Source organism: Tenrec ecaudatus, chromosome 15, assembly GCF_050624435.1.
Source record: "Tenrec ecaudatus isolate mTenEca1 chromosome 15, mTenEca1.hap1, whole genome shotgun sequence".
NCBI classification, from domain to species: Eukaryota; Metazoa; Chordata; class Mammalia; order Afrosoricida; family Tenrecidae; genus Tenrec; species Tenrec ecaudatus.
The window spans coordinates 21676470-21820648 of NC_134544.1; the positions used below are offsets into that span (position 1 = coordinate 21676470).

General features: G+C 41.9%; 2 protein-coding genes, 2 non-coding genes and 1 pseudogene across 4 annotated transcripts; 3 read left to right on the top strand and 2 right to left on the bottom strand.

Annotated features, from left to right (window-relative positions):
• The first annotated feature begins 4879 nt into the window (after positions 1-4879).
• CCDC68 (coiled-coil domain containing 68) lies at positions 4880-38895 on the top strand. Its single transcript, XM_075533166.1, has 10 exons — positions 4880-4996; positions 6352-6438; positions 8486-8629; positions 10147-10272; positions 14771-14899; positions 19932-20014; positions 25729-25834; positions 27146-27229; positions 33189-33265; positions 38838-38895. Exons 1-10 carry the CDS (start codon positions 4880-4882, stop codon positions 38893-38895), a joined length of 1011 nt encoding a protein of 336 aa, XP_075389281.1.
• On the top strand, positions 37704-37777 carry LOC142428371 (small nucleolar RNA SNORD81). Its single transcript, XR_012780286.1, has one exon. It is a non-coding gene; the product is annotated as a small nucleolar RNA SNORD81 (small nucleolar RNA).
• Positions 38896-54113: 15218 nt separating the features above from the next.
• Positions 54114-120118, bottom strand: RAB27B (RAB27B, member RAS oncogene family). The gene is made up of 6 exons (XM_075532712.1): positions 119826-120118; positions 67520-67691; positions 65338-65423; positions 61441-61544; positions 56598-56721; positions 54114-54635 (listed from the first exon to the last, which is right to left on the bottom strand). The coding sequence occupies exons 2-6, from the start codon at positions 67670-67672 to the stop codon at positions 54446-54448; spliced, it is 657 nt and encodes a 218-aa protein (XP_075388827.1). The 5' UTR covers positions 67673-67691; positions 119826-120118; the 3' UTR covers positions 54114-54445.
• On the bottom strand, positions 78733-78853 carry LOC142428425 (small nucleolar RNA SNORA42/SNORA80 family; annotated as a pseudogene).
• A 16027-nt stretch (positions 120119-136145) lies between the features above and the next one.
• Positions 136146-136247, top strand: LOC142428460 (small nucleolar RNA U13). Its single transcript, XR_012780358.1, has one exon. It is a non-coding gene; the product is annotated as a small nucleolar RNA U13 (small nucleolar RNA).
• Positions 136248-144179: the final 7932 nt, after the last annotated feature.

Below are 144179 nucleotides of genomic sequence, written 5' to 3' on the forward strand. Positions count from 1 at the left end.
GTAAAATCCATTTTTAGCTCGTGGGTGCTACCAACAGGTAATAGGGCTGATTGGGCTCACAGACAGAAGTTTGCTGGCCTTGACTCTAATCTGGTCACGGTGAGCCAGGACTGACTTCTGGGAATGGAACTGGTTCATCCTACCTCAAAGGGTAGAAAAAGAGGAAGGTGAGAAAAAGAGAATCGTCCTCCACAAGATGGATTGACACAGAGGCTGCAACAATGGACTCAAACAAGAATAACGGTGAGGGTGGAGCGGAACCAGGTCATGTTCTCTTTGTAGTCGGAGGGGACTTTATGGCACCTAACAACAGCAGCCGTCACCTGCAGGGAGCCCTGGTACAACGGGTAATGGAAAGGTCAATGGTTAGGATACTCCGGCAGCTCAAATGGAGGGAAGACCTGATGATCTCTTCTGTCATGATTTCAGCTTGGAAAACGTGGTGAGGCAACTCGCCTCCATGCCATGGGGCCACCGAGTAGTAATTGAATCAGTACAACCCCATCTCACAGCAACAGCGACCCTCTCCTGACCACCACTCTCTGGTTTGCAAGCAGGTTGCAACAGCCTCTGTGGTTGCTTGACTTCAAGTGTTTAGATGCAGTTTGATGTCAGGAGGAGAAGTCAGGGAATGGGTCGCAGAATTCCTTTCCCTCCATTTGTGCAAGGCACCCACTTGCAGCATTGTGTGGCCCAACCAACTCTGCACACAAGTAATAGAAGCCGGAGCTGTGGTCTGCGAGGGCATATAATACAATGGAAAATTCTTGGTGTGCTCTGTCCCTTTCATTCAAGCTCACAGGATAAATGCAGGGCTTTGGGGTATCCCTGGAAGCAATCTTGTTTCAAAGTGGAAATTCATTGTGTGGTTTCATGGGACAGGACCTTGCCAGGACATACAGGCTTTGGTTGCTCCCCTGTGATGGAAACAACCCTGAACCTGGGTCAGAGAGTCTGAGGTTTAAATTTCAGTTCGGTTAATTTTGCTGTGCTCTTGGGTCAACTGACAGGGCTTCCTTCTCGGTGAGGCAGGATGAAGAATCCTCTCTCACAGGGAATTTTGTTCTTTTTCATTTTTAGCTCTTCATTGCTTATTAAAGAAAGTTTCAAGCAAAAAGAGATGCGGGTCATTTAATGAACCCCGTGGGGCCCATCATCCTGCTTCACCAATGAGCCACATTTTATCACACTCGTTTATCTTTATGCCTACCTCCCTTTCCCTTCCGACGACAGTATTTGAAAGCCAATCTGAATAGAATATAATCTCACTAGCTAATATTTCGGTGTGTATCACTAACAGATAAGATCTTTACAACACTGTCCCATCATTCCATTACCATGTGTAACAGAATTACAGTAAATCTCTATAATACTCTCCAATATTTCGGTGGTCCTCTGGTTGCCCCAGCTGTTTCAAAGATGCCTCTACATGGTTGGTTGGTTTGCATCAGATATCAAACAAGATTTAGAGATTGCCTTTGGTCATGTGCCATAAATCTCTTACCAAACAAATAAAACAAACAAACAAACCATTTGAGCTGATTCAGAAACACACTTACCCTATAGAACAGGGTTGAACTTTCCTTTTGGAAGCATATGTTTTCCAAAGCTGTAACCTTTGTCAAAGTAGTTTTACTGGCACACGCTTCACAGAACATGCCATGTAAGTATGCAGTCATAAGAAGGGGTCTGCAGTCATCATCGCAATCAATTTCAGAACATTTTCTTCTCTTCACCATTGCTGTTGGCTCTCCATCTCCCCTAATCCCCCCTGCCATGCCCTCGGGTAGTTAGTCATCCAGTGTACGTCTCTCTAGATTTATCTATCCTGGATTTCATACACAGAAAATGATACAAAACACAAACAGGAAGGAAGCAAAGCCAACATCAATGCCTAGTTGAAATATAGAAAGACTTCATATCTAAAAGAAAGCAGACAATATTAAAAATGAAAGTCATTTAAAAATGGGTCAAAAGGATGATCAAATGATAAGCCATTGCGTTTTTTTTTAAGCCATTGCGTTTTAACCCAACTACTGTCCTATTTGATTTTATAATACTCTCTATCTGATAGGAAGGCTAGTCACCTCTCTGGACTACGTTCAGAGGGGACTCACTGAAGGCTTGATCCATGCGTGGACCCTGCAAATGGATTTTGGGCTTCCACTGCCACTCAGGGCCTTTTCAAACCAGGTGTTTACAATTTAAGCTCTGATACCATTCCCTCCTTCAGATTTTGATTTTATTATTTACAGTCCCTGGATCACACAAGCTAGTGTGCTTCTTCCATATGGATTTGGTTGCTGCTTCATTTGGATGGCTGTTTGTTTGAAGACAAGACTTTAAGACCCTAGATGCTAGTCTTACTAAAACTCAGTACCATCTGATTTCTTTACCTCAATTTTCTATAGCACCCATATCTTCGGGGATCTCTTCGTGAGAGTGAGTATAGAGTAGGCTCCTGTCCTAAGACCTAACTGTTCTTAGATCTGGCTATAACTAAATATAAGCCCAAAATCTATTCCTGGAGTTGTGGTTTATATATGTCTCTGGCTCACTTTAGAGACATCATTGTTATTAGATGATGGAGAACATTACAGGTCATTCTCTCATAGTGTCATTAATTTAACCAATGTTACAGAATTTAAAACACTGTTGAGAAAAGGTGATTATACAAGTATAGGCTTTCTTCAAACTGCAAAACATGAATTGTTGACTTGTACAGATTAAACTCTTAAGGAGCTGGGCACTAGGTACGCAAGCAACAGGGGTTGGTGATAGAGTCAAATGTTCAATCACACTCATTCACAAAGCAGAACCATGCCAACCAGATGAATAAGAAAGCAAGTATGACATGAAAATAGTAAATCTATGGTATCCTGGACCACCATTCAATTGTATCAAGCACGTTTGTACATATGTTGCCATCATTATTTTCTAAAAATTTACATTCTATTTGAGCCCTAGGTATCAACTCCTCTTTTTTCCCTCCCTCTCCCCGTCCCACTCTTGTGACCCCTTGATAAATTATGATTATTTTCATATCTTACACCAACCGCTGTCTCCCTTCCCCATGATTTCTATTGTTCATCCTCCTGGTGTGGGGGCATGTGTAGTTATGTGTTGATCATTGTGGTTCCCCCTTCCTCCCCTCTTTTCCCCACCTTCCCAATACCCTCCTGGCATTGCTACTCCCATTGCTGTTCCTGGATTCCATGTGTCATGAGCTCTTATCTGTACTTGTGTACTTGTTCTGGTCTAGGCCACAGTGAAAGGATGGACTGGCATCATGATAGAGGTGGGTGAAGAAGCCTCAAGGAACCAGAGGCATGTTGTGTGTTTTATCGGTACTATCATGTGCCCTGGTTGACTCATCCCCTTCCTTGTGGCTCTTCTGTGAGGGGATGTCCCATTGTCTACAGATGGGGTTTGGGTCTCTTCTCTGATCCCCCTTGTTTCCAACAATATGGTGTTTTGGGTTTGTTTGCTTGTTTTGGCATCTTCTGATGCCTGTTACCGATCCCATTGATACCTCTTGATCATATAGGCTGGTTTGCTTCTTCCATGTGGGCTTGTTGCTTCTCTGCTAGATGGCCACTTATTTAACTTCAAGCCTTTAGGACCCCCAATGCAATATTTTTTGATAGCCGGTGTGCTAGTCCAGGTAGACTAGAGAAACAAATTCATAGATACTCATATAAGAAAGAGGTTTATATACAAGAGCAATTGAATATTGAGAAAATGTCCCAGCCCAGTCCAGGTCAAGTCCATAAGTCCAATATTAGCCCATATGTCCATTACCAATCTATAAAGTCCTCTTCAGACTCACAAAACACCAGAAATGATGCCAAATGCAGGAGAATCACAGGCCAGTGGATTGGAAGTCTCGTGGATCCAGGGGTGTTGTAAGCATCTCAGCACTTGCAGGGGTCTCTACATGGTTTCTCCGGCTCCAGAGGTCTGGTTGCATCAGGGTAGGTCCAGGTGGATTTTCCAGCTCCCAGGACGTAGCGCCACATGTCTTATCAGTAGAGCATCTCCAAGAGGATGAGCAGAGACAGAGAAGTGTCTCCCATCTCCAAGGAGGAAAATACAGGACTTTCCAGAATTCTCAGGAGAAGGTCACACCCACACAGAGTATATGTTTGTGCTCCTGCTGCGTTTGTGTCTCTTGTTACGGGGTTCCTTCTCACAGTTCAGGGAAGGCCTTGCCATTGAATACATTGAATATGAGGTGATTGACAGACTAGACTCCACCCTTCACTCTTAATCTTCCCAAGTCCCAAATGGAGACCAGATTATGTAACTAACACAGCCGGTTACCATCTGCTTTCTTCACTACATTTGCTTGTGCACCCATTTTGTCTCCAGTGGTCATGCTGGGAGGGTGAACATCACAGAATGCCAGGTTGTTAGAGCAACATGTTCTTGCAATCAGGGAGAGCTTGAGCAGAGGTCCAAACTCCATCTACTACCTCAGTGCATTGCCATATAAATATATGTACATAGGCCAATAGCTCTATTTTTATGATTTATTGTATTGACATATGTACACACCTATGTTTACACTTCTATCCATAGCTTTGCTTCCTAGGTCTTTGCTCTGTTTCCTTTTACCTTCGTCCTGCCCCACCATCACACTCTTCTGCCTCTTAGTACTTCCTCTCAGCTAGATTGCTGTTGCTTCAACTCTTTGTGGGAGTAGAAAGCCTCATCTGCCTCCAGCAGAGCTACTCCTGGTCTTTGAGACCAGTTACCTTGTCCATGGCAGCCCAGCACTTACCTGCCAGGTTATGAACCATAAAGACACATGGTCAAAGAAACCAGTGCTGCATAACTGATTTATGTTTTCCTAAAGCCAGGATTTGACCTTTCTGCAATGGCAACAGTCACGGTGACCACGGAAGTGGCCCCAAGGGCCAGGAACAAAGGGAACTCTGCTTTATATGAGTCCACATCGGCTCACATCATTGAAGAAACAGAATATGTGAAAAAGGTACGTGGGTGATGGCCTGATCATGCAGTGTTGTGTGACTTTCGAAGACAAGTTCTCCTGTGGACCGGTGTGCTCGGTTTCCCTGTGACTCACAGTTGAGAAGGGATGTTCTTTGTAGCTGAAGTTGGGGTGCCTGTTTATCAATTCTCTTGAGGCCATGAAACCCCATGTGCTTCACCTTACACATGGAGCAAGATGATGCTTTTCACTCAGTAAAATTGAAAACGGCCAGGAGCGTTCAGAACACCTATAAGCTCTTAATTCACCCTTCTCTATTCACCACGGGGTCGCCTGCTGTTTTACAGCCTCTCCCAATTGTCTCCTGTGCTTGGTACTGTGTTCCTGAGTAGATACTTGTGCTCCTGCTGCGTTTGTGACTCTTGTTACGGGGTTCCTTCTCACAGTTCAGGGAATTGAATTGCCATTGAATACATCTGGGCACGCTACTTGATTTTAAAATATGAAATCTTGTGAGAATCCAAGATGATACTAGCTGACCAAAGTCTATGTTCCAGCCATTGTTTTTTAAGACAGATGGAAAAATTCTGGCATGGGCAGTTGGTAACTTGTCTGTATTAATCAATGAATTCATCTGCCAGTGTCTTGCAATTCCCTAGGTCACCAAGACCTGGAGCCTACCTTTCACACATACATTTGTATTGTGTCCTCTTAGTAATTTTCTGTTGTAATTACTAAATAGCAATTCATTTTTACTAATTAGTTATAGTAGTTCTGCTGCGGTCATTAGTAGGTAGTAATTATTTTGAAGTAATTACTAGATAGCAATTGTTTTATATTCATTACTAAATAAGTGCTAAATTATATTGAAAAAGAATGAAATGGTATTATATATTAGTTATTCAGGAATAATCATTTATGGTTACATTTCAAAACTCACAATCTCAGACTCACTGCTATGAGTCAATCCCGACTCATAGCTGCCCTATGGGACAGGGTTGCACTGCCCTGTGAGTGTCTGAGACTGTGACTGTTTTCTGGAGAAGAAAGCCCCATCTTTCTCCCATAGAACAGATGGCGGCCTCAAACTGTGGACCTTGCAGATCATAGCCCAACCTGTAAGCCCTATGCCCCAGGGCTCCTTGTGGTTATATTTTGTAATATAATATTAATTTATCCTATTTTAGGTTTGACCACAAAATAATTGTAAAGACCAGATGCTTATTTTGTGTGTGTGATCTAAACAATATTAGTTGAAATGCAAGTTAGCTCGATGACTCTTACTGAAACTTGAAGGTTAGTATAAAGGTATTACTTTCCAGATAGATCCCACAATGGTTAGTAGAAGAAACAACACTTTGATATTACACTTCTTTGAAAAATGTTTCTCCCTCTAGATTCGAACTACTCTGGAAAAGATCCGAAATCAAATGTTTAAAGATGAAGCAGGACCTCGCAATACGAGTAACATAAGAGATGCGACGGTAATGCACTCAGCTACCTCTACTGCTTTCATTTCTTCAGAAAGAAACTTAAGATGGCATAGATGTTCTTTAACTTGGGGAAGGAGGCAGCTGTCAATGATTATCTCAAGCTTTAGATAATGAGCACTAAAATATGCTGGAAGCATCTAAAGGTGTTCTGGGCGAATATATGGAATGTTTCATCACAAGAGGAGACCATTACGTGACTAAATGTGAATAGAAAGAGAGGAAATGTTCTCTAAGGATTGTGGGTTAGAACTTCCAGTGTTTTGATTTGTGGGAGGAGAATCACAACAGGAGGCTGTGCAGAGTGGCCTATGAGGTGGGAGGAAGAGTAGGAGAGAGTGAAATCTCAGCAGGCAAGGGAGGGAAAGGTTTCTGAAAGGTAGGACGAACCACTCTATCACAAGTACTGGTGTTCATGGGCCAAGCAAATTGAGGACTGAGACTCGACCATTGGGTGGAATCAAGTGGAGGATGTTGGAGGCCAGGTTGACAGCAGATTCTTAGGAGTTGAGATGGCATGTGTTGCCAGTGCATCTGCTCCCGGTATCTGTATCCATGGAAGATCATCATATTACCTGAGTACCCAGTGCTGTCTTCCTCCTCCCCATCAGTATGATGGCACTGCCCTGTAGGGCTTCGGCAACAATGCTCTAATGCCTTGCTACTCAGAGTGGGGTCTACAGCGCCAAAAGCATCCCATCACCAAGGGGTTGTTGCAGTGCACCATTTGGTACCTTCCCCTCCAGCTGCTGATTCAGAATCTGCATTGTACTTGGATTGACCGTAACACCCAGGTCTGGTATCTCTGACTGGAAATTTGATATAAGATGATTCCGATGAAGCATCATTGTACTTGACTCCATGGAAGTGACTAGTTTTGCTTTAGAAGCAGGGCTTAATCCTATCTTTGAAGTTCTAGGGAATGCTATGGTTGTAATGCAACAATGATTACCACTGAGTTGATACTGACTCATAGTGAATTTACAGGCTTATATAGAACTGCCCCATAGGATTTGCAAGGCTGTGGTATTTTTTAATCTTTCTATTGTGAATTGGGGGGAGGTTTACAGAGAAGATCAACCACTTTACATTGAGCAGTTTGTACACGTTGTGTTTCATCTCATTCATTGCCAATCCTCAATATAACATCACTTATCTCACTTCCTCCTTGAGTTTCCTGTTTCTATTTCTCCTTCTTTTCAAACACTTTTGAATTTCCTTCTTGGGTAAATGCTGCCCTTTGATCTCAAATGGTTAATCAGGCTACAGCAGTGGTTCTCAACCTGTGGGTCCCGACCCCAGTGGGGGTTGAACGATCCTTTCACAGGGATCCTCTGATTTGTAACAATAGCAAACTTACAGTTATGAAGTAGCAACGAAAATAATTTTATAGTTGGGGGTCACCACAACATGAAGAGCTGTATTAAAGGGTTGCAACATGAGGAAGTTGAGACCCATCATCTACGTGTAAGCACTTCCTGACTGTTATTGTTCCCCCACTGACCTGCTATTGTTTGGATGAAAACTGAGCTACAGAGAGAGTTCAGTTCTAGATCTGAAAGGTGTTTAAGGGGAATAGTCTTAGGGGTTCCATGAGCCTTTATCTGACCAGTAAGTAAGCTTGATCTCGTTCATTATTATGAGCTTTGTTCCACCTTTTCCTCACATTCGTTCTAGGACCTTCTAATGTAATCCTTTCCAGAGCTGTTGGTACTGGTAGCTAGCTACCATCTAGCTCTTCTGGTTTCAGGGCCTGGGGACTGATGTTGACGTGGCCGCTGAGCTCATTGCTCCCATGTGCTTTGGATTTTCATTACTTTTCTATCCTCAGCGCAGTGAAAGGCCAATAGTTAAACTATTAGGGAACCAGACACACCTTTCTTCCTTGTGTTGACTGGTCGGTTCAAACCAAATCTCTCTCTCTCTCTTTTTTTTTTTTTTTTTTTGGTTAGCCGTGGTGCCACCAAAACTTCTTTGTGTAAGACAGGGCAAACATTCTTGTTGAGGAAAGGTCGATTATTTTAATGTTTGTTCATTTCAGCGCTGTGAAAACATTCAAAATGGCTCTGGCTTTGAACGGGACCCCTCTGGTGTGGGCACGTTGGACGGACTCATGGACAGGATGAGAGGCAAAGAGCTACAGCTCCTAGAAATGAACAAGGAGAATGAACTATTGAAAATCAAGGTAGGCGCATAAGAGACATTTTCAATCTTGCACGTTGAGCTTTTGAGCCAATAGGATCGATTGTTAGCGCTCATGGATCTGAAAAGTAGAGGGCATCTACACCCACACCCAAACACACTCACACCACACCCACACACACTCACTCACACCCGCACACACACACTCACTCATACACACACTCACAACACCCATACTTGCACCCACCCCCCACTCACTCACACACTCACACACACCCACACTCTCACACACACATACTCGCACCCACCCCCACTCACTCATAACACACTCACACCCACCCACACCCACACTCACACACACACTCACAACACACATACTTGCACCCACCCCCCACTCACTCATACACACACACACACACCCACACTCTCACACACACATACTCCCACCCACCCCCACTCACTCATACACACACTCACACACACCCACACTCTCACACACACATACTCCCACCCACCCCCCACTCACTCATACACACACTCACACACACACACTCTCACACACACACTCATAACACACATACTCGCACCCACCCCCACTCACTCATACACACCCACCCACACTCACACACACACTCATAACACATACTCACACCCACCCCCCACTCACTCATACACACACTCACACACACACACACACACTCATAACACACATACTCGCACCCACCCCCCACACACTTACACACACCCACACTCACACACACACTCATAACACACATACTCGCACCCACCCCCCCCACACACACACACTCACACACACACTCACACATGCACCCGCACTCACACACACACTCACATAGATCCACACAAATGCCCTGCTCTCCAGAGAAGCATGTTTACATTTTAGCACATTTACAGTTCACTGTTTTATTTTGGAGACTACTTTTCATCTCAGAAATCATAAGGCAGTGTCCCCATATTGAATGAACAGCAATTGTGGCCTTCATCGTTAGAGGCCCCCCACCCCCCGCTTGTTTCCTGAATCTCCTGTGGCTGCGTGGTCTCCATTTGCCCCCCCCCCCCCCTGTTGTGTGTGTTTTATGCAGTACTACAGTGAGTATCTTGGTAGGTAAATCGTGATGGTCATCCTGGATTATTTCCTCAGGTTAAATCCTTGAAAGATTCATGATGTGGTGGCTTTGCTTGTCTGATTCCTCCAGCTTTGCCTCACTTGTCTTTCTAGGAGATTAACCCTTCCTTTAGCATGGAGATAACCATTCACATTTTCAGAGAAGTGAGCCAGGTTGGCCGGGCATCGTGGAGCTCTTCGAAGGGGGTTGTCTTTAATTGGAGGGCACGGTACCTGTGGACTCTGCCCTGGCCTGGCGGAGACAAATCTCCCTGTCACCAAATAGAGGTTTTCTCCTATTCGCCATTTATGGTGGTGCCAATCAGACAGGCACACCCTCAATGGTTTTCACTGCTCATCAAACCCTCCTACCTTTAACCCTTTTCATCATTAACAAAAAACACTTATAAAGTCACATTCCGCCTCTTCCCTAGCTGGAAGCATCCAGAGAAGCTGGAGCAGCGGCTCTGAGAAATGTGGCACAGAGATTATTTGAAAACTACCAGCGGCAGTCTGAAGACGCCAGAAAAGAGCACGAGGATCGCAGACACTCTCTGCAGGTACTGAGCCAGCAGTTGCTCTGTGGAAAACGGAAGTCCCTACTCCTTCAAGGTCTTCTTTTCAGAGGAAGGAGATGGGCGACAGGCCATTTCTGACTCCTCCAAAAACAGAAATCCAACTCAGTTTCATAAAGTCCATGCCAACTCACAGCCACCCTCCTGGACAAGGTAGAAGTGCCCCTGTGAATTTCCAAGACTAACTCTTCACAGGAGTAGAAAACCCAGTCTTTCACCCGAAGAGTGGCTGGTGGTTTTGAACTGCTGACTGTGCTGTTAGCAATCCAATGCATAATCACTACACCACTGAGCCAACTGGGCTCACTTAACTCAGTGTTGAGATGCAGCTAAGCTGCGGAGTGATAGACTCCTATACACCTCGAGCCTCTGCAGAGCACCGGGGTAGGATGGAGGCAGTGCCACCCTGCGTGGATGTCAGGACCGGCCCCAGCAAAATTGGTGGCTTCTCTTCTGATGCTACCTCTGACTAATGAGATGACCCAAACTCTGCACTTGTATTTTCTTGCCTCTAAAATGGAAAAGAATTGGGTCTGGCAAGTGTTATCCATGCTTTAGTTTAAACACACACACACACACACACACACACAATCAGGAATCTTGGTGGCATAGTGGGTTAAATGTTGCCTGCTAGCCCTAAGTTCAGCACTTTGAACCATGAACTGCTCGTTGGAGAAAGAGGAGGGTGTCTGCTTCCTTAGGGATCAGTTCTACTGTGCCCTCCTAGGGTTACTATGAGTAGCAATTCACTCGACCATGGGTTTGGTTGCTTGGTTATAGTTACACACACACATACACACATGTGGAATTTAAGACGTTTGTGGAAAGATTCAATGATCTTTTAATTCCATTTTCCCACGAATTGTTTTTTTTGAAGTTCCTTTATAAATACATACCTATGGGAGGTCTTCAAAAATTTAACGGCAAATGCATATTATAAAGAAAAAAAAGAAACTGTCATACCAACTTTTTATAACCTACCTACCTTACAGGGCTAGTTTGAGGCACTAGAAGGACATTGGCTTGAAAAGAACCCATGTCAGAACAACATGAATTCTGTCAACATTGAAGCAGGAACAAACATCAGATGTATGTTGCATCTTGGGCAGAAGAATAGTGGTGTTTGCAAAACGTTGAGAGGAACAATGCTCAAAAGAATCAGTAATATATAAATAGTCAAACTCATTTTAAGAAGGGACGAGATGCTGTTGAAGATAAAACCATCAGTGGCAGACCATCCACATCAATTTTTGAGAAAAATTATTAATCTTGCATGTGTCTTAATTTGAGAGGACTGAGGATTAACAGCAGAAACAACAGCCAGCTCTATAGAGATCTCCATTGTTTGGGCTTACATAATTCTGACTAAAAAATTAAAGTTGAGCAAACTCTCTGCTTGATGGCAGCTAGAACTATTTTGCTTAGATCAGCTGCAGTCAAGGGAAGAGCCTTCAATGAATATTTTAGATGGTATCAAGATCCTGAAGTGGTTCTTGAAAGAATTATGAGATCTGACATAGCTTTATCAGTATGATCCTGAAGACAAAACCCAATAAAAACAATGGTCATCAAGAGGGGAAATGACCCAGTCAAAGCGAGAGGGACTTGTCAAGAGCAAAGGTCATGGCAATAGTTTTTTGGAAGGCTCCAGTCATTTAATTGTTACATTTCTGGAGGGCCAATCATGATGCCATACGGACCTTGGCGGAAAGCTGGGAATACCAGAAAGATGTTTATGTGTGTTTTATTAATCCAACTGTGTGGATCATAACAAACTATGAATAACCATGAGAAGAATGGGGGTTCCAGAACACTCCATTGTGGTCATTCAGAACCTTTGCATGGAACAAAAGGCAGTGTGTGAACAGCACAAGGGAATCTAGCCTGGTTGAAACTCAGGAAAGGTGTGCGCCAGGGTTGTATCCTTTCATTAGGAAGAAGAATGTGACATTAGGACTGGAGGAAAGCTTGGTACAACCTGTGATATGTAGATGCCACCTCCTCCTTGTGGAAAGCGAGGAGGACTTGAAGAACATGCTAGTGAAGGTCAAGGATTATGGCCTTCAGTATGAAGGAAGACTCCGTGTAGAGGAGACCAAAGTAATCCTCACAACGAGACCAGTAGGTAACATCATGACAAATAGAGAAAAGATTGAAGTCAAGAATTTCCTCTTGCATTAATCCACAATCAATGCTCATGGAAGCAGCAGTCCAGATGGCAAAGATGAATTCCACTCGGTTAATCTGCTCCACAAGACCTCTTTAGAGTGTTGCTCTTTAGAATGGAAGGGATGTTACTTTGAGGACTGGGGTGCCTGACACAAGCCAGGGTATGTTAAATTGCCTCATATGCATGAAACAGTTGGACATTGAATAGGGACGAATGGATCCATTTGGATTGTGGTCCTGGCAAAGAATATTGAAAATACCATGGACTCCTAAATGGACAAATTGATCTGTCTTGGAAGAAGTAGGGGCAGGGTGCTCCTTAGAGACAAGGATGGCAAGATTTTGTCATACATATTTTGGACATAATGTCAGGAGAGACCAGTCCCTGGAGAGGGACGTCATGCTTGGGATAGTGGAAGGGCATTGGAAAAGAGGAAGGCCCTTAATGAGATGGATTGACACAGTGGCTATGACAATGGGCTCAGGCACAGGAACAATGGTGAGGAAGGCACAGAACCAGGCAGTGTTTAGTTCTGTGTGCACAGGGTCACTATGGGCCAAAACCAACTCAATGGCACCTAACAACAAGACTGATAAAAGCTTCCTATGAGAGTGTTTTGAGAAAGCAAGCCAAAGCTTTAGCGAAGAGAGGCCCACGAAAGTTCACCAGAGAGTTCTTCCCCACCCTTGATCATGCTTCTTACTCAGTCCTCTCACCTGTCAATGACGAGTTTATGAGAGTTTCCACTAGGAACCATTAGGCATTCACCTTCTAGTTTTGATTTTGCTTCTCCTGATTCTTTTTGTTTTTTAATCTTAAAAAAAAATCTTTAAAGGATACCCATTTCTGTTTGGTTAATAATGTTAAAAAACAAACAAACACCTGAATGCCTGATTAAATTGAAGTACCCTATCCAAAAGTTCAAGGAGACCTACTGGTTTAGTGGTTACATGGTGGACTGCTAGCTGCAATGTCAGCAGTTCTAAACCACTAGCCTCTCCATAGGGGAAAGATGAGGCTTTTTATTCCTTTAAAGAGTTACCCACTTTGAAACCCATAGGGGCAATTCTACCCTGTCATTTAGGGTCTCTATGAGTCAGTATCGACTCAATGGCAGTGTGTATTTTATTATTTTGTTTTTGTTTTTGAGCCACAAGTTTAGTAGTTCAGACCCATCAGGTGCTCCTGTAAATATTTAGAAAACTTTGGAAACTTTATACATGCATCAGAATTGACTTGATAGAAGTGGATATTTTGTTATTGTTCAGATTTACACATATGATTAAAATGTCCATTACATAGCTTAAGATGCATATGAATATATTTATATATACAAACACATACATACATATTTGTTATTTTAATCTGAAGAATATGTTCTAGGAGTGTAGAGAAAATAAGGTAGGTGTTTGTTTCTGGTACTCAAAATATAAGACACTTGGACGGGAAACTAATTCTTGTTTGGGGCTGGGATAGGCCAGATGCTCTATCAGCTCCAGCTCCAGGAAGGCGGGGAGGGGAGCAGAGGACGAAATCCACTGCAGGGCTGCACCGTCCACATGGTGACTCTGGCATGGACGCATGAGTTGCAAACTCACTGGTGTTTGGCATGCAGATAAAGAGCCTGAGAGAGATGTGAGCTTCTGTTTATGGACCATAAGTAGACAGCGTGATGGTGGGGCCCTAGAAGATTGGAGTCCCTTCTAAGCGGGTTCAACCCAGCACCTTGTTTTTTCAACTATGAGAGTGTGAGTTCCCTTCAGTAGACACACTTGTGTGTGCACATGCACACTCAGTAAAAGTCAATGGAAGCACTTCCAAGTGTGACCAAGGACTGCCCATGGGATACTCTCATCCCCAGTCACCTTGCTTTGGCCAGAGGCTTTGAACTAACCCCTAACACAGTGTGAGATTATTCACCTTTGGGGGCACTTTCTGGTGACAAAGATGCCATTTTTCTTTAGTTGAACACAGATTTTACTTTTATTCTGGATAAAAACTATACTTCAAAAAAGTGTGGGGGAAGTTTCCTTTCTTAAATTCATCTCTCTCTTCATTATACCTGTCAAAGTACTAGGCATTGTGGGCAAATGTAAGCCTTTTGGGATAATAGACATTTACATATTACAAATTGCTTCATCCATCTAGGGTTCTAATGTCTAATCATGGTTATTCTGAAGAAGACATGGGTTCCAAAGAGTGATTCTAAACAAGTGAAGATTATTCCATTTGGATTTCTCAGAAAATTAAAGAAATAACACTTGCATGACTTTATTAAAAACAAGAATCTGACAACTCTTTTTCTAACCAAAGGTTACCAAGCTTGAGAAAGAACAGAAATTGAAACAGCATGTTGAAAATTTGAATCAAGTTGCTGAAAAGCTAGAAGAAAAGCACAATAGAATCACAGAATTGGAGAACCTTCTGCAGCAAATGGAAAAGGTAAGGAACGGAGGAGTGGAACGGGTCCCTCCCTGACAACAAACAGCTTAGACAGGCAGGAGCGCCCTTCCCATAGCTGGTGCTGTCAGAGAATTCCATACATTTTGTAGCCTCACCTCAACATTAATGTGGTCCATTTTATAATGATTGATTTATCTCTTACCAACTGCTGGACTCATTTCTTCTATCAGGTCCTCTTTGGAGTAAAAGTATCTTAGAAAGTCAACGCAGGGAGGCTATGTGTGGAAACAGTGGACAAGATCACTCAGTCCACCTACTAGCAGCACCATGGATCCTTGCCAGTCAAAGTATTTTTCCACATTAGGCTTAGCAAAGCACCCAATTTGCCCACTCAAGTTCACGTTAGGTTTGTAAAAATTCAGGGCTGCGTTAGGAGAGAGTTAGCTTGCATGAAGTAGTCCAGACCTTCTAGAAGCACGGAGGCTGGGTGAAGTCTCCAAATGATTGCCCTGAGGCAATCTTTAAACCTTTTACCTCAAACCCCTTTGAATGAGACAACAGCTTAACTTGATTAGTAAAATATGTCTGCCTTGACCATTGTGCTCTCTCAAAGGCTTGTTCAGGGGGGGATCGGTTGACCACAGGATTCTGACAGGTGAGAAACATAGGGAGCAGGGACAAGTGGGGATGGGTGGAGGGATGCTGTGGGAAGGGACGAGAATGCCGGTCAGCGTGGAGAACGTCAGCGGTGACACTGACTTGCGCATGCGCGAGCTGTTGGAATGGTAGCTCCTTTGCACGCATCTTCACAAAATACAATAGAACACAAGTGAAACGAAAAAGCGAGAGCCAGTGTAAGGAAGAACCAACAAAAAGCCATTTAAAATAATTTTTAACAAAAGCTCTTATGTTTCTTGTGTTCTCTAAACTAGCCAGCCTTTCACATATACACCACAAATAAGCATGTAAGTGGAATTATCCACAGCTACGACTTTGGAATTCAGGTATTCAAGAAATACGGGTTTCCATTTTAATAGCAAGCCAAACAAGTGGAAAGCTGGCATCTGCAAAGTTGAACAGAGTCTCTCAGTAAATAAGAGAACAGACTTCAACTTCCGATCCATCTTGCCCAGACCAGCTAGAGGTGCTGTCGCTAGATTGTCTCTTATGACCCTTACTCGGTTAATGTTATTTGAGAAATTCCAAGTTAAAAATAGATTTTGAGGCATAGTCACTCAACTGTTTATGCAATCAATAAATAAACCAGAGAACCAACTTCTCAGAGTCAGAGTACCCACCAGAGTACCAACCTTCTCAGAGTCAGAGTACCAATCAGAGTACCAACCTTCTCAGAGTCAGAGTACCAACCAGAGTACCAACCTTCTCAGAGTCAGAGTACCAACCAGAGTACCAACCTTCTCAGAGTCAGAGTACCAACCTTCTCAGAGTCAGAGTACCAACCTTCTCAGAGTCAGAGTACCAACCAGAGTACCAACCTTCTCAGAGTCAGAGTACCAACCTTCTCAGAGTCAGTGTACCAACCAGAGTACCAACCTTCTCAGAGTCAGAGTACCAACCTTCTCAGAGTCAGAGTACCAACCTTCTCAGAGTCAGAGTACCAACCAGAGTACCAACCTTCTCAGAGTCAGAGTACCAACCTTCTCAGAGTCAGTGTACCAACCAGAGTACCAACCTTCTCAGAGTCAGAGTACCAACCTTCTCAGAGTCAGAGTACCAACCTTCTCAGAGTCAGAGTACCAACCAGAGTACCAACCTTCTCAGAGTCAGAGTACCAACCTTCTCAGAGTCAGTGTACCAACCAGAGTACCAACCTTCTCAGAGTCAGAATACCAACCTTCTCAGAGTCAGAGTACCAACCAGAGTACCAACCTTCTCAGAGTCAGGCAGAGGTGGGGGATGCATGCACTTGTTCATGGACCAAACAGAGTCTCTGTTTTTGTGGAGAGTACAGTGTAGTGTGTTGTGAATAATGTGGGACCCATGGAATGCTTCAGACCTCCCTTCTTTCGTTTTCCTCGAGGTCCTATGGAAGCCCATTCTTTCTCCCTCAGAACTGCTGGTGGTGCCGAACTGTTGGCCAGGTGGATAGCAGCTCCACATATAAACAATCCACCACCAGGGCGGAAAAGCCTGTTGGAGGGAGGGCTGCCGACTTCACATGCGGTAGAATGAGTAGCTGAGATCTGGGAAGTGTGTTTTAAGAGAATCCAGCCCTGATCCATATTGGCCCACATGTGTGGTCTGCCTGTTGGAACTCTGTGCACTTAGGGCAGGGGTTCTCAAGCTCCCTCACGCCGCGACCCTTTCATACAGCTCCTCATGTGGTGGTGACCCGCCAACCATAACATTGTTTTTGTTGCTACTTCATTACTGTCATTTTGCTACTGTTAGGAATCCGGCGACCCCTGTGAAAGTGTCATTTGACCCCCAAAGGGGTCTTGACCCACAGGTTGAGAACTGCTAGCTTAGAGAGTAAGAGCAAAGGGTGCCCACTCCTAAGCTCAGCAAGAACCTGCAGAAACCTTCTGTGAACCCTCTAGTTCAGGGACTTTCTGGTGGGGGAGGGGGCTGTTGGTGTCTCCGGGAGGTAGAGCTGGTGGGGAAGGGGTGCTGGCACAATGTCCTGAAGTTAGAAAATATTTGGAATACATAGAATTAAATATATTTGCAAAACAAACAAGCAGATCAACAAACTATACTGAAAGATGCCTTGGCAACATTTTCTTGGTTTAAGGGAGACACCCAGAACACAGGCTCTGAGGAAGGGCCTCTCAGGTGGGGAAGGGGCCGTGTGCACAGGGTGAGGGATTACTTAGAATTTCCCACTCATCAGCAGAAGGCATGAGGTCCAAAAGGAAATGAAAATTACAAATGAACATCCACAGCCAAAGCTGATAAATGCTGCCCTGGCCGTCGGTTCCCCCTGGAGCAGGATGCATTTTCTACTCGTTTGAACAAGTCGCTGCTCCAACAAATAGCCATTAGTGGTATGAGGTCTAGTAATGGAGACATTACTTAAGCTCTGCGCCATCTGTCCCACTTTAATCAGTAATGCGGTGAGAATGAATTCCATAAACACGGTGACAAGCCAGCAAAAATGCCCAATAAGGGCATTTTAGTATGGCATATGTTCCTTTTGCTAGCAGGAAAAGGAACTTGGTTGCTTCATATGATTTGGTTTAGTGGTGTTGATTTAGCAAAACAAGATTTGTAACGCTCCGAGGAGCTTTCAAGACCCCTCAGTGGCTCATCATCGTTGGGTAGATGAGGAGAGGGTAAGTGAGGAATGAGTTCTCACCCTCCGTTACTAGCTCACAGCCTCACCCCTACGTCTGGATTGTCTCATGATTAAGAAATGATGTATTTGGTTCCTAAGTCATTTCGAAGCTACTATTTGGTAGTGGTCTAAATGGGCACATATGCTGATCGACACTCCCACGACCTGCTGTGTTTGAGACTCATGGCAAGTCTGTAGAGTAGATAGAAGCAGATTGCTGCACCTCTCTCTGCAAGAGGGCCTGATGGGTTCAAATCACTGACCTTTTGGTTAATGGTAGAATGTTTTAGCCCCTGAGCCACCAGAGGTCTTTAAGACGACAAGCAGGGCAAAGGGATCTTCAGTGGAAGTGTAAGTCCTTTATTCTTTCCAGAAGATACTGTCTCGGGGAAGTGTCAGCTGATACAGTAGTAATTTTCTGTTTTGTCAAAGAGGAAGGGTGAAGAACCCAAACTACATACTACTTCTATAAGGTAGAAGATTTGTTTGTCCAGATGTCTGGTTTTCTTGAACCGTGAAGATTTATGAATCAAAATTGGGTTGCTATGGAGGGTTGCTATGAGTGAATTGTAACTGACTCATGAGTATAACTGAAGACCCCGTTTTAGCGATTCCAAAGAAGATATGTACACTTGTATTCTTGATGTGACAAGAGTGAGTGCACGCACAGTCAGGGCTTTATTCAATCCATCAATCAATATAGGACAGAATAAGATGAACTTAAACAGAACAATTTAGCCACAGACATTCTACACAAAAGGCCATGGAATAGATTGCTAGGTTAGATAGAAAACTGTTTAGTGCCACTTAGAGTTATTAAACTATAACCTTTGGGGTTATCTAGCGATTTCACATAGTCCGGATCTAATCAAATTAAAAAAAGTAAAGTTAAACATAAAGAAGTTATCTGAGAGAAAGAAATAATCCTTGACTCTTATAAAACAGTGGCCCACTAGGTTATTCAAACCACACACACCATGTAATTTTCTGATTTTTTGGTTTTGGTAATTTAAAAACAAACAAACAAAAAACCACGATAGGCCTAGAGAAATTAAAATCATGGCCCAAATCACCCAGCTATGAAGTTGTAAAATGAGGACCGTCTGGATCCAAAACCCTTTCTGATTTTTCTGCGACCCAGCACTGCCTTCTGTGATATCCATGTAAATAAACACCGCAGCAGGAAAGAGTTGACCCCATCCATCTCGACCACACCAATTCCTGCCTTTTCCCAATCTCCTGTGCTGGCATCGAAAGTAGACCAAAGCCTTTTATCAGGAGCAACCATCAAAATAAATAAATCAGAATATCATTGTCCATCCTGCTTTTTCCAAGGCTTGCCTCTTTTCTCTTTAGTTAGAAAAATCCAGGCTGGTTAATAAATGAAGGAATTCTTCAGAGCTTGTTTTTCAATGTCTTCATCTCTGCTGCATCTTAATTAGGAGCCTATTTTATCATCTGTGCTCTTAATCCTTCATTAAAAATACATGGACAATTGATACCTCTAGCTGCTCACAGAATATCCGTTGGGAAATGGCAACTGGTCTTGACCTATTGTTGAGTAACTGCCAACCACACCAGAACCTGTCCTGTTCAGGTTTCACCGGGGTCCAGGGTGTAACCGCTCCTTTGAAATTAGCCCTTCAGTTCAAGCAGTGCTTATGGTATTGTGAAAAAGCATCTTTCTGTGAACACTTTACAGGCATGCCTTATGGAATGCGTGTGCGCACACGCACGACACCCAAGTAAATAAACAATTTTATTTTCTCCTAGGAAAAGAGAACCCTGCTGGAAAGGAAAACATCTTTGGAAAGCAAGCTGGTACAACTCAAACCCAGCACTGCGTATACAAAAAGGTTTGCCACTCAGCCCCTCACTCTCCGCAATCCTTGATAGCTTTGTTCTTGGCGGTGGGACATTGACCGTGGATAGACACAGTGGGACATTGACCGTGGATAGACACGGTGGGACATTGACCGTGGATAGACACGGTGGGACATTGACCATGGATAGACATGGTGGGACATTGACCGTGGCTAGACACACTGCCACCCTGGAAGGAACTGGACCCCTACCAATGCAATGTCCCCAGGATTCATAAGTGTGTCCCTTCTCCGTTCCCACTCCTGGGAGAACCAGAGAAAAGAGTTCCCAGGAACCTCCCTGGGAGGGCTCGTTCCTCTCAAGAGTGCAGAGCCCTCTCTGCTTTCCATGTGGTGCTCAAGAAGTTGCTGGAGGCCCTCCATCCCCTGTGGTGCTTTTGTTCTGATTTTATGTTGTTTGGTAATTGATCTCTGCTAACGTTGGCATGGGATGGGATGGCCCACTAGTGGAAACCTAGTCCTTTTGGGATCCTCCCCAGTGGCTGCAGATAACGAAAGGCAACCTTGGTTCTCTGGACTTACAAATACTCTTAAGTTCATTCCAAGTAGCCACAGAATCTACAGGAGTCCGCTAGGGGTGGAAATGAATTTTGGGTATCACCTCAAATGGCTTACTACCCAAGGGCTATCAGAACAATCTGTGGAGTATCACATCACCCTTCAAGTGACGTTAGCTGAGGTTTTGCCTTTTTTTTGTCTTTTTAAGTTCAAGTTCGTCATGGTCATTGCATGCTCTGCTGTAAAGGTGAGATGGTCACAGTCTGGTCTATTTCAAGATCGGTCCACCAAGAGCTGGTGCTCATTAGGTTCTCAGGGGCGGTTAGGATGCTCAGGAGACACGAATGGCTCTTCTCCTTCATTTAGTCACACAGTCTCACCATCCGTCTCTCAAAGTGTCTTGTCTCTCCCCATTTTCTGTCCTTCTCTAACGAGTTTCTTTTTCCACCATTCCTTGCATATTGTGCCTTCTGTCATATTCATGCATTTTTGTGTCCCTTTCTGCCAGAGCCACAGAAATGGGTTGGCCCAGGCAAGAGTGCACACCTATGTATGGTTACACACGGGGCTGCTGACTGCAAGCTCATCACTTGGAAACCACCTGCTGCTCCTCGGGGAAAAAAACACGAGGCTTTCTTTGGACTCCTGTAAGGAATTCCAGTTTCCGAACCTCACGGGGAGTTCTCACCTGGCCTATATGCTGCCTAGTTGGCATCGACTTGATGGCAGTGAGGTTTCTGAGTTGAGAGACCCTCATAATAAGTTATTCCTTTCTTATCTTTCTTCCGGTAAACATGCAGGTAGCCGCTGAAGGTAGACTTCTAAAATAGGTTTGTAGCACTGCGTCTCATTCCATATCATTCCATAGAGGTGGAGAAAATACTATGAAAAGCACGTCTTGACATTATTTTCAAATACTCACTGCTTAATTTTATTTAAACCATGGCCTTTTTTTCTTTTCATTGCTTCAGTGAGAGAGCTTATCCGTGCAGGACTACTGGCTTTCCACTGAGCATCCATGAAGCCTCAGTTTGACTTTATTCCCCCCCCCCCCTTTTTTTAAGGATAATAGGATTTTTCATCCATCTTGGTGTCAATGGCATAAGTGGTTTAAATGCTAAAATGTTCTTTGTTTTCAATTCCAGGATACATGAGCTGCTATTAAAAGGAATTCGCAGGAAGCTCTTAGGGACTGGGTGCTTTGGCTTTGGAGAGAGGTGTCAGAGCACCAGGATGAAAAAGACCTTGCAGTTGGTTTCCCTTCTCCTTTCCGCTCAGGGCAGTGCTGAGATCTGATGACTAAGAATCCAGAGGGAGTTTAAGGCCATGACTCTCTCTCTTCTTTATCCTTCTCTCTTTATTTCCCCTCTTGTTTGTGGACTATCAAAATGACAAATAAAGACACATATGGAGTTGCCCAACCCACCTCACCCATGCAGTGGCTGTAGCCCATGAAACCCTTCCTGTATGTGGGTTGCTTTTGTTCTTCCATTTCCCACGATTCTTTTCTGTAAGCATCTCCCTCCCTCCGTACCCGCCTGTCTCTGCCCTTCTCCTTCCTTGTCAGCCTCGGTCTCCTCAGAGTCTGTAAAATCTTGTGCTTTGGTGTGAAAGCCATTTTTCTTTTTCTTTTTTCCCCTTTATAGTAACACTGTCATAAATGATTTCTCTTTATGAGCCTGACTGCCTCTGCTGAGTTCAATGTCCTTCACTGCTCGCCACTTCATGAGGCGTTCGAGGGACTGGTAATTGTTTTTTAAGGATATGTAATCTTCTCTTGTGTGTATGCACCGGAGTTTGCTTACCCATTCCTCTAGAGATGGGGGGTTTGATGGTCTCCCTCTTCTTGCTCCTATCGGAATTGCTGCAGTGGACATGGGTGTGCATGTGTCTCTCCACGTTGTATACTTTATTCCCTTAGGGTAAATACCAAGTGGTGAGATTGCTTTTACATTTGTTTTAGACTCCACCCCTTCGCAAATTGACAGAAGCTTATGTAACTTCCACAGTGGCCAGTGTTTATATTGAGTTTGTTTTTGTGCATGGTGTGAGGTGTAGGCCTGTTTCCTTCCATCTTTTGCAGGTAGTGGGCTCTTCTGCCAGTACCAGGAAAAGTCTATCTCTTCCCCATTTCGCCAGTTGTTTTAATCCTTTATCGGGCTTATACAATCTTCATAGATTTGAGGTCCCACAAATATCTATATTACTTAATAACTGTTTCTAAAAGATGTGTGGAGATATTCTGTTTTCTAAGTGGCAAGAAAATAAAATGACTTATATGAGCCTTTTGGTTAAAGCTATAGAGTTTTGGCCAAGTGACTTACATAAAGGGGTCTTGTGTAGCTTAAGATTGGAGAGATGGGCCATCAAGAAGGTGACAGTAGTGGGGACACAGAAAAGTCATCTTTTACCAACTACAGTTTGAAACCAAGCTACTGTGTCTTCTCCTTTGCCTGTCCATATTTGTGCAGTGTAACTCTTCTCTTGCCCTTTAATCTGCATGGATTATTCTTTACAATGTTTTCTTATCTCACCAACCAGCTTATAGTCTCTGTATTTTCCTTTCAAATTCCATAGGAATAACCCTGATCAGCTTAGTGCCACTTCCTGTATTGAGGAGGCTGATGATATTGGCCAAACGCTACATTCTCAGTCAACCAATGGCCTTTGGCAGGTACCCCTCCCATTCCCACGTAGGCCTCCCCTTTATTCGAAGAATAGCCTACAGCAGGTTCCCTGAATGGGTTAATGGATGATGTCATTTCATTTAGGCTTATAAATTGATTAAGACATATATCCCTCCATCTTCCTTTTCTAATTTTCCTGGGTTTCATTCTTCTATTTTGATAAAAATTTCAGTATCTTGTAATAAGGAATTTCTATGATTAAAAATAATCTCAGAGAATAATCAGTATACATCTTTATGACTCAGAAGAACAATGCAATCTTTCTTTGCATATCAAAATGTACCCCTTAAATATATTATGCTAAACTTCTTAATTATTTTCAATAAGGAATAAAAGATTCTACTGAAGACCCCCCTTTCCCCCCCTTTTCCCCCCTTTTCCCCCCTTTTCCCCCCTTTTCCCCCTTTCCCCCCTTTCCCCCCTTTTCCCCCCTTTCCCCCCCTTTTCCCCCCTTTTCCCTCCTTTTCCCCCTTTCCCCCCTTTTCTCCCTTAAAGAAAGGTTGCCTCCACATTTTGTTATCATTACTTCTCTTGTGATTCACAATGTCTGTGTGACTAAAACCAACATGCTCTTTGGGAGTTCAATTTATTCCCCAATATACTGCTGAGGTCTAAAGAAAGGCTTCCAAGGTGAACTCCTAATGGAGACCCTGACTAATTTTTCAGCTGCAGCCTTGTCGTAAACACATGGACTTCACCACCGCCACCTTTGTAAAAAGATAGCATGATAGCAAAGAACAATTCAATTAACAGCGAGGAGCAGAGGGAATTGTCGCAAGAGCCAATCATTCTGATAGTGTCAATGATTCCAAAGACAGATTGAAGAGCCTCTTGAAACTGGATACAGAGACAGTTCTCAATGAACTCAGTCTCTCTTGATCACACCATCCGTAGTCATTGGGCAACAGAGAGAGATGGAGGGTATGCTCCTTGCCAAGAGGCTAGTCTACCGTTGTCCTATATTGCCAAGGCAAAGCCAATGGTTTTCTCAGTTTTGAAAGTGAAGGGTGGAATTAAATATCCTTTCTTGAATGCTAAGAATTCTAGTACAAATATTAACGGAGTTGAACATCTTTTCTCTCCGTTTTTAGTTGTGAATTGAGTGAGGTTTTATGGGGAGGGCTCAAATTTCTCTCCTTTTTGTTAGAGGTGTGTGTGTGTGTGTGTGTGTGTGTGTGTGCATGCTAACATTGACATTTCCTGACTTCCAGCTTCTTCCTCTCTCAGTCTGGGGCATATGAGCCAAAAATAAACCTAGGAACACATCATTGACTTGCTTATTCCTGCAGTCCCCAGGATCTGCAGGATCCTGTCTGCCTTTTTTTCTCTATCAATGCGTGTCTTGTTCTGTTTGCTTCTATGACATGCTTATACTTCACTGAAAGAATAGGAAAAGGACATCAATCCTATCTTCCTGCAAGCAAAATTACTTCGATTATCTTTCAATGTCACAATTTATGTTTTGCGTGGGCAGAGAATACACTGTTCCCAAAGTAGATTGGGATGTTGCGAGACAGAACACGAACCCTAGATAATACCATTTCTTCAAGGGGCGGTGAGCTCTTTTTCTGTACTAGCCTCTTTCGGTTACATTTGCTTCCTTTCAGTATGCCTTGTGCTCCTGTTATGTTTTGTTTCCTCTTTGTTCAGACGGAATACTTTCACTAAATTATAAGTACTAAAACTTCAAGGATGTTCAAGAAGCCATGCATCTGGATAGAGCCTTGCATTTTAAAGAATAACAGATGACTAGATTTCATATTTCATAAGAACCATCCCAATACTCAGCCTGCACAGTTTGCATTCTTTTGGTATTTTTTGGCTAGTTAGAGGTACCTCTGCCTCTGCCAACTATCCTGAATGCCATTCATTATGTTCCAGAGAAGTCCTGGGCTGAATCGATGCGCAGATCATCACTGTCCTTTCCCCCTTTCCCGGGAGCAATTTTGACTTGTAGAATCAGTGTTTGGGCAGATTGTTGCTTGGCCACTGTGATGTTATGATCCTTCCTGTCCTCAAGGTATCTGCCCAGAGCCTCCCCAGCTTCTCCATCCCTTCTCTGTGTTCCAGCTCTCCTGTCCTCTAAGGGAGGAGCCCTGGTGAGGCTGTGGGTTAAGGGTGAGACCCCTAATCACTAGGTAAGAGGTTCAAACCCACTAGCCCTTCGGGTGGGAGAATGGTGAGGCTTTCTACTCCTGTACACATTTACAGTGTTGGAAACTCAGTGGAGTTCCACTCTGCCTTCTAGGGTTGCTATGAGCTGGAATTAACTTGATGGCAGTGGGTTGTTTGGATCCTTAGAGGAGAACTCTTCCTCTTCTAAGAGTTCCAAGCCCCGCCCCTGGATACTCAGCCCCACCCCTCCCCCCACCCCCTTGGAGGGGGCTGAAGCAGTGCCCTGTGCTGGGAAGGGTCTGGCTGCACACAGTCAGAAGGTACTGGGTAACTCGCTAGTAAATTTTCTTTTTACTTTTTTTTCTTTTACCCCCTCTGCACTCCTAGTTGCCAGGATCTTCAAATGGAGATTTCCACTCTGCAGGAGCAGATCTCTCATCTGCAGTTTGTGATTCACTCCCAACATCAGAACCTGCGCAGCGTCATCCAGGAGGTCAGATTAATCAAGTCTCTTTCTCCAGTAGATGGGATGTTTTCACGATGAAGACCAAGCACAAGTGGCTTGTCTGGACGTCAGAAGTAATGAGATTGTCCTCCCCGCTGACATAACCTCTTTGTTTCACCTGCAACGTGGCTCTGTCTTCAATACCCTCTCTTGTCTAAATGCCAGCACCTGGAAGGTTCTCAATGAAGCTACTTGATGAAATTGGGTTTTACGGCTCTTTGGGGTTTTCCTTATTTCTAAAGGGTTCTGAACTAGAAAAATGCATGCTATTCCTTAGCAGATCTTGTAGAGCAGGGATTTGGCACGTTCAGAAGGGAAATAAGGTTTCCATAACCTCATAAACAGTAAATTTATTTAGAAGATGGTTTGGGCCAAGCAGTTAAGCCTGGCTCTACTCCGGGAGACATATTGGCAGGTGATAAAGAAGAGGAAACTGTGGTAGCAGCCAGTTAGATGATAGACCATATGAATATTTAAGATCTACTTTAAGATATATATATTGATCTGGCTCTGAAGATCTGATTTAGATTTAAAATAAAATCTCCATTTATTTTTTTTTTTTTTGGCTACCTAAAGTTTGTTTCCAAGGGGAAGCTTCAGACCTAATTCTAATCCATTCTGGATGTGAATGCAGTTTCAGAACTCCTTGGCTATGTTCTCATCAAAGGGCCAAAGAACTGAGCCCCGGGATTTGAGAGCCAGAAGGGACTTTGGTGGCATGGCACACTCACACTGTGTGGATTAGAAACTAAGATCCAGATTGTTCCCACGATAGAGCGGGGCGGTGGCAGCCCTGGCCTCAGAATACATGGATCGCCATTCTTCCTGGCCCACTCTGGTCACCATCCCTCTGTCTCCCGACTGGACCTTCTCTTGGCAGATGTTTGGCTTCCAAAGGAAGCAGGCTTTCATTGCTCTGCCTCGGGTGGATCAATGGTTCCAGGAAGCCTCCACAGGCCAGGCCCTGGCCTTCCAGCACATCTACCTGCAGGCAGCGGTAGCGGCAAGATGAAAATGTGACATAACTGAGAAAGAGAAGGATGAAAGTGCCGCTGTCCACAGGGTGCCCTCCTCCTGGATGTGGTTTCAGCAGACTCTCCCAAGAGCCAAATGGATAACAGAGTTGTCTGAGTGCGCCTGTGCCCAGGTGCCGATCTGAGGCTTGCTATTTTCTGTAGCATGCTGAGTGTGCTGAAGCGTTGGGCTTTCCATTCTCTCCTTTAACATATTGTTTTTCCTCAGATGCATGCACACCTGTTGCCTGACGTGATTTCCTCAATTGTGTCTCCTAATTCGTAGATGGAAGGGTTGAAAAAATGTGTAAATGAGCAAGATAAAAGAATTGAAAATCTGAAGGAAAAAATAAACGTTCTTGAAGCTCAGGTGAGGCCAATGCTGGCTGTACATATCAGAACCACTGTGAGTGTATATGTATGTGCGCATGTGTGAATCTGCCCTCTGTGTGTTTACAAATGTGCATGTGTGTATATGAATGTCTTCGTGTGTGGGAATGTTAAGGTGCTTGCACAAGTAGGTGGAAACATGTTTGTATGAGTGTAGGCTTTTACAAATGTGTGAATGTTTAACAATGAGGGTGTGTGTGGGAATGCATCCGTGGTGTATTATTCCCATCCTGTCAGGTTTGCACCTCATCCCGTGTGGGACTAACTTGGACTCCTTTAACTGCATCCTTCTTTTTTAACTTTTATGATTTTCAGATCTCTTTTGGACATCATCAGGAAATGTCTGCCTAACAAATTACAAAATAATTTAAGTTTCTTCCTACTTCTGCTTATCTTTCACCATCTTTTAAAAAATCACTTTATTGGGAGCTCATACTGCTTTTATCACAATCCAGGCATCCATCCACTGTGTCGAGCACATTTGTATAAATGTTGCCATCATCATTTTCCAACATTTTCTTTCTACTTTCTTTCTCCATCTTCATTTACAGTTTCTGATGTTGATCTCTTATCTCATGCATTTCTGTCCTCTGCCCATATGGAAATGCATCTTTAGAAATCAGTCCATTTTACAGACTTAGAAAATGATTCTACTTTCTATAACCACCATCTTCCTTAACAATTTATGTTAATCTCAAGAGTGGGATGAGATAAGAGGAAGTGTGCATGAATCAGACACTTTTCCAAAACTCTGTCGACAAATTATCAAATTATCCTCAGAGAAAGTTGTCATCGTGGCACATATATTCTGGCCATGATACATACATTGTAGACTAACAATTGAATCAAATTCTTGTGTTAAATTTTTAAAATAACACTGATACCTTCCTCACATAATGAAGCATTTGTGTTTGCTTGAACTAGCTGTTCTCGTTGTAGGAAAAATTAAATCAGTCCCTGAAGCAAGGATGCTGTGTTGTGTTGTCTCCTAGTGATCCCAGGTGATGGAGCAGAATGGTCGCATTGGCTTTTCTAGGCGATTCTCTGGCAGGGGGACGATTTCCAGGGATTTTCTCCCTGGGGCAGTTGGTCGGCTTGAACTACCTACCCGTGGGCTCATGGGGATCCTATAGGACGGGCTAGAACTACTCCTGTGAGTTTTCAAGACTGTAACTCTTCAGGAAGTAGAAAGCCTCATCCTTCTCATCAGGTAGCAATGAGTCAGCCTGGACTGATGGCAGCTAGAGGTAACCTGTGGGTCAGCTGTTGAGTGCCTGTCCATCGCACCCCAGGGGTCCTGAATCGAGAATAAATATCCAGATTTGATCAAGGAACTACAGGGATCATCCAAGTCCGAATAAGTGAAATAGTCTATCGTGATAACACGTAAATGTTTTTGGATCATTGACAACTCAATGAACTAAGGTTTGATTTGGTGGGGAAAATGCAAGCAGATTCTAGGTTATTGTCCAGCCAGAGAATATGTGTAGTTCAATGTTAGCTGCCCTCTAGCAGTGTGTTTAGAAGTGAAGCCTGATCTTGAAAGTGGCGTGGAGGGAGTTTTCCGCAGTTAGGGAGTTGACCTATTTTATGTGCCTGCCATTTGTTTGAGGGTCTACCACATTTATCTCTATTATCCCAAGGATGCATTTATTACCAATTGACCAATTTTGAGAAACACTTCTTGATTGGACTTAGCTGCCTCAAGTGGCTCTTGAAATATCACAGTGAAATGATAATGTACCCCAAGACATTGGCTTTGTTTTCAGTTATTACTCGATATGAATATGTGTGAAGACACCAAGGGCTAAGCCAAGACACACCGGCTTCCTGACTCTGCTCTCCTCCCCAAGTGTCTGTGCTTCTCAGCCACCCGTTACAGTCCTCTGTGAGTTTTGGTTTTGATTTTGTTCTTGAGTTTTATTGGCGCATATTTCAACTATCATACAACTCAATTGTTCTGTTATATTAAAGAGAGTTGCACAATCACCGCCACAATCAATTTAGAATCTTTGCTTCTTTCTTGCACTCATTGTGGTCAGAGCGCCACCTCCCCGCAACCTCCCCACCATCACCCCCAAGAGTGGGTGTGAAAGCTCTGGTGCCCAAACTACAAACAACTGAAGCAGAATCTCTGGGGATGAGACCTGGCTTCAGGAGACTCTAAAGCGCTAATGGCAAATGGAAGGCACCCAAAGACTGAAAGTCACTGCCTTGGTTCTCCAATTTGAGGCGGCATCGGAGGGATCTGGCGAGCTTGTTAAAACAGCATCTACTGGACCTTTTGATCTCTGACTCAGTAGGTCTGGATTTGGGACTAAAGCTTTGCATTTATTCAAGCTTCAGCTGATGCTTGTGCTGTTGGTTCCAAAGGATGCTGATGTTGAGGCAGCTGCCCCTGGACTCACACTTCAGGGACCCTCGATGTAGTTCTGTTTTTCCTCTTTTTTCCCACCCAGGCCATTTCACCTTGTCATCAAGATCCCATGTAAATGTGTACTCTGTGAAACGGCCCAAATTATTTCCAGTTACACAGATATCTGTGTATACCTTTTATCTAGTTATTCATTATCACCGCCTTAAGCATGATTGCGTGAGATAAATCTGAGCCATAAGACTCCCTTAGAGGCTTGAGGAACAAGGAGGTCACGGAGGATGAAAGTGCACCTGACCGAAGTCAGGGTCTTTCCAAAGGCCTCACATGCATGTGAGAGTCAGGCAATGGATAAAGACGACGGCAGAAGAATCCATGCACTTGAATTATGGTGTTGGCAATAAATATTGAAATTATTGTGGACTGCTGGAAGAAGAAACAAATCAATCTATTTTGGAAGAAGTGTGGCCAGAATGTGCATTAGTGGCCAGGTGGCGAGATTTTGTCTCACGTACTTTGGACATGTTATCAGTAGGAACCAGTCCCTGGAAAAGGACATCATCACAAAAGAGGAAGGCTGTCAAGGAGATGAATTGACCCAGTACCTGCAACAATGAACTTCAACACAATGACAATGTAGAAGTCACCCCAGACCAGGCAGTGTTTCCTGCTCTTGTCCACAGGGCCGCTGTGACTTGTAACTGATTTGACAGTGCTTAACAACCACGACAGCCTGATTCACCTCTTGAATGGCTTAGACTTTATTTTTAGTGTTCATATTTTGTTTTAGCACCTTTACTCTAGTGTGCAACCTGTACTCTGAAAGAGAAGATGCTGTACTTGCATCTTGTTCAACTTCACCTCCCCTCTGCCCAGCTCTGTGCTGGGGACAAACAGGAACCCAATTCAAGTGCGGCTGCAGAGTTGAATAGACGGGTGAACGATTACAGTTTCCTGAATTTTGCTTTCTTCTGTTCCTTATTTCTTATTCCTGGGATCCCTTCAAGATGCATTGGGCTTTGATCCACATGTGGGTTATGCATTGGGGTTCAATCTGCATGATAAGCAGGTCGAGACCACCAGCAGCTCCCCGGGAGAAAGACTGGGCTTTCTACTCCTGTCAAACAGTTACAGTCTCAGAAGTCTACAGGGGACCACTATGAGTCAGCATTGACTCGATGGCACTGAGATTTTGGTTTTTGGATCCCTTCAGATATCACTGATTCTATCACCTGGAGCCTCAAAGTTTTCCTATTTGTACTAAGAGATGGTTATTGTTAGGTGCCACAGAGTCCTTTAGACTCACAGCCATCTCTTGTAACAGTGGGTTTTAGACAGTCATCCTTACAGGAGCAGAGAGCCAGATCCTTTCCCCCATGGAGACACTAGAGTTATTCAAACTACCAACCTTTCCATTAGTAGCCAAGTGCTTGATCGCTGTGCCACCAGGGCTCCCTGGAACAAGAGCAGGCTGGACTGACATCGTACAGAGAAAAGACATTGACCTTGGAATCAGGTTCATAAAAAACCCGCATGTTGGCATCTCAGTGCTGCATTTATTACCTGGAGGTAACCAGAGCTTGGTCTATTAGAGTAGAGCCTCACCTGCCTTTTCTTGTTTGAAATGTGCATAGCAATAGAATTTACATAAATTGCTTCCCTATCAGAGGAGAGAGTGCCCAATGAAGCCTGTCAAAAGTCTGCACTCCAATGTACTAACTTCCTCACTTTCCAACAACATGTCAATGCCTCTTTCTGCACACCATCCAGTGCAGTGTTACTTTCTCCAAGCCAGCAGTAGAGTCATAGAAAATTAGATGGGTTGCTATGTCTGTAGTTGCTAAATCCAGGACAGATGACTCTTTCAGGACCAGTGGTGAGAGTCACGATGCCTGGAGGGTGGAGGGAATGTGGGGTAGAAATGGGGAACCGATTACAAGAATCGATGTATAGTGTCCTCCCTGGGGGATGGACAGCAGAGAAGAGGGCAGGGGGAGATGTCGCACAGTGTCACATATGACAAAATAATAATAATTTATGAATGATGAAGGGTTCATGAGGTAGGGGGGAGTGGGGAGGGAGGGGGAAAATGAACAGCCAGTATTAAGGGCTCAAGTAGAAGGCAAAGGTTCTGAGAATGATGATGGCAACAAATGTACATATGTGCTTGACACAATGGATGGATGTATGGATTGTGATAAGAATTGAAGGAGTCCCCAATAAAATGATTTTTCAAAAAAGGAACAGAGATAGTGAATTGCTGCTCTCTGAAAGCTGGAAGCTCACCCGTGGTCCTCACGCTGCAGCTAGTGCCTCAGGCCTACCCTTTGAGGAACTCTGGTAACTCAACCTTGGGCTCAGTCCTTTCCAGATGTGGCAAATGAACTTCTTTATTGTATGAGACTCAAAGTCTCTGCCATGAACAAGATGTTGTGTACTGAGCATCTTTGGGACTTCCTATGACTTTGATTATACAAATAGTATGAGGGGGCTTCAAAAGGTTTGCAGCATCCTTGTATTTGCATCAGAAAAAATCATTGAAAGCTGCCTTTAAGACTTAAAATTTGTCCCAGGTGCTAAACTGGATGCTTTAGCTCAGGACCTATGAAGTAGACACTATTCTAATATCTGTTATGCAGATGGGAAGATATAATCCCAGCGATGTTAAGTTACCTAAACAGGGTCACACAGCTAGTAAATAGATAGCAGGATCCATACTTAAGAACTCAGACAGTAATGTTTCATGATTTCATCCATTGCATTCTCATAATGTTAAGATGGCTTCTAGATTTACACTATTATGAGTTATGATATTTTATTTGTTCCTTCCAGGAACATATACAGGATTGGCAGGGTGGATTCTTCCCCTGAAAGATAGGGATGATCAGTCGCTCTGGGAGTGCAAACATTTAAGCACTCGGCTGTTAACCAAAAAGTGGGTGGTTCTAGCTCCTGCGGTAACTTCAAGGGAGACAGGATGGGTGCTCTGCCTATTTTGTCAAATATTACAGGTTGATAATCCTATGGTGCTGTTCTACTCTGTACCCTGGGGTGGCTGTGTGTTGGACTTGACCTGTTAGCACCCAACAAAAACATAGGGATGATGAATTTAAGTCATTGGGGGCATGTTCAGGCTAAAGGTCCCATGAACAGTGTGGTACAGGAGAGATGGTGCTGGTACTGACAGGCAAGAAAGAGAGAAATAAGTAACCAATGCCATGGGTGTCATGACGAAAGTGCTTGGCAACTATTGATAGGAAAGAAGCTGGCAAACCAAGCGTAGTTCAGCTGTTGAATTTCAGAGGTTAAATTAGAATGCTAAACTTGAGTGCCTTAATCTCGGAAACGTATGCTTTTGCAGAGTATCTGAAAAATCATCCTGATCTGCACAGGTTCTATTTCGTGACTCTCAATAAACGATTTCTGGGTTTGGAAAGAGTGCCTGTGACATCAACCTTATTCTCCACATGGTGGTGCTGGTGATGGGTTGCATAGGACAGGGACAGGTGGGGCCAGCAGTTGTACTATCTCATCCCTGAAATGATTGTTTTTTTTTCAATTTTAGAATAAAGAACTAAAGAACAAGGTGGCAATCTGGTCTGAGACGCCTAGGCCAACAGTCTCTAAGGCAGTGTCTACATGGTAAGATCTTCCTGCGCGTACCCCCCACCCCCCAAGCTTCTCATATGCCTTTACCACCTCCATTGTATTAGTATACTTGACACTCATTCCACTTAAAAGAATTCAATATGAATGAGATTATGACTAGCCTTAAATTATTTGTAAGGAGGTGGGGGTAGGATATCTTTCTCTATTTCTTTTATTGGAAGGATCTTTTATTCTGTGGGCAGTGTATGGTAAGTACATGGTAATGTCAGGCTGAGTTGAATTAATTTTTTTCCCTTTCCTGGTTAACAGATATTTTAGATGACAGATTAGTTTTAGCTCTTCTACATTCTGTGGCTCACCTCATACACACACTGCCACATAATGCCAATGGAATTGATTTTCCCAGTGGTCAGCAGGGTTCTTGACTTGATTTTGATAGAGAGGTTTCTCATTGTCTGTTACCAATCATCCTTAAGTTTGTCTAGATTGATGTCGTTGGGTACAATTGAATGAACGGAACAGTATGCTGAACATTTCAAAGTTTTGAAAGGACACTAAGTTTTATAGGAGGCATAACTTCTCTTCCTTGAAATGGAATTTTTCATTTGTGTTCTGAGTCTCATCAGCTCACAAGTCATGTATTCAGCAATTATTCAAGGAACATCCTCTAGAGACTGATGCTGTAGTTGGTCAAAAACAAAACAAAAATCCAACTCACTACCATCAAATCCATGCCAACTCGCAGCCACCCTCTAGGGCAGAGCAGAGCTGCCCCTGTGGGTATTCAAGATGATTACTTTTGATGGGAGCCAAAAGCCTCGTCTTCTCCTGTGGAGCAGCAGGGCTCTCTTACAACTCCAGGTCTCCTGTAGTTGGTTCTGAGGGTGTCATGGTACATGAAACCCCTGGAGTGCCAATGCCAGGTATCCTCAAGCCTTAGTAAGTATAAGAACCCTGTGATTTTCTTACTCTATGTCCACAACTTTGTCGAGTGTCCCTTTGACAAACCTTCCTGGAGTTATCTGAATTATAGTGCCCCTCCGTTTCTTCCTGCGACCTCATCTTTCTCTTGCTTCATGGGATTGAGCTTCTTTGTTCTTTGAGTCCCGATCCAGCCTAGGCTGCTAGCGCTAATTCATGGTAGCTCGTAGGTTTCACCTCCACAGAGCAGCCTTCCGTGCTCCTGGGAGTACATCCAAGTCCTTGGTTATAGATTCTCAGAGCTCCCGCTTCCCATAATTATGATTAAATAACTGTGGTATAACTATTTGTTTACTGTCTCTCTCTGGAAAAAAAGAAGAAACTCTTTGAAGAGAGGAAATGCTTTACTCATGTTTTCCATTGAATCTTCAAAGCCTGGCACATCAATGCTTACTCATGCCATGAGGGGATACCCTTAGGACCTTTTGCCTTCTTCATGACACTAAAACAGGTCTGAGTTCATCTCTAACACTTCTTGCAAACATGGCCAATCATCTTTCCATTGTCCCTGGCCTTCTATTGCTCAGATTATGTATTGCACTAATGGATAATTTAAATCACGGATTCTTTTTAGTGGCCTACATTTCTGTTTCTGCCTCTGAAGCCAAGGAGTCCTGGCAGCACAGCAGTTAAGCACCTGGTTGCCAAGGCTAAGACTGCACGTCTGAACCCACTAGTGGCTCCTGGGGAGAAAGAGCTGGTGATCTGTCCCAGTCAAGCATCGAGCCCAGAAAATCTGATGGGGCAGCTCTGTTCTCCCACGGGGGTCACTTTGAGTCTGAATCAACTCGACAGTACCTAATAACAACCCAACATCATGAGGGCATCAATCGCTGGTCGAATTTCTGATCAATTCCAGCATTGCTAAGGACAAACCAAAAATAACTAACTAATTAATTAATTACATTAAAAGGTGAAGGGGGTGGTAGTGGGGAGAAACTCGCCTCCATCAAGTTGATTTTGACTCATCACGACCATATAAAACAGATAGAACTACCCCTGCTGGTTTCCAAGACTAAATCTTTACAGGAACAGAATACCTGATAAGAACAGTGTGTTTTCTTAAAACTACCTGATGATGAATACATTGAAGCAATGATAATGACCAACAAAATTGGTCGAAATGATGGTTGAAACCATCTAAAGTCATTTAAAATTTTTAACAAAATATGAAATGGCAAAATGTAAAAAAGGACACCTGGGATCCAATCTCATTTCCATAATACTCTATCAAATTATTGCTTTAAATAAACTTATAATTATGTGTATCATTTTTAAGTGGTTTAAAACTCCCTGTTCTTAGCACATTTGAATTCTTCCTGTCTGACCCTCCTGAGCAGCACCCCATTTTCTGCATCTCTCCAGTTTCGAGCTGCAATGGGGGCTCAATATCACCACGATCAGCAGCTGTCTAGGAATTCAGAGGGATTCACTGCCTTCTTTAAGACTGCCTGCCTCAGTGGCTCACTTTGCTAATGATACATAGAAGTTGACACTGAGGATGAAACCATTCGATTCTCCCAAATGTTTGGGCTCCAGACACTAAGTTGCCACCAGGCTGGCGACTAGCCTGGAAACTGCTAAAAGGAAAAGAAATGAAGCGGCAGAAGTCTCCACGGAGAGGGTGAAGCACTTACATTTCAGAGGCAGGGAGAGAAGTAGGGTCACTTCAAAATGGGGAGAAACAAAGGGTGTGGAATTGAGAACAAGAGTGACTTCCCGAGTAATTTGGGAGGCTCAGTTTTTGCTCCCTCCATCCTGATACACCATGGCCAGCTTCTGCTGCTTTGACTTTGGCCAGATGAGGTCAAAATGTGGAAGATGAAGGGGCAACTGATTGTCTTGATATTGTGACTCATCCGGCATTGAATCCCCAGACTCTAAGAGGGAGTACAGTAGAGAGGATGACTTTTAGGACTGGTTCTTTACCTGCAACTGATTAAAAGTTAAAAGTCTACTGAGTTTAGAGACTTTTCTTCTCCCTTTGAATCAAGAAAGGTCACAGGGAGAAATGTCTTCATTGGAATTTGCAAACTGAATGGATTAACCACCTATCCCCCCTTTATTTACTTATTTTAGTAATATGCTAATGATGCCAAGGTAGGTCTCATATTTGTAATATGAAAGAAATATGGCCAACTGATAGCTTTGAGCAAACTATGGGTTGGAAACTCTGAAAAATGAAATTCGAATACTAGTGAAGAATTAGAGCAGCTGTTAAGGCAAAAACATATGTATATTTATGGTGATGGGGAAATAGATCTATGTGCATATATTTATAGGTTTAGTATTAAGGTTGCAGATGGACATTGGGCCTCCACGAAAGCACTCCCTGAATGCAAGAACACTTTGTTCTATTAAACTGGCATTCCATGATGTTCACCTTCCCGATGCAATCACTGAAGACAAAGTAGGTGCATAAGCAAATATGGTGAGGAAAGCTGATGGTGCCTGGCTATCAAAAGATATAGCATCTGGGGTCTTAAATGCTTGAAGGTAAACAAGTGGCCATCTAGCTGAGAAGCAACAAAGCCCACATGGAAGAAGCGCATCAGCCTGTGTGATCACAAGGTGTCAAAGAGATCAGGTATCAGGTATCAAGGAACAAAAAAAAATCGTATCATTGAGAATAAGGGGCAGTACAGAGTGGGGACTCAAAGCCCATCTTGTAGGCAACTGGACATCCCTTACAGAAGTGTCATGAGGAGGAGACAAGCCAGTCAAGGTGCAGTGAAGCAATGATGAAACATACAATTTTCCTCTAGTTCTTAAATGCTTCCTTCTCCCCCACCCTCACAATCATGATCCAAATTCTACCTTACAATTCTGGCTAGACCAGAGGTTGTACACTGGTGCAGATAGGAACTGGAAATGCAGGGAATCCAGGACACATAATCCCTTCTCTACCAGTGGTGAGTATGGTGATACAGGGTGGATGGAAGGAAGGTGGAGTAGAAAGGGGGAACTGATCACAAAGATCTACATATAACCCCCTCCCTGGGGGACAGACAACATAAAAGTAGTGAGTGAAAGGAGACATAGGGCAGTGTAAGACATGACAAAATTATAATAATTTATAAATTATCAAGGGTTCATGAGGCAGTGGGGGGTGGGGAGGGAGGGAAAATGAGCTGATGCCAAGGGCTCAAGTAGAAGGCAAATGTTTTGAGAATGATGATGGCAACAAATGTACAAATGTGCTGACACAGTGGGTGGATGTGTGGATCGTGATGAGAGTTTTGTATGAGTTCCCAATAAAATGATTTAAAAATATATATGCATATTTAAAAGTTAAGCTTAAACTGTGTCTTCAATAACTCATGAGGCACAGCTTTTGTTGAGAAAGTATCAATAGGGAGACTTCACTTTCTTGGAGCATTTGAACAGAGGGGTGTGTCTTCAGATGAAAACTAGAACAAGTGGTTTGCTCGCCATTAGAGGTCTTCTTGTTAAGGTATACCCATATATACCCAATATATGATAAGATATACACAATATATGATGGTCCACCCCAACGTGACCTCTCTCACCAGTTCCCTGATGATAACAGGATCTGATATTCTGTGTACACCAACCTGAAATCTGGATATATAACCAAACCAAGATCTTTGCTTTGCAGATAGCTGGATGAGTGCTTATGGAATAAGATTAAACCGGAAGAGTTTTTTAAAATTCATATAAAACAAAAATGTATTGTCACCCCCCCCTGCCATACTTTTGTGTACAACACACATATATCTCCAAACCAAACTCACTGCTACCAAGTGAATTCTGACTCTTGGTGATCCTTTGGAACAAGGTGGAACTGCCATTGTGGGTTTCCAAGATTATTTACAGGAGTAGAAAGTCTCATCTTTCCTCCTAGGAACAGTTGGTGGTTTTGAACTGCTGATCTTGAAGTTAACAGCCCAATGAGTAACCACTAGGCCACCAGAACTCCTCACACAGATATACATATTTTTTAATACTATAGGCACATGAAAGGTCAGAGAAACCCACCAAACTGAAGCATCCGAAGGGGCAGACCATGTAGATTGTTGGGTTCTGTCTCCGCTCCATTTCTGTCTCAGATGCTGTCTACATGGGATCAACTGAAGGCCAGGCCTAAAAAAGAGATTTCTTGTCTCTGTTCCTCGTCCTTGTCCTATTCCAACTCACTCACTGTCATTGGGTCAATTCAAACTGCTCGAAGGCAACACTCACCAGGAAGTGCTGCAAGGGGGCCCTGGTATGGTCAAGGTAAGCACTCGGCTACTAACAGAAGAATCAGCAGTTCAAACGAACCCAACGGTTCTATGGGAGAAAGCCCTGGAGTCAGCTCTCAAAAAAGTTAGGAATCCAGAACACAGTATGGGGCAGTTCTACACTGTCCTACAGGGTTGCTATGAGTCGGGACCAGCTTAATGACATGCAACAATAAAAACATCTACAACAGTGATGTGGTGCTATTTATCTCATGCAGATTTGGTCAGAATCAATCAATTAGTTGCGATCACTGAGACAGAATCTACAGGTTGAGATGGGGAAGGATGATGGTAATAGAAATGGCAATGGCAATAGAGCAGTAATTATATCACTCGAGTTTAATTGCTTGATTTTTATAATTGTGCTATCTTTCTTACAGTGAACTGATGACTGAAGGCACCTCCCCGTATTTGATGCTGATTAGACTACGGAAATGAACTGAGTGGTGAAAATTGGATTGGAACATATCATTATGTGGTTCTTATTTATTCTCTGAGGTACAGTCCACCCTTGTGTGTTGAAATGGCCCACTGTCAATATTTACATGGAACTAATTACACTGAGACATCGCGAGTTCTTCCGGAACGCAACATTCCAGAAAATCGAACACATATCTAACAGAAGGAAACTTTTTCTTCAAAGCTTACTAAACGGGGTGAAGAAACCAGAAGTTTTCCCAGAGTGGGAGATGGGTTCCACTTGAAAGGTTTATTTGTTTTTATCTTGTTATCATAAGTATTGTTCAAAAGGTTGGTTTAAGGTTGGCAACAATGACATTAAAATTGGTCTTTGTACACAAAAAAGTATCTCTCTGTGACATACGTTCATTTCCTGACCCCATTTGAATGAGTTGTTCTGGACTAGACCCATCACTCTCCAAAGCTGAAAAGCACAACTGACCCACTGTACACTAGCAGGTGACTAATCTTTAGATATCCACTGCCATCGAGTGGATTGTGACTCATCAAAAGTAAAAACACAAACTCACAGTCATTGAATCACCCTGTAGGTCAGACGAGCACTGCCCTTGTTTCTTAGACTGTAGATCTTTATGGGAGTAGAAAGCCTCATCTTTCCATGGAGCGGTTGGTGGGTTCAAACTGCTGGCCTTGCAAGTAGCAGCCTAATGAGCAACCCACTGTGCCCACAACGACTCTAAGCAGGGTTTCTGAGAATGTAAATCTTTGCAAAGCTGATAGCTTCATCTTTCTCCCTCAGCTTGATTGGTGGGTTTGATCCCCTGACCTTGTAGTTAGCAGTCCAACTGACCCGACAATGCCACCTGGGCTCCTGACTGAGTTTTAATTGTGCTGAAGTTGAGAATTGGTTCAGAATGACAGCTTCAGGCACCCCACAAACCTCAACATCTGGGGGTTCGGCACCGTACTCTGTGAGCTTGTCTAGTTGTTCATTGTGGAACAAGGAGTCGAACCTTTTGTGAAGCATTTTCTTTTAATGTTCTAATTATTATTAACCGAATAAAAATATTTGCAAGGAAGCATGGCATGTAATTTTGTGAGCCCAGACCTCCATAAAGATGCGCATAGCATGCATTCGAACCAGGAAGGATCTGAATTGATGAATCAGAATGTCATGGCTGGTGCTTCTGTGACTGTGAGCTTAAGTTTGAATACATGCCATAATTCCAGGTGGGGTCGGTGACTGTTATGAGTTAAAACAAACTCTAATATGTAGGGATAAAAACCTACTGGCACTCAGCAAAGGGGAACATACTTTAGTTAAATAACTAGAAAGGCTTTGGGTTATTCTCCCTGGGATCATACATCTCCTCATGAAAGATGATTCATACCTTCTCTGAAGTATCAGTGTTGGTAGCTATAAAATATTTAACTCACTGCCATTGACTCAATGGGACTCATAGCAAGCAACCCCCTGTGAGCTTCCAAGGCTATAACTGTTTACAGGAGTAGAAATTCAATCTTTCTCTCTCAGAGCTGCTGGTGGTTTCGAACTTCCCACTTTGTGGATCACAATCCAATTCTTAACCACTACACCACCAAGGCTCCATAAAATATTTTAAAGGTATGTACAATTGAGATGGAGAAATGTATTTATAAATTTCATCCAAGTGCTACAATTCTTGGAGTTGCTGCATTACTATTTATACATGTGAGTTTCATGTTTTGACCCGTCCATTTAGTATAGATTCCTGATAATAACATTGACAGCATACTTTCCCCGTGCTAGGATTGCTTCGGAATACTTTCCCTGTAGTGGGTCCTTTAGCACCCCAACAGCTCTCAGAAAGGAGCCCAGGCTCTTATCCCCATTTCCAAAGGACGAGCAGGAGAGTGATCTATCTAGCCACTTGTCCCGCTGCTAGTTATGAAGCAAGGACTTGTACCTTTTGACCTACTAATATCCATTCTCTCTGGTCACTTGATTTGAAGCATTTCCTGCTATAGAAATGCTTCCCTTTCTTGAGAATCCCATTCCAGGCTTTAATAATTAAGCTTTTAGAATGGATTCATCCAACTAGCCCAACAATGGGATGATTTCTATTAGAAAAAAAAAGTATTTGAAAGCCAAAGTTGGTCACCGCTGGGGTTTATTTTGATTTTGCCCTACTGATTGTTGAACAGGGAGACGCAGGTGGCTCTAGTAGAGACAGGACCTGCTCACGAGGGCTGTGGGGGAACTAGGCGGTCTGTGGAAAATCAGAGAATAAGAGTTAGGAGCTTCAGAAGCCTACAAAGATCGGAACTTTGAAAATACAAAAATATCTTTCTAATGGCATCAGTAGCATCATTTGTGTGTGATGTGAGAGTTATTTCATTTAATCTTATTGTTTCAGCTTTTATATTTGGAAGTGGTTTATAAATAAAAATTCTGAAAAGAACAAAGGTTATAATAAGGAATGAGATCAATTAGTCTAGATGTAACTCTATATAGTTAACACAGGAAAGAAATATTAGTTTATTTGTAGTTTAAATTATTGTACTTAAAATTATACTAATCGATATATTGAATCGGAAGGTCTGAACTGGGCTTTGGAGTTATCTCATTGTGGTGGGAGAAGGAGAAGAAACATTATGGTATTTTGATGACCTATGTTCTAAAATTTCATGAAGTAATGTTCAGAGGACACAATGACTATAACATAGCTTTTAAATGTTTGTTTTTAAAGTGTCTTAAAAGAAAGAAAATTAATTCATCTTATGTGAACTTTTTGTTTACATTTCTTTTTACATGAAAATATTTTTATATAGGAAATAGTTTTATTTAGTTGCATTTTTCTAAATAGTTCTTGGATTTAAAATAAAATAACAGGATAAACATATCTGTCTCAGAAGAAGTACATCTAGAATGCTCCCAAGATGCAAAGATGGAGAGACTTCATCTCATAGGCTTTGGCCATGTTAGCAGGAGAAACCAGTGCCTGGAAAAGGTCATCCAGTTTGTTAAAGGAGAAGGGCAGTGAAAGAGAGGAAGGCCCTTGCTGAGATAGACGGACACAGTGTCTATAACCATGGCTCAAACTTAACAACTATGAAGAAGTTGCTGGCCTGGGCAATGTCTTGCTCTGTTGTACATAGAGTTGCTATAAGTCACAGGGGTCTCCATGGCACTTCACAGCAACAAAATGCACTTGCAAGGGAAATTAGAAAAACGTGTTGAACTGAATGAGAATGAAAATACAACATAGCAACATTTATAAAAATACAGCTAATTAAATGGTGAGAGACTTCTAGATCTAAATGTCTATCTTATGAATGTAAAAACCTAAATACTAAGGTTCCAACATAGAAAAAATTTAAGACCTATAAGTACATAAATAATAAAGAGCAGAAATTAGCAAATTATAAGACAAACAATAGAGAAAATGAATAAATCTGAATGCTGGTGCCTAGTTAATGCTATGTGTAAATATCCAGATATATTAATTGTGAAAGGAGAGGAAAAAAGTCATCATGGTGGTAGTTATATAATCTGGTATCAATTTGAGCCTATTAAGAGTGAAGGGGTGGAGTTTAGCCTGTCAATCAGGTCACAGCTTGATGACCTCATTTGGAGGCATGAGGGAGATAGCTCACTGGAGGCCAGATACACACACGCGCTCTCTCTCTCTCTCTCTCTCTCTCTCTCTCTCTCTCTCTCTCTCTCTCTCTCTCTCTCTGTGAGACATTCCTGTAAACAAGCCACATGGAGCTACACTGATGAAGCCAGCACTTTGGAACTGTAGGAGCTATATGGAGAACCACACCAGTGCTGAGATGCTTCCATCACCTCTGAAACCACAAGACTTTCCACCCACTGCCCCGTGATCTTCCTGCATTTGGCATCATTGCATGTGCTGCATGAGTCTGAAGAGGAATTTATAGACTGGTATCAGACAAATGGGCTAATATTGACTTATGGACTGGCCTGGGATGTTCTCAATATACAATTACGGTTTTATATAAAACTCTTTCTTATACACATGTGTGTCTATGGATTTGTTTCTCTAATCAACCCAAACTTTCATAACCATACTAAAAACACAAAAGGGTACCACTATGAAACCTTTAGACCTCAGGGAGAGAATATGAACAACTATAGTCCAAGATACATTAGAACTTAGCTGAAAATGATAAAATTCTTTAAATTATAAAATGTCAAGAATGTCAGCTTTAATTATTTATTTAAAACACTATATTGTAGTTTTAGCCACTGTATTTTGGCAAGAAAAAGAAACAAAAGATCCATAGTTTGGAAAGAAAAAAGACCCTGCCCATTTGTTCCGGTTCATGTTTGCTGAGGAAGAAAACTCCAGTGAACCAACAAAACATCTAGAAAGAATAAGAGAATTAAACAAGGCTGCAGATTCCAAAGAGAAAAGCAACAATAAAACCTCACTGCCATAGCGATACCAACTCATAACAAGCCTTCAGGACCACGTGGAACTCCCCCTGTGGGCTTCTGAGACAAAATCTTCTGGGAGTAGAAAGTCTCACCATTCTCCCAAGGAGCTGATGGTGGTTTTGAATTGCTGACCTTGCGGCTCCAACCCCATTCATAACCCACTAAGCTATCAGGGCTCCCTATTATGAGATTACCATGCAAAAATATACTCATAGCTTGATATTGGTGAAAGAATAGACAAGTATATCACTGGAAAGAAAAGAGAATCCGCATATTGGTGGATAGTTTGTTACAGACAAAGATGCCAAGCAATCTAATGGAGCAAGTGTCTTGGTGATGGAGATTCTGAGTATTTATAAAATGAGCATTGGTTGATCTCATAATACACACAATAATTAACCTCAAGTAGATAATATGCTGAAACATAACTAAAATTGTAAAGTTATAAGAAAAATTTGATTATCTTCAAAACATTAGAGTAGACCAAATTTTTTAAAATAGTATTTTAAAAACACCATAAAAAGGTAACATGGATTTAATTCTAATTTAAAACTTCAAAATTTAAAGACATGTCTAAGAAAATGAAAAAGCAAGTTATAGAATGGGAGAAAAAATTAACAGCAGGTATAGGCTGTGTATCCGGAAAATTTACCACTTGCCTGCCAGTTTCTTATACCGTAGTGGCTTTTATTGTTGCTGTGATATTTACAGTGATGTCACTGGTATTTCAAATACCAGCAGGGTCACCCACAGATATCAGTGAACGGATATTAGCAGAACTTCCAGACTCAGAGCAGTGTCTGAAGAAGGAACCAGCTATCCACGTTGGTGGAAAATATGGCCTTGAGCGTATCCCACCCGAGTTTCAAGAAAAGTTCAAGAACAGCTTTGCTGCATTGAACATTAATGGCAGAAGACCCGATGAGCTGTAGGAAAACATCAAGAATATCATTCATGAAGAAAGGAAAAGGTCATTAAACAGACAAGACATATGGATCAAAGTTGATGTCAGAAGAGTCTCTGAAACTCCCTCTTTATCGTAGAGTAGCTAAGACAAATGGAAGAAATGATGACGTTAAAGGGCCAAACAGATCATTTTAAAGGGAAGTTCTAGAAGACCAAGAAATACTACGATGAAATGTGCAAAGACCTAAAGTTAGAGACCCCGCAGGAAGAACGTGCTCAGGAATTGGTGGAATACCGGTTGAAGTGCTTCAGCAAGCTGCTCACGCCCTTGGGTGTACTTACTCATTTTACCAAGAAATCTGGAAGACAGTTACTTGGTCAACTGACTGGAAGAGATCCATATTTGTACTCATTCTAAAGAAAGGTGACCCAACAGAATCCTCAAATTATAGGATCATAGCATTAATATCACATGCAAGCAAAATTTTGCTGACGATCATCCAGCCACGGTTGCAGTCTCACATTGTTCTGAATAGCGCGTAACTATCAAAGTTGCAACTCAAATCGACTCCTTATTCTGCATTTTCTTAAAACTCTAAGACAGCCCTTCTCTTCTTGCAGGGCCGGTGTCGAGCATACAGCTGAGTCACTTTGTCATGACCAGCCTATTTGGTGTAGCAATCTCATACAGGCATCTTCTAAGACAGTGGTTCTCAATCTGTGGGTTGTGACCCCTTTGGGGGGGAGGGGTTTGTCAAACAACCCTTCAACAGCCATCGCCTGATTCATAACAATAACAAAAAAGTCACAGTTACGAAGTAGTAACGAAGCTAGTTTTATGGTTGGGAGTGGGTGGCGGTCACCACAACACGAGGATCTGTATGCAAGGGTGGCGGCATCAGGAAGGCTGAGAACCGCTGCTCTCAGAGAACCAGGGAGAAGAAGGAGAGCACATATTTCTGTGTCCACGAGCAGCACTCAGTGCCATGGAGGGTGAAGGAGGTCAAGATGTCAATTTCTCTGGGGAATCATTTAGGCAGCTTGAGGTCGCCTGTAGTTTAGCTGCTACACCAGAAAGAGTTATTCTCTTGAAGACCTGTGACAATGACCCAAGGCCATGATAATTACAGAAAAGTGATTCTGGTCAAAAAAGTTTTCAATGCTACAAAACAAACAAAAATGTATTGCCGTTGAGTCAATTCCTAGCCAGAGTGACCCTATAGGACCCTATAGCATTGTCTCGCAGGGGTTGCAAAGCTGTCATACCTAAGAAGGAGACTGCCACACCTTGAGTGGCTGGTGAGCTGGAACCACTGACTTTTCAGTTAGCATCCCAGTGCTTAACCACTGTGCCACCAGGGCTTTATCGATCATCCGCGTATTAAAAACAAACTAACAAAAACCTCACGGCCATCAAGTTGATTCTACCTGATAGTGACCCCACAGCACAGAGTAGAACTGTCCTTAGACTGTCCATCATTCTTCTCTAAAGCGGCTGGTGGTTTCGAATGGCTCACCTTGTGGATAGCAGCTCAAAGTCCAGCCGGCCGGAACAGCAGGGCTCCTTTTGGTTGTAGTCAAATTAGAATGAGTGTGTCGGCTTCCTGAACCACAATGCAAGTTGCTCAAATGAGTGTCCAAAGAAACAACATATCTCATACTCTAATTATAGTTAATCTTTCTCCACAAGCGGCCAAACATCTTAGAAATGAAATTCTCCTTGGTACAGAGAGCACAGCACCTTCACCTTGAATACAGCAATGACGAAAGAAATCTCATCAGCAGGACCTACTTTCTGTTCTTGCTGTTGTTAATGTGAAACATGCCATGACTATCTCAGCACCAAATAAACCATTAGGAAATCAAGACCCAAATCCCTGGTGCCATATCCAGAATTACTTAAGACCACGGGGGCAAAAGATTTTGCCTATGTGAAATAGCAGTGAGAGAATGGTGCCAGGGATTTATTTGCTTGCAGTATGATAGTTGTTTATCTTTAAATTAAAAACTCATCATTATCTTGGCATAGCCTATCTAAGTAACATATGGAGGGAGAATAACTGGGAAAGAAGCAGTCTTTGCAAATGAGCATTTTCAAGGAACCCCCTTCGTTGTAGTCTTGAGTTGGCTTTGAACACCGGTCTTTTCTCTAGTCTGAGATTTGGCGAGATACCATTCCCAGGCTCAGCAGTTTTTATTGGGGAAAAAATGAGTTTCACTATGTGGAAATCCTATGTATGAGAAAATATTTGAACATATTAATTGGTCACTTTAATGAAGTTGTGATGCAGATTTATTATAAAATTCCTCCTGGAGGACTCAGCATTTAAACAAATGATAAGCGAGAACGACTGGAAGATGAGTAAAATCACTTGGCTGAGTACAAATTGCTTCTCGTTTAATAGTTCCAGTGGAGATCATTTTCATTGTAATTCAAGTTCCCCATCCCCCCCAATTTAAAGTTCCTCACTGACCCCCTATCCAGCTTCAGCACAGAAATAAGGTCACTCTGAAGACACGGATGATTGATTTAAAAAATGCAATTTTTAATTTGAAAAGTGTGCAGGAAGAATCACAGCACATGGTTCTCCACCATAGTATTCAAACTCAGACACCACAATGTCATTGGACGCTAGAATTTCTGCAGCCACTAGAGCTTTGGTACAACAATAGTGACCTGACAGTGTGTGTCAGGCACCGCGGTCTATTTATGGGCACGGAGAATAAAAACTCCATGTTGAAAGTTGTACGCGTCCTTTATAGCACTATGCAAACAGATCCGTACAGAAGACAGACGAAACCACCAAAAGTTCTTAACCTAACAATAAAGGAACATTATGTAAATTGTTGGAATACAGGGAAACATTTCAGTATCGTATCCAAACAGCATTTACTTTCAACATATTAACTAAAGCAGGAGATAACTTTTCTTAAATAATATCAGATACCATCTGATAGTTAGAAGTATCTTTTACAAGGTTATGGACACACAACCCCTATTATACAAGAAGGATATTAAGGAAGTTATATGCTGTATAGGTTGGTAAGCGGCCTTTTTGAAAGAAATATGAGGACATAAAAATGATTATTGTCAGTAATTTGAGATACATGAAAACTTTTCCAGCAAATACAGTGACCTCAAATTAACTGCTCATGTGCAGTTTCTAATACCTCTCTGAGAATCAGTACGGTATTTTACTCTTGTTATGATAATTCTTTCTATAACAAATGTTTTAAATAGCGACCGTGTTTCTTATAGGCTGTTCTTCACTTGGGATAGCAGTGTATGTTCATAAAACAGAACATAATTGATAAATTACTCTCTGCCGGATGCTGTCGTTTGAGCCTGATACTAACCTGGTGAGATACATAGAGGTTATAAGTCTTGTGTGTGCAGAGCCACTGAAGTATTTCCGGACATATCCACGGTTCTCCAGTTGTTCTTTCTGGGCACTTTGCTTTCTACAGCAATAGGATTTATCTCTTATGCAAGTAAAATTTTGCTAAGGATAATTTTAAAATGGTTGGAGCAGCGCATTGCTAAATAACTATCGGAAATTTAAACCCGCTTAGAAGGGATTTGGGAATAGGGATGTCATTACTGATGTCAGATGAATCTTGCCCGAAGGGAGAGCACAACAGAAAGATGTTTATCCGTGTTTTATTGGCTGTGCAAGGGCATTCCACTGCATGGAGCCTAATAAGTTATGCCTAACATTGGAAATCCCAGGCCACTTAATTGTGCTTTTGCAGAACCTGTGCCTAGATCAAGGGAAAGTCATGTGAACAAAACAAGGATAAACTATGGTATAATTCCAGGACAGGTGAGCATTAGGGTTTTACCACTAATGAGTCTGTGGGATGAGCAAATAATAGGAGACTCTGGAGTCTGTGAAGGAAAGCACAGCATCAGGATTGGAGGAAGACTCTTTAAAAATCTGCATCTTCAGAGATGACACAGTCTTGCTTGCTGAAAACAAGGAGGACCTGAAGCATTTACTGATGAAGATCAAAGACTACAGCCTTCAGGATGGTGTACCCTGCAACCTAAAGGAAACAAAGTTCCTCACAACTGGACCAAGAAGCAGTATCACAATCAATAAAGAAAGGATTGATGTTAAGAATCTTATTTTACTTGAATCCATAATCAATACTCAAGGAAGTAAGAGCCAAGAAACCAAATGATGTATTGAATTGCCAAAATCTCCTACACAAGACTTCATTTACGTGTTAAAATGCAAAGATGTCGCTTTGAACACTAAGGTGTACATATTCCAAATCATTGTATTGTCAATTGCCTCATAGGCATGAGAGCTGAACCATGAATAAGGAAGAACAAAGAAGAATTGGTGACTCTGAATTATGGTATTGGGAAAGAATATGACATACCATGGATTACCAAAACAAGACACAAATTCATTCTGGAAAAAGTATGGCCAGAATACTTGGTTAGACTTGGTTAGAGCAGGGTGGATAGACTTTTTCTTGCTGTTCTGTGTACATGTTGTCAGGAGAGGACGGTTCCTAGAGAAGGTTATCATGCTTGGTGAGGCAGAGGGTGAGGGGACAAAAGAGCCTCAGGGAAACGGATTGACATAGTGGCTGCAACAGTGAAGTCAAACACAACAACCCTTGTGACAATGGTGCAGAACCCAAAGTGTTGGTTCTCTTCTATATTGTGTTGATTTGAGTTGGGACTGACTTGATGCCACCTAACAATGACAGGCTCAATCCCAGAGAGCAATAATTTTTTAAAATCTGGAAAACAGAAGGGTAAGAATAAGCATAATTAATAGGTAGCTAGAGACAGATAATATTTTGATATGCAGATATGCTGAGACATCAGCCACACGTTAAGTAAGGAAGCTATTAAGTTAAGGATGGACATTCTGATGCCCACAGAATTTGTTAATGATGCTTAAAAGCTAAGTCAACTAAAGGATATTAGTCATGCCTTCCATAGCTTGTTAGAAAGGAAAGTGACCAGGAAACCAAATTAAGCCACTCAATTTAGTGACGACTCTGGAGTGTTCATGTGTGCGTGCACACATGTGTGCATGTCCCTTTTTTTGGGAAAAAGATGACACAATTTTAAATATCCCCGCTAATTTTTAATAAAGTTGTTTTGCTTTGCTTTAAATGACCTTTTCACATAGAAAGTTAGAAAATACCTCAGCCATAGTGCGGTGGTACAAAGAACTCCCACCAAAAAAATACTCTTGGGTTTCTATTTCTTGAACATTGAGTGAAAGTGTAATTCATAAGAACATTAGATTTATATTTAGTAAACAAAATATTCCTTCCCTAAATTCCCCCAATTTGATGCCAATCATGACATTTGATGGTCAAATATTTTTATTATCTTAGTTCTAAGAGGAGACACCTCGACTTGATTCATAAAAATTATCAAATCTGCCGCAGGATACTTGTTGGGTAGGAAACCTTGTCTTCCCTCACTGAGAAACATTGTCTTTTAGATCAGAGCTTCTTTGTGATCAACCATAGTTGAGTACTGCACAACTTTGATTTTTCTTCATAGTTCTTGATCAACAATGTCATTGCTGTTTGGTCTAGTCAGTAATTATAGTAATTATAGGCAATAAGTTTATAATATTCACTAAAATCTAACACTTTTTAAGATCAGTTCTGCCTTCAGACAGACAGCTTCAGAAATCTGTAAAGTATTTAGACAACCCTCATCTGAGAGAACGTATTCGTTCTCTATTTTTCCTATGTTAAACAGATAGATCAGAACTCTACCCAGAAATAAAGTTAATATCAACTTTTTGAAGGTCAAGACAGAAATATAATTTATGCTAAAGTTTTAGACAACCACTTCAAATATAGACAGCATCTTGGCATCTTTCAAAATGGTGACGTTTTCCCTAAAATATTCAAATATACTAGACTTAACACTTTGAAGTTTGGTAGTGGGGGGCGGGGGGTGAAAGAAAACCTTTCTATAACTTTGTCTAACATCTGTTCTCCTATTTTCCTTTTCAAGGCTAATTAAGTATCTTAGGAAAATAGGGAGACCTGAATTACTCTTGTATTTTGTTGCTTGAATTTTAGATCAAACCTCAAATCTGTTGTTGGTGTTGGTGCTAAGTGTCATCAGCTCAGAGCAACCCTATCTACGTACAACAGAACGAACCACTGCCCAGTCCTGTGCCCTCTCCCCTCACAGGTGCACTCTGGTCTACAAGGAATAAAGGCTAAGTCTTTATTTAATAGGCTAAGCCCCTATTAAAAAATGAACGAAGAGCAGTGAATTATCTTATTCTATGGCACAGCATGATGACACTTTAAGGCTTTGTACTTCACCTAGATCTACCTTAGGAGCCCTGGTGCTTTACTGGGTTACTAGTTGGACTGCAGTTCAAAGTGACCAGCCACTCTTTGGGAGAAAGACGAGGCTTCCCATACCCATGCATATTTATAACCTTGGCAACCCATAAGGGCAGTTTGACTCTGTCCTAAGAGATCACTATGAGTCAGAATCAACTTATTGGCAGTGAGTGTGAGAATTGTGCACTCTATGTACTGCACAATATTGCCTGTCTTTCTAGCAATTGCACTCATTCCAACCCTGCTGATGAGAATATATAGGTGTAGACAGGTCTATATGTGTGTGTATGAGTTTCATCTATTTTTGATGCTCTATAGTCTTGACTTTCAGTTTAAGAACTACTGTGGCATTTATTCAATTGAATTTTTATGTAGTCATGTTCTTCCCTAAGGTCGTTTCCCTCTCTTCTAAAGGAGAGACAGAGGATTGATGGGAAACTTTGGCCCGACACATCTTTCCTGCACAGATTGGCAAAGAATAAAAAAAGAGAAGCACAACAATGTCCCCCGTGACACACCTATGAACCCCTCTAAGTCAGAAAGAACAGAGACAATATTTACTTAAGAAAATGCTTGTATTTTTTTAAAACATTTTTTGCAGTATGATTGCTGATAATATAGAGATCATAGCGAGTGTTTCAAAATGCCCGTGAGACACCACACTGAGCATTTCCTCTATACCATCACAAGACTTTACACCATCACCGGACTAAGACAAGCATTGCTTTTTGGATGACAGTTATTTTTTAAATGATCTTATTTTTAACATTAAAAGCTAGTCCTGTACCGAATTATGGTCCGAAATCTTAAGGAATACCACCTCCACAAGAAGCCAGCTAGGAGACCAGATGGTTGGAGTCATGTCCGGGTCCAATAAGGTCTTTGCCACTTTTGCTGAAGACAGCAGAAGACCTTTAGCAGTGGTGTCCTCTCTATGAGCGGCCATGGAAAAGAACGCTATAAAACATGAGTTATGTGGCTGGAGACACATTTGGTCACAGAGATATCTGAGGCACTGTGTTAGAACAATGTAAACATCAAACCATTGTAAACTCTACAGGTGTGGTTTCTATATCCAAAAGGGAGTTTCATGGACAGTGGAAATATTTGGCCAACACACAATATGATTTACAAAAGCATTTGAGGACATAATCGGTGACAGGACAAGCCATGAGTAAAAGTTCATGCTATTGTGGGCTCAAGGTGTGTGTGTGTGTGTGTGTGTGTGTGTGTGTGTGTGTGTGTGTGTGTCTATAATTCTTTAAAGCATCCTGCATTCTCCATGGCACAAGATCAATTTGAAATTGTAAAATGAATGATGTAGAAATGTTGATTCTAAACTAACGAGTGCAGGGATTTCCAGTAATAGTGATAGAGGATAGAGAGTCAAATGTCAGACATTGTAGAGAGAAAACATTTTCTTTTTAGGATCAAGTGTTTTATTTACAAATAGAATGATATTTTAAAATGTACCTTCTTGTCTCCAATGTCACTCCTCTTGAGATTATTCCTCAAAAACTATTTTTACATGGTTCTATAATTATGAGCATCACCACCCTCTGCTTCCTGCTCCAGCTACCAACTAACATCATCTTAAAATAGACCCTCAATGAGTGCTTGCTAAATAAGTGACAGTGACAGAAACTTGGCATATGGAAATCATTCATATAGCTGGAAAATGAAAGAACACAAGAAGATATATCAAAAATAGAATCCCTTTAGGGTTAGAGAAAGGCCACACATTCTCTTATGGAAGCGCAGGGGATGTCGTGATTTGAGTCCAGCGAGGGAAGTGCTGTCATGATCACAAATGTGCACCAAACTTTGCAACCGTAATGGTTATGTTGCCTCTGTTCACTTTCCTCTGAGAAGAAACATCTTGAACTCTTAGCTAATCACTCTGTATCTCCATGGCTCATTGACACCAGGAAGAGTAAACACCATCGGCACCATTGGAGGGAATGCCCACCGTGCTCAATTTTAGAGATTGGCACAGTGCTGCAGAAACCAGAGGATTTCACAAGGCGAACCCCATTAAAGCCTCCAAATTGCTGTTATTCATGACCTATTTCTGGGCCTATTCCAACTTCAGAACATGACAAAAAGATATTTCCTTGGATGTGTTTGTGTTTCTAAAATTGACTCAAGCCCAGTGGAAGTTGGTAGAGAGTAGTTGAAAGGGGCTTGTAATTTAGGGGTTCTCATGCTTTTGTAACAAAATTATGCACCGAGTATGGAAAAATGAGGTCTCGTTGGAAAGTCATATAGCTAGAAGAGCCATCCATCTGAAAAATCATATCCTTATAAGAGAGAAATCGTCATATGCCTTGTCTTTGCTATAGAGGACCCCATGCTTTAAGTTATTGACAAAAGTGACCAAAACATTGAAATAGTAATCAGTTTGATATGAATAGCTTCAGTTCACCATAAACTGAGGCAAAAAAGTATTATGACATTTGTTTTGATACAAAAATAAAGAGGATGATGAAAAATACTTTGTGATCAGTTTCTTTTGAGAAGGAAAGGCAGTTTTATGTGGAAAAATACATTTTTAGTGACCCAAGATAGATCTCTATGCTTCTCAAACCCAATCCACAAATATAGTTGAGGCATGCGGATTTTGATCTTTAACAGCTAAAATAAAAACAAATGCTAAATGTATGGTAATAGCAGGATGAAGCCTCATCAATTGCTAGGTGACTCATGATGTGAAAATTCAGAGTGGCCAAATCACTGTTCCATGATTTTTCTGAAATGGATGGCTACAAAGTCACACATTGGTTTTTCTGAACTTGATTTAGAGTCAGAGGTACAGGTCAGTCGGAAGAAAGGAATGTGATTTAGGGTTTCTTAACACTCTCATACACAAAAAAGAAACCCACAATTTACAGCCATGCCTGTTTCGAAGACTGCCAGCACATTAGATCACATTAAAACATAAAAGAAAATTAATTCAGCACATTCAAACAAAAATAGTTAAGGCTAATTTTTGAAAAAGACATCAATTAAATGCAATCTCCGATGGCTCCTTGTGATATGGGGTAGTTTGCTCAGAAACAAAGTGACAATGTAATGCTAAATATGCAACCCACTTCTCAAACTTTGTTTGAAAAGAAAACCTCTGGGGAGTCTCTTAATCTCGATTGATAGTGTCAGCCTTGAGTTGCTGTGAGTGGAATTTCAATAAACTTTTCCCCCAGACGTCTGTGACATTTACATTTCATGTCAGCCGTCCAAATGCCACGCTCCCAGGTTTGCAGTTTTTGTCTGCTGGGTCATTTTTCTTGTACCTGGTCATTCACAGTTCTATTCTTGTCTCCCTGCTATTTCATCAAGGAAATAAAATGGCATTATTTCCCAACCCCTAACAGTTTAGCAAAACTCTGACATTCTTTCTCTTCTAACTTGACCAGTAATTTAGTCATTCGAGTCCAGCTAACGGGCCAGAATGCCGTTCTAAATAAGCCATGTCAAAATCTTCCTTCTCTCGTCATTTAAACTAACATCTACCCTCCCCCCCCCCCCAATGAACCCTAAGGGCGTGAATCGGAGTCTCTGCAGGAAAGACAGCACATCTTGAACCTAAAACCCAAATGCTCAAGGTTCTTTCTTTCCTCACTCTGACCAGGTGAATTTTGTTGATGGAAAATTCATGGCTTCCTCCATGCACACTACCTTACACACTCATCTATTGAAGGATAACGGATTGAGCCTCCATAGCTATCATGTTTCCTTAAAATAGATTTTCTGGATGAAAAAGAAAGACATGCCTGTGTTCATGATCTACTCAACAACAATTTTGAGGTTGGTCACCATTTGGGAAGTTAGATTTTGGGGTGGGACTCTTGATGATCAGTTCACATGTGGAGTCTAGCAGGCACATTTTTTGTCGGCTGGCTTCTCCCCGTTGAGCTTCCCGGAGTTTCCTCCATTGGCGGTGTCGGGGACTTGTGTCTTATCTACACACTGTTCCATTCGCTTCATTATCAAGTCCAGGAGAGTCTCCACGGCTTTCTCCACATTCTGTCCCGTCGCCGCACTTGTTTCAAAGTAGGGTATGCTGGCATAGAAAAGATGATAGATATTTTGGAGAGGAAGAAATCAGAAAAAGATATCATCAGATGTACACGTGAGTCACACATGGGGAATCAGCAGAGTTGTGCTGGCTAAGCTGGAAATCACCCTTGTTCTTTCTCGGTGACTGAAAACAAGTGGCCTGCCTTTAGTGCCATCATTTTCAGAGTAAGGATGCTGAGCCAGGTGGCATGCAGGAACTTGAAGCTCAGGCATCATCATTGCTTGAAAAATGTAGGAGGGCAATATGCCGAGCGACCAAGAATACCGTTACAATATTTCATCTTCCCTTCAACCCTAGGTATCTGATTTCTGGAAATGAGGCGTGCATTGCATAGGTTATTCATGTGACCACGGTCTACAAGCATTTGCAATGGATCATCCCAAAGAATATATGTGAGTCTTTAAGGTTCTCAAGGAAAATATTCCAGTAAACTATTGGCAGATAGAAAGGGTATGATTTAAATGGAATGGATAATGACACATTCTGCTTTGGAAGTCAATTTACAAATGACTACACTGACGGAGGGTTCCTAACAATTATTTCTTCTTTGAACAAGCAAAGACAGTGCAACCCTGAGGGCCTCTTCACCTTGAGCTTTATGACTGTTACAGAGGTGGCACGTGCTGTTCGGAGGATAAAATCATAGCAGGAACATGTGGTGAGTGCCTTAGGATGGGAATGTGTGGCTGTGAAAGAGAAAAGGCTCAGTTGCGCTAGGCAATTGCCTTCACATAGATTCCAATTCCTGGAGACTATAGGACAGGGTCGAACAGTTCCCTAGGGTTTACAAAGCTGTAGATCTTTATTGGAGCAGAAGAGCCTCATCTTTTGTCTGAAGAGTGTTAGGTCGATTTTAACCGCTGACTGTGAGTAGCAGCAAGTGCTTACCCCACTGCTGGACCAGGGCTCCTGCTGTGATTAGTAAGCTGGGCACAAGTCAAAGTTCCAGAAGCCCCTTCCATGACTGTTGACTAGAGACCACTGCCCCATTCTGGTGTTCCTATATTTTCTAAAATTTTCATATGGAAATATTATATAAACACACATATCCATGTAAGTTAGCTTAGACTAGGATTGCCAGAACTATCAAATAAAAATACAGGAAGCCCAGGTAAAGCTGAATTTCAGATAAATAATAATATTTGAGTGTACGTATGTCCCAAATATTGTATGAGATTGTTTGTACTGTTTGTGATTTGGATTTTAGCTGTACTTGAGCAAGGTTAGATAGGATCACAAGATCCTATCCCTGTCAGATATTAATCCTTGGAGTCTTGCAGCTACTAGCTGAGAGGTGGTAGTAGATTATGGTGTTTAAGTGTATGAATTCTGACCTCGGGCTGCCTGGTTGAATTAAACGTTCACTACTTATGAATCATGGATAGTTACCCTACATTATTTACTTAATCGCTGTGACTCAGTTATTCATCTGTAAAATGGAATAACTCTAGTACCTCCTGCAATAAGAGAGGTAAATGGGTTTGACTTGGAGAGTTCTCAGTCCTAGGGCGTTCAGCCCATTCGGTCATGGTCAATGAAGTAAAATTAGAACAGATTCAGATTGTTTTAAATGGCGGAACAATCATGGGAAGGGGTGGGAGAAATTTCGTCAACATCCTGGAATGGGAGACACAGAAGACAAGTCATGAACTCTTCCAGGAAACTGATTCAGATGATCTGATTATTGCCAGGACAATGGAGAGCCACAAAGATGGAACTGGGAAACACACTGAACCCTGTCTAGGATTGTAATATTCAATATGTGTCAGCTGTGGCTATTAAGTAATTCAATAAAAACATCATATATTCTCCTGGAAGATCTTTTTAATTCATATGCCATTCTTGAATGAAGTCAGTTCTCCTAGTATAAATATTGTGTTTCTTATCTTTTCTTATCCTATGCAGTAAACAAGGTCCGATATTATTGTAGTGTAATCAACCTACCCATATTTGTCAGCCAGGTCTTGGGCTTGCCGTTCATTGACTTCCCTCTGGTCTGGCAGATCTGCCTTGTTGCCAATTAATACTATATCTGGATTTTCACAATAAGCATTCGCTTGCAGTTGGCCTTGGAAAGAAAGCAAGTAGAATCAGCCACGTTAGTTATAAACCAGTGATACCAAATGACTGCACATCCTCTAAATTCCTCCTCTAATTATTCAGCTCTTATTAGCTTGGCTCAATTAACCCAGTGACTTAACTTTTCTCACTTTCAGTTTCCTCATTTGTAAAATTGAAATGATGCCATCGCCGATTGTGAAGATGAAAATTACAGGCAAAGTGACAGTTACCAGTGTTCATTCTACATTAGAAAAGAGCCTCCAGAGCAGTGGTTCTCAACCTGTGGATAATGACCCCTTGGGGGGGGGTGTTGAATGACCCTTTCATAGGGGTCACCCGATACACAACAGTGGCAAAATTACAGTGATGAAGTAGCAACAAAAATAATTTATGGTTGGAGGTCATCACAACATAAGGAGCTGTATTAAAGGGTTGCAGCATTAGGAAGGTTGAGAAGCACTGCTCTAGAGAAAGCTAATCCCCTTCAGATGAAATATCTCTCAAATATAAGTAGAGATAATAGAATATAATTTTTGAAGGGTGTATGTTTGCTTTCTCTTTTAGATATATTGCCCTCTCCCAAAATCAAAAGCAGTGATTTTAAAACAGAATGCTTTGAAAGCCACAAATTAGTGGAGAAATAATTTTATATGGGCAAATTCTAACGCACGCCACTTTGTTTCCTCCAGGAAACATTGTCCAAACAGAGAAAGAAAAGACAGATGGGTGCATAAGCAAAAATGGTGAAGAAAGCTGATGGTGCCTGGCTATCAAAAGATATAGCACCTGGCATTTTAAAGGCTTGAAGTTAAACAAGTGGCCATCTAGCTGTGAAACAACAAAGCCCACATGGAAGAAGCACACCAGCCTGTGTGATCATGTGGTGTCAAAGAGATCAGTTATCAGGCATCAAAGAACAAAAAAATCAAATCATTGTGAATGAGGGGGAGTGCAGGTTGGGGACCCAAGACCCATCTGTAGACAACACCCCTTACAGAAAGGTCGCAGGGAGGAGACAAGTCAGTCAGGGTGTAATGTAGCAATGATGAAACATACAACTTTCCTTTAGTTTCTAAATGCTTTCCCCACCCACCCACCCCAATCCCCACACTCTCATGATCCCAATTCTACCTTACGAATGTGGCTAGAACAGAGGATGTACACTGGTACAGATAGGAACTGGAAACACAGTGGTGAGAGTGGTGATAATGGGGGGGGGCAAGGGGAGATAGAAAGGGGGAACCAATTACAAGGATATACATATAACCTCCTCCCTGGGATTGGAAAAGAGAAAAGTGAGTGAAGGGAGACATCGGACAGTATAAGATACATCAAATAATAATTTCTAAATTATCAAGCATTCATAAAGGAGGGCGGAGCGGGGAGGGAGGGTGGAAAATGAGGAGCTGATACCAAGAGCTCAAGTAGAAAGCAAATGTTTTGAGAATGATGATGGCAACACATGTACAAATGTGCTTGACACATGGATGGATGGATGGATTGTGATAAGAGTTGTATGAGCCCCCAATAAAATGATTTTTAAAAAAGAATGAGCAAGAAAGGAAATGAGCCTATGAAACTGCACTGCTGAGAGTACATGGGCAAAGACACTTCCATCTGTAGCTTGAGGCACAATGCGTTCCATCTTGATAGAGCCCAAGGAAGAAGACAAAGACTCCCCATGTAACACTAACAATTTGAATACTAGAAATGAGAACATTATTAGACATGGTAATTAGTTATCTTAAATCCCACCAATATTCTTCTGGAGATTAAAAGCAACAACAATGGAGTCTTTCCTTTCTGAAAAAGGACAAATGAATCATTATCGAAAAGTCCTCATCTCTCAGCATCAAGAAATACCATCACAATTTGGATACAGAACTGCAGCGAAAAAAGGAACTAGAGATAAATACTAGGATAAAGACACTCATTTGAAACAACCTCACTCCTCCCTCCTCTCCACATAGGTAGCTATTATGCTACTGAATTCACATTGAAACCGGTTTTATACAGCTGTGTGTCTATGCACATGTGTATATACATAATGTAAAATATATTAATAAGGAAGCTTCCTCATTTGCATACTCCTATATCTAGGCACTAGGCACCCTTCTAGCCTCCGGGCTGGATGATCTGTGCTCTCATTGAGCTCCTGTTCCAGTGGTCCAGTGATGGAAGAGGTCAAACATGAGTAAACAGAGAACTAGGTAAGGTAATGTCAGCTGGTGGCAAGTGCTTGATCACAGAGGGGATGGAGAGTGATGGAAATGGTAGTCACAGAGGTCTCTCCCAATAGAAAAAGTCTGACCAAACACCCACAGGAAATGAAGGAAGTAGAAAGGAGCCAGCGTGGGACAGTAAATCAGAGAGAAACAATTCAGGCTGAGGGAAAGGAAGTGCCCAGTCCCCATAGCAGGATTGAGGCTAGGTCCAGCAACAGCCTGAGGACCCGTGGGGCTGGAGTCCAGAAAGCCAGGCAAATCCAGGCCTGATCTTAACTTTTCTATATCTTGAGATTCATGTAAATATTTGACTATTCAGGTTTTCTGTTGGGTAAAGAAAAAGGAAAGCACTCCAATAGATATTGTCCAATAAAGGGACAGAATGATACCCGGGCCGCTAGCACTTACCCCTTTTGGTATAATCAGATCTACTGATCAAGCACGAGAAGCAAAGATTTGAATGACTGCCATTCAGAGAACATGTTCCAAAGGAAGGACCCCTCTTCTGCCTTCTATTTTGACACTGACATTTGATAGCTGCCTCCTCACCCTCTGGGTAAGTTATGTTTTAGGATTCCTGGAGGCCTTGAGTCTAGCGGAGGGAGATTCTAGGTTTTATCCTAAATGAAGTGAGAAATCAAAGAAGAATTTTGGGCAAGGAGATATAATGACCTAAAGTTTGAAAAAGGGACCATGTCTGCCCATAGACTGCCCAACACATTTGGAAATGACAGGAGTAGCACCAGCCCTGTAGGACACGTAATTTTTCCTGGTGTTTATCTATCTCATTAGGACCCAATCCATGTTTGTGATAATTAAAAGTAAATGCAATAGTCTCTTTAGTGCTACATTAAAAAAAGAAAGAATAGACTCTTCTGCGTGTTGCTTTTAATTAGCTTTAATGAGTCAGTAGGTAACTTTTGAACTCCACGTTCTGTCTGAATTACCATGAAGGCTGAAGACAATTCCACAGAAGGTGTCCTCATATTTAAACATTGTGTTCAAGGCAAACCTCCAATCTGAGCTGCCTGACTGGTCTACTTATGTTTTCTCTTCATGCCAGAGCTTTGCTCTGGAGTCGTTTATTAGCTGATAATTCATTACAGTGGTTCCCTCTTAGCAGCAGTTTTACTTTCCATGGCTTTGGTTACCCAAGGTCAACTCTGGTCTGAAAATAATTAAATTACAGGCCATTATGAGTAGCATGATGAACTCTCAGGCTCTCTGGCTCCGTTGGGAGCCAGCTTCTCCAGGTTTGTGAGTGGCTGTGCTCTGACCTGGCAGGGGAAGATGGTTGTGACTGCTCACCTGGGACAGTGTGGATACCTGTCGAAATGCATTTATAGGAAGAAAGGATATACATAGGATTTGATATTGTTTCAGGCATCTCTGGGGGTGGGGGTGGGTTGGAACATATTCCCCACAGTAAGGGGGAGGCTACTGCATCATTCATTCATAAACTACTCACTAACTAATGGCTATTTTTGCTCGAATCCATAATCAATGCCAAAGGAAGCAGTTGTCAAGAAATCAAATGCATTGCCTTGGGTAAAGCTGCCACCAACAACCTCTTTAAATTGATAAAAAGTGAAGATCTCACACTGAGGACTAATGTGAAACTGACTCAATCCATGGTATTTCCCATCATCTCAGGTGCATGAGAAAGCTAGGCCAAGAATAAAGAGGCCCAAGACAAAGTTATGCTTTTGAAGTATGGCGTGAGTGAAGACACTCACTATGCTATGGTCTGCCAGAAGAACAAACCATCTCTCTGGGAATGTGGACAGCCAGTATGCTCCTGAGAAGCAAGGGTGGTGAGACCTCCTTTCATGGTGGAAATGTTTATCAGGAGGGATCAGAACCTGGAGAAGAAGATCATGCTCGATAAAGAAGAGTCAGTGAAATGTAAGACAACTCTCATCAAGATGGATTGGTACAGTATCCATGGCAATGGGTCCAAAGATAGCAATGATTTTGAGGATGGCACAAGATAGGGAAGTGTTTCAATCTATTGTGTATAAGGTCCCTTTGAGACAGAGATAACGTGATGGCATCTAACAGCAATAGCAACTAGCCTATTAGTTCTTGAAAGCATTTCAAGTTAATGGGTTCCTTGTCAAGAAACTCTGTGTGTGTGTGTGTGTGTGGTGGCTCTCCAGGCAAGATGTAATGGATGTTGTAGCTCCAATATTTATAAGATATCCTTCAAGTCTCTTTAGAAAATGGAATGGATGGCCATTTAATCATGCTGACAAAGCTTTAAATACAGGTGTGATTAACCACTCTTAAAAGGGATTAAAGGGAAAACACAGTTTCATGCCACCTGGGGGAACCTACATAAATATCCCTACTAAACTCATGACTTTCTAAAGCTGATCTGTGGGACCCATTCCAGTCATTTCTTGGAAGGTAAACAAATAAATGCAGCTGTCGGGTCCTCAAGTACATTTGTAGCACCCGAGCCCTAAAATGGCCAATACCAATCCCTCCATCCCACTTACTCATCCAGTTTCTGACGTTTAAGAAGCTCTGTTGACTGGTGAGGTCAAACATTAACAAAAAGCCCATGGCATCTCGGAAGAACGCAGTGGTGAGGCTCCGAAACCTGCCAAGAGAGCAGAGTGGAGAGTCCTGCACATCAACCACAATAAACTTAAGATGTAATCAAATAAATCTTTCCTTTTCAAATTCCCAGTGTCCACAGATCACTGCCACGAATTATCCTATAGAACAGGGCGATCTTGTGGAAAACCTACTGAAAGGGCAGAAGAGACTTGGTTGCACTTTAGTTTGGAATCACTTTCTGACTATATGCTCCTGTAAGACTTGAACGCCGAGTTGAAACATGCAGTCACAAAATCACACAGCATTTAGGTCTAGCTCTTTCTTGCCCTTTCCCAAACACTTTTATGTATTTACATTTAAAGAAAACACAGACACTTCGAACTTCAGAATCTAACTGATCCTATCTCTTCTCTTATTCTGTCCATGGCCTCACCATCCTCCCATTTGCCATAGTCTCTTCATCCACTATCTACAAATAATCAACGCAAATATCTCTCTACTCGTCCAGTTCTATCCATCCCCTCTGTCACTCCTCTGATTCTCAAAGCCATTATCTGCCACCTGGATAACTCCCACAGTCTTATCAACAGATGTGTTGTCTTTTTATATCAATCTTCTGCTAGGGGTAGCTCAATGATGATACATTGCTCTTCGTAAAATGTCCAAGCTCAGTAAGAGAATGACGGTGCTGATGAGCTGACTTGACCATCCATAGTTATGCTTGACCTTGTCATTCTTAGAAAGCTTTCTCTCTCCTCTGGACTTTCGCAAATGCTGTTCTGTTGTCTTCCTGCTGATGACTTCTCCTCCCACTTCTCATCTGTTTGGATAACACTCACTCATGCATACTTTCTCAGTATGAACAAAATGGTATTGGAAGAAATATCAATTCTAAAGCAGTCTTCCTAACTTCCAACTTTGGGTTATCTGTTCCTCCTAGCAGGGTTGCCTATCAGTTTTATTTCTAGAAGCGTCCTCAGGTTATGTTGTAACTGTTAGTTGTTGATCCAAATTCCACACCCACTTCAGAACCTAAGCAAAATGGAGTCACGTTTCTAACATGTTATGAATTATATTTATATGGTTTAGAAGCCAGTAATTATTCACTAAATATTTGTGAAAGAAAGTGAGAAAAATATTACCAAAGTGGATGGAGTTATTAAAGGTTTAAAATTACTTTTGTAGAGATGAATGATTTTCATACCAAAGCAGAAAGATCAATTTTAACCATCATTTGTTTCCAAATTAGGCTTTTGGTTGGTAGGGCATTGTTATGATCTAAAAATATAGACATACCAAAAAATAATTACTCATTTTTTTATCATGTGCATAAATTCTTCCATTCGCTGACAGCTCATAGGGATTATAGCGTGCTTATGAAATGTTTCCTTCTCCTTTGGAACTAGCTATATTCCTAACATTGTTTTTCACTCATCCAGAGTGGTGTGATGGCTAAGAAAATGCATGTCCTTTTCCAAGTATGTGTAGACCTCCTTTGAGGACTAAATGATGTCTTCTTCACGTTTTTATTTCCACAGCATATTACAGAATTACTCAAGACTGCATTAATCGCAATAGTACAAATACAATTGCACATTTTTGCTTCCATAGCAACATGTGTAGTACACACTGACACTGGACCATGTTTAGACCTTTCTGCTCATCTTTGTTATCCCATCCCACAAGAGAGGGACTTGATGTCTGGCTTCCTCCACTTAGCTCATTCTGACAAGTGAGTTGGTTGAGTGGGGGAAAGCCAGAACCATGTAAAGAGCTGTTTCTCTCTCTCTCTCTGGGGACAGAAGCTATGCCCTGTATCCTTTAGGTTTACATAAAGGGTATGGTGTTTCCTGCCTCCCATGATGTCACTCTTATCAATATCCATTATCTTCTCTGGGTTGGAGTGCCAGATGTCCTCAGGCACTGGGTTGAGGTGTGAGACATTGTTTTTCTTGTTGCTTAGCAACCCTTTATACATACAGAATGAAAAATTCTCCAGGGATGAATAACCCAAGTGTTACTAAGAATGTCCCCAGTGTTCCCCATTTCCCTCCTTGAGCAGCTGTCTCGAGGGGACAGATGATAGAAGCTGCCATCAGGCTAGGCTGACATAGCATGCGCCAGGACATATGGGAATCACAATTTTTTTCTTATTACTTCTTCAAAAACGAGTTAAATTGGTCTATAAAACATACATCTTTGTGACAACAAAACTGACATGTCAGCAGAGCCTCTTGTGAGGAATGACTTGGGAGGAGCCAGCCGTGTTGAAGGGTGTGTGTAAATGGAATTCACAGTCAGAAAAGCTAGCAGAGAGGGCCCAGCACCTCGCCTGGCATATCCACCCACGGAAAGTGAGAACGTTTTGGATGCATTTCAAAAACAGAAGTGTTTACCAGCGTAAACATACTAAGCTATGCGATGCAGAATGTAGAGGTACGCATCTTCTCAATATGTTCTCTGCTGATCTACTGCCACATTTTATCGCATCGGACACTGGAAAACCTTCAGCGAAAGTCGTCATTCATGTACGGTCCTCAAAACCTTGGATCCCAAAGAAATATGTCCTCATCAATAATGGAATAACACCCTCAGTCCTAGGCAATCACTCGATTTTTATAGTTGCGTGCCGTCCCACTGGTTTCTACTCCCAGTGATCCTACAGAAGCGAACAGAGGGAGCGGATCACCAAGCCTCTTCTCTGTGGAACCTACAGTGGTGGGTTCAAGTCACTGACCTTCCAGTTAGCAGACAAGCACTTAACCGTTGTGCCACCAAGACTCTTTTGCTTTTTGTCTACTGAGTGACAAGGTCATTAGGTGAACCATCAAGCAATTGTTAGTGACAAAAATAGAAGATAATGCTTATTACAAGGTGGTACTGAATGAATTTAGTAACTACACTTATGATGATAGAATGGGTGTTGCAGGAATTCAGAGGAAAGAGGGCCTTTTAGTTGGGTGGTCATAGAGGACGTGACCTGGTAGCAAAGCACTAAGGAAGGTGGCGAGTGGGTAAAGCCAGGTAGCTGGAAGACAACTGTAACCTCAGGGATGTAGAGGGTCAAGCTAGACAGATGGTGTGCACCAGAAAGTCTCTGTGAAAGAACCAGGGACAGCAGGCTGCATGCTGAAACACTCCCTCCCACTACTCTCCATGAAAGTTACACTGGAAATAGTAGAAATTCCCCATCTTCATTTCCTCCCATGCTGTACAACTCACTCCTACTGGACAAGTACAGAGGCATCGTGTCACAAGAATCCTCCTAGAGATTTTTGAAAATCTGACTTTGGAAATCTGGGGCCAAAGATGCCATGGAAGTGACTGGTGATTAAAAGGAATACATGTTTCCTTCTCCATTCAGAGGTCGATTTTGAAACCAGGAGAAAAGCTGCATGGTAATTTTCCATTTTTAAGTCCTGGTTCCCAGGGCTCTTGTTTCTAGCATCCTCAAGTACTTGAAAAGCATGGCTGCCCCAGGTACCCCGGAAGGAGATGCTCTGCGAACCTGTAGCATCCCCATGATTGGCTGTTGATCTGACCCTTGTGATCCGTAGGGTCTTCACTGTCTACTTTTGGAGGTAGACCATCAGGCATTTCTGGTTCTTCTGTCTGAGTTTGGGAAGCAGCTGGAATCGGATCAGCATCAAAGTAACCACAAGCCTGGCCAGGTGATGGCATAATGGGAGATCCGTTGGTCCAAATCTCCTTCGTAAAAGGTGAGAATTCTACCACTGACCCACCAAGGCCCCCACGTTCACATGCACCATTTATTTTAAAATAAAGCTTTCTAAGGTATGCATATAGCTGGAAAGAAAGTAATTTGCTATTACCGCTCTTGTCCTGCTGTGTCCCAAAGCTGAAGATGCACCTTGAATGCTTTCCCCGAAGCTCCATTAGGTCCTTGTGTGTTATAAACCTGAAATAGACCATTTGCATCAGCTGATACTATTTTGGATTTTGTCAACATTCAAATTTTCTGGGTTCACTCGGCATGTTTTTTCTCAATTACTATAATCAAAGTTCATAGTGCAGAATAAATATTTGCTCTGCCTTTCCCAAAGTATCACATACACTCTCACTTTGAAATGTCAAGCACAAATACGATTTTCAACACAATTTAGGCATACTGCAAACTTAAATTAGACACCGTCTGTCATTTCCTCATGGAGGCGGCAAACAGGAGATGCAGGGCCCAAGTTATAAGTTCAAGTCCCACCTCTCCACTTAACCTGTGTGAATCTTATCACCTAACCTGTAAATGGAGACTCATCATCCCTTTCCACATTATAGAGGGTTGCAAATCTAAATGAAATGATCACTGTGAAAACACTTCTTTAATAATAAAGTGCTTCACAAATGCTTGGATTTCGTTTGCTGAGAGTTGGATTTGCAAGATGATTCATCTATGAAATATGCACAAATCCCTCAGCAAGTCGGTACTGGACATGTCAACTCCTCCTTTAGAAGTTCGCCATTTCTCTCCAGGAGCCTCTGAAAAATCACTTTAGTTTTGTCTGTTTTTTTATGAGTGAGTTTCTACTTTTATTGAACTAAAACATAGTACTTTTCATATTTAATCAGCTCCCCCAAAATATGGTTTTAGTGTAAGTGATTCAAAGGGAAAAGTTTACCAGGACTAGTGTCCTGGTCGTGGGGGGTGTTGTGAGGACAGGGTAGATGGCAGAAGAGTAGGGGCCAGCAACATTTTGGGAGAGATTAGAAGCAAATTTTCTAAGACTTCACTACAATGTATTGACTTTCAGATAAGGCACAAGATATTATAAGGAATCGCGACGTAACTTCTCAGGCAATGGCCTTCCTACCACATTTCCTTTGTTTTCTCTCCTGATTCCGAAGGAATGAGTAGCTTTGTGACATCAACTGGGAGCCACACCAATCTTGGCAATCAAGGCTACTTTGGGTGGCAGTAAATCTGGCAAGGCTTATGTGCCTATGCTACACGTCTCACATGTCACAATTATCCTTATCCTTGTCACTAGCGTCTAGCGTAAGAGAAAGAAGTGGCTGTGATTCTCACTTAGAGCCCCTTCTTTTGGAAAGAAGCATGATTGGTCTCACATTCTGTTCATAGCAAACCAGTGATTGATGGCTGAGTCTACACATAAATAAAAAGGCAGCAGGAAATTATAAAGCTCATGTTCCAGCTCTTTGTCAATCATATTTTTCAGCCTCTTTCTCAAGAGTTGGGAAATAGAGCCTTGTTCTGATTGAGGAATCTAACTCAGATCAAAGAGTTAATGTGCCCTGCTTCTGAATAATTCCAGTTTAAAAAGATTCCTTTAGAATTCACAGAAGACACATTATACAGATCCACACTTTTTTTTTAGTGGCCCAGAAGACTTTGGGAGTGAAAAGATAGTGCCACTTAGTATTTTTCTAAGCAAGATGTTATTTATAGTTTAAAAAGCAATGCATAATATTCCAAAGTAAATGAAAGTGACAGACTATGAATTTCATCAGATAAAAGAGAGGCACCTGGCCAAGGAGAAAGCGTCACTCCTTTCTTCCACCGAACTTATTTTTGTCTCAGTGTTGCTGTTGAGAACATACACTGCCAAACATACACCGATCAACAGTTTCTACATGTAAAATTCAGTGACTTGGATTACATTCTTTGAGTGGTGCTACCGTTTTTATCCCCCGTTCCTGAGTTGTTCCTCCCCCTTTAACATATGCTCACTGCCCTGTAAGTTTCCTCTCTAACCTTACTATTTGCTATGGTCAGTTTGATTCCACAGGAATCAACCTTCTCAAAAACCCAAACTCACTGCTCTTGAGTTAATTCCAACTCTTGGTGGCCCCAGGAGTAAGTCGAGGCAGACTGTTCCTTTGAAGATTTAAAGTCTCAGAAATCCAAAAGGATTTCTCTCCTATGAGGTCGTCATGAGATAAACCTTAGAAGCACATCATGTTACAGGGACATGTAACTTCTTAACTCCTATTCTCTGTGGGGAATCAGGGAACAAGGTAAAATTCGAGTTGAAAACTCACCACACGTTTTTCCCGAAAGTCTATTCCGACTGTTGTGATGAATTTGGGGTTGAATTTATTGTCTGTGTATCTATAAAGAAATGTCGTCTTCCCCACCCCTGAATCTCCGAGGGCCAGGAGTTTGATCAGATAATCATAGTCTCCATCAGTCATAGTGATGGTCTTGGTGAGCCTGTGGAAGAGAAGAAGAAAAGCGTGCTAGGACAGACGTTTCCTTTGTCTCACGTAAAACTCCAACAGACATCTAGTGGTCAAGAGTAAAATCCAAATCCCTGGTAGATGCAGAATTAATTTGTTCAGAGCAACTTTAAGGTTAAGAGTATACCTCTTGTTCACTTAGGACACAATTTTTTTTACAACACATCAGTTAATATGGAACAAAAAGTCCTATGATATCCCAAATGGCTGTTGGCGCAGCGATTGTAGGACGTCACCAAAACATACCAATTTGTTGTTTCCATTAAACTAGAAGCTGTGGTGGCACGGTGGTTGCACACTGGGCTAAGAGCTGAAAGGTTAGCGGTTCCAATCCACCAGTTCATCCTTGGGGGAAAGAGGAGGCTTTCTACTCCTATAAGGAGTTGCAGTCTCAGAAACCCACAAGGGCAATTCTACAAGCAGAATTGATCAGATTTTAGGGAGTTTGTTTCTTTGAGTGATTTTTAAGGTTAAAAGTATGCTGCGATGAAAAGGAGAGAGCCACATAAAAAAATAAAAACAGAAAAATCATCCCATGGTGATGTGTGCTAGAGACAGTCGGATATTATATAAGATCAGTGAAAAAAGCATGTCTAAGGAAATAATTTACATTTAATTCTGCAGGATAGGCTTTTGATTGTGTGCATACCAATTATTCCATATTTTAATTAAAAAATTTAACAATTGGTATGGCAAAGCAATTATCAGAAACTATTTTAAAATCAGGATACACATTTAAATAGCCCCTTATCTACTTAGTAATCGGCTAAATTTCTATTCCAGAGTCAAGCCAAGTGATTTGCCCTTTGGTACAACTTTCGGTCAATTTGTTGTACTGTGTCACTCGTGTTTCCAATACCTGCAAGGTCATCCAAAGTGAACAGGTTTCAATGGAGTTTCCAGAATACAAACAGACTACAAAGAATGAATATGCTGTCCGTTGTTAAGAAATAAGTGACTGAAAACCTTAAGAATCCACTGGAACATTCTGAGACATAGGTTTGGAAAATGAGCCCCTCAGGTCATAAGGGAAACAAAATATGACTGAAGAAGTGCAGCCTTCTCAAAGTAGAAATTACCATACAGATATGGATAGAAAAAAAGCTCTCAGGACCTTCATTGGCTGATGGAGCATGATTCAAAATGAAAAGAGACAGCAGTACACATCTTTTAATATAGGAATATATGATGTATAAATGTAAGAAAATTGGTTGTCATCAAAGATTATATAGTGCATTGGCAAGTCTGGTACACAGAGCTCTTCAGAGTGTTGTGCAGCAAAGGTGTCACTTTGAGGACTAAGGTTGGCCTGACCCGAGCTGGGGTGTTTTCAAACACCTCATCTTCATGTGAAAGTAGGACATCAAATAAGGAAGACTGAAGAAAATGCAACGCATTTTAATGATGCCGGTGAAGAATATTAAAAGTGACATGGATTGCCAAAGGAACAAGCAAGTATGCTTCGGAAGAATTACAGACAGACTCTAGTTAGGATGGCAAGACCAGTCTTGCAAGTTTTGGCCATGTTATCTGGAGAAGAGCATGATACTGAGTAAAGTAGAAGGGCATTTGGAGTCAAAGAGGAAGAACTTTACTAGATGGATGCACACAGTGGTTGCAACAATGGGATGAAACAGTAATTGCGAGGATGGCGCAGGACCAGGCAGTGTATGGTTGTGTTGTACATATATTTGCTGAGTCAAAACCAACTTGATGGCACCTGACAAGCCCCACCCCCACCTTCTGATTCATGCGTTGTGAAAGTGGGAGTGTCGTCTTCTATGCAGAGAAAGGCCTGTAAGTAGATTCTAGAGTGGACTCATTCTTCTCCTTGATATGTAGGAAGAAGGAGAATTGTTCCCACCCTTGAGAATCCCAGGATCCTTTGTTGTACTTTTCAAAAGCCTTACTCGCTCAAAGCCATTGACTTAAATCCAATTCATCGGGACTGGGTAGGACAGGGCAGAACTGGCCCTTGTGGGTTTCTAAGGTTGTACATCTTTACAGGAGAAGAAAGCCTCATCTGCCTGCCATGGAGCGCCTGCTGCTTATGAACTGCTGATCTTTCGGTTACCCGCCCGGTTGTTCCCCACTCTGCCAGCAGGGCTCCCTCCCAGAACCCCGGTGTAATTGAAATGAAGCATGATTTCGATGAGTTTGTTAGCCCACCGAGAGGGAGTGTTGAGTACTGGAAGGAAGCTTGCTGACAAAGCGCGATGCATCTGGGCACCTGTCAGCAGACCCAAACAAGCTGTAACTTTGACCTGAGCGTGGCGGATGTCAAGCCTCTGGGCCGAAGGAAAGGAAGGCTCTCAGGAAGGACCTTAGGCAAGTGCAGCGCAGGACAAATCGTCTTGACCGCACACGGTCCTGGCGAAGTTGATTCTGAACCCAAGCTGCTTTCGGTGGTCGCCAATTCCATGCCGGTCTTGAGTTGTAACCTGTAAACTCCCCCATTCAACCGCTAACGGCAAGCGGCGCTCATGAGTTCTGTGAGACCTTGCAGTACAGTATCGAAGCCTAAGATGGGACAATGAATACTGAGAGGTGAGGGAGCACTCAGTGTTAGAGATGAGAGAGACGTCAGCTTAAAGAAGCTGGCATTTGGGATCTCTTTAACCTCTGCTTTATAGGACCCAGCTTTTTCTGCTTCTTATGTTAAATTATTCATTTAACAGTAATTGGGGACTTAGCAAGTATCCAGCATACACACACATGCACAAGAGCACACATAAAAGTAGTACTAAGGTATATCATTGCAAACCCTTTACCCCCTATCAAATCAAACTTGTACTTAATCAATGCATCATGTTGCATTTGTGTTCTTTATACATATGGATTTATACATATGGACTCCCTCATGTTTGAATTATATTGCTGCTACCATTGAATTTATTATGGATATATGTCTCTTTCATTAATTAATTGTTCTTGATGTTTTCTTTTGAGGTAGGGTACTTTTAGACCTACCAACAGGTATATATTTCAGTTCTAAAAAGCTTTCTTTTACCCAGACCATTCTGATACTACTAAGGAAAATGGTCATAATAGTTGATAATCATGAATGTTCATTTAAAAAAATATCTAGGCAAAGCATAATCATTGCTCAGTAGAACATGCCCAGTGGTCATCAGCAACCGGCCACCCTTAGTCCAAAGACACTGATATCTCACTGATCAACATGAAATTCTTCTTGAAAACTAGCTTGGCTTCCTTGTCTGTACTGATAGAGAGATTAGATGAGATTATTCTTTAGTTTGGATATTTCTGAATGTTTTATTAGGACTTTGTGAACAAGTCATTACTATTGATGATTATTAGTTAAATGACATGCTAGAGAAAGTATCTGGCAAAGTACTGTTCTTGCTGCTTACTCAAGATATATGAAGCCCAGGTGGAATAATGGTTAAATATTTGGCTTTTACCTGAAAGACTGGCAGTTCAAATCCACCCAGTGCTTCTGTAGGAGAAAGAGATGCTTCTATAAGGATTGTAGTGCAGAAAGCTCTTTAGGCCAGTTGTGTTCTATCACCTGGGATCACTCTGTATTGGAAATGAACTAGATGGCACCCGAAAGCAGCAACCACGGTCTGGGACCATCTCCATCAATCTGCCTCTGAAACGTGCTCCGCTTCAACACATACATGAGTGGTGTAAGAAAGCTTGCTATTTTGTTACTGAACTTGGCGAAAACTGTTCATTTAATTGGGACAACAAAGAAATAAAATTTACTCTCAATAAGGTATTAGTGAGTAAAGCCAAATTCTTCTCTGGACATAAGCCTTGACTGTACGGAAGAAACTGACGCTACTGGTTACCTCAGTAGGTGATACAGATGAAGCATGGAGTCGCTCCTTTAAAGAATGAAAGTAGAGGGGTCAAGAAGGTGTTTTTCTTTTGTTTTGTTTTTGAGATGGTGAAATGCGGTTTCTGCAATATTCTCTTGGACAGCATCAAGAAAGTTTAAATCATGAGCAAATCTAGTTAAATATTTACAAGACCTAATGTTCAGCCTCATGATGTAGAATCAAATGTAATTCATTCTCCAGTCCTCAGCAAGAAAGACATGACTACACTCAAAAGTTAAATAAGGCCACAGGAAATACAGCATAATTTTGCAAGACAGGACATGGCTAATGGTTATGAGAGTCAAATAGACAGTGTGCTTTAAATTCAAATGACACATCGATCTTGCTGGATTGCATTGGTGCAAAGGAACTTTGTAAAGAAAGGCGAACCTGTATTTAACCTCAGAGCATAGGAAGGAATTAGCTATGATGAGCGGAGATTTAGAGCTATCATGTGGGACATTATTTTCTACTTGTAGAATGGTACTAGTACCACTTGCCAACTACATAACCTATGTGTATTCCTGATTGGCACCCAAACCGGGTCTCTGTTGTTACCAAAACCTGCCTCACGCCAACATAGGAACCAATCAAGCTATAATCCAGAGTGAACAAGCCAGCCTACCCTGGATCTATGACACGGTCATCCACACGGACTCTGTCCTATTAGTGAAGAGAAGGCACACGATAGAATTTATCACAAAGGCTACCCAAAATGCATGCAAATCTTGGCATAGTGGAAAACTTCATTTTGTGTCTACAATAGACTAACAAAATTGACATACAACCCAGACTTCAAAGAATCTGCCTAGATATCGTTTAATGTATTTTACCTTCATTTTATGATCTAAGCAAACAAAAGAAACCATAGAATCATAGCGACCCCATAGGACAGAGTGAAACTTCCCCTGGGGCTTTCTGAGACGATAACTCGTGATGGGGGTGGAAAGCGCCATCTTTCTCCTGCAGAGTGGCTGGCGGGCCCAAGGGCTGACCTTGAGGATTGCAGCCCAACTCTGAACCACGGCTCCCTCCACACGCCTCTGCACTTGTTGCTGTTCCTCTTTTTATGGCTGGGCTACTTTCTCACTCCTAAAAATCCTGTGACCTCGGTATTTTTCATCTTGACAAAGCAAATACAATAGCACGAAGAGAAAAATGAAAACTTGTGGGAAATTTTCTATTTCCAAGAGCTAGTTTTACAAATGATTGAGAAAGGATCTAAGAGCTGACAAGTTTTGTAATATGATTGTCATGCTGCACAATGACCGAGGGTCTTATCAGTTCTCAGCCCGGTGGATCTATAGCGGAAGAAAACACCAGAAGATTGCAGAGTTTCCTGAACTGTCTTACCTCAAAGTCATTATCATGGTGTCACAAGTTAAACCATGAGTCATGAGGTCTTTTAGATACAACAACTAGAGTGTCATTGCCAGACCTCTTCATGAGACACAAGAGATTGGGAAGAGTTAAGGAAATAATCCAAATTCATCAACACTCATGAAAACAAAACCCCATTGCCTGGGGTCACTTTCAACCCAGATGGACCCTATAGAATGGCTCCATCGGATTTCCCGGGCTGACATCTTGTCATCGCTACATCTTCGGGATTCCTGATCACTCAATGAAGAATCTTACAGGTGGAAGAAATCTCATGTCATCTTATAGTCAAGTCCCTCAGCTTACAGAAGTGAAATCATGTGCAGAGACATTTTGTCACTTGCAAGCATGAACGCTGGTTACTTACAGTAAAATCCAGACTAATTTTTGTTATAATTTGAAATGAAAAAAATGGGTTAGATATACAATTGTTGTTGTTAAGTACCATCTAATCAGTTGTAACGTATAGCAACTCTACACCCAAATGAAATACTGCCCAGGCTACCTTGCTGAGGATCTTCCTCGTTTTTCTTGACCCACTGCTGTATCAAGCATTAGATCCTTCTTTGGGGACAAATCCCTCCTGATAACATGACTAAAGTTCATGAGATGAACTGTCATATGTAGCTGCCACCCTCATTCCTAAAGACTATTTTGGCTGTACTTCTTCCAAGACAGGTTTGCCTAGTCTCACGGCAGTCCATGCAATAATTAATATTCATTGCCAACATCACAATTCAAACACGTCTGTCCTTCTACCGTCTTTCTCCTTCATTGTCTAGAGTTCACGTGCATATGAGGGGATGGAAGAGACCATGGCTTCAATCAAGTGCACTTTAGCTCACCACATGCTATCTTTGCTTTTGAACACTGTTAGAGTTCTTTTGCAGCAGAATTGCCCAATGCAATATGTCACATGATTTCCTTCTAGAAGCACTGATTGCAGATCCAATTAAAAGGAAACACTTGACAGGTTCAATATTTTCTCCAGTTATTGTGATGTTGCTCACTGGATCAGTTGTGGATATTTTTGTTTTGTTTTTGAAATTTTTGTGAAAACTTTTGTTTCCCTGAAGGTGAGGTGTCCTCCATACTAACGGCTATAGTCTGTATCTGAAGCTTCTTTCTTCTTTACATTGTCTGACTTCTTGGATTATCTGCTTAACATACACACTGAATAAGTAGGGAAAAATAATACAACTTTAACAGCCACCTTTCCTGATCTAAAACCAATAGTATCGCCTTGTTCTGTTTGAACAACTATCCCTTAATCTACACACAGGTTTCATATGAGCAAAATTAAGCGCTCTGAAACACCCCTTTTTTGCAATATTTTCCATAGATTGTCATGATCCGTACAGTTAAATGCCTTCGTGTAGTCAATAAAATGTAAGCAAACATCTATTGTCTGCTTTCAGTCATGGGTGATCTGACACCATTAGTGATAAGCAGAAGGTAGTAATGTTTTCATTCAGTGGGTATAGGGGATATTTTCCTGCATGTTTAATGAAATGTAAATTTTATAACTTGTATTTGTTTTGACTCCTAGTTGACCTTATGCACAATAGAAGGAAACAATTCATGGTCAAGTGTCATCCTCACAATCAATGCTATGCTCAAGGCCATTGTTGTAACCACTGCATCCATCTATCTCACTGAGGGTTCTCCTGCGTTTAACTGACTCTTTATCTAAGCCTGAGGTTCTTCTCCAGGGGCTGGTCTCTCTTGATAACATGTCCAAAGAATATGAGATAAAAATCTCACCAGCCTGTCTCACCATCTTTGCCTTCTTTTATTTTTTAACTAGTACATCTCAAGGTTGCCTATAGTTTTTCTTTTTTTCCTGCTACTTTAATTCTTTCTTTTCTTAAAATCATTTTTATTGTGGGCTCTTACAGCTCCTCTCACAATCCATACATCCATCGTGTCAAGGCCACTTGTACTTACGTTGGCATCATCCTTTCCAAAGCATTTTCTTTCTATTTGAGCCCCTGGTATCAGTTCACTTTTTCCTTCTCTTCCCCACCCTCTCACCCTCACGAACCCTTGATAAATTATAAATTATTATTTTCATGTCTTACCCCGACCACTCTCTCCCTTTACCCATGTTTCTGTTGTTCATCACCTTGGGTGGGTGGGTGGGGGGTTATATGTCGATCATTGTGATCAGTTCTCCCTTTCTCCCCCTACCTTCACGATATTGCTATGTCCATTATTGCTCCTGCGGGGTTTATCTGTCCTGGATTCCCCATGTCAAGAGCTCATATCTGTCCATGCTCTGGTCTAGCTGGATTTGTAAGGCAGAACTGGGTTCATGAGAGTGGGGGTGTTGGGGGGAAGGAAGCATGAAAGAATGAGAGGAATGTACTATGTTCAATTCTTGTTCAGTGTAGTAGGGACTCAATACATTTGATAAGAAGTGTTTCTACTTGGGTTCCAGTTCATAGCTGCATGAGTTTACTCCAAAGAGAACATGGTTAAACATGTTACTGTGAATCATGAATGAGAGCAGATTGGTTTCTCAGTAATACAAGAGTTAAACTCATTAGGGTGCCTTCAAAAAATCCCATGAAAACTGGCTTCTGAAGGGATCTGCTGGGCCACTTTGATTCAAGGTAGAGAGGTCCACTCATTGCTTTCTAGTGGGGAATTCAGCAAATGTTACCATCATGCACTGAGAATGACTAAATAGAAGTACCCACACCAACTTCAGTGTTCTCTGAGAATCTAATCATTAACAATCTCAAGGATGCTATAGCAAGCTAAGATGAATTCCTATGATTTCTTAACTTATTAAACTAATAAAAACCAACCCACTCTGTTAAAGGTACTTCAGAAAGTTGAAACTGGCAGACAGATAAGGTCTTATTTTATGATCAGTATAGTTGATTTCAATAAAGCAAAGCTGCCAAGCATATAATGGGTAGATGCTTAATATTTCCTTACTTATCTTTATTTGACTGACTGGTGTTGGCTCCCGTAGAAACATTTTGAGGGCAGACATTCTCTTCACACGCTGTTTCATTGTTCAAATGATAGCTGACCTTGACAGACCGCCTTCCCCAGCCACATCCATGTCCTTGAGGTTGGGGGTCAAGGGTAGGCATCTGTGTTTCTCCAAGAACTAGTGCCCCTGATGTGGAACAATACTTTCAGGAAGGAAGCGAGCTTTTAAAGGGTACAGAGGTTTTCGAAATAAATTTGCTCTAGTGTGATGTATTTAGCATTTTGTTCTGTTAGGATGGTTATGACAGTTAATTTTTATTCCAATGTTTCTACAAGGCTATGTTGAATTCATGGCTGTTTTACAGATGATTCGAACCAGATTGCAAAAATAAATCATTGTCAACTTCATAATTGAACCACCTATACTTTAGTTGACAGTCCTCAATGTGTCTTTTGGTATGATCCAATCTGTTTTGAAAAAATCAGAGTGTCCGTTTTGTTTCTCTCTGTCATCAAATGCTCTAACAGAATAGAGGCGACTTAAGAATTCATTAAGCTCTCTCGTTCAGCTTCCACAGCCTTGCAGTGAAGCACAACACCACCAACACAGGCCTCTTTATGATGGATTTACTGCCGAGGACAGAATTCTCACACATTAAATTCACTTCTAGGTCAATGAATGATTTTATTTCTCTAAACAGTATTGTTTTCCTCCCATCTAAAGCAGCAATACCACTTTACCCCTTGGCTTATTTTAGTGGCATCTTCTGCAGAGAACATTTCTTTTTATGAACTGTTTATATTGGAAAATTGCAAATATATTCAAAATTTGAAGGACTGGTGTAACATGTGACCAATCATTCCACATCAACATTCCTCTTGCTTGAGCGAGCCTGGGTTACCTGCCCTGAACCTCTCTCCACCCAATGATGCTGAGGCAAATACTAGCCATAAAAGCATGCTAGCCACCAATAACTCAATCTATCGCAGACACGTTTAGGTCAGAGTCCCAGTGACACCTTGGGGAGCCCGGGTGGCATAGTGGGCTATTTTGTTGGGAACCACCAGGCACTCTCTGATGAGGGGTTCTGCTGTCTTCAAGAGTTAGTCTCCTGCCCTACTACCATGCTTCGTCACCACCTGGGCTACAGCTATACCTCTTCTCTAGTAGGGCAGGAAGAAAGTCAAGGGAGATGGAGGAAAGAGCTAGGAGTCAAAGGGCATTTATGGAGGTCAGGACAAAGACATGTACATGCAAATATATATAGGAGGATGGGGAAATAGATTTATGTGTCTATATTTATAGGTTAAGTATTAAGGTGGCAGAAGGACCTTGGGCCTCTACTCAAACACTCCCTCAATGCATGAATACTTTCTTTTATTAAATGAGAACTCTATGATGCTCACTCTCCCGACACAACAGCTGAAGCCAAAGTGGGTGAACAAGTAAATGTGGTGAAGAAAGCTGATGGTGCCCGGCTATCAAAAGAGATAGTGACTTGGGTCTTAAAGGCTTGAAGATAAACAAGCGGCCATCTAGCTCAGAAGCAACAAAGTCCACATGGAAGAACACACTAGCCTGTGTGATCAAGTGGTCCCGAAGGGATCAGTTATCAGAAATCAAAGAACAAAAAATCATATCATTGGCTGCACACCTCCATGATAGGATCGCTGAAGACAAATGGGTGCATAAGCAAATGTGGTGAAGAAAGCTGATGGTGCCCGGCTATCAAAAGAGATCGTGTCTGGGGTCTTAAAGGCTTGAAGGTGAACAAGCGGCCATCTAGCTCAGAAGCAAAAAAGCCCACATGGAAGAAGCACACCAGCCAGTACGATCACGAGGTGCCAAATGGACCAGGTATAATAAGGCATCATGCAAAAAAAAGATATATGTGTATATGTATATGTGTGTGTGTGTGTGTGTGTGTGTGTGTGTGTATACCATTTTGAATGAAGGGGGAAGTGCAGAGTGGAGACCCAAGCCCCAAGTGTCGGCCAATGGAGATCCCCTCATAGAGGGGTTTAGGAGAGGAGATGGGTCAGTCAGGGTGCGAGGTAGTACCGATTAAGAACACAGCTTTCCCCCAGATCCTGGATGCTTCCTCCCCCCAACTACCATGATCCGAATTCTACCTTGCAGGGCTGGATAGGGCGGAGGCTGTACACTGGTATATATGAGGGCTGGAGGCACAGGGAATCCAGGGTGGATGATACCTTCAGGACCAAGGGTGTGAGGGGCAATGCTGGGAGAGTGGAGGGTGAGTGGGTTGGAAAGGGGGAACTGATTACAAGGATCCATTTGTGACCTCCTCTCTGGGAGAGGGACGGCAGAGATGGGGGGAAAGGGAGACTCTGGATAGGGCAAGATATGACAAAATAACAATGTATAAATTACCAAGGGCACATGAGGGAGGGGGGAGCTGGGAGGGAGGGCAAAAAAAAAAAAGAGGACCTGATGCAAAGGGCTTAAGTAGAGAGCAAATGCTTTGAGAATGATTGGGGCAGGGAATGTATGGATGTGCTTTATACAATTGATGTATATATATATGTATGGATTGTGATAAGAGTTGTATGAGCCCCTAATAAAATGTAAAAAAAAAGAAAAGAGGAGAAAAAAAAGAAAATGATTAGGGCAAAGAATGTACGGATGTGCTTTATACAATTGATGTATGTATATGTATGGACTGTGATAAGAGTTGTATGAGCCCGTAATAAAATGTTTATTTTAAAAAAAGAGTTAGTCTCAAAAGCCCATGTTGTGGGGCGGGGGGGGGGGGGCACATGCAGTTCTACTCTGTCTTCAGAATTGGCAGTGAGTTTATTATTAATTCTTTTTTTTTTAATTGTGCAACCTGCTTCAGTGCCTTAAGCCCACCAGTGGTTCGGGGTGACAGTTTGCTTTGGCATGGAACATTGTGAGAGGCCCATGGGAGTCAGACCTGCCACAAAGCCAAACTCATGCTCTATTATTATTTTTTAAGTCTTTGCCCTGGGGTTCCCAGGTGCATTGCAGGAATTTTAACAGCATTGCTAAACTCTGCCCACTAGATGCCAGCAATCAATGACCCCAGATTTTGCCAAATGTCCCCTCACCTAAAAGATAAAGATTCCTTTGGTTCTTCATCATTACATCCCATTATCACACCAAAAAATAAGCCCAAGGATTTACCCAACATACACCCAGAGAGAACCATATAGCTCATTCATTCTTCTCATAGCTGGGCCCAAAGAAGGTCCATCCCCTTCAAATCTGAGTGCGCCTCCTACTAGCAATGCTGTTTGGATTAAGCAAAACAGGAACAAAAAGCCTAGGTTGTTGATGCTGTGGAATTTCCTATGGCCTGGATTTGCTGGTTGTATCTGTAGGGAGTCTATGCGGGTTTGATGATTTAATCACATCTATTTCACAGGGGCTGTTGAAGACTTCCATCAGGAGGCACCTGTGCTGTTTGCTAGTCCTTCTCTCTGTCCTGTGAGCTGCCAGGTGCATTAAGTCACTTAAACCAGAACCCACCTCACTGGTGTCAAAATCGATTCTGACTTGTAATGATCTTATCCCATCATAGTTCTCTGGAAAGCTGCAAGACTTTTATAAGGAGATACTTTCTCTCACCAACCTCTTACATTGTTTCAGGTATATTCATGTAGGAAACCAAAAAACTCACTGCCACCAAGTCACGCCCAACTCATAGCAACCTGCCCCTGTGGGTTTCCAGGACTGTAACTATTGACCTGAGTGTGCCCTGCACACGGCCACCAGTGGTTTCTAACTGCTGACCTTGGGTTACCAGCCCACCAGGTTTTCTGTGCTCTACCCTTTTAAAAACTGGTTTTGAAAATTTCAAGTTGGGGCTGAGGCATCTCTCTGTGGTAAGAAATGTTGGGTTTGGGCTTTTTTTTTTCTTTTTGAGACAACAAAGGTGAAAGAAACAGCACCACCAGCCAAATCCATTGCCATTGAGTTGTTTCTTACTCATACAGACACCATAGGACAGAGTAGAACTGACCCATATGGTTTCTAAGACTGTGTTCTTTGTAGAAGCCAACTGGTGCCACTTTCTCCTACAGAGTGGTTGATGGTGTTGAACCAACAATCTTTAGTTAGCAGCCTAGGGCTTAACCATATGCATACGCCACTTGGCAGCTTATGTGTGCTCTCTCTCTCTCCCCGCTTTCCCCTCCTTCCTTCCCTCTCCCTTCCTCTCTCCCTGTCTCTTTGAGAAAATTCACCAAACCAAATTCACTTCCATCAAGCCAAAGGGGACTCATACTGACCCTATAGGACAGAGTAGAACTGCCCCTATGGATTTCAGAGACTCATTTCAGGAGTAGAAAGGCTCATCTTTCTCCAGTGACTAGTGGTTTCAGGTTTCTGAACCTGAGGTTAGCAGACCAACGCATAACCCACTACGTCACCAGGGCTTCTCTCTCTGTGTTTCCAGAAAGGTGTGCTATACATTCACGAATGCATGCATTTAAATATACAGGTATGTAGTAAGCTTACTGTTCATAATATATGCTGTGAAATACTGGATTAGCTTATTTGGATGCTGTATGAACACCATATTATACGCATCTAGATCTCATAGAACCAGTAGTTAAATCCTATAAAGTCTATCATACTAAAGCCTCATGGGACCTCCCTCACCCCTGCCTCTACCCCCCAAATCTGTAAATTATAAGTTGGAGCTCCTATTTTATATTCTGTATATGTTGCCAATGTTATTGTTGTCTAAGTAAAGTTATTGATTTCCATATACTATTTTATTTCTTGATATGTTGCGAAATGTTCTTAATAATTATAGTGATTTTTTTCAACTGCTTCTTTTGGAGCTTTCCAATGGGCAATCATATCAACACTCATAATAGATATTGTTTTAGTTCTCTGCTTCAAATTCTGATGCTTATAATTGTTTTCTACTGTCTACTTCACTAGCTAGAGTAGTGGAGATAGCAGACATCAGTATCTTCATGTTGATTTTACTTTATTGGTCACTTAATGATGAAGTTCGAGGAAGGATTGGAACTTTCAGTATGGATTACAGCACAATGTAAGGAAAACCAAAATCCTCACACCTGGACTAGTAAGGAACATCATGATAAGCAGGGAAAGAATTGGAGTTATATTTCATCTTGCTTGAACCCACAGTCAATGCTTTTGGAAGCAGCAGTCAAGAGGTGAAACGATGTATTGCATCAGGTACATTGATTGGACAAGATCTCTTGTAAATGAGGAAAAGCAAGGATGTTACTTTGAGGACAAAGTTACACTTGACCCAGGCCAGGGGATTTTCAATTTCCTCATATGCGTATGAAAGTTGGACATTTTTTTATTGAATAAAGAAGTCTGAAGAAAATGTATGTGTTCAAATGACATTTGTAGTGCAGAAAGTATTGTAGACTGCCAAAAGAACCAAGTCTGCCTGTCCTGGAGGAAGTACAACCAAAATGCTCCTTGGAAGCAAAGATGGCAAGACGTTGTCTCATGGGCTTTGGACATATTATCAGGAGAGATGAGTCCTTGGAGAAAGACAACATGGTACAGTAGAGGGGCAGTTACAGGGAGGAAGACTCTGGACAAGATGAACTGATACAGTGGCTTCAACAATGGACTCAAACAGGAACAATTGAGATATAAAATTTTGCATATTTCTCCATTTCTGTGAAAAGATTTAGAAAACCACTCTTATTTCTTCATGAGTTCATTTTGATTTTCATAATATTTCATTATTCCTCATTTTCTACTGGCACCATTCATTTACCCCTAAGAACAGTAGTTCTCAACCGTCCTAATGCTGTGACCTTTTACTACAGTCCTCATGTTTGGGTGACCCCCTCCCCCCAGCCATATAATTATTTTTGTTGCTACTTCATCACTGTCATTTTGCTACTGTTGTGAATTGGACAACCCCTGTGAAAGAGTCATTTGACGCTCAAAGGGGTCATGACCCACAGGTTGAGAACCACTTCACTTCTAACCCTGCCCCCCCCTTTAATATTTTATTAGGGGCTCACACAACTCTTTACACAATCCGTACATACATCATTTGTGTCCAACACATTTGTACGTATGTTGCCATCATCATTCTCAAAACACCTGCTTCCTACTTGAGCCCTTGGTATCAGCTCCTAATTTTTCCCCTCCCTCCCTGCTCCCCCACCATCCTCCCCCTTGATAATTTATAAATAATTATTATTTTATCATATTTTACACCATCCTACGTCTCCATCACCCAGTTCTCCACTGTCCGTCCTCCAGGGAGGAGGTTATATGCAGACCTTGTCATCTGTTCCCCCTTTCTCCATCACCCTCCCTCCACCTTCCCGATATCATCACTCTCACCACTGATCCTGAGGAATTCATCTGTCCTGGATTCCCTGTATTTCCAGTTCCTATCTGTGCCAGTGTGCATCTTCTGGTCCAGCCGGTTATGTAAGGTAGAATTGGGATCATAATAGTGTGGGGGAGGAAGCATTTAAGAACTAGAGGAAAATTGTATGTTTCATCATTGTTACACTGCACTCTGACTGGTTTGTCACCTCCCCACAGCCATTCTGCAAGGGGGTGTCCAATTTCCCCCAGATGGGCCCTGGGTCCCCATTTTGCACTCCCCCTTATTCACAATGCTATGATTTTTTTTGGGGGGGGGTCTTTGATGACTGATACCTGATCCCTTCGATGCCTTGTCATCTCACAGACTGGTGTACATTTTCCTTGTGGGCTTTGTTGTTTCTCAGTTAGATGGCCCCTTGTTTATCTTCCAGCCTATGGGACTCCAGATTCTATATAGTTTGACAACTGGGCACCATCAGCTTTCTTCACCGCATTTGCCTATGCACCCGCTTTGACTTCAGCATTCGTGTCGGGGTAGGCTGGTGTGCTTCTGTCGAGTGGGCTTTGTTGTTTCTTAGCTAGATGGCTGCCTGATTGTCTTCAAGCCTCCAGGACCCCTGATGCTGTATCATTTGATAGCCGGGCACCATCAGCTTTGTTCACAACTTTTGCTTATGCACCCACTTTGTCCTCAGCGATCGAGTCAGGACAGGCCAGTGTGCTTCTTCCATGTGGATCTTGTTGTCTCTAAGCTAGATGGCTGCTTGTTTATCTTCAGGTCTTTAAGACTTCAGGTGCTATTGCTTTTGGTAGCCAGGAACTATCAGCTTTCTTTACCACATTTGCCTGTGAACCCATTGTCAATAGTGATCGTGCCAGGCAGGTGAGCATCTCAGACTGCTGAATTGTTAGAACAAAGTGTTCTTGTGTTGAGGGAGTACTTGAGCGGGGGCCCACTGTCCATCTGTTTCTTTAATACGAAACCTATAAATATACGTACATAAATCTATTCCCCCCTCATCATATGTAAATATATTTACATATTTATATGTCTGTATTTAAATCTCTATGACTACCCTTTGCCTCCTAGTTCGTTCCTCTGTTTCTTTGTACTCTCCTCTTGTCCTACTGTCATGTTCTGCCTTCATCTGGGTTTAGGAATTCCTCTCGGTTACATTGCTCTTGATCCAGCCCTGCCAGACCTCCCACACCCTCCTTGAGACTGATTTTGGATCACTTGTTATTGCCTTGTCCATGGGCTTGTTAACACCCTCTTCCTTTCCCCCACCTTCCCTACCCCCATCTCCCCCCGGAACTGTAATCCGTTGTTCTATCTTCTGGCTTGTTTATTCTGCCTATCCCTTCCAGGTAGACATGCTATGTACTATCACTAGACTGAGTACAATGAAGCAACAACAGAAAGTAAAACAATAGCTACAACAATAACACACACATGCATACACACATAAACATATGAATAGTTCAGGGTCTGTTAGTTTTCCTTCACGGGTACTTTCCAGTCAAGTCTGATAGGGTGCCGTGCCCTGCCACTGCCTCTATCCCTGGGGACTTCATTCCTCTGCTTCCCCCGCTGCTCCTGCTGCATGCCCCCAGAGGCTGCATTCGGTGTGGTGAACTCATGGCAGGCACAATTCCCGCTGTGTGTCTCTAGTGTTGTCCACAATGGTTATGGGTCAATGAGGAACGCTGTGTCCCATGGTAGGGTCGGCCCTGTGGTCATCTCTGTGCATTGCTTTTCTGAGCAGGAACATTGTCCTTAGGGCTTGGTGAGCCAGGATGTGCGTCACTCTTGTCTTTTTTCTCCCCTATGCCCCTTCGTTGGCTCCTGTGTGCTCTGACCAGACCAGTCCCTCTTCCCCTCTTCTTGAGCTGTAGCCTCAGTGCTGTCCTCTGAAGGGAAATCTTCCTAGGGGGAGGGTGGTGCTGTCCACTTAGTTGGTAATGGGGCTGGCCCCTCTGGCCTCTCTATCAGTTCCTGGCCCTTTAACGTCAACATTCAACCATATCTACAACTTCCTCATCTATAAGTTTCTACATTTCTCTAATTTCCCGCTAACATCTATATGTCCATCAAGAGATGGAGTACTTTGAGGTCAAGTTCTAGTGGTCCTTGGAATTCAGCACTTACATGTAACTAAAACAATTTATTCGAGGTCAATTATTACCGAGAAGTCTTAGGCTTGCCAAAAGTCCTCATAATCAGAATGAGTTCCTGTCTGATCCAAGAGAGTTGAAAGAGCTTTTAAATGACTCTAGTTGATAATGTTGATCCATTCAGGTCAACCCTCTTCATGAATTTCCCTACTATCAGATCATTACCACTCAGCAGGAGGCTGCCAATTACAGTTATTTGGTTTCTGGAGAGAGCACACTATTGACAGCGGTTCATAACGGAACCTTTTTGAGAAGAACATGGGAGCGAAAGTCTACATTATCCTAAGACTCATATGTACCTGTGATGGGGAAGCAGCTCCCTAATTGGTATGCCCTTTAAAACAGCATTTAGCAGAAGAGTTTAAATTTCTGGGTTTGTTCAAGCAATTCAAGCTTTTGGCCTCCAATGAGAAAACTGTCAGTAAGGGGGGTGGTGGAGTGGGGTGGTGGCGGCGGGGGAAAGCCAGTATTTTCCAAACCTGCCTGGTCAGATTCAGACGAACTTCTGGGCTTTGTGTTCATAAGCTACAGGTAATTGAAGAATGCCTTCATAAAGATGATAACCCCAACCATGCATTAATGAAAAGAAAGGGCTTAGAACTTCATTATCTTGAAAACTTGAACCTAACAAGCTCCAAATGCACTCAGGTCACCCTGTGGGTGCAAGTCCATTGCATCTCAAACATGACATCCATGACCCATAGGTTCACCTTGTTGGCACAGAAGAAAGTAAAAGTCATTGAATTGCATACTTCCAGCTTCTACAAGATCTCCTCATTGAGTTTTTATGAATCCCAGATCGGCTGTGTGGAGAGCTGTGGTTTGAAGGGCCCAATTTCCTCTGCCGTTATCTGCTCCGTCGACGTGAGAGATGGTGAGAGACACAGCTAAGTTCTAGTTGTCCTCATGGCTTCCAGTTTGTCCCCAGAGTTGCCTGATGGACTCTGTTCTCTCAGCTGCATGATCTTTCCATCCCCCTGCCCCAAACTTGTCCCTTTGACTCCAGAGACACTACCAGGCATAAAAACAACAGTTCCTAGACTATCTAGCCAGCTCTCACAGCTGCGAAAGGTCTAATCTGATTCATAAATCCCTTATTCCACATCACACATAATGGTTCTGACTAATTTACACTAATCAAAAGTTTTTGAATGTTAGCAATTGACTCTCCTTACTTCAAGTATATGCCCTCATTAAAAAAAAAAAAGAAATCTTTAGATAGCTGTAAGTGTTCTTATAGCTAAGATAGCACCATGGACAGGATACCTACTTCAAGTCTTACTAAGCATGCCTCAATTCAAACCCTTAAAGTTCACTTTTGAAAGATAGGAACTCAATCACCACAAGGAGGGTTGCTCAGATCTTCCGATAAATATTTGAAGGGGTTTTCAGTAGATCAGCCTATAACGGAAGTGTTTTGCAATATTTTGATATCAACTGAAAAATAGTTGTGCTGGTCTTGCTGGGTAAGCATGGGACTGCTAATGACAAGGCCAGCAGCTCCCATAAAGATTGACAGTCTCTGTATGGGGCCGTTATGAGTTGCCATGGGCCTGACAGCAGGGGGTTTGATTTGGGGTTGGAATCAACATTAAGGTGTGGTTTTGGCATTACCCTAGAAACTCTCGCAAGGAAGCCACACATATGGTCGTCAAGACAATTAGCTGGGAGATATAATTCCATTTTTGATTCTGGTTAGCAGGATGCAAGGAAGCTGGGTATTAGCATGCAAAAGAGTGCAGTTGGGCCCCTGTATCACACTTCTACAAATCAACTGCAAGGTGGATGGTAGACTTAAATATCGGTGCTAACACTTTAAAACTATTAGAAGAAAACATAGAAATAAATCTTTGAACTTCACAATAACTTTGAATTATACAATGCCTTCTTAGAAGGACAACAAAATCCCCATGGCAAATAAATAAATAACTTTTTCTTCATCAAAAATAAAGTTGAAGGGATCAAAGGATACCTTCAAAATTATATATCATTTCATACCCACTGGACCTAAAACTCAAACTCCCCATGGATTCTTCATACTAACTGCAACATGGACTAGAATCACACAGATGATAATAACTTTTGACAAGAGGAGAAGAAGCCAGAATCGTCATACACCTGTGGTAGCCATAGCCATGGTGCTGCTGCTCTGGAAGAGAATTTGTCTCCAAAGACTAGACGTTGGGTTATCATATGATTTAGGAATTCCACTGCTTGGAGTGACTCTCTAGACTTCACTCTATAGGCTTACTTTTCACAAGTAAGTTTTGATCACAAAAAGCATTGTCATTTTACAAGGTTCTGAAAACTCACCTGATAGGTGAATGGGCTCACACATCAGGACTACAAAATTGAAACTCATTTAAAAAAACCTAGTAGGTTGGTTTTTTCAAGCCAGGGTTGTAAATGGTTCAAGCCAATTCAGTCAATGAAGTAAAACCCAAGCAGACATGAATTCTTAAAACCTTGGCGATCTGGAACATTAACTGAACAAGAAAAATGACCCATTGAAACCTGAAAATGGGTAGCTTGGAAGAGGTATCATCAACCCTTTGGAAACCTGATACATGACATTGGATTAGTGTTGGGACAGTGGAGAGTGACATACATTCCAAGTGGGCAGAGTGGGCTGCCACCTTTGAGCTGTCCACTGCCATTTTCAGTCAACCTGGTCAAAAGGCTTGGTTGCTATGCAATGCATGTGCTCGCCTTATTTTCTAAGAGGAAGATCAAGTTTCTCACAGGGCGACAACCCACAATTTTCTCCATTCTGTTCACTGCTATGGTTCACCCAAATTTTTATAAATTTAGGTCGTACTTTGCCTGTGGCAATCACAACTGAACAGGGCTCAACCAATTCAACAGTGGGATGACATGGAACTTGACTATGTCATTCTCCACCTCTGGGCATGTCTAGCAGAAACAACTCTTGAAAGCTAGACTCTATAACCTCCTTCAGCAGCTGAATCCAATGTAGAAAAAGTCACCGGATAAGAAAAGAGTGAGTTTATCTAACCTGGTCCTGTGACCATTGAGAGTAATTTCTGTTTGCTGATTGCCATCAACAGAGCTCTTCAACTGTTCCCTGTTGGGCTGAAAAACATTGTTACAAGGCTTTTAATAGTCTTTCCCAGCTACAAGGCATTTGTTTCCTCATCAATACTAAACTTTGTTTTCCTGATAAACAGTATCATTCCACTCATCCAAAACACGTGTACTACTGGCACGGAAGAGGTTATACTCTTTTAAATGTTTGGATTAGCTAAACTAAGCTTTGATGAATTTTTTGAAATTTTTAATATTTTATCTAAGAATCTTTTCTGCTTGGGTTCTGAAGTGGGCTGCATGACTTCTTCTAAAGAAGTTATCATTTTAATAAAAGGTTCCCTAGATTCTCTCAGACAGGGTTTTAGCTGAGGCACAACTAAGTATGGTTGCTAATATATCTATACAGATTAGTGAAAAATTTGTGAAATATGTGAAATATTCTTTCTAAATAAGATTTGAAAAATATATAAACATATACATAAATATAAATTTTCAAAAGAATTTTTTAAACTGTTGGGTTTTTAAAAAATCATTTTATTGGGAGCTCATACAATTCTTATCTCAATCCATACATATATCTCTTCCAAGATTCCAAACAACCTTGTGATGCCAAAGAGGTAAACTAATCTCTCATTGAGCCAATTAGGAAATAGACAGAAAAAGACCAATGCCGTGCCTCTCCTGAGGTCAGTCACCAGGGAGCAAAGAATTGGTTTTTTTGCGGTTATTAGGTGCCATCAAGCCAATGAGTGGTTCCAACTCATGGTAACCCTATGTACAAAAGCACAAAGCACCACCCAGGTCTGCTTCTCTTCCCAATTGTTCTTATGTTTCAGCACATTGTGGCAGTCCCTGTGACTGCCATCCATCTCCTTGAGGGCCTTGCTCTCCTTCACTGCCTTCCCGCTTGACCAAGCAGGATGTCCTTCTCCAGGGACTGGTCTCCCCTGATAACATGTCCAAAATATGTGCGATCAGGTCTCACCATCTTTCTTCTTCTCAGGAGTATTCTTCCTGACTTCTTTCAAGATGGATCTCTTTGTTCTTTTGGCAGTTCATGGTACTTTCAATCTTCTTCTCCAAACCCACAGTTCAAGTGTATCCATTTTTCTTTAGCCTTCCTTATCCAACGCCCAAGTTTCATATGCATATGAGGCAACTGAAAATATCAAGCTTGGGTCAGGGGTACCTTAGTACTCAAAACGACATCATCACTTTCAACACTTTAAAGAGGTCTTATGCCACAGGTTTACTCACCGCAACGAGGCCTTTGATCTCCTGACTGCTCCTTGCATTGAATTGTGGATCCAAGTAAGATGAAATCCCTGACAACTTCAATCTTTTCTCTGTTTACCATGAGGGTGCTTATTGGTCCAGTTGTGAAAACTTTTGCTTTCTTTACATTTAGTTGTAAGCCATACTGAAGGCTGCAAATCCTTGATCTTCACTAGCAAGTGCGTCAAGCCCTCTTCACTTTCAGCAAATAAGGTTGTGTCATCTGCATATTGCAGGTTGTTAATAAGTCTTCCTCTAATCCTGGTATCCCCTTTCTTTGTATAATCCAGCCCTCGTGATTATTTTCTCAGCATACAGATTTAATTAATATAGTGGGAGTGTTCCACCCTGATGCATACCTTTCCTGAATTGAAACCATGACCTATTCCCATGTGCTCTTAGTACAACTGCCTCTTGATTCCTCTACAGGTTCTGAATGAGCACAATTTACAGTTCTGGACCAAAGAAGAAGTTTTCCTAACTCAAGCATTCTTAAAGTTGGCTGCAGTAAAAACTCCCTGATGCCCAGGCTATAGCTAAATCATTCCATCTTAATGGCTGTGATGAGACATAAACATTAGCATGTTTAAATGTTCCCCGCATGTTCCAATGTACAGCCAAGGTTGAGAATCACTGCCTGACCTCTCAGCTTAGAGACTCCTCCCTTCTTCCTCCACTGCCCCCACCCCCCCGCCACCTCCGATATGAACAGCTAGTAACTTTTAGTAACACAATACAGCAGCTAGGAGAGGATTGTTGATCACTCTCATGAAGATACCCATTCCTAAGACAAAGGCTAGCTAAAAAGACGGTGCCTTTCCATCACGGGCACCTACCTCATGGGCTAAAAGGTAACCAATGATGGCACGATTTCTTCCTCTGATCATAAGAGCATTCTATCCTCCAAGAGGCCAGTCAAATCATTCATTTTCTGTTTCTTTCACACGAGGAGAAAAGGAGGACCCGTGTGAACAGAAAAATGGTCTTGTGGTATTGTACGGTATGTACTAAGACATTGAAGTCATCTATGGAAAAGGAAACATCTACCTTTTATGCCTCCATATAGAAAAATAAGTCTTTACATTAAAGAAACCCTTATTTAATAAAATATTTTATTAAATTTTCAAACTTGGCCCTCATCATTTTACAAATTAGGTTCCTTTCCTGATGCTGCTTTGAGGAAATCATACTAAAGTCCCATGGCTCTCTTTCATTCTCAGAGAGTGGGCCCAGTAACCAAAATATCTGCCCACAAACTGCCTTTCTGAAAAGTAAGGATGCATGTTGAATATATCGATGGGCTCAGAGAAAAAGGTCTATGGAAAAAAACTCTAGTGCTTATTATTAAGAGTTTCCTTAGAAAATCGTTCTAACTAACCCATGCAAGCCCACTGAGTCGACTCTGACTCATAGCTCATAAAATGTTTCCAAGGCTCTAAATATTTACAGGAGCAGAAAGCTGAGAGCTTAGAGGTGCGGTTGGGTTTGAACCACTCACCTAAAAGCCAGCAGGCAACTGCTTACCTGATAGTGCCACCAGGGGTCCTTAATTAACCCACAGAAACATAAGTCCAAGAATTAGAAAAGGTAAGAACTGCCTCTTGATCCTTGCAAAGGTTCTGCATGAACACCGTGAACTTAGGACTTGCCTGGGTTCTGACAACGGGGAGAATCCCAGGATGGACGCCTTTCCTAAGAGTTCCTTAGGAAAAGAATGTCAGCCAGTCATTGCTTTTGCGGACACTGAAGAAGTATTGATGAATTTAATAAATGCTGGAAGAGATTTTTGTCTCAAGAGAATAATTGATTAAGCCCAAAGAAAATGCTTATTTGTCTTTCAAAGGCTCTGTATACCTTAAGAAGATGGTACATTAATCTGAATTCATGAATTAGAATTTCACTTGTACACTATGTGGGGAAATTAGGCTTTCTTCAAAAGATGGCTCTTAACCTTTTTGTGGTTAGAGAGACAATAAACAAATGTCAAACCCCAAGGTTTGATATTTTTGAAGTCAGGTCTACCTCAGAGAATCGAAGGCTCCATTTCAGACAGGTGTGCAGAGAACAGAGAACAACCTAACAAGTAGGGTGTGGGTGATGATGCAATTGCCTTCAGGGGGCTTGGACTGCAAGGAACGCGGGTCCTGAAGGCAGAGTGTGCACAGACCCAGCTAACACACTTGGTGCTGCAGGGGAAACCGTGGTCCAGGGTGACATGGGAACAGGTGGGCTGTGGAGTACACAGCTCTGAATTTGGAAGCGTAAATCCTGTCAAGAAGTCTGGGAAAATTACATACTTCAACCCTGATTGTGGAGGTCCTTATCTACAGTTATAAGTATTGGAAAATACCTGTCTCGACACATGCAGGCAGCATGAACTGAACTCCTGTCCACTTCTGACTTGGCAGGAAACAGCCATAAAATATTCTTTTGACTAATTATGCAATGCAATGAAAACACCAGATAATTAACCAACACAGGCTACTTTAGAGCCAGAAACGAAGTCACCAAATTTCTTAGAACAACGATGGCCTAGGCATCCCAGGGAACAGGGACGACTACATTTGAACAGAGCTGGTTTTGCTTTTATTCGTTAACAAAACACCAGATGAGTTTGGCCACCCCATGGACTGCTGGGGCTCTTCTTTAAAACTGGCATACAATATGCCAACAATGACTAATTATCCCTTTAATGAGTCTGTTGTTTACATCTTGGCAGTAACCTAATCAATTGTCCATGTCTTATGCACACATACCATTTTCCAATATAAAATATTTATATTTTTTCCTTTGTCAGCTTTCCCCACCAGCTGTGTCTGGTGAGAAAAGTCATCAGCACAAAGGCATTGACAGCGATGCCCACCTTTTTGCTGCTTTTCAGTTCATTTGAAAGTTTAATCAGACCAAAGCAGAAGGCAGATTCCCGGAACCTCACCCAGGGATGGCTGAACTTCTGGCCATGGGGAGAATTATGGGTGGGGAGGCTTTCCCTATCAACAAGTCTTTAACTTAAGAGATGGTAAACATTGTTGGGTTAATGACATTTTTTTGGGGGGGGGGGCTAAGGAAGAAACACCACTGCACTATTTCAAAATGTAAGATGGGCTGATAAACTTACTCTTATGAAAAGGTTGCCCCACAGGATTTGGGGTTGTACTTTTAATAGCACAAGGTGTCCTTCCACTGAGAGGGCACTTGACATTGACACACGCCCAGAGTGACTGTTCCCATTGAAACAAAACTGGAACCACAGCAAAGGAATCAACACCAAGAGCTGGATTTCTCACCAACTAAGGTTTGTTAGAAGGCAGTGCTTAGGAAGGAGTCCTGGTAGCATGGTGGTTTATGTTGGGCTGTTATAACCTCAAGGAAAGCATGTTGAAACCTTCGCTCCAAGGGAGAAAGATGGGGCTTTCTACTCCCAGAGAGTTATAGTCTCTGAACTCACAGGGGACTGGTCTACCCTGCCCAACGGGGTCACTACACATCAAAGTCAACTTATTTGGGCTATTTTGGTCTCTGAGGTTTTGGGTTTTTTTGGTTTTATTCCAGAGTAGATATAAATGGGAAGCTTGTGGCAGGTTCAAAGAACAAACACTAGACGAAGTCATGTGATCATACATTTCATCTCTGTAAAGTCACCTCTCCGAAACCCCTATGACCAAGGAAAAACCTGACCAGTTTCCATTAAAGAGAAACACTTAAATTTCTGTTATTTTGGAACAAGAAGATCAATATTATAACTTACATTGTTGTTGCTATTGTTAAGTGTCAAGACTCATAGTGGCCCTATGTAACACAGAAGGAAACACTGCCTGAGACATTGTATCAAAACACTAAAAAGTAAATAAACACTCACATGAGTGAGGCAAAAATCACTATCAGCTGTCTGTCACAAAGTATGCATTTGTTGGATCTGATTCTTCCAAGCGTTCTGAAGACTTGGGATTGTCAAAGAAATGATTGAAAATCAATCTATTTATGAACATCAAAGGATGCCCTCTTTGTGCTGTTGCTATTGATCTTTTAAGAGAAAATTGCAAATATCTTTCTTGTAGTATTTTATTTCCTAAGGACCCAGGGCCCTTAACTATATGTGATAGATTCCTGACCGCCATTCACACTAATGGTTCTTGTGACATATGAGCCCGGCGTGGTAGGTATTATTATACTTAAGCAAACCACGAGAACATTTCAGTACTTCCCATGCCATTTACCCCATATTTTCTCTCCAAAAGCGCTTTTTCCTGGGGTCTTGGGTCAGCCTTGAGGTGAACCTGGAGGAGAAAGACAAGGCGTTCTACTTCCATAAAGATTTACGGTCTCAGAAATTCCCAGGAGCATTTCGATCCTGTCCTAGACAGTCCATGTGAATCTGAATTGACTCAATGATAGTGAGTCTGAAAGGCTTTCCTGATCCCCATCCAATTTATGCCCAAGCACAGTGCTCCAAACCCATCTGAATATATCATTCTAGGGGACTCTTGGAAAGAAATTGAATTAATTGTATTAGGGCAAGAAGTCCTCAAGCAGATCATATATTAACAAATTCCCATATTCTTTATTTAAGTTAAATCATTCAACTTATTACTTCCCACAATTATAAGAAATGAATCAAAGTAGAGATTACAATTCCCCTCAGGGAACTCCTTAAGAAAAATGGAAACTCTACTTGGTGGAGTATGGAAGGAAAATAGAGATGCAAAAGCACGAAGATTCTTATCCTCATAATTTGGTGAACTGGTGGCCTCCAAGTCATCTAAAATTCTAAGTATTGCAACTGGTCTTCTCCCACACTCGTGGAATCTTCAGAGTCTAAAAGCTACTGTTAATAATTAACCTGGAAAAACCACTCTTCCTGTTACCAGTGGCCTTTCATTGGCTCTCTAATCCTCTGTGCTTTGGAGAATACAGTAAGTCTAAAGCTCTGTATTGAAATAAGGTGCAATTGAGTGACAGAGGAAGAAAGAGCCAAATATGAACTTGTTAAGCTGGAAGTTATGAAGTTATATTAGTAATGACTGGATTCTGAAGTGAAAGAGAGCCACGGGGAAAACATTAAAAGATAATGCGGATAAACTGGGGTGAGAGAAATAAGTCCCAGTGAGATGAAAACATTAGAGGCGAACACTAAAGGAGCGTGGCCAGGGAAAGGAGATTCTGATAAGCTCCTCCCGAACACTATGGTTTGCTACAAGTGCTGCTCCTTCCAGCAAAACTGTCAGTAGGTGAGCCTGAACACGCAGGAAGGCAATCTACCGACCAAGGATGATAAAGCACAGCCCACTGTGACATTTCTAAAGAACCAACTTTCGGACAAACACACCCATTTAAGAGAATGAATAAAACTTGACAGGTTCATCGCTTTCCCTCTACCCCTCTTCCTTGTACAGTCCTTAGAAAATACACTTAGTAGGGTTTGTTCTTGTTACAGATTTATCCTTGGGGTTCTAAGCCAAAACTCAATTCCAAACTCCTGGCATCATCCCAACGGTGGTGGCAGGGATCGCTTGGCATTGTTGTTGCTACAGCAAGTCCACACTGGTCGTAACCAGATGAGCAGGAAGCTCACAGATACTCACCGAGCCCTGCACTGTCCTTTCACAGGACATTTTGCTAACTGCTAAGGTTTCCAGTTCAGCTCATCTTCTCAGGAATCCCCTATGTGAACTGATTTCAAAGTTAGAAGAACTTAAGATCCCATTACAGCCTCATGGTCTCCTTTGACGTGTCCAGTGGCTGCATATTGAGCCACCACCACCAAGAGCATCGGATTTGGCAAAGTGGAAAGTCAGCAAAAACACCAAGAACTTCAACAGCATGGTCAGACGGACACCATGACTGCCACAATGGGCTGAAACATCGCAGCCGGGATGAGGATGGCACAGGACAAGGTAGTGATATACAAAGTCATGATGGGTGGGCACTGACTTGATGACATCCCCACCTGCTTCCAAACACCGCAGCCCTTCAGTTCTATAAGTGACTGTCAGGACAGTCCAGCAAACATTTTCAAGAGGCTGTTAAGTCGGGCTGTTGGCTGCTAAACTGGCAGTTAAATTCAATGTCTTCTCTCCTCCCTGAGTCAATGCCTGACAGTTACTGGAAGATATCACGACCAGGAAACCACACTGAAACCGATACTCCCCTTGTGTTCTCTGCTGCCGAAACTAGAAGGGTTTTGTGGTCTGTGTCTACTATAACACATATGTCATAAAACAACACAGAAAGGAAGAGAAAGAACATATTTGGCTTGTCGAGGAACAGGATATTTATCCCTGGTGTGTTTTAATTAAATTCCTTCCATTAGTTACACATCGAGACACACTGAGTTACATACATGATATACACCAAGTTTAGTGGAATGATTGATTAAGAAAAGCCAGCATTTCCTTTCTCCCGAAATCACAACTTATAATTATGTCCTTTCCCTTCTGTTTTTTGCTTTTATAAGCCCTTCATGCTCAGGTGAACAAACAGAAAACAAAAATAAAATAATAACAATAACAAAAAAAGAAATAAAAAAATCCTTGAACTACCTTGTAAAGCCTTAAGTGATCAGAGAAATTTGAGCCCAAAGGAATTTTACCTGCTATGTGTCTTTCTGCTGGTTCTCGCTAAAAGGGGTTTTAGCTGAGCAAACCCAGAAACAGAAGCAGCTGCTGGAAATCTTTTTCCAAATTGAAAGTCGGCATTTTGGATGAGTGTTAGGAAAGGTGAACTCTTCAAAGTAGGCCAGACTGGCACATAATCCTGGGCTGTGACCTGTGTTTCTAATCCCAGCTCCTTTAATTAGCTATTAATATTTAACTTGAACAGTGTATGAAACTGGGATCTCAAGTTTCTGCTCTAAATAGGAATGTTAAGATTCTTGATGGATTTAAATCACATGATTTTAATGGATTTTAATATATGTAAAATACCAGAGGTCACAATGTTTACGTGGCACTGAAGGACAACGATCTGAATATCTGCTTTTGTAAATATTTTGGACCCTGAAAAACCCACTGTAGGGGGCAGTTCTGTGTCTCAGGGACTCACTATGATTCTGAAACAACTTCAGGGCACACAATCACAATGCTTAGCCAACAAAGAGAGAGTGAAATGATCTCTTGAAGAACAAAATCTTCACAATTTGACCAATAAGCAACACCATGATAAATAGATAAAATATTGAAGTTGTTGAGGATTTCATTTACTTGGGTCCATAATCAACACCCAGGAAACATCAGCTAAGACTTAATATGACACATTGCATTGGGCAAATCGACTGCACAAGATCTCTTGACAGTGTTAATAAGAAAAGGCGTCCCTTGGAGGACTGAAGACCACTTGACTCCAACCTTGGGCTTTCAACTGCCTTATGCATATTTGAAAACAGGATGATGAATAAGAAAGATGGGAGAAGAATTGATGCATGCGAACTATGGTGTTCATGAAGAATAATGTATATCCTATGGACTGCCAGAAGAACAGATATATCTCAGAGGAAATATAGACAGAATGGTCATTAGAAGTGGGGATAGGAAGACTTCATGTTACATATGTTGGACATGTTATCAAGAAGGGCCTGTCCTGGGAGAAGGACATCATGCTTAGAAAAATAGGGTCCCTAGACAATTGGAAGATGTTCAATGATATAAATTGTCACCGTGGTTACCGCAAAAGGTTCAAAGCGAAAATATTGTGCAGATGACACAGAACTGGACAGTGCTTTTGCCTGTTGTATACAGGGTGGCTACGAGATGGAATGGACTTGACAGCACCTAACAATGCCACCATGTACTAATAGCAAATGCCAAATCTGAAGCATGACAAAGTAGTTTTTGGGTTTCTCTGTTAAGTAAATAAACTAACCAAACTTACTGCCATTGAGTTGATTATTGGACATAATGACCCTATATAGAATACCAGTATAGAACTATATATTGGCCAGTATAGAACTGATCCTGTGGATTTCCAAGACTGTAACTTTTAGAAAGCCTCATCTTTCTCCCAAGAAGCATCTGGTGGTTTTGAACGACTGACCTTGTGGTTCACAGCCCAACACACAACCCACCACCCCAACAAGGCTCCTCATTGGGTGAATAGGAGTACATAGCTATATTTCAGTTTATCCACGTGTGCATTCCAGAAAACCTGTCTCCAAATAAATATTTATGCCAATGTAATCACATTTAGAATGAAAGTGGAATTCTATTATTTAGGCAAATACTCTGATAAATTATTTTTCCACAGGGGAAAATATTTTGTAATCTAACTGCTCCTAATAAATTTTACTTTGGACAGTGCACAGAATGAGATAATTCAGGAGTTTGTGAATTATACTTCAGATTTGGGATCTTATTATACAAAATGACTGATGATTAATTTGTGAAGAGGACACTTTGCTAAATTACAGAGCATTTAACTAGTTAAATTAAGTCCTTAACTCAAATCCATCTTTAGTTAATTTTGAGTTAAAAATGAATAAATATTTACCAGAAATAGGCAGATTGCCATTTACCTTATCAAACCAGGATTGTTTATATAACTAAACAGAAACAGGCATATGCTAGTAAGCCATTTAGTTTCTGTGGTCAATGATTTTCACAAGATTTCCCCAATGCCTGTGTGCACATTCTATACATTTTGAGCGAATTTATCTATTTTTTTAATAGTGCAGTGTGGCATTGGGGAGTGGAGGAGAAGGGGTTCTCTGTTGGACATAATATTCTAAAGTTCATATTTGAAGAAGGCTGAAAGGTCATCATTTTAAAGGCATTTGACCAAAAACTATCAACCCATTGAGAAGAGACCCACTGGCTCCCTGACCAGGTTTTCTGACGGGTGATGAAACTGGATTGGTCTGTAGGCAGGCAACCCGTCTTTCATTGTCCTGTCTAACCCAGGTACAACCAAATAGTAGTGACCTCTAAGGTTGCTATGGTAAGTCATGACCTCCCCGTGTTCAAACTCTGGGATTTCTCCCATTATACATCAGCAATCCCAAGCAGTCAGTGTGATGATTCTAGATCCACATCCCAAAAAATCAGGTCAAGAATGAACCTTAGGCTTGCTATCTTTCTATAGCAAAGTTTATACCACTCTCTGAATAGTCCATTCATCTCATTCTGAATTCCTTATGTACTTGACCAGTAGTTGAAAGACTGGTGGTTTGAACCCAACTGAAGACATCTCAGAAGACAGGTCTGTAGATCTGTTTCTAGAGGGTCACAGCCTTACAAACCACATGGAATGGATCTGCTCCAGACACACAGCGCCTTCACGTCATGGAGTCACCTCAATGGCAGCTGACAACAGCAGTCACAATTTCTTATATCAATGACTTCTCCATTTGAAAGAACAAAATTAAACAATACATAAAAAATGCTAGACATATATTATCAAAGATTTCTTCTCAAAAGCAACATGTACCTGAGAACCTAACATGACTTTCAGCTCCTTGGGAAGAGTCACCCTTCCATCAACCTTCCACCTCCATAACATGACATCAAGTTTTTATATTCCTATATTTGGTTCAGGAGACAATGTCCAGCGTATATTAGATTAAAGAGTAGGGTTCTGCTTGTAGTTAATCTGCATACAATTTATATTATTTCCAATAAATCAAATTGCATCTTCACTTAATTATATTTGTTATAGCTAACCGAATCAAGTTTCTTGTTTTTCTCTCCTTAATTAAGAAAAATAAGAGAACCAAATTATTTACATCCTTTATATATTATGAGGATTTAAAAAATATTTTTTTCTTCTCAGTTTTCCAAAGTACCTATTGTTTTTTTATACAGGTCATCAGCCTGCTCTTACTTCAATAGAGCTCTGTCTAGGATTGGGGAAAGCACATGTGCACTCATTTAGGCACATGTCCCTTGAATTTTTCCTAGCTCATACGAAGGAATGACTCAATATAAATATCGCTATAGAAAATTCACTGATAGAGGATTATAGAACTGTTCTAAAACAGTTTTACGCACAAAGCTTGATCTTACAAATTCCAATAAAAATGTGATCAACCACATTTATAGAAATCATGGCAAATTAAGCTTAAAATAGTAGACATAAAAATTTATTAAACAGATGTGGAGAGATTGCAATGAGCTTACAACTTTTTCTGGAATATTATTATTATGATTATTCTTCTCACCCTTGGAGTTTATACTTTGCATTTTTCTCTAAATTGTATCGGAAAATTCTTAGCATCAAGTGATAAGAGGAATTAAGAAATTTAAAATGACATGGATATTTAAAAGACTAAGGGCGGGGAGTGTGGGACGATCCAACCGTTTATTACCATGATGTTCTCAAGGATCATCATGTCTCCAACTGGAGTCCTTTGTTGTGAGTTGGAGGCCACAACCTTCTTCCTTTTTCTGAGCTACCCCAGGTCGGCTCGCTAATCCTTAGATGAATGCAATGTCCTCCAGTTACACTGATGTTAGGGGGACCGTCTTTTCCCTCCGCTTGCTTACAGCATGGCACATTTCCACCATCAGAATGATTTCATCCGAATGTCTGGAGAATGCAAATATTACGGTTACATCAATGAACGGTCATTTGGCGTTTCATGTCGAGACTGGGAAATACTTTAGTTCCCTGTAGACATGTCATCATAGACCCACAAACTAGCATTACTGTCTTGGTTTGTCTTATTTCAGTATAAAATTGATTGATGAAACTAAAATGACAATGGAAACCATTGTCCATTGTGGGCTATGTGCTGTAGGAATTCACCACACTAGGTATTCTCAGAATGTAACAATAGAAAAGAAATAGTGCTTCTCCTAATAAATTAGTATATTTTCTTTCATTTTATAGCCAAGCTGTTCAGGCTGTTCAGTTAGTATGTTGCACCCCATACCGCCCAACCTCAAGTTGTCGTTCCTAGATAGCTACCAAACCACTGTCATGGAGTCCGTCCCAACACGTGAGCAAGTTCTGGGTTCCTGAGGTTATCGTCATTATGGGTGGAAGGATGCTGACGCTTCCTACTCCCATAAACACCTACTGGCTCATAAACTCACCTGGGGAAGTTCTACTCTATCCTATAGGGTTTCTATGAGCCAGCATCAACTCAATGGCAGGGAGAAGATTCACCATCTTTATGGGAACATATAGGCTTATCTTTCTTCTTCTGTTTGGTGAATCACTGACCTTGTCTTTAGCAGTCTGCTTACCTGACAGCACCACTGGGGCTCCTTCCTTACTCTATAAATAGCTCTAAATTTTAAAAAAAATCATAAAGTTAAATTGAGTCTTATCTGTCTGGACTGGGCTTTTATTTAACAATAATTATTTCTTTGGGATCTTTCATTCAGTGAAAATTATTGGCTTATTAGCACCGCAACTCTTTTTATTCCTACCACATATCTTTTCATTCTGTATACATTTTAACTAATAAGCTCTTAGTTATGGCTAATGGTTACTCCAGGGGCCCTGGTGATACTCAGCTGTTAACTTGCAAGGTTGCCAATTCAAAAACACCAGCCACCCTGCAGGGGAAAGATGATACTTCCTACTCACATAGAATTACACTCTCCGAAATCCACAGAGGCAACTCTACCCTGTCCTCTGGGGTCACTATGAGTTGGAGTTGCCTCAGATTTCTTTCCTTTTTTTTGGTTTCGTTCACAGCATGTGGATCTATAGATAAACTTTAATTGCACTCTCTGCTGTAGTCTTGAACTTGGCTCTGCTGTCGAAGCCCCACCCTTGTTATTTCAGACCCCACCCTGGTTAAGATGACACTCCGCCCTTCACTGCAGGCAACCCAGAGTGAGGATATGGTTGCTGTTCTTGTTCTGAGGGTCTTATTTTTTCTGGCCTTTCATTAGAATAAAAATTGTAAAACTATTTGGGATAAAGCACCCACCATCCAGATTTCAGCCTGAGAGGCATAGCTACTCCGATATTTCATTTTTTAATTAAATATGTTCATTTTGATTAGCTGAAAAGTAAGAAAAATTTATAGCTTCAGTTTGACCAATGTGTAAAGAATTAGAAGTTCTTCAAAGCATAGTTCATCATTCATACTTTCATCATTCATTCATCATTCCCATTTCAGAGAAATAGGAATCCTTCTCATGTGACTATGGAGAATTTTAAAGTGTTATAGTCAACTTTGTTGCTTTGCTAGACTGAGCTGATGGTTAGAACAAGTCTCCTGTGCTCTGCTTTATTTTATAAATGTTTGATCTTGGTTCCTGGCCCAGCTGTTGTGGTCCAAGCAGACCACTGTGTGGCTTAAGTGTTCCTTGCTATACTGAAATGTCAGAAGATGACATTCTGGTCCTTAAACATGTTTAATACTAACCCTGGCCGTGATATCACTAGGATGATGTCACTGAGTCTAGTAACCTATTATATCACTCCCAAATGTGGAACTTCTCCCAAACCAGACCACACAGAATCCTTAGTAATGCTTATTATCTACTTCATTCACAGAATACGGTGACATGGTTACAAACTGCTGAAATACAATATTTCTCAAAGTGGATGAATACACACCATACGTTGTTTTGAAAAATCTTTCTGCACTGAATCACGTTATTATTATTAGTTATAACATGATTCATAACTGAGTAAAAGTCTTTCCCCCATCCTTTTCTTTTAATTACAACTTCATTCTCCAAAAATGTTATTGATATGGGTTCACAAATACTAATTACCACAGACAACAGAAAATGTATCAAAGTCGGTGACTCTAAAAGCTCTGGCAGACAGCTCTGAAGACAGCAGTGCAGGCTCGTAGCTGGTGCAGCTGAACCCATGTCCTGAAAGGCATTGTTGGAACACATTAGAAGGTTCAACATGTAAATGAGCATATAGTTTTAGCCTCCTAGGTATACGGATATGTGTAATCTGGGCTTACAAAAATGCTTCTGTTTTAACTATTCACTCAAACTCACGGCTATCAAGTCAATGCTGACTCATAGTGACCCTCTAGGACAGGGTAGAACTGCCCCCGTGGGTTCCAAGACTGTAGCTCTTTAGGAGAGTAGGAGTCTCGTCTTTCTCCCACAGAGTGGCTGGAGGAGGCCAACCCCTGACCTTGTAGTTAGCAGCTCAGTGCATACCACACAAAGTCACCGGAGTTCCCGCAACTAAGAGACATTTGAATAAAATGCATAAACTTCTGTGAAAACACTGCATAAACATTGTATAGATTGTCATTTGGGGTCACCCCCTCTGACATTGTCACCTGGGTTGGTCCACCCTTCCTGCATTCCTCTACTGACATCACTAGGTCCCAGTCCCTTTCGTATCAGGACAGGAAGCAGGAGAGGGATTAGTATAACTCCGGGCCTCACTCTGTGTTCAAAAACCACATCAAATGGACATTCTTACAGTGAGTCAGAAGCATCCCTTTCGTACAGGGTAGATTGCCACTCTTAAAAGATAAGATTGCATTTTAAGAAATTAGAAAATTGTAGGTATGTTATTTCTTCAAAATTTAACCAATATTGGTCATAGCCATCTGTTGTCTTTGGACCAGTTCGAACCCAGGTTGACCCATTTCTGTCAAAGTAGACGTGGGTTCATATGGCTTTTTAATGGCCGAGTTTCCCCAAACTGGTCAATAGGCCGATCTTCTGAAGTGCATCTGGGTGGTCTTCATCCTTGAAACCTGTGAGTGAAGCATGGGGTCACTAACCACAAAATCCAGAGTGCCACAGTGCCACCTCACCTGCCTCTCTCAGGGGAGAGAGAAGGCTGCATGCTCCTGGGAAGAGTTACAGTCTTGGAAACCCAAAAGAGTGCTGCTCTATCCTGCAGCTTCAGGTCAGAATGCAGTCCAGGACAGTGGGGTTTGGGTTAGCAGCCCCCCTCGTTCACGGATTACACCACTGTGGCCTCCATCACAAACTCTCCTTAGGTTCTGTGGCTGCTATCACAATGACTCGTAACAAGGATACCAGTGAATGTGAAGGATAGTGGTCAACATGATAGAGGTTTACCGTTGGCATTCATTGGGGGGGAAATCGGAGGAATTCCAGATCATGTCAACATTCTTGTTTTCCAAGGTCGCCCATCTACCACAACTCATTCGTTGGTTGGTTGTTCTGTGTGTGTCGCTGTGATGCCGGAGGCTATGCTGTGGTATTCAAATACCAGCGGGGTCACCCAGGGTGACCAGGTTGCAGCAGAACTTCCATACGAAGACAGACAAGGAAGGAGAATTTGGAGATCTACCACAAACAAGACAATTGGCCAGTGACAACCATGTAGAAACAGCAGCACATTGCTGATATCATGCTGCAAGAAGAGCCGGGCAGGTGGATGGATTCACAGTCTAGCGTGGGAGGCCGGCATCCTCAGAGTAGGCAACCCTTATGACTCTGGTTCGCCACCGTCCTCATGCCGCGACCCTTTTGAACAGTGCCTCATGTGGTGGGGACCCCCCCAATCATAAAATTATGTTTGTTGCTACTTCATAACTGTAATGTTGCTGCTGTTATGAATTGGGCGACCCCTGTGAAAGGGTCATTCGACCCCCAAAGGGGTCTCAGCCCACAGGTTGAGAACCGCTAACTTAGATGGACCAAGGCTTTTAAGACCCTAATTTGCTTATGGGTCACAACTCAAAATAAGAAGAAACAGCTAACAATCAGAATGTGAAATGTATGAAATAGGAGATGTGTGGATCTATGAAAATAAGAAGTCATCACAAAAAGATGGAACGCAGAACAATCGATATTCTAGGCATAAGCGAGCTGAAATGGGCAAGTGCTGGTCAAGTTAAATCAGATAAGCATATGGTCTACTCTACTGGGAATGCCAAATTAAAGAGAACTTTAAAAAGAACACTTCAAGATTTGTCCAGCAGAGCAGTGCTGTGAATAGTATGATCATATCCATATACCATATCCATAAATTCAAATTTATGTACCCATGATGAATGCAAAAGATGAAGAAATTGAGCAATGGGCCCAATGTATCCATATGTGTGAGTAGGGCACAGGGCCGAGCAGTGTTCCCTTTGGTTGAACACAGTGTCCTCTGAGTCAGGACCAACTGAAGGGCACCTGACAAGAGCAGCAAAAAATCTCAGTTGACGCTGGTAGCAGTGGCAGACCTCGGCGAGAAGAATTTTGCTTTTGAGTGAAAGACAGTTAAACTCTTAGTATCAATGGGTGTTAAACTATATTGTAGCCAATGTTATGACCCAGAGGAGAAAAGCATTTCTACTGTTCTAGTGATAGACTCCCAATGGCTATTCTGTCTCCCTGGGTTTATAAAGTATGACGGACTTGAAACCTGTCCTGACCACGCAGATGAGTTTGAGAGACTCTTTTTTGTCTGGAAAAGAGATTGTTCAAAATTTCATGTCCTTAAGGCGATGCCAGAAGTAACTTCAGTACATTTGGTTAAGTATCCATGTAGTTGTATAAAAGGAAGCCCATAAAATCTTTCTAAGTGGGAATTTGGGGGTTACCTAAGTGAAACTTTCCTTAGGATGGATAAACAGGAAACGACTCATAGCCTTTCTTGCAAACACGGGAGCCAGCTAGTGGTACTTTTGTGTTCTAAATTCCACTGACTTGATATTAATTGTTGTTTGGACATAACACTGTGCTGATGGTCCTGGAGGAATGAAGTAGTTTTACTTTAGAGGGATTTCGTTCATTGAGGTTTTTTCATCATTAGACCTTTGGCCTACCTTGGTGCCTGACACCACCCCCAAACAGGGAGGTGTGATCAAAACTGGGCCTATTGTAGTTCCTATCATCAATAAGGTGTGTTTTTTGTTTTTGTTTTTAATGAAAGTCAACCCGCTATTTCCTCTGTGATTCTTTTTGAGTCACCGAAATCCTCATTTTTGAGACATTTATTTTATATAGTAAGTATTTTTCTCTGTTGTGGCCAGTGGCAAATTGGACTGAATAGTATATTAGTGTTTATTTTCAAAGGTAACAACTCAGAGGGCAACTGGGTGTTAAATGACTTTAAAATCAACCATGTGCAACCAGTCAGTGCCTCTTTGGCTCTCTTTTAACTACTAGGTTAGCCATTTAATGCGCAATTGTGGACCTGTTTTGCAACTCTACTGTTATTTAAAAGCTTGTCTCTTACACACCAGTGAACTGAGGTTGTCCACAAAGAAAATACCAAAAAATGCTGCTGTTTCTGATAGAAAAAAAAATGTGCAGGGTGGCTGGCAGGTTACTACTATTTTAGTCTAAAGACTTACAACATCATTAATATCTACCAGCATAACCATTTATTCAAGTGTCAGGAAACCAGGAACCTGCTAGTAAGGATTCACAGTCCAGTATTGTGGTCAGAATTGGTGAGCAAGCCTCAAAGCCCTAGGAAAGCCCAGTTCATTTCTTGAGAACAGACACCAAGAAAAGAGCCAAAGATCCCTTTTACATGAAGTGACCATGTTTCCAGAACTATAGCCCTGAACACTTGTCTCACCCTGGGTCTGCCTATAGCCCAGAACACTTGTCTCACCCTGGGTCTGCCTATAGCCCGGAACACTTGTCTCACCCTGGGTCTGCCTATAGCCCGGAACACTTGTCTCACCCTGGGTCTGCCTATAGCCCGGAACACTTGTCTCACCCTGGGTCTGCCTATAGCCCTGAACACTTGTCTCACCCTGGGTCTGCCTATAGCCCTGAACACTTGTCTCACCCTGGGTCTGCCTATAGCCCGGAACACTTGTCTCACCCTGGGTCTGCCTATAGCCCTGAACACTTGTCTCACCCTGGGTCTGCCTATAGCCCGGAACACTTGTCTCACCCTGGGTCTGCCTATAGCCCGGAACACTTGTCTCACCCTGGGTCTGCCAATGAAATGGAACATCTGAAATGCTGACTGTTCTGAAAGAGAGCACACTACCTTGGACTGATTGTTAAGGGTTTTTATCCAAATGGTTGCCCTTCAACTTGGATTTGAAGCCTGCAACTTTTAGTGCTATTAGACATCACTTGAATTTGTGCTACCTGTACAAAGCTAATGGACTTACTAGAAAGAGTTATTCAGTAAGCTGTTTCTAGCCATTGCTACATTAGCAGAAATGAGTATATCAGAAATATTGGTTACGAATCATCATTTTTTTTTGCTAGTCTGTAACAAACACTGGAGGAAAATATCACAAGAGAGAGATTTAGTCTCTGCGAATAAGCTCTGAGAGAGATCAATTTTACCCTAGACTTGAACTCAAAAGAAAATTATGTACTTCACCATCAGTGAATTTCAAAGGGAAAAGACTCAAGCAGACACTCTTTCCCCCATGCTAAGATGATAAAATACACATGTAATAAAATTATTCTCCTAGAGAGGAGGTTGAGGGCCTTGGGCATTGTTTCACTTTAGAAAAACTTCATTATTCCCAATCACATCAGAGAACCTGAGGCTATAACATTTATCTAAAAATTATGCCATGAAAAGCACCTTTTATTTCTTTAAGAGGTTTCGCGACAAACACAGCTCTTCCTAAGCCAGTGTGGATTTGCATATGGCGCTCACTGCTGGAAGTATCAACGTGGGTCTGGACACCCGTCTTTTGTGGAAATCATAAAAAATACACCATTTGCCTCTTTGATTCCAATATCAGCTCATTTCCTACTCAGTTACAGAGGATGATTTTAAGGTCACAGGAATGAACTGGTAGCTTCTAAAGAAAAGAGAGAAAGGAAGAAAAAGAAAGGATGCTGTCAAGGTTCAGTCTGTTCCTTAGGCTGTTCTTAGCGCTGGCACTGAGACAGGCTCCAGTACCTGAGAATGGCAGCTCATGCCTCAGGCTGAAAGAAAGGCTATTACCCCCTTTGCTGGGACCCTGTGGGCTCCAGGACAGTCACTCAGATCCTCCATCTCCCTTTTGATTTTAAAGGGTGACTTGGGTTAACTTCGGTAATCCCATTAAATGAAACTAAACAGAAAGATTATGGGTTGAATGGGAGGAAGGTTTATTCACTTCAACCCTCATTCCCATTTTTCACCCTTTGGCATCTCTACTGTAGAAAACCAAACCCACCGCCATCAAGTCGCTTCTGACTCAGAGAAGGCTTATAGGCAAGGTCGAACGGCTGCTCTGGGTTTTTGAGACTACAACTCTTGATAAGGGTAGAAAGTCTCATCTTTCTCTCATGAAATGCCTGGTAGTTTTGAACTGCTGGCTTTGGGGTCCACAAACCTCTCCACAAACCTCTCCACAACCAGGTCTCCTGCAGAATGTGTAAATGTCTTGAAAACAAGTTATTTGTGAAAACATTTTCCACACAGGAAGCAGTGGTAAGAGAAAGTCAATTTTTCCAAGTGACAACCATTAAAACCAAACGTTGTGTTTTTTTGCATAATGACTGACTTAGAAATTGATGCACACAACTTCTTGAAGCCCCTCCTATGTTTTGGTGATCATGTCCCAAAGTTGAAACTATTGGCAATTGTTTTCAATCTTTAGTCAAGGCACTGATAGCAATACCACTTTGCACACTTGACAATCATATCAAAAAAAGGTAAGTTATAGTGATGCGCACGTTTGTGTGTGTTGTGATAGCATGCCTTTCCCATTTTTCCTGTTCATTAGTATATCCTCCAACTAGTCCAAGTACTCTTCACAAAATAGGTAATAGGTGTTCACAATGTGAGATTAGCTACACTCCGAACTGACAAGCAAATATGTCAACAACACTCATCTTTCCCAAGAATATGAAACATTGATGAGTTTCCAACAGGGGATCATCCCCATGCTTCACAGTTGGATAATATCATAGTGAATAATGTAAGCAACCAAATGTGTGTGTGGGGGGGGGAATGAACAAGAGGATTGAAACTAACATGATTCTAATTAAAAACATTGACTGGGATTTTTCTAGACATTGATTCTATACCTAACTCTTTTGTAAAAGAATCATTTAAATATATTTTAGACTTCTCCATCTATAATAACCAATACATGAATTATTGAGCTATTGATATATTACAAGGAGTTTCTTTGGGGGGTATTTTTCAGAACTATATGCCTCAACTGAGGTGGTTATAACAAAGGATGCTTTTCGAACCTATAATACAGAAGGGTTGAAGAAGCATTTCATTTGAACAGGTCAACATGTACTATGGTTTGCTTAGCATTCAAAACTATTTTTAATAGAGAGTGAGAAGCAGCCAGATGTTTGTACAATTTTTATACATGCAATAGAAAACAGTCAGTCTCCAAGTATTGAACATCCAGCGTACAGACCACTTTTACTTGCCCTTTATATTAATTAAACTGGCCCTCATTTTGAAATGATGTACCAATATTCTTCCTTGCAACAAATTCTCCATCCAATTCACCTTCACTTCATGCACCTGCAGATTTTAAGTCATTGTTCCAACAGATGCAACACCAAGAACTGATCTCATTTGTAATGCAGGGGCTCCCAGTGTTTTCTAACGGAAACATGGGGCGAGTATTACCATGAGAATGAGGCGAGGAAGAGGAGATGGGAGAGAGAACAACTTTCTCTAAGCTAGGTCAAGCATTTGGCATGTTTTTAACAGAAATATTGTTGCAACCCGTGAAAACAATCTTTACAAGAAAATATCCTTTAATTCTCTGGGGGCATCGAGATACATTTTAAGTGATGCTCTGATAAATGGATTTTGAGATTGCAAGTGTCATCAATTTGGTCATAAGAAAGTGAGAACACAGCAATTGAGTAAAATGAACAGAATGAAGGTTAATTTTCTCTTAAATTAATTTTGATTGATTATCAGGAGAAAACCAAAAACCAAACTCACTATGATTGAGGCACTGCCGACTCTGAGCAAACCTACAGGACAGGACAAAACTGCCCCCTGTGAGTTTCAGAGACCATAATTCTTTATTGGAATAGAAAGCCCATCTTTCTCCCCTGAAGTGGCTGGTGGTTTTAAACTGCAGACCTTGTGGTTAACTGACCATTGCATAACCACTACATCACCAGAGCTTGATAGCATGATATGAATGAGGCCAAACCACCTGATGCAATCAAATTTGGTATCTATCACTTTTTACCTATTCCAAGGTGCTGAAACACATTCCTAACTGAGAGAATTTATCATGTTTTTTTTCAGGGGGGGGAGTGGAATTATAGTAAAAGAAACACTACTTAACAATAATTTTACTTGACACTGTGGTTATAAAGATGAATGAGCTATCATTCCCATACTTGAATAACTTAGAATCTGGCAGCTGCCCCACAGAGTGGGAAAAATGATACTGTATTCAGAAACTAAGACTTTGTTAGTATGGGTACTTTAGAGAAACAAATCCACAGAAACTCATGTATAAGAGAGAGTTTTATATAAAGAGTAAGTGCACATCAAGAAAACATCCCAACCCAGTGCTTCCCAAGCCAACAAGTCCAACAGTAATCCATATGTCCGACACCAATCCATAAAGTCCTCCTCCATCTCACAAAGTACACGCAATGCTGCTGACTGCAGGAGGGAAGCCAAATCAGTGAATGTGTAAGCATCTCAGCACTGGCAGGGGTCTCCACATGGCTGCTCCAGCACCAAGTGCTGCATCGGGGTAGGTTCATGCGGCTTCTCCTTGGGGATGTCTTGCAGAAGTGAGCCTTGCCAGCTGAAGCAGGGAACTGGCTAAGGCAGCTGCTCCCTGGTCTGACCATTACACAAGAGACCGGAGAACTAGAAAGGCGAGGCTCACTGAGCCATTTATCCCTCTGCCCTTCCATTAACCCCACATGTGTTTATCAGCCAGGTTGGCACAATAAACTAACTACCTCAAAGACCTCCCGGTATATTTAGCATTTCTCTCCAATTTAACAATACTATAACAGTAATTATGGTAAATATATGCAATTAGCTACATAATCTTATATTTCTTCCCAAGTCCTTCTACTGCTGTGTAAATGTCATTATTAGGGCAAGTAGATCAGTGATGACAGATAAAGAAGAAATCATTTGTCCCCGCTTAAGATAACTCTCCCTCTTTCTAAGGCCTTGCTGGGAGATGGAATTTGTCTCAAAGATTTAAGGAATCACATTCCTGTCCATATTTCCCAGTCATGAATCCCCGTCATCTCTCCTGAGAGGTTTCAATTCCTGAAGTCATTTTCCTGCTGAACATGTTGGATTGGATCCCACAGGTACCTCAATTACAGTGCGTTCAAAAATGGTACCCCCTCTTCCTCCCCCAGCCTGCTTGGCCTTCTCTGTGCTGGATTTTAATGAATGAGATCAGGATTTGCCCTTCTGCTCCACCATTAAAGCCAGCAATTTAGACTTTAGAAAACTTTCTCTTTTCTCCCAGTGTCTGGTCAGTACCTGCTCTTGTTTGTGATTCTTCTAATCTTCTGCTTACTCTCCAATGTTAACATTAGTAACCCGAGTTGACACTTTCAGTTGCCCACTCCTGACTAATCTTTCTACACTTTCACCTCCTTAAGTTTACCTTCCACTTCATCATCACAATTCAGTTTTTGGTCCAGTAACCTTATTTCCGTATTTTTAATTGTTTTATTGACATATATAGACATACATCAAAATGGGTTGTACACTCATTGACACAATCCATTTGGGGACATCTTTTTCATTCTTGCATTTTTTGTTATTAACATCTCCTGTCCCCGCCAACCTCCCTTGATCTAGTTGCTATCTATATAGGTCTATCTGTCCTGGATTTCCAAAAAAACAAAACAAAAATACATGCAATAAGTAGAACAAAAGAGGTAAGAAACAGCAATAACCGCAAAATAAAGCAAAGGAAACTCATTCCAAAAGAAAGTAGAAAGTAATATTAGGAGGGTTTCCACTAAAATCATCTGCTTACGAACTTCTCTACCTTCCTTCCGAGAGTCTGAGGCATTCAAGAGCAGGAACTACGCTTTACAACTTCTGTACTCAGTGTGGTACTGACAGAGTTTGCATTTAATAGAGTTTGGTATTTTTTTAAACAAACAAACAAAATTTTAAAAGGCAGAGAAACTACATCAGACATTACATTGCTACCATCAGATTTAACATTTTGAGCAGATTTTTATTGTAAATAAATAACAATGTCAACTTTAACCTAGGTAACCAGACATTTTCTCTAAAGTTTATGCTGATGTATAAAAAGCAGAATATGTGCTCACTCGAATTGTCAGTAACCCTTGGGTGTGTTAATTTTAAGTACTTCGTGTTCCCTTCACTTGTGAACTCACCCTATCTATTTACAGTGACTCCACTTGGTAATCTCAAATGGAAAGAATTTGAGTCACCAAATAAGTAAACTCCTAGAATACCAAACCAAACTGACTGCCATTGAATCAATGCCGACTCACAGCCAAACTATCAAGTAAAGGAGAACTAGCCCTGTAAACTTCCAACACTAACTCGGTAGGGGAGTAGAAATGCCCATCTTTCTCCCAAGGAGGGACTGGTGGTTTCGAACTGCTAACCCTGCACTTACAATCACGATGCTACCAGGGCTCCACACTCCTAAAAGAAGGTGCTACTTTACAGACAGACCTACAATCAGTACTTATGACTTACGCAGCCTACTTTTGTTTGCTGGCTCTTTCTAAGTAGTTCAATGAAACATTGATATCTAATAAAAGATATATTGGAAGATTGTGGAAGCACATTTCAAAATAAATAGTATGTGGTGATGGTCTAGGAAAGTGACGAGAGAACAAACTCAAATTTGCTCGCTCAATGGTACAAGTGTATGGATCCCTAGATGAGGCAAAATCTGTCTACGCTTGACGGACAGTTCACCCACAGGCATCTTGAAAGGCCTGTTTGTCTATTTGATGCGCAGTTCTACTCTGAGTGGATCTTCAGAACCTACTCAGTAGCAACTGGCTTCCTAAAGTCAGCATAACGAACACATCATTTCTAACTAAAGATTATAAAGTTTTCTCATGTAACCAAGAGAACAGGTGCAATTCGAGGTCAGGGCCCTAAATGTCGGGTACAATGTGGCTCAACGGGAGGGCAGTGAATTTGGGGAGTGGCAGGAGAACTCTGCTGGCATGCTCAGTGGCTACACACAAAGCTGTTGACCTCAAGGTCATCTGTTCGGACCAATACGCGGCGTGCTGTAAGAACGATAGGCTGTCTATTTCCATAAGGATTTAAAGTCTGGGAAATCCAAAGAGGCATTCTACTCAGTCCTATAAGGTCCCTGTGATTTAGAGTTGACGCGATGGTTGTAAGTTGGAGTTCATATAATCCAAACCCACTACTATAGAGGCAATTCCAAATCATGACAACCCTATAGAACCCAGGGTCTCCAAGCTACCTTATAGAATCAGACTACTACTTCTTTCTCTCAGGGATGGGTGGTGGGTTCAAACCTCTGACCTCTTGATTAACAGCTCAATGCTTAATCCCCTCTACCACTAAGTCTCCTTTTTTATCCTATATGTCTTATTTATCCTATATGTCTTATTTATCCTATATGTCTTATTAAGCTGGTTTCATTTTGTTATAATCTTTAGTTATAAATACCAGAATGATTTTATTTGAATATTTTTCTTTTTTTAAGGTATATCTGACAGTGTTTTCAGTATTATTTCTAATTGAGGCAGGGTTATTCCCAAACCCCGAGAGGCTGGCTTTGATGACAGCAATGCCATACTTAGTCAATAAAGATCTGTTATTGGACCCGGTGAGGTGACGTTGGGTGGAAGAATAACACTTTCTAGATGGTTAGTTGTGGCACAGACAGTTCACTTACGGAGTGAAGACATTGGCAAAAGAGTTACATCACTCCTGCCTTTCTGAGCATTTAGGAGAAAACGACAGAAATCAGAGGCAGATCATAGTCCAAGCCTGAGTTACTATTGCCTGGGAAAAGGTTGTGTTTAAGCACTAAGAGACTTTCAGTTTTACTTTCCCTCTTTGAAAAAAATTAATTGCATTCTATAATTTAATGTCTCATGATCAGAAATCGTTATCAACAGCCCATCTTGATGATGACGATTATATATGTTGAATAACAGGAGCCAAGGGGTCCTTTCAACAAAGTACTCAGGCTCTGAGGACTGTATGTATGTAAGTTAGATTGGACAGAGATTATATGAACCAAATTGCTTTTTATAATTATCCTTGATCTAGGATACTTAGTCCATGTCAGATTTAATACATGGTTCCATGATGCTGAATAAGTTTTATGAAAGAAAGAACATAGATTGGGTTGACCCCAGGTTCGTTAGAATAAAAATAAACTTTTGTGCTAGAGAAGACTAAAATAAAAGTCTGTATTTTGCTGGAAGCCATTTAAAATGAGATTGTCCCTGTTTTTCTTGCTATGTCTATCTTTGTGTATATGCATCTATTCACTTTCTATCTCCCTCCCTACCTGTCTGATTCATAGGGGAAAAAAGACGAAAGAACTAAGGATGCAAACACAAAGCAATAACTGTTTAAAAATAAAAAGAAGAACAGCAACGGTTCGTTGATGATACCCATTGCTGCTGAGTGTTAACTCATATTGACGCTACAGGACAAAAGGGAAGTGCCCCCATAGGGTTGCCAAGGTGATCATCTTAGTAAGCAGACTGCTATGTCTCTCTCTTGCAAGGTGGCTGGGGGGTTCAAACTGCAAGTCTTTCAGTTAGCAGTCAAGCAAGAGGGATCTTAAATAATCTATTACTTTTATAGTACACAAGAGAAGAGCAAGGCCTCTAGGAGATTGAATATTATACCCATTGCTGAATACTACTCAGCACTACCAGTGTTTGATTGATGATGTTTCCTAATGGTTTGATTCAAATCCCATGAATTTATGACATGCTTATCTATAAGAACTCTAAATATTAGAAAAAGCTGAGGATGGTTAATGCTGTGTTTTCCTTTCTCCCGCTCCAACCTCTCCAGAGGATAGCCTCATGCCCTTGGCTCCTAATAACATGACATGCTTAGGCAGTTGAATCCCAAATTCCTATATCCAACTAACTTCTCCCATGTGCTCCAGATTCATAAATCCCAAAGCCCAGATTGGTATTGCTACTTGGCTACCCAAAAAGACTTCAGTTGAATGAAAATGAACTCTTATATTTTCTTTAGTAGCAGTTCTTCCTCTAACTTCAACTTTCTTTGGTAGCAGCTTCACCCTCTACCAAATATGTGCAATCAGAACCTAGTGGCCATATTGATGCTTCTTTCCTTCCTTCCCACTCTTTACCTAACCCATCGATACCGCCCGTCAGCTCTACTTCCAAAAGACTTCCAGATCTAGCTACTTTCCATCATGACCCCATTCTAATTCTAATCAAAGTCACTGCCATTCCGGGTCTGTCAGCTCTACAATTGTTCTCATCAAGGCAGCCAGGTGGTTTTGTATAATGATGAATGTCACCAGCTCTAACATTTTTTCCTCACCACTGATCATATTAAGTCCCCCTGGGTCACTCTCATTATTTTATCTACCTGTGTATCTGTCTTTCATAATCCAGAAACTTGCAGAAATGGTTCTTTACGTATTTAATTATTTATTTACATGTCTCTCTCCCCAAGCCCTTCACTGCAGAGGCCATGGTTACTTGTCGGACCTCTGTGATCCACAGTGTTTAGGAGTCCTGGGTGATGCAGCATTAACTTGCTCACCTACTAACCAAACACGTTGGCAGTTCAATTATCCCCAGAGGCACAGACACACAAGATCTGGGATCTGCTTATGAAAAATCAGCCATTAAGTATCCTCTGAGCACTGCTCTCCTCTGACACACCTGAGGTCACCATGAACCTTGGTGTTCCTTCAGCCTGGAATGTTCTTCCTTCTTTTTTTTTCACAAACTTTTTAAAAAAAACAATTTATTAGGGACTCATACAACTCTTATCACAGTCCATACATATACATACATCAATTGTATAAAGTACATCCACACATTCCCTGCCTCAATCATTCTCAAAGCATTTGCTCTCCACTTAAGCCCTTTGCATCAGGTCCTCTTTTTTTTTGCCCTCCCTCCCCGCTCTCCCCTCCCTCATGTGCCCTTGGTAATTTATACATCGTTATTTTGTCATATCTTGCCCTATCTGGAGTCTCCCTTCCCCCCCTTCTCTGCTGTCCCTCTCCCAGGGAGGAGGTCACTTGTGGATCCTTGTAATCATGTTCTTCCTTCTTATGGACAACTGGATCATTCCCCTAAAACCACAAGACACAACTCACTGCCATTGAGTTGTTGCCAATTCATAATGATCCTACAGGACAGGGTTGAACTGCTCCTGGGGGTTTTCAAGTCTGTGTCTCTTTACAGGTGTGCGTTTCCCCTTCGAGTCACTAGTGGTTTGGGACAGGGAACCTTGCAGTTAGCAACCCAGGTCATAGTCACTGCTCCACCGGGACTCCTCTGCTCATTCTCCCACGTCCTTCAAATCATGATTCACAGAGGGTCTCCTCAGGAAGGCTCCCGAGACATCACATCTACAACTGCAAACAATGTCCACGTTCCTCCTCTACTTTGTATTTTCTCTTTAGCATTTAACCTCTGCTATGCCATCACTTTAACTCGTCTAGGGTCACTATGAGACAGTGTCTCCTTGATGGCGGTGAGCTGTTTATTAGCTATCTCGCTTACTCTCCCCCAAGAAGAATGCAAGCTCTTCACTTCTGCACATCCCAGTGTCTAAAAGAACACTTGACATTCTTAACAAATATCTGCTAAAGAAATAGATGAATGGTGTAATGCATTATCTGCTGCAGGCAATTAAATACTGTATATATTAGAGTATAAGCCGACCCGAGTAGCAGCCGAGGCACCCAACAAAAACGGCATTTAAAAATACGCTGAGTCTCCCTTCCCTCCCCTTATCTGCCGTCCATCTCCACCAAGGGCACATGAGGGAGGGGGGAACAGGGAGGAAGGGGGAAAAAAAAAGAGGACCTGATGCAAAGGGCTTAAGTGGAGAGCAAATGCTTTGAAAATGATGAGGGAAAAGAATGTACAGATGTGCTTTATACAGCTGATGTATGTATATGCATGGATTATGATAAGAGTTGTATGAGCCCCTAATAAAATGTAAAAAAAGAAAAGGTGAGGAAAAAAAAGAAAAAGATAATGATTAGGGCAAAGAATGTACAGATGTGCTTTATACAATTGATGTATGTATATGTATGGATTGTGATAAGAGTTGTATGAGCCCCTAATAAAATGTTTTAAAAAATACACTGAAATACTCGGCTTATACATGAGTATATATGGCAGTTGCTAGGTTTAAAAGACTAAACTGAATGAAGATCTTTTGACTGGTTTTGAAATTGCTGGTAACCTAAAGATGCTTTTCTCATTCAAGGAATCCTCAAGAGAGATGAGAGAAATCTAACCTTTGGAGAAGATGAATAACGATTGCAAAAGGTGTGAGGTAACGCAAGATCTTCCACCCAATATGGGGCCAACAACAGGTTTGTTAATTATGCTGAGTGATGCTACAGCTTCCGGCTAATATATAACAATGTGAGACCCCCCACCCTCTCCCGCCCCCTGTGGACTTTCCAAGCCTCATGGCTGATAAGCCAGTCTCCTTTAGCAGCCCGTGCTAGCACATGAACTGCTCTTCATGTGAAACACCTCAGTTTGTGCCACCTGTTTTTATAGCGATTGTTTTCTCTCATAGATGCATACTATCATTACTTGCTTAAGAGTTGAACTATTGGTTAACCTGCCAGATCGTTGATGAATCAGCTTGCAAAACTGGATTCCCTGTGTTGAGAGTTTTTATGTGAATGACTGGTCTACCTTCCATGCTCTACTGGATTGAAAGGTCAAAGGAAATGATCAGAAATCCCCCAGCGTGAAGATGGGAAAAGAGCAGGTGTCTGTTCTGAATCACCTGGCGCTGTTGGGCCCCTTCCACTTTTCTAGACCAGCAGTCAAATTAGTGAGAAGAAATCTCAGAACCAGCAGGTCCCGGCAGTATTACATGATGCACCAAGGAGCGGAGAGAAGAGAAAGAGCTTAGTAAGGTTACTTTCCTGACAAGCACAAAAATGCCCGTTCCTGAAGGGCCGAAGAGAAAGGAGAACTGTGATTTGCTCTTTATTTGTCAGATTCCCTTTATGCTGTCTTGGCGACTCTGAGAACAGGCTCATCCCGTTTTTGAAATGTCTTGTTTTTCTTTGGAAAGCAAGAATGACAACGTTTTATGATGCTCACAGTCAGTCCCTGAGCAGGAGACTCATTAATACTGAACTGTAGACAGTGCCCTCCCCCCTTGATCATCCATAAACATCTACCCCCTGGGTGGAGGATTGTGCTGAGAGATTCTGAAAATTAACTGCGTGGGGGGTAATGACACAGGCAAATATGGCTCTCACTTGATAATTATGATTTGGATTTTACAGGAGGTTCGGAATTCAATAAACGTAAATGCTTGATGATACAATGCTGAAGTCCACTTTTTTCTGTCAATGTTTCAAAGTTTAGGACTATAAAATCATACACATAGTGGCATACATTATTGAGAATGTGTGTATCGAGCTTTCCAAAAGTAGCACACCGATGTAAGTAGTGCACACACACACAGAATGGCTGGAAACCACCAAATTCGTTTTCAACGTTCTGGCATAGCTTGCACACACATCATCATGCATGTCTTGTGACATTTCCAGAAATAAAAATTCTGCCTCATTCACTAGCCCTCAAAGGTTATATTAGAATAAGATACCATGAAAATATGTATTTTTGCATGTAAAAGAAAGTATGTATTTGAATAATACACTTGGTCAGGTATAAACCATGAACAAGTAGTTATTGAAAATTATCGAAAGTACTAGGAACTGCCAAGAGAACAAACCTCTCTGTCGTGGAATAAGTCTAGCTGGAGTGCTCCTTAGAAGGAAGGATGGTGAGATTTCTTCTCACAGACTTTGGACACGTTCTCAGGAGAGACCAGTCCCTGGAAAAGGACATCATGCTTGGTAAAGTCAAGGAGCGGCAAAAAAAGAAGAAGGTCCATGATAAGATGGATTGATAAAGTAGCTGCAACAATGGACTCCCACATAAAAGCAGTTGTAAAGGATGGCCCAGAACTGGGGGTCATTATGAATTGCAACAGGCTCAGCAGCAGCACCTAAATACAACAAGCAATCATGGATCAAGTTTGGGAATAGCTCGATAATTAGAAAACAAATGATTGAAGCTGAGGGTTTGTCCTGGGGTGGTTCACAGTGGGGTTTGTCTCAGATCTGTACCCACTGTAGCACCCTGCACATGAAGGGAGGACCAGAGAAAGGGGGGGGGGCAGAGAGCTGTGATTGGGGATGGCATGGCCCAAGCATGGCTAAGTCCTAAGACTGTGGGGCTGTTGTCTATAGACACCAAGGTCCTGTGGGTCTGGCCCCACATAAAATGATGTGGCAGGACGTTGCAGATGTGAGCGTGTACTGCCCCGGCCCTCCAGACACTGGGGTGGCCATTTGGACCTGTCTCTTTGAAGCAAGGAAGAGTCAACCCCTCTTCATGTGAGGCTCTTCTTCCCATCCTCAGGTATGCACACAGGAAGGACAATCCCCCCCCCACCCAGGAGTGCAGCAGAGCATCTGAGTGGCTGCAAAGGCACATGCTGGGCTTCATCCACCAGCACCTCTGGGGCTAGGAGCTGCCACCTTGGCAACCACTGTTTCTGTGGCAGGAAAAGTGAATTCTTCCTGCATTGAAGAAAGTGGTGGGAAAATCATGGAAGGAACTCCACCTGGGCTGAGCTGCTTCAGAAACTCAAGGGCAGGCTGGGAGGGTCTGCTGCTGTGAACCAAACCTCCCTGCTGACAAAGGCTCACCATTAAATCCATTCAGCACAAAAAGAAAGAGAAGAATCAACCTGCATATGAAAATAACACCCAGAGGTTGAGTGGGATGCAAAAATGTATAACATGCACACTATTTGTGTACAAAAAAGGTTCTGTGGGTATATATGTATAAATATATTTTTATGTGTGTGTATATAAAACCAAAACAAATTCACAAACTGTCATGAAGTTCATTCTGACTCAGAGTGACCCTATAGGACAGAGTGAAGCTGATCCCTAGGATTTTAGAGGCTGTAGGTATTTGAAAGAGGAGAGTCTTATCTTTCTCTTGTGGAGTGGCTGCTGGAATCGAACTACTGGCCTTTTGGTTAGCAGGCCAACACATGACCCACTATGCCACCAAGGCTCATTTTGTGTTTATCAGTATATACAAGTATACAGATATCAGTGTATGTATAAATGCATACAAAGTATATATTTATATGTATAATGTACTAAATGCAGAGAGAAGTACATTTAAAAAGTATCAAATAATTATAGTTATATTATCCACTCAGTGGCAGTGAGTGATATATTAAGTAACCATTATGTTGCTTATAGCTCAGAAACGACAGGTTATTAATTGGGACTTAATTTAATAATCACCATTTTTAAAACCATGATCTTAGACCCTCAATCTTAGATATGAAAATGAAGAGCTGGCAAACAAGCCACAGGTGTGATGCCTGGAACCAGCTTTCCCACAAGTTTGTCCCTCTGAAGCCCCTCGGCTTGTACAGCTTGTCTTTCTACCTCTTGCCTGACTGTCTGGGGCTTAATTAGGTCCTTTGGTGGGTGGGAAAATCCTTCAATACTAATTATTATGCCTTGTCGACTACAACAAACGCGCGCACACGCTCTGGCTGCTGCAGGCAGGGCTCAGATCACACAGAAAAGGAAGTCACGGCAAAAAAAAAAAAAAGAAGAAGAAGAAAGCAGAAAATTCTCTTTAACATCTCAATGGCTTTCACCTGAAGAAGTGCAAAGACATGCCTGATTTGTTGAAGTCCCAGCGCCTTACCCGCAGTGGCATGCTTATGGCGATTAGCAGTCGTGTCCGTGCGGACCTTCCTTATTAATTATTATTATTATTGTGGTTCTTGGCTAGAGCAGGAGATGGAAGGACATCCGCAGAGCCCTGCCTAGTGTTCCCCTCCCCTCTGTCCTCACCAGCTGTTTGCTGGACCAATATCCAAACAAGGACAGCCCCCCGCCCCTTGCAGGAGTTTAGGGCTGGCATCTGTGCCCTTTTTTTTGGGGGGGGGACTCCCTCCGCGCGCCCACCCCTCTCGTACCCCCCGCCCCTGTCTAAGGCTCGCTCCCAAGTCTCCCTGCTTCCCCACGCCAAGGGGAGCGCGCGCCAGTCGCGGCCGCCCGCCACCCACTCACCAGCCAGCCAGCGAAGTTCCCTGGCAGCCAAGGCGAGGTGTCAGGTTGCAGAGAGGGGTCCTGCCCCCTCTCCCAAGGCCTTGAACTCCCGGGCCTCAGGGCCCGCAGCAGCAGCAGGGGATCGGCCTCTGCCAAGGGAGGGTCCCTGAGTCTGCAGCCGGTCGCCCTGGTGTGGTCCCCGGCCCTGGCAGGGCATGTGGCACCACCCCTGCGAGTGGGCTGGAGACGCTGGGATCTGGAAGGTTTGTGTGAGAAGAAGGCGTGTCTCCCAGGCCGACGCGGATGTGAGTGGCTCACCTCGGGCGAAGCTTGCTGGTGAGTCAACTGCAGGAAGAAGCAACACGCAGGCCTTTCAGGGACACCCTCTCCTCCCGCGGTGTGGCTTCAGCCCCTGGCAGGGAGTTCGTGGCGATGCATTTCCTGCTCTGGGCTTGTCTTTGCCCTCTCTGAATCAAGAAGCCCAGGGCACCCAGGGAGAACTGCTTGGAATGCCCAGGAGCCTCTGGAAGCTGAATGCACAGAGGGATTGCTAGTGGAGCTCTGAGAGACGGGGAGCTGGAAATAAATCTCTGTTTCAAAAATGAGGATGTCCTAATATGAATATGTGGGAGAAAGAGAAGGCTATATTCTTGTGGAAAGATTGACAGCCTCAGTAACCCTACGGAGCAGCTCCAGTGCGCCCTGCCAGGATCTTCAGGAAGGAGTGCTGACTGGATGGGAGTTGGCTTTTTAAATGCGAGGCGGTTAATTGGAGGCCACTTGGCATAGTGGTTCTGAGTTGGGCTGCCATGGGTCAGTTGTACCCTGCCCTTTAGGCTCCATAGGAGTGGCATCGACTGAACTGCCGTGAGTTTGATTCCATTTGATTTGATTTGGTTTGGAGTCTAAAGTCAACTCAGACTTCATCTGGCTCCCTGATGAGGCAATGGTTAAGTTTGAACTCAGCCATAAGCTCTGTACAAGGAAGACGTGGCCATCTGCTCCAGTGAAGATGGCAGTGGCAGCTTGGGACACCTTCTGGGGCAGTTCATCTCTGTGCCATCAGAGGGCCACTAAGAGCCGGAGGCATGGCTGTGGGTTCATAGTTGGGCCCTGGCACCTTGGAACCATCCTTTGCAAAACAGGTAATGGGTCTCAGCTGGACTCCTCTGGCACCTCCAGTTGCCAGACTTTGCAGATACGGATATGACATTGAATTCACATGCAATCAAAACCCAAGCCTAGATCTACTGTCACGGAGCCCATTCGGACGCATGTGTCCGCACTACAGAGCAGTCTACTCCACAGAGTAGAATTCAGCTCCATGCTGTTTTCTTTGTTGTGATCATTAAGGAGGCAGTTCGCCCGGGCTTTCTTTCACAGCATTGGTGGATGGATTTGAACTGCAAATTTGGGGTGGTAGCTGGGGGCAAACTGTGTGGTCCCCACAGCCCTGCATATACCTGTAATTGAGGCTGATGTCTTCCACTGCAAGGGGGAAAACAACAGTCCAAGCCCAGGGTTCTCATTTAGGTTGGTAAACAATAAGATGACATCCTGTTCAGTGCTTCACCAGTATCTGGTAGATGACTTAGAAACATCTTTTTTTTTTATCATATCGTGAATGAGGGGAGTGCACGATGGGGATCCGATGCCCATCTATAGACAGCTGGACATCCCTTGCAGAGGGGTAGTGGGGAGGAGATGAGTTACTCCGGGTTCAGTGTAGCAACAATGAAACTCAAAACCTTCTTCTAGTTCTTAAACACTTCCCCCCCACCCACCCAACCCCAATTATCATGATCCCAATTCTACCTTGCTAACCTGGTTAGACCAGAGGATGCACAGCAGTACAGTTGGGATCTGGAAACACAGGGAATCTAGGACAGATGAACCCCTCAGGACCAACTGTGAGAATGGTGATAATGGAAAGGAAGGGGGTGTAGAAAGGGGGAACCAATCTCGGGGATCTACATATAACCTCCTCTCTGGGGGATGGGCAACAGGAAAGTGGGTGAAAGGAGATGCCGGGCAGTGTAAGATAAAATAATAATTTATAAATTATTAAGTGTTCATGAGGGAGGGCAGAGGGGGGAGGGAGGGGGAGGGAAAATGAGCTGGTTCCAGGAACCCAAGTGGAAGGCGAATTTTGAGAATGATGAGGGCAACAAATGTATAAGAGTGCTTTACTCAATTGATGTATGTATGGATTGTGATAAGAGTTGTATGAGCCCCAATAAAATGATTTATTAAAAAAAAGAAACCTCTTTTTTTGATAATGTTTTCCAAAGTGGCCAATAACGCTCCATGGGGGAGGTGGGGGCCTGGAAGAATCTAGTAAATGCTTACCCTTTATACTCAATTATTATCTATAGCACAGAAGTTTTACTTGCTGAACTTTTTTTTTTTCTGAAAAAGGGCAGCTGGCCAAATAAGTTTGGGAACCCATGGTTTATGAGATACTGGGCATTGTCAGGTAGAAGGCATCCTCCTACTGAGAGGGGCGTTGAAGGGAAAGAAGAAAAAAAACAAAAACCGAAATCCAACAACACAAGTGTTGTGGCAGTCTGCCTATCAGGAAACTGCAGAAGACGTTCTGTGTGTTTTTCTTTGTTGTGTTTAAGGTGAAAGTGGCATGCCGAGTGGGTACTCAGTTACCAATTTCTACACAAGTTATTCCCAAGTGTGTCATAATTATAAATTCATTCTGGTTGTACCAGTTGTTTCCCTGTTTCCTTATGGTCTCGTCATTGCTTTAGAGTAATTTTGGACATTTGATCTCAAGACATTGTTATTGTTCTCATTTGTATCTCAACAGCCTTATCTTTAACATAGGGATACAATGCCCGGTCAAGTTCACCTACATAAAATGCACACACCAGTGCTTGGCACAGTAAGGTCTGGGTTGTTATTATGATGTGGGAAGCACTTACCTACTTCATGTTCCCATGCTTCAAGCCACTAGTGGGGAAACTGTATATACTAGCAGAAAACATATGAATTTTAGATTGTATTTTTAAAATTGAGTATGTACTCATATGCCAGAGTCAATATTTATAGTAAATCAGCTTTGCATCTATGCAAGTGCGCGCCCAGAGGTCTGGGTAGAGCTAAAGGGACGAATATAACCATGTTGGCTTTATTCCACTGGATGTATTATTAATTTTAAAATGATTCCCCGTGCTCTATAATGGCCAGCTGTATCCTTTACCTAGCTCATGCATTCATTTACTAGTCTTTATCCTAATAAATATCATTTCCTGTATTTGATAGAGTTTATAAGGCCATGGCCTGTAGATAATCTCATTCGAGTTTCACAGCATTACTTGAAAATAGGCAAGAGATCCATCGTTTTCCTTGTTCCCAATTTAAGAGTGGCGGAGCCCTGGTAGTGCCCTGAGGAAGTACTCCAATGTCAAACAAAAGGTGGGCAGTTCAAACTCACCAGCTGCTGTGCAGGAGGAAGATATAGCCATCTGAAGCCATAAAGAATTTACAACATTGGAAACTCTAGGGGACAGGTCTACTTTGCCCTATAGGGTCACTCTGAGTCAGAATTTACTTGACAGCAGTGGGTTCCAAGTGAAGAAACTGAGGGTGAAGAAGTGCTGAACAATTACCTAGAATCACAAGGTCAAGAAAGGTAAAACTTGGGTCTATTGGGTCCTAACATCCTGACCTCGCGGTGCTTACTTTCATTATACTGTTTCCCTGTTACTCTGGATCAAATACAGGATGCATACATTCAGTTCATCTTGCTAAAACACAAATGACTCGAGCTTCAGAAAATCAACCTGCTTCCAACCTCTTTTTATTGTCCTCTCTCCTTGTCACTCTTCCCATGATGAGCTTTCCCCCGAGTCAACTCAAACAGGGACTGCTTCCTGGGAGTCGCTTGCCATAGACATTTCAGGTTCTAAGGTTCAGGGCCATTTGCATCACTAAATGATGCTCCTTGAGAAGGTCAGAATGCCTCCTCCTCTGTGGGAAGAGGGGTTCAAGGAGGAGAAGGCAGTGGGAAGACTGAAGAAAAGTGTTGCTTGGCCGCATTTCCCAAAGTCCCTTTGACCAGGTGAAGAGCACAAAAAAGACACTAGAACATTGGAGGAAACAAGGTAGCAGCATCATGCATCATCAAGTTGTTAGGACGGAGCAGGCCCTAGAGAAGAATGTCATGCTTAGCCAACTAGTGGGGCACTGAACAAGAGGAAGACCCTCAGCAAGGTGGATTGCCACAGTGGCTGCAACAATGAGTTCCAGTGTAAGAACAGTTATGAGACTGGCGCAAGACCGGGCAGGGTTTTGTTCTGTTGTACAAAGGGTCTCTGTGAGGTAATATGACACAAAATACACACACACACACACACACACACACACACACACACACACCCTCACTTGATGGCACCTAACAACAACATAGCTGAGTTTATGTAGCACAAAAGAAATAGGTATCATTATATGTTCAATAGGACTATAATACAATGAATACAGTATTGAGATCATCAGATATATAAATGCACCTGGGGGGACATCTGGTTAGAAATGGCGAATTGATTACATTTTTTTAACGTCCCCTCCCGACACTCCTTTAACACCAGGATAAATGACATTTTAGAGTTGTATTGGTGATGGGGCTGTTACGTGCTCTTAAGATGATTACAAATGATAGAAGCCACCTCTGGCAATAGACCTGCTCCAGAGGATTTTCTAGATTCACCTGTATGGGAGCACATAACCAGGTCGCTCTGCCATGGAGTCACTCGGTGGGGTAGCATCATCAGCCTTTTGGTTAGCACCCAAACACTTAAGCATTTGTGCCACTAAGCTTCTTGAACGTGTTAAGCCCTCTCCCCATGCCCAATTCCCACAAAACAAGTCTCACTTCCAACAAGTCTATGCATATTCATAGTGACCCTGTGGGCAGAGTGGAATTACCCTGTGAGATTTCAATACCGTAACTCTTTACAGGAGTAGAAAGCCTCATCTTTCTCCCAATGAACCACTGGTGGTTTTGAATCACTGACCTTTGATTAACAGCCTAATGAGTCATCACTGTGCCACTAGGGCTCCTCTCCTGGTAGGCAAAATAAAAGGGAGAAGAGGCATAAAAAGACACGATCAATTGTAATAAACTTCTGGAAGAACCTAAGTCAGATGGAACCTGATTTGAAGATGGAATCATTGCCCAGAGCTTTAACATGGTTCATTCAAGATGGACTCCTGAGATGAATGTGCTTTTCCAATTCAGAGACGCTGAATCAGAGTTGACAGTTTAACAAGATCCCCAGGTGATTCTCATAGATCCCCAAGTGAGTCTTAAGTATACAAAAGGCACGTGCAATTGACTTTGGAGTGGAGAGTGGGGAAGGGAGTGGGAAACTCGAATGATCCCGTGTGAAGCCCTGAGCTTGCCACACCGCAGAGGCAAAGGATAAGAAGCAAGCCATTTCTCCCAGCCCAGCCCTGGGATGCCCAGTCCTAGAAGCCAGAAAGACTAGACCAGTTGGTGAGTGTAGACAGGGGTTTGGTTAGAAGTCTAGACACAGAATGCTGGGCCCCAATGTTCCCTTCCCCCTTGCTGAGCAATCCACCAACCATAAGCGCTGCATCGCACCCCCCCCACCCCGCCCAGTCTCCAGAAGACGGGGATTTTCTGAAGATCAACTGGAGTCATTTGAGTTCAACAAGATGAACTGAACATAATATGCATACTGATATCTGATCCTGTCTGACACCAATAAAATAAATATAAAAATATACACACATATATAAAAGAAAAACGATTGAAAAGTTGATACTTGAAATTTTTGAAAAATATGATAGAGGAGTTAAAAGATTATTTTTTCAAAAAGTCTTTAAGATAAATTTGCTATAGAAATAAAAAATGGAGTTTAATTTAAGTTTCTCTGAATAATTAGAATCCCAGAAAGCATTTTTCCCCCTAAAAAGAGATAGAAAAATGTATTAGTTAAATGTTGGAAACAATTATAAATGTGAAGTTCATGGATACATTGTTAAATGAATAGCTGTGTACCCCAAGATAAAGTGTTCTAAATATTAGAAGCCCCAAAATACACATAAAAAAGAACATAAAACTATGAAGCAGATAACATACCAAGATAAAGAGTAAAATGTACATTGTCTTTTGAATGTCATCAAATTTTCAGAATAAATTTACTTTTCATTCAAAATTATATGTCCAATTAAAATGCTAGTCAAGGGTGATTAAAAGCTTTTTCACACATACAAGGACACACACAGCCGTTCAAAACCACCAGCAGCACCTCTGGTGATAAGACTTATCTGGAGATAAGACTGGGCTTCTACTCCTGTAAAACAGTTAGTCTTGGGAACCCACAGGGCATCGCTATGAGGCAGCAATGACTCGATGGCAGTGAGTTTTGAACAGGGGAACAATGAATCTTTTTGGTTCCTTCTCCTATTCTTTGGTGACATCAGCCCTTGTCTTGACATGGTGGTGAAAATGTCTTTCATCCTCCAAATTCCTCTTAAAACCCGCCATCTTTTCTCTTGCCTTGAGCCCCACATTGAGAGAAGAGCTTTCCTAAGTAGGTCTCCTCCTGGGATGTCAGAGGGTCAGGCGTGGGTGTGCCTCCACCTGCTGCTGATCATCAGTTCACAGGGAGTCTGTCTAATCACAAATAAAATCAACCCTTCCCTAGTTTGAGGAAGCCCCAAAAGTCTGACTTATCTGTCACAAGACTTGACTCCCAGGTCATGCGAGTTTTCTTAACCACTTCCAAAAAAGTGACTTCAAGAGATATGTGTGCTTAAATGACTTTCCACTAAGCCAACTGTTTTCCATGTGGAGCATGGCAAGACCTGGTGTGGATATCCGTGTATTAAACTGGACTTCCTCCTGTGATTATAGCTAGTGAAACTTTGTATGCCGGACCTTCTGCTTTCTTCTCTTAGAGTAGGAAAGGAAGGTCAACTGTGGCCTTCCATGGATCATAGTGTAACAGTCTAGCTCTGCCTCCCAGCCAAGGCACAGATGATCTCACAAGTAATGTTTGCCTGCAGCCTCTACGCAAGCCCTGCTTCCACCAGAAGCCACAGTTGTACAATGTGAGTGTGACATGATGTTATCTGTGGATCAAATGAAACCCCATTATAAGGGGGAAAAGTATGCCGTGAAGATGGTTATGGAGAACATGACCATGGTGAAATTGTTCAATGTTTCAGTGATCAAGAAACTCATAATGCCTTTTAAAAACTTGGCACAGAGGTAAGTCATTGTGGTGTATGTGAATACATTAATAGGAAAACACATGTACAAGGATAAGTAAAGACATATTGCTACTATGATTCCATTTTAAATATATATATATTTAAATATATTATATATATAATATATATAATCTTTAAACACATCTCTTCAACCAGATGATGGCTGCAGAGTAGTTCTCTAAGTAATACACATTTCTTAATCTCATAAGTTTCCTTCGAAAAAAAAGGATACGTGCCAAAGGTGTTATGCCTAAATCAGCAAGGTCAACGAGCTGGTCGTTCCATCAGTCTTCTAAACAAAATTGAAGCTAAAGAAAATTAATTTGTGGAATGAATTATAACCAGGGATGAATCTTATCTGATCCAGAGAGCAAGGCCCAATCAAAACAGTGCTTGTCTTCCAACAAGCAGCCATCTACGTGAGGCATGAACAAAGTCTACATGGAAGAAGCACACCAGTCTGTGTGATCCAAGGATTGTAAATCATAACATCCAAATCCGAAGAAGGGAATGCATCGTAGCTTAACTTGTGAATACATGGCTGTAACAGGCAATGGGTGGGAGTGGGAGCCCCGAATCCATTTGCAGGGTGCCCACATGGATGAAGCCTCCAGTGAACCCCCTCTGACCACAGTCCAGGGATGGGAGGAGCCTTGCTATCAGACCGAGAGCGCCGTCATGTCAACTATGGCAGCTACAGGGAAGTTACCATGGAATACCTTATTGTTTGATATTCTTTTTGATCCATTTAAACGTTGCTTCAGTTTTTAATATTTTCTGTTTTCTTTTTGATGGAGTCCTTTTTATATTTCATCCAATCATTGCTGGTAGAGGTCTTTGCTTGCCTCCTATTTATGATTTCTATGACTTCTGTTTATGAGATCCAAGATAGGTAGGTCTGTAGAGACAGTCACTGGATTGATGATTGACTGTCTGGGGCAGAGCAGGGGGAGCATGGGGGGAAAGGGGCAGCTAATCACACTCAATGCAAGAAGAAAATATTCTGAAGTTGATTGTGGTGACGATTGCACAAATCATCTTAATATTATTGCATGATCAAATTGTATGGTATGTGAAGTAAATGCCAATAAAACTATTAAACCAAAACAATACTTCCTAAAGGATTCTACTGGGCCAGCCAAATGCAAGGCAGAGAGAGGTGAGGAGAAGGTTATGGAGACAGTGTTTCGGGATCCCAAGGGGTAATCTGTTAGATTTCCTTGAAGGACACAGGACAATGGCGGGGGCTTATTGTGAAAAAGTTTTAAGAAAAGTGAACAGTGCATTGGTCAGAGAAAAAGACATTAAAACTGTAGTGAGGTTTTCCCTCGTTATAATGCACTTGCTTATTCTTAGAGGCTAGCAAGAGTTGTCCTATAAGATTTTCATTAGGAAATCTTTTCCATCCACCCTACAGCCCTTCAGACTTCTTTTTTCATTGTTCTGCAAACTCAAAGAACGTTGGAAAGGAACACAATTTGAGCCCTCCCAGGAGGCCCAAACTGCCATTTTGACATGGCATAAATGGACAAGTACGGAAATCTTCAGGAAAGGGGGAGATGGAAACACAGCCACCAGAAGTGTATAGACCTAGATCGAAGATATGCCAAGAAACAATTCATTTATGTTTTTATGATTTTAAAAATTTGAAACAATAAATTTCTATTTTTATGATCTTTTAAAAATTTGAAACAATAAATTTATATTTTGATTTTGTTTAATTTGTTCTTTTTTCAGCAATACTTTTTGACTTACTCTTATAAGCATATGCATTATACAAATGTATGTAGTAATATGAATATAAATATGATCATATACAAGTGGAAATGAAATACAGAATTAAATTTGTCTTGCTGCTATCATTACAGTGATATAACAAAATCAATTTTCATTTGCACCTACCACATAAATGTAATCTCAGTACATGGTAATCCCAAAGATATTGCCAGACAACATTGGGTTTATCATTCACAACATTTGTTTCATTTTTACTTAAAAATACTTATCACTTCGAAGGGTGGTAAGTATGAGAGATCCTGTAAGGACTCCAAAATAAGATAAAGACCTCTTTTTTGAGTTATTATTTTGGAAAATGATCTGATATTTTACTTGGCCATATAGGATATTAAAAATAAGTCACAAAAATAACAGGCAGGAAATGAAGGCTTAGTCACAGCAAAATAACTACACTTTAAAAATTGTATTTCTAAGATATAGTAAAAATCTCTTGACAAGGAAGCGTACATTATAATTATGCAAAATATGGTATATTCTATTTTTATCATTCATTTGGCGAAGACTTACCAATCCCTAGTGCATTCTAGGGTCTGCCTTGAAAGAATGTCCTTGGAAAACCTTGCCCCATTCACCCTGAAGCTTACATCTTGCCCCTACAGACTTCTTTCTGTTCCTCAAACTCAAAGAACATGCCAAAGAAACACCATTTTAAGTCCTCCAGGGCACTGAGACTGATGTTTTGATGGCGTGTACATTGAACAGGGCAGAATTTTTCAAGGACAGGTGAGAGAGATAAAAATACTGCCTTCCGAAGTGAATGGACCTAGAAAGAGTATATGTCAAAAAGGAATAGCTTCACTTTTAAATATTTTTGTTTAATAGATCTTCCTGCGATTTTCCAGTAAAACAGTTTTACTTTATGTTAGCGAGTACCATCTTACCGCTCAAAGTAAACATACTGACCACTCTTAAAGTGGCCAGTGAAGCACAAGGCTGCCTTGGTTCTGACTGGTACCCACAGCCTTCCTTCAGCTCATCTATGGCAAACTGAAATCGTAACCATCAGAAAAGAAGTGATCCACGTGTGGAACTCGGGTCCGCCATCGAAGATCTCTTAACAAAGGGCTTCACAACTCAAACCTTTCTCTTACTAACTGCAAGTGTTTTTGAGGTTCCTTACCTTGTCCTGCTATAAACCTAAGAAGCGATTCATCCAGTCCTGCCTCGACAGATTTCCCTACCCTGGATTTAATGTAAGGGGCCCTGGTCGCATAGTGTTTACTTGCTGGGCTGCAATCCACACAGCAGCTCAGAACCACCAGCTTTCTTCTCTTGTCACCAGTTACAGGCTCCGAAAACCCACAGGGGCTCGCTAGCAGTCAGCAGTGACTCATTGGCAGTTTATTTTTTTCAGTTTACTATAAAGAAAAAAATACAAAACCAAAAATAAAACATTGAAATCTCAGTTGAAAAGATAACAGAAAATAGTGAAAAACTAGAACCAATTCAAAAATGGATCTAACACGAGAACAAAGGATAAGGTGTCAAATTGTCACCTATCTAAACTGCCTTAGTCCACTTTCCAGTGTACTCTGTCTGACAGCAACACTATGTGCATCCCTGGCCACTGGTCAGAGGGGATTCACCTGAGGTTTGATGCCACCCGGGACCGTGCAATGAATTTTTGGCGTTCACTGTCATCCATTGCCTCTGAAAACTGGGTCCTCAGATTTTAAGCCTAGTCTTCTTTGGCCCATTGCATCCAAATAATTTGACAATCAAATGTCTTTGCCTGTAATACTTTTAATATCTTAAAGCATTATTGTTCTACTCATCCTACAGATTAAGTAAGTACTCGCCCAGTCGAGGAAAGAGCTTTCTACTCCCATAGTGAGACACTCATAGGGACAGTTCTACCTTGTCCCAAAGTGTTGCCATGAATCAGCATGAACCAGATGGCAGTGAATTATTGAGTCACAGATAAGGAACGATATTTGTGTGTAACAGAAAAAAATCCACTAGATAATACATATTCCTAATTTATTTGCATGTCAAACACAACAAGTCATATCTTCCATTAATCTCTATTTGCCAGTCAATTATCTAAATTTGATACACATCTTCTAGTGTCCTTGACTATGACAAGTTTCTCTCCTTATTTCAATAAGTCAACGTAGGAAAAGGAAGAAATTAGGAAGGCATGAACGCCAAAACGATGTCCTTGCCATCGAGTCCATGCAATTCGTAGTGACCCTATATAACTGTAGGGGTGACCCCACGGAGCTTTTGAGGCTGTAGTTTCTGATGGGAGTAGATTACCACATCGCTTTCCTGTGCAGTGGCTGCTGGGTCTGAACTGCAGACTGCACCACCGGGGCTCTTTAGAGAAACCATAAACTTATACCATCATAACAATTTATAGTCTCAAGACTTATAGGGTGGCTATGAGCTGGAACTGATTTGAGTTATAGGCTGACTCACAGCCACCCTGCATATCTTGAGAGTATAAATTGTTATGAGGACAGAGAGCTTCAACTTCTCCCCCTTGGAGTGACTGGCACATAGGAACGACAGGCTTTCTATTTAGCAACCCAACACTTACCCCCCAGCCCCCTCGCAGCTTTGGATGTAGACAAATAGGAAGCAAACAGAAATACATGTATGTAAGATGAGAAATAGTTCAACATTGTCAAACAGAGTGCTAACTGAACAGAGTGAGGAAACTCACTGGAAGTTCCTGCCATTGGGGCACCAAGCACAGTAAGTGAGAGGGAGGGAACCGGAAGAGGTCTGGTGTTGGAGAAAACAGAAACCATGAAAACTATCACTGTGGGTATTAGATCGAAGAACAGAGATTGAGTGAGCAACTTCAGGTGTGTACCTCCTCCTCCAACTACACTGTGTAGTGAAAGACTATTCCTGAGGAATTATTTAGGTGGGTCAAGAGGAGACAGTGAAGGCCAATTGAAAACTAATAAGACAATCTAGATCCCGATGAGTATTCATTTTTCTCTCATAAGAAAATCAGCAGTTTCAGCTAACATTTTTATTAAACACTATCTATGGAGGAATTGCGAGATATATATTGGGGTTACAAAAGATTATTTCACAGCAAAATTCATGTGAAATAAATGATTCCCAATCTTAAAGAGTTCCCAATTGCAAGGGCAAGAGAAGGGAATTAGAAGAGGGTTCAGAAAATGCAAACAATTTTCTAATTTTTTTCCACTCATGAATTTAATAAATGTTTGATGAATGCACACAAACATTATAATGATCTTCTAACTTAGATTCCAGAATGACATTAGCTCAGACAAAGGTCTATAGCCTGTCTGCATCGTGTGTTCACTTTAAATAAAATGAATAATAACAAGAACTACTTCATTAGGCTGCATGCCCAAAACACACTTGGTTTGATTTTTAAATACATAAATATAAATATAATTATGTATGTCCATGTTGTTATTAGGTACCAATGAGTCAGCTCCAACTCATAGCCACCCTACCTCTTCTCAGACAGCTTTGTGTCTAGCATTCAACAAGAGTTTCAATATTCTTTCCCAATACCACAATTCAAGTGCATCAATGCTTCTCCAAACTTTCTTACTCATTGTCCAATTCCACAGGCTTTTGGAAATATCTTTTCTTCTGTCAGGTGCGCCTTAGTCCTAAGTGATGTCTTTGCTCTTTCACATATCTGGCCATTCACGATCTATTTAATATTTTTCACCAACACCATAACTCAAAGGCATCATTTTTCTTTGATATGTCTTATTCGATTTACAACTTTTACATGCATGAGATAGCTAAAAATACCATGGTCTGGATCAGGTGTACCTTAGTTCTCAAGGCATGTTTACTTTTTTGTACTTTAAAGAGAAGTTTGGCCGCAGACTCGCTCAAGGCAAAGACATCATCAGTTTTCGTGACTGCTGCTTCCATGGCTACTGATTGTGGATCCAAGTAAAATGCAGTCGTTGACAACTTCAATCTTTTCTCCCTTTATCATGATGTTGTTGCCCATTGGTATAGTTATGAGGTCCAGTACACACTGAAGACTGAAGTCTTTGAATTCCATCAACATATATTACCTACTTTTCAGTTTCATACAACCAAACTTTACATCCCAATTTATTGGGTGCCTACTAAGTGACAGTTTTCACAATGTAGTTACAAACAACAAAGTTTAACGTGGCCAAAGGTGATAGATGAGGAATGTGGGAAGGACTGCAAATGAGCGGGAGGGAATTCAGGGTCTGCTGACCATGCTCACTATTTTAATTATGGTGATGGTTTCATGGATACAAAAATATGTAAAGATGTGCCAAATCCTATACTCTAATTTTGTGCAGTACATTTTTGTCATTATACCTCAAAAAGGTGTCTAAGAAAGAAAAATATAGAAAATAACTAGATTGAAATATGAACATTTTAGAAGAAGGACAACTTCCTCTTGTTGATTTACCTCTACTCTTTCCAATTCCAACTCACTCACAGTAAGGTACATGGTAGGCACTTGTTCTATTTATATGGTGAAGATATTTGCCTACTTTCCCATGGTATATTTTCAGTAACATGTATCAATGGATTGTCCTCAAAACTTCAATTTATATAAATGCTGAAGAGCTGGACAGTTAGATTAATGAATTAAAATTCTGATAATTTAAATAATTAGTTAAGACTTACGACTACACTCCTCCCCTGAGAAGAATTTGTTTCAAAGGACGACATTGATTCTGCAGCTCCGGGAGATGGACATATCTGATCAGAGCACACGGGAGCAGATGAAGGGGGAGGAGGAGAGAGAGTGGAACACAGCCTGGCCCACCAGGCCGTGAGGATGATGTTCCTGAGTAGAGCAGCCAGTCCACAGAGAGAACAACATGACTGGCCCCACTATGAGATATGATGCCCCTCAGGGACTAAGGGCGACACAGGGGACAGCACCGAAGACACAGTGTGGGAATTGCACCTGACCTGATCCCACCACACCGAGGCAAATCACTGGGGGAGTGCAGCGGAACAGCAAGGGAATGGAGTGGCAAGGCCTCCAGGGAATGCTGAAAGTGGACTTTGGGGCCAGGGCATGGTGCCCCAACAGACTGGACTGGAAAAGACTCCTAAGGGCCAACAAATGATCCTTGAACTAACTACAAGCGTTTCTTTCGTGAAAAAACAAACAAACAAACTTAAGACTACATATTCTGTTTCAAAATTAGCATATCAAAATATCACTATCTGTACATGAACAGGGATATTTGCTACAAGGCAATTAAAGAAAGATAGCTCAAATACTCAGATTGCTGGTACAGCATTATTGAACCTATCTAGGAGAATACCAGGAACCAAAGAGTGTTAAATAGTAAACAGGTAGTGAAATTTAAGGATTCATAACTGAATAATGAATGAATGTGTCACCATGTTGCTGATCCTCTAATAGATTTACCTTTTGTTTACTATGAAGGAAAGTCCTCTGGCTTTTGGTGAGTTTTAAGCAATGCTTAGCACTTAATTCATGCTAACTTAACTCCTGTTATGAAAATCTACACACACTGGGAACAAGGAAATGATCTGAAAGATTATGACTAGTTACGCGTGTTCCTAGGCTCAGGACTAGAAGATAACACCGGAGATGATAAAGTAATATGGCAATTGCTTTGATCTCCCCGTTCTATTCTGAACTCCTTTTCTCTCGTCCCTTTCCAGCTTGTCCCCTAGCAGAATAGATGTGTTCTACTTCCGGAACTCAGTTTTGAGCGGAAGTATAGATCAAATGCCTGCTGTGGACTTGTGGAGGGGTGGAGTCTAGCCTGTCAATCAGGTCGCAGCTTGACGACCTCATTTGGAGGCTCCACAGAGCAAAATTCCTCCCCGGAGGTGGGAGACACACTCTCTGCTTCATCTTTCTGCTGACAAACCACATGGAGACCCATGATGGACCCAGAGCCCTGGAGCTGGAGGAGGCACATGGAGACCCACGCTAGCCCTGAGATGCTTCCACGGCCACTGCATCCACAAGACTTTCCATCCACTGGCCTGGGCTCTTCCTGCATTCGGCATCATTCCACCTGTTGTGTGAGTCTGAAGAAGAAATCATTGACTGGTATCGAACATATGGGCCAATATCGCACATATGGACGTGATCTGGACTGGGCTGGGATGTTTTCTTAATATGCAATTACTCTTTGATGTAAAGTTATCTCCGACACACATGTGAGTGAGTGCCTCTGGATTTGTTTTTCTAGTCAACCCAGACTAACACACCTGGTGAACTTGATCAATCCCCAATGAGTATTCACAAACAAAATCATTAAACTGTCACTAACAAGCTATGACAGTGGCACTTGTACAGGTACACATGATCACCATTATGAGCTGGTTTGTTTCCATAACTGTTGCCAAATAATATACATGCAAACGAACTTAGAACATTAGCACAGCAGTTCTCCACCTTCCTCATGCCATGACCCGTTCATACAGTTCCTCGTGTTGTGCTGACTCCCCAACCATAAAATTGAGTTGCGACTTCAAAATTGTAATTTTGCTACTGTTATGAATCAGGTGACCCCTGTGAAAGGGTCTTTCGACCACCAAAGGGGTCATGATCCACAGGTTGAGAACCGCCACATTAGCTGTTTCCCATGACCCAATAGCTGGGGGTTTAAATAAGGTGTCCTTATGGTGCTGTGGCTGAGGGGTTGGGCTGTATTTCAAATCTACCAGCTGCTCTGCAGGAGAAAGAGGAGACTCCCTTCTTCTGTAAGGGTTTGCAGTCTCTGAAACTCTGTTTAGGATCGCACCCAATCAGAATTCACTCAGTTACCATGGGAGAGGGGAAGGTTGCTTTGATTTGGTGGGGAGGCTTTAATGCGATGCATAAAATTACTGTGGTCAGCCCCAAGTTCCTGAGGAGCCAATGTTGCCAAGACAAAAGGAGGAGAACCTTTCTGCCAGTTTCCCAGTTTGGCCAGGAAAGTTTCATCCCTGAGAAAAAGCTTTTCCTTAAAGACAGTCTGCATAAATCTGAAGAAACTTTTCTTCCTCTCCATCAATGCTGACACTATACCTGATGGCCATCATCCTTTCAACAGCAACTAGAAGTAAGTGTAGTTCGTTTGGCTCTCTCTCAAAGATGTGCCCACAGGGCTGTGAGCAACCTCGCTATGATGCACAGACGATGGAAAGTGGATGATTGAAGATGCAGTTAGGTTACAATTTAGCACCTTATCATTTTATCTCCCTTACGATCCATTTTAAATTTGTTCTAGGTTTAATAACTTCTGCTTTCTTTTTCAGTTGAGGTTTTTATCTGTCTTACTTTATTCCTGTTAGGCTTCTTAAGAAAAATGTTGGATCCTTTTCGGGTTCATAGCATGATGATTGGGTTTTCACGCGTCGTGTGACTTGTGCCTCCCTCAAACCTTGGTACGACGTTGACACATTACCCGTCTGACACATGAAAAAGAAAGAAAAATGTGTTTGTGGATATGAAATCCAGGATAGGTAAGTCTATAGAGACAGTAATTAGATTTATGATTCCTTGGGGTTATGGAAAGTGAGTTTGGGGGAAACAGGGAGCTATTAATGATGAGTACAAGGATGAAAATATGTTATAAAAATGATTGTGGTGATAATTGTACAAGTTTTCTTATACAATTGAATTGCATGACGTGAATTATATGCCAATAAAACTGTTATTAAAATGTGATCCAATATTTTGGAATGGACTTCATATCAAATCCATTGTATTCATTCAAACCTTCTCATCTTTGCTTTTAGTCAGTTTCAAATGTCTTATTTATGATATTAAGCAGGTTAATATTAGTGCTTCATTAAATTTTGGGATGGTATTAGTGAATATTTTAAATATGGTGTCTATGACTCTTGTGTCCAATGTAATCATCCCATTCTGATAGCAACTAACAAAGCATTATGAATCATTATATAGCCTATTCTAATCCAGCCTCTGTACAGCTGGAAGATGGTATGATATATAAATTTTTACCTTTTGTGTGTACTCTCTTCACAGGTTTGAAAATTTCAAATTGTCTGAGATGAGACTGAGGCATACACTTGAATAATTCTTCCTTAAATTTTTGGATGTATTTCTTTATATCCTCACCCTAAATATCCTCTTAAATGGCATTATTTAACATTTTAAATATACTTTATAGATATCAAAAGCCATCTCCTTTAGTGTACAATTCTGCAAGTTTTGGTAAATATAAACAATCCTTTCTGCACTACCATAGTCAAGATGTAGAAGAGTTTCAGGCCACCTCTGTATTTCAGATACCACAGAGTCATTTATCCTGGATACGTTTCGGGAAAATGTCCAGGCTACCGCAGACAAGAAAATGGCCTTGCTTCTGAAAACTGGCTAGTAAAAACCCTAGGAATTACAACAGAATATAATTTGATTTGGTGCCATCAAGGTGACATCTGTTTGTGGTGGCACCTAGGTTGGGAGGTGCTCCAAATACACAACGAGCAGACCAACGGTTGTGAAGCGGCCAAAGGACCCAGCAATGTTTTGTTCTGTTGTTTTTTCATGCAGTCACCATGAGTCGGTGCCAATTGACAAGAACGCACCACAATAAAAGGCTTCATATGATAAAACTATGCCCCCATCAGCCATTTCATTCGCTCCCAATTTCTTGCCTTCTTGGTAGAAATCTTAGAAATAAATGAGCTTCCCTATCTTCGGGCCCATGCTGCAGAAGACAGCCTTCTACCTAACATAGTCTATAGGTCCAGGTCACACTGGTGTGGGAATCACTTCAATTGACCGATGAAAGGAAAGTATGTAGGCTACTTAACACCCAAGTTATTCAAACTTAATAAGAACAGCAACAACAGAGAGTTTGGACTAAAGAATTGTAATTGCGCTAATTCCTGTAATTATAACTTTTAAGTCAGGCATAAATATAAAGCTCATGAAAACATGCATGGGCAAGAAATAACAGTGCCCAGAAGTGTTTAGGAATCCTGCGCATTTTATTTTTCATTTGGATAGTCAACACTTGTATGCACTTGAATTCAAAATGAATAGCAAAAACAGGAGATTAAAGGAGATACTGGTCCTGTGATCAAAGTCTTATATGCCCCCCACAAGGCAACACACAATGGCCACCAGGTCCCACCAGGCTTCATCTCTCTGGGGGAAAAAAGCCAGTTCTGACTGAAGCAGATGATTCGGAAACCAGCCATGCTGTTCCCAGCCCTTGACCTAAGTAAAGCGGAACACATTGCTTATCTATGCTGTCAATGCATTTCAGAAGACAGTAACTCTACACTGAGCACAGGATGTGGGCATCGAAACAAAACCGAGCAGCAGCACGGTGCTTGGTATCTGTGAAGGAAATCTCACAGCTTGATAGCAAATCAAGTGGATGGAATACATCATCTGCTTTTATCATACTGGGTTGTGATGAAGCAGCTAAACCAGATGTGTTATAGTAAAGTCACTTGGAAAAAAATGAGCCCCCCATTTTGCATGTATCAGGGGATGGCTCCATTTGTGAGTAATATATGCATGATCTTAAAGGAGCGCAAGTTCCTTCCATTCATGCACTTGGAGACTAAATTATGTATTTCAATGTATATATTTCAATGGAGTAAACCAGGGATGCTTTATTGAAGTAGTTTTTTTACTCCCATGGAATTTGATCTTCAATGTAAGAACTTAAGTTTCACACAGCTACAACAAGGTGAGCAGTGAGCTATCCTTGAGGTGACATTCAACCCTGAGACTAAGTCCTAAGAAGGACCTGACCTATGCTGTCCTCTAGGGTTTCCATGAGTCAGAATAGCCTGGAGAGCTGAGAGTTTGGGGCTTCACCTGCCCTAGGTTTTCATGGCATGACACCACCCATCGCTGATACCTACACTAGTGTTTTCAAGTCAATAAGACTAGTTTGCAGTGTTTACAGAGTGAGATCTTGACCCACATTGGATGAAGGACAAACCTGTTCACGGCTTCTTTACATATATTGAGAAAGTCATGCCATTTACAGTTACATAAAATAGTTTTTTGTGCTTTGGAAATATGCAGATAAGTCACAAAACAATGCCACAAAGATGAAAGAAACTTTAGATAAATGAAAGTAACAGAATGTGAATCTACTGTCTCCTGACAGGTCCCCCATGTCGGACGATACACTGCTGAGGGCAGTGTTTGCAGCTCTCTGACTGCATTCCTTTGACACATGCTTTGTGTTTGGGGAAGGGCAAGGGTGACTGAGCAGGATCAGGCCTAGAAAATGAGGCGGCAAGATGCCCCAAAGATGACTATTGCTACTCTAGAAGAGTGAGCAGGTGCATTATTGTAGTTCCTCACACAACTTTCCTGGCCTTTTCCACAGGAATTCCTGCTTCAGTTTTCATAAAACATCTTCATAATAAGCCCTATGACTGCCCTAGGCCCTCCAACAAAATCTATCAAGATGATCAAAAAGACAGCTTTTGGAGGTGACTCGTGTGCCTTACGTTGAACTGGCCTAGCAGATTCCCCTGAGAATCTACTGTCCAAATTGGGCCTATTTTTTTCTATAGAGTATACTTCAGAGGCTACAAATCCTGATGGAAGCACGCTGCCTAATCCGACTGCTGCACAGGGACTGGGGGATTCAAACCACCAGCCTTTTACTTAGCCCCTCACTCAGACCACTCTGCCACCTCGGAAAGTGCCCTCATCATTTTTAATGGAAAAACATAAAGGTCTACAAATACAAAAAAAAATGCCTGGAATATAGTTTTTAACCTGAGACAGTAATCGATGGGGGAGACAAGGAACCAGAAAGGTGCCTAGATGTTTCTGTGGTGTAAACAAGTTTTGAAGGAGCCCTGATGGCAGAGCGGTTACGTGCTGGGCTGCGATCCTCATGGTCAGCAGTTCGAAACCACCAGCAGTTCCCAGGGAGAAAGACTGGGCTTGCTACTCCGTCAACAGTTACAGCTTAGGAAACCCACAGGGGTGGGATATGAGTCAGCCTTGACAAGTTTCAAGGACGCCCTTGTCACACAGGGGTTACAAATCTGCTACTAACCAAGAGGTGGATGGTCTGAACGTGCCATCTGTTCCTTAAGAGAAAGGTGCGGCAATCTGCTTCCCAAGAGATTTACCGTCTCTGAAGCCCTGGGGGGATGCTCTACCCTGTCCTCTAGGGTCACGATGTGTCAGGGTCACCCTGATGGCAGTGGCTTAAAGAAACCTTTATGGTATTGTCTCTCTAAACATTCTCTGGGACTAAATGCCACAAGGACTCCTAGTTGGCTTAAGTATGTTTCTTGTTAGGATCCCCCCTTCCCTGCCTGAGATCCACTAAGAACAGAAGATGAGAGACCTGCCAAGCAGCTGGTGCTCCCGGGAGGGCTGTGGTGCTCAGGAGCAAGGGCTGTGATGAAGGTCTACTGTGCTTAGTGAACCTTGGGTTCAAGCCTGATCCCTCAGCCCCAAATCCTTCCCTTAACCACATATATCTTAGCACTGCATGCAAATGGCCTACAGAGGTGTGTTTGTTTGTTTAAGGACAGCCAACATATCAAAAAGATGTCCTGAATGAGGAAAAAATGCCTAAATACTCCACTCGGAACTGTTGAATTTTACCACCTGTATATTCTACAGCAAAAGAAGCCCGGTTCCACTCAGAATTATGCACTGAACTTCTTTATCTTTCTTTGTCTTTCATCTAGAAGAGCTTTCAGGCCCTCCTTTGACCTTCTCCGCTTTGAGACTGACTCTGAGTGATCGTAGAAGAGCCAGCAGAATTACCACTGGGGTTTCAGAGGCTAACCAGAACTGAACGCTTCCTCGGTCTCCTGTGGTGTAGCTGGTGGGTTTGAACTGTGGGTGCTGTGGTAAGCAGTCCAACACACAGCACAGTCCGCCACCAAGACTCCAGTGTGCAGTAAGTCCCTCAATGTGCATTTGATTGTCTGCTCCATATACACATATTCTCAGAAGACAATTAATTACTCCTACCTATCAGTCCAGCTTTCATATGCATATCATCTTATTAAAATAAATATTGTGACTCAATAGGACAAGATGCTGTCTTCCTTTTTCAGGGCTGCCAGAACAAAATCCATGAAAGTGGGTAAATTTACAAGAGATTGTCTTAAAAAGACTTTAAGTATGTGAAAATATAACCAGAGCAGGAAGAAACTCTCTTATCTTCTTCGCCCAGAATCTCAGTCAAGTGTTTCCAGCTGTCCCAAGAATATCTTTCATAGCAGTGGTTCTCAACCTTCCTCATGCCGCAACCCTTTCATACAGTTCCTCATGTTGTGGTGACCCCCCAACTATAACATTATTTTCGTTGTTACTTTATCACTGTTATTTTGCTACTGCTATGAATCGGGCCACCCCTGTGAAAGGGTCTTTTGACCCCCAAAGGGGTCATGACCCACAGGTTGAGAACTGCTATTTTAGAGCAAAAAAAGGATTGCCCTTCAATCGAGGAGAATGTATTGTCTCAGAGTTCTTGAGGCTACAAGTCCAAATCAGGTTGATTCCTTCTGAGTTCTGGGAGACCCAAGGCTCCTCAGCTTCTGTAGGACCCCAGCCATCTTTGGCATTCTTAGATTACAGCAACATAAGCCTCATGTACCCATTGACATCCTTCCTCTGCCTATCTCTATATCTGCTTTCATGTTCTTTTAAAAAAAATCATTTTATTGGGGCTTGTACAACTCATCACAATCCACACATCCATCCATGTGACAAGCACATTGTACATTTTTGCCACCATCATTCTCAAAACATTTTCTTTCTATTTGAGCCCTTGGTATCAGCTCATTTTTCCCCTCCCTAAGTCATCACTCAGATGGGAATAGGATCCTTCCATGCTCCTGTATGACCCCATGCTACCTGAAAACATCTTCAAAGACCTATTTCCAAACAAGGTCATGTTCACAAGTACCCAAGGGATACAACTTCAGCCTTTTTTTAGGGGAGGGGTGCCAAAATTTGTTTCATTCCTTTCTTCAGAAGCATTATCAGTGTGAATCGATGCTATTTGATGATTTGCTTTTTCCTGATGGCATATTGTTTAAAACATTAGGCAAATAAACGAAAGATTGTTCATTGACACCTACCAGTCACTCTGAGGGAGAACGATGGGGTAGCCTACTGCCATAAAGGCTGACTCAGAACTCACCACCATTGAGTTGATTCTGACTCATACAGGAAAGAATAGAAATCTTGTTGATGGTTTCTGATAATTTAAGTCTTTACAGGACCAAGCAGCTCTGTCCTTCTCGTGGAGAGGGACCTTTCTCCATGAAATCTATAGTTTTGGAAACCCTAAGGTCAATTTCTACCCTGTCCTATAAGGTTATTTTGAGTTAGAATTGTCTCAAGGACTGACTGACCACTTATGAGGACAGATAATCCCTTAAAAGTGGACACCATCTGAGTCGTAACTAGAGAGGATGCCTACCCCTAGTTAAGATGATGTTCCTGAGTAGAGCAGCCAGTCCACAGAAAGAACAACATGGCTGGCCCTACTATGAGACATGATGCCCCTCAGTGACTAAGGGCGATACAGGGGACAGCACCGGAGACACAGTGTGGGAATTGCACCTGACCTGATCCCACCACACCGAGGCAAATCACTGGGGGAGTGCAGCGGAACAGCAAGGGAATGGAGTGGCAAGGTCCCCAGGGAATGCTGAAAGTGGACTTTGGGGCCAGGGCGTGGTGCCCCAACAGACTGGACTGGAAAACGCTCCTAAGGGCCAGCAAACGATCCCTGAACTAACTACAAGCTTTTCTCTTGTGAACTGTTTTGTTCTGTTCTTTTTCAGTGGTTTGTTTTGATTGTTTTGTTGTCTGGTTGTATACTGTTGCTTTGTGTTCCTCTGTCTAGTTTTCGTGCATGTTAGTGACTCCACAGGTCTGTCTGAATAGGACAGGCTGGATGAACTATCTGGATGAAAAACAACGGGACCGACAGTTCCGGGGGGACTTGGGGTGGGGGGGTAGGGAGGGTAAGGAAGTGGTGTTAACAAACCCAGGGACAAGGGAAAAACATGGGACCCCAAATGGTAGAGAAGGGGGAGTGGCAGGCCTGGTGGGAAATGATCAAGGGTAAGGTTGCTTAGAGAAGAGGTATACTCTAGCCCAGGTGGCGATGAAGCATGGTAGTAGGGCAGGAGGAAGGTCAAGGGAGATGGAGGAAAGAGCTAGGAGTCAAAGGGCATTCATGGAGGTCTAGACAAAGACATGTACATGCAAATATATATAGGAGGATGGGGAAATAGATCTATGTGTCTATATTTATAGGTCAAGTATTAAGGTGGCGGAAGGACCTTGGGCCTCTACTCAAACACTCCCTCAATGCATGAATACCTTCTTTTATTAAATTGGAACTCTATGATGCTCACTCTCCCGACACAACGGCTGGAGCCAAAGTGTGTGAACAAGTAAATGTGGTGAAGAAAGCTGATGGTGCCCGGCTATCAAAAGAGAGAGTGACTGGGGTCTTAAAGGCTTGAAGATAAACAAGCGGCCATCTAGCTCAGAAGCAACAAAGTCCACATGGAAGAACACACCAGCCTGAGTGATCGAGTGGTCCCGAAGGGATCAGTTATCAGGCACCAAAGAACAAAAAAATCATATCATTGACTGCACACCTCCATGATAGGATCGCTGAAGACAAATGGGTGCACAAGCAAATGTGGTGAAGAAAGCTGATGGTGCCCGGCTATCAAAAGAGATAGTGTCTGGGGTCTTAAAGGCTTGAAGGTGAACAAGCGGCCATCTAGCTCAGAAGCAAATAAGCCCACATGGAAGAAGCACACCGGCCAGTGCTATCACGAGGTGCCCAAGGGACCAGATATAAGGCATCATGCAAAAAAAAAAAAGATATAAGTGTGTGTATGTATGTGTATATGTATATATGTATGTGTATATATATATTATATTAAATGAAGGGGGAAGTGCAGAGTGGAGACCCAAGGCCCAAGTGTCGGCCAATGGAGATCCCCTCATAGAGGGGTTTAGGAGAGGAGATGGGTTAATTAGGGTGTGAGGTAGTATCGATGAAGAACACAGCTTTCCCCCAGATCCTGGATGCTTCCTCCCCCCAACTACCATGATCCGAATTCTACCTTGCAGGGCTGGATAGGACAGAGGCTGTACACTGGTACATATGAGGGTTGGAGGTATAGGGAATCCAGGGTGGATGATACCTTCAGGACCAAGGGTGTGAGGGACGATGCTGGAAGAGCGGAGGGTGAGTGGGTTGGAAAGGGGGAACTGATTACAAGGATCCACATGTGACCTCCTCCCTGGGAGAGGGACAGCAGAGAAGGGGGGAAGGGAGACTCCGGATAGGGCAAGATATGACAAAATAACGAGGTATAAATTACCAAGGGCATATG

Bases quoted from the DNA above. Each gene is read 5' to 3' on its own strand.
- CCDC68 (XM_075533166.1), top strand. From the start codon at position 4,880: ATGGCAACAGTCACGGTGACCACGGAAGTGGCCCCAAGGGCCAGGAAC. The intron at 4,997-6,351 runs GTACGTGGGTGA...TTCTCCCTCTAG, and splicing joins AAACAGAATATGTGAAAAAG to ATTCGAACTACTCTGGAAAA. The intron at 20,015-25,728 runs GTTTGCCACTCA...CTGCACTCCTAG, and splicing joins AGCACTGCGTATACAAAAAG to TTGCCAGGATCTTCAAATGG.
- RAB27B (XM_075532712.1), bottom strand. From the start codon at position 67,672: ATGACTGATGGAGACTATGATTATCTGATCAAACTCCTGGCCCTCGGA. The intron at 61,545-65,337 runs GTAATAGCAAAT...CTCTCTTGGCAG, and splicing joins GACACAGCAGGACAAGAGCG to GTTTCGGAGCCTCACCACTG. The intron at 56,722-61,440 runs GTAAGTGGGATG...TTTCTTTCCAAG, and splicing joins AAACGTCAGAAACTGGATGA to GCCAACTGCAAGCGAATGCT.